The following is a 144,179-nucleotide window of genomic DNA, read 5'->3' as shown; positions in this document are numbered from 1 at the left end:
AGTACAAATGGCATATGTGGGCTTGGGAACAAACACATCTAACTCTTGGTCAGCATGCAACGCATCTTGTGAGAGCAAAAGTGTGTGGAATCCCGAGTGCATAGCATATTAGGTACTGGCACTCCGTGTGCCTTGGTCATCGGTCAGCATGTTTTACAAAAGAACAGATTAGTCCAGCAATTTGATTGTACATTCATACATATCCACTCCATCTATATGAACACATGACCTACTGTGAAGTCCTCAATTATGTAGGACTTGGTGATCTGGTATTTTCCCTGATCATAACTGCATAAGGGAAAAAATGCCCACTTGGTGTTTGTCTCAAAGATTCAAAACGTAGTTGGAAATATGTATTTCTTAAAATTATGGATCATCTAAGCTATTTATGTGACTTAGTGGGGTAGCAGATTTTAGTGTCTGAAGAATTACTAGCTATTCAAAATGTACCTTATATGAAATGTCCAACATTATTATATTGTTCCAGAACAAAGAGAGAAGCAAATTGGAATACAACTAGAATTGTACTTCCAACTTTCCTTCAGGCCTAAAGAATAAAGAACACTTTCTATTACTACTTGTGTCCTAATAGGCTGAATACAACAAATACACCATAACTTTCAAAAGGTGTCAGACAGTATAGTTTTCCTTTTCATTGCAACGTCTGTGCAGGACACACCCTGAGGTGTTTCAGGGAAACAAAAAGCTCACCTACCTAAATAGTACCTCCCAGGTGGTCTCGCTGTTCATATAAGCCCATTGGAATTCCAAGGCATAGCTTTTCCACCAATACTCAACTCAAAACCAGATGAACCAAATGGATGGAGATAGAGAAATGAATCCATTAATAGACATTTATTGAGGGCCTGCCATGTGGACAGAATAGTGTTTGGGTTATGGGAGTTTCAGCTAATGTCACACATTTCTTGAAAATCCTAGAGGCAGTGACTTAAAGAGTTGCCCATTTCATTAATAAGACATGACCATATATAAATTCTTCATTTAAAAATTGGGATCTTGAGGCTATCATTCTGAATATTTCCCTACAGATTACAAGAGAACAGTTTCTGGGGGTTGTGGGAATTTTTTATTTGTTTAGGAATGACATGGCTAGCAAAAGATTTTCCTATTTCATTCTCCATGTTTTTGCAGTCAAGAAATATTTATATAGGTTTTTTTGCAATAAGGACCTAATATAGAAAGCAAGTTGATAGAAAATTCAACAAAAGAAGTAAAGAATTATGCTTTAACATAAAATTTCTAACATGACATGCTATTTATCTGTTTAATATTTCTTGCTGTGCACAACATAAAATCAGTTTGTCATAACCTTAAGGAATTCTTTTCCGATTCTGAAAGCTCCAGAGTAAATTGCCATTCTTTGACTTTCCCAAGCATAAAAATGAAAACGGAATTTTTTTTCTTGGTGAAGATGAATTACCCTAGCTTGACAGAGGGTAATTAGCATACCCAATGCAAGTTAAGAGAATGGGATGACAAGCACAAAGAAGACTAAGAAAACATGGGCACATTTTGCATGTGTTTTAATACATAAATGATTAAAAACATTACTATATATGTTAATTGCCACCAACTTCAACACAACCCTATTGGAAGACAATATTAAGTTGTGGAAAACAGTACATCTTTAATTATTTGTCTATTCTATACACAAGTTTAATTGGAATCTAAAAACAGCAAGGGACAAAAGCTCAGTTCATTAGGGACCAACTAACTGTAAAGGGCAGATAAAAACCTTTTGTCTGATACAGATGCACCTCCCAAACACCATCAGAGAGCAGCAGGCGGCACACTAATCAGTAATAAGAGGTGTTCTCATTATTAAGCTTATAAGGCATAAACCAGGTCACCACAAACTTTGAAGGTACCGATCATCAATTATTTCGCTAATTGTTTGTTCTGTTTGCATGTCTCAGGGTAAAAGGAAAAAGTCACTGAAGTGAAAAAGAGACACCAATAATTGCTACCTCAGTGACAGTTGGTTTTTAGTATCTCATTATTTATGATTTGTTGTGTTGTGCATATGTGACTTTAAGTCTACTGTATTAATGTATACCCAAGAAGCCTACTGTGTAACACTTGCAAAAGAATTACATAAACCAATCAGCAAACTCAGGCATAGAATCTGCCCTGCCAAATCCTGCAAGACCATTAATAACTGTGTGTGTGTGTGTGTGTGTGTGTGTGTGTGTGTGTAGTCAAGAACTCTCACTTATGGTGTGCTTCTTTCCTGCTGTTGCGGAAGTGTTATGTAGCATGTTGCAGCACAAAATGCCAAACTTTCTATGTCCAATGTCATTTTATTTTCAAGAATCCTAAGACTTCCTAACAGTCCTAGAAAGCAGATTAAATCTCCTTAAAGAATAACAACAACTTTAGGGTCATTATTAAATCAAAGTTAACATGAGCAATAAAGCTCATAAATTTCTGGAATAGGATTTTCTTTTCTGAGTCCTAACCTTGAAGATGAGTGGTACCTTAGGATGAAGGCATCGTGTGCTTAGAGATAGGGTTAGGGAGTGGGGGGTCCTCAGTTCACAAAGCAGCTATTTCTGGCCATCTTTAAGCTGTAAGGCAATACTTCCATTTCGTCTTTTCTTCCATTCATTAATATTCCACTAACAGATTAGATAATATCTGAAACTAAAAGCTGTATTACTAATTACTAAATTGAAAACAGAGCAAATTCTCTAATATAGCATGTTTTTAAATGTTTGTACAGAGCTACACATACACATATTTTAAAGATTGAGGAAACTGATAGAAGTTGGTGTCTATGTATTTAATATGCCAAAGAAGATACTATTTTGTTTACATCAAACTTCCCAAAAGACAAGAAAAGACCTTTCTTTGTGGAGAATTTCCATTTCCTATCCCCACCCCCACCCACCTACACACAGACTAACACTGCAACCAAAGTGAAAGGGTTTGCTTTTGCAGAACTTATTTCTTTATGATATCAAATTGAAGTACTTAGACCTGCAGTAAAAAACACTGTCTCTGTACAGAATAAATAAATAATTACTGTTGAACTAAATGTTAGTCGATTCTAAGAAATGGACAAGCCCATGCCCTACTTAATAAAATCAGCTTCAGCAATAAATAAATCTGAGACAATTTTTGTTCCAAAGAAAATAAGGCCAATTCTCCTTCTAAATTGAAAAAAAAAAAGAAGTTATTAAAAGACACCTAATTTCCTTGCAACATTCACATGGAGGGAATGAGTTGTTTAAGTACTTTGTAGGAGAATAGATTCAGGTAACCACACCTGTACTGTGGAAAACTGCTCTTCAATTACACACAGTAATTAGAGTTGTTGTTTAACTGCTATGAAAAACCTGCAGTGTGCTAGAAGATGCATGCAACTCATGTAAAGATTCTGTTATTGAGGGTAGGTGAGGGAAGGTGATTTGAGATAAAAAGCAGAATAAAAGAGAAACCTCCTGGAGAATAGGTCTTTGTATGGCAGTTAACTAACAGTAAGAAACTATTCAAACAGTTATTGATTAGTTACAATGTACCTAGCACAGAAATAAGATTATTGAGATCTATATGTCACTAAAATCTCCTTACTAAAAATCACTAATGCATTGTGGTAAATGGTAATACATAGTTACTAATGGTGGATATAACATTTTAAGTTTGAGTTTTTGGACTCTGCCCAGGCTGATTTTAAAATTAGTTTTTACAACACTGAAGTAAAGGACTTAAGGCATGTTATGGTCATAAGATAGGTAGAAGGAGTATTAACCTAGAAGTTTTTAGATATTACTGAGTGGCAAACTCTTTTATCCTAAGAGTTAAGGCTTCAAATGATTCAACTGACAATGAATAATAATGACTCAGGCAGAAACACCTTCATTCCAATCCAGTTGTCCCCCACTTGCCTCTTTAGTGGGATGGATCAGCACAATTTTGAAACACTGAATTTTGTTACATAGAGCAATTCTCCTGGATAGTATATAGATGGTATTGAAACCATAATCATGACTGAAAGGAAATTAACTTCAGCAAACTATGATTAATGTCTTCAGGGTACAGTTTCCTGGAGTTGTATATTCCATAAAATCTATGAGAGGGGTGCCTATGCTAGAGTGCTCCCTGTCTTATTTCTCCTGCATTTCTGTCATCATCATCATCACTGCCCTCAACAGTAATTAAGTGGACTTATCAAGCAACTGCTAGACACTGCTCAGTAACACAGTACTGAGTACAATTAAATTTGGTTCAATATTGTTAGTTCAAAAAATAAGGTCATCAAATAATAACTACTAATACCAATTGATGAAATCTAGGGCTCCATGAACTCTAACATTTCTCTTTCACTTACACTACTCTTAGATAAATTACACTACTCTTAGATGAATTATAAACTAAATATTTGTTTCAGGGAAGATCCTTTTACATTTCTCTCCGTCCTTCATAGTATCAGTGACTGAGTGATCCCAAGCACCACAAGCTTCCATTTGCAAGTAGTGGTTGTAGTTAATTGTTGATACTTATGTGAAACCCACACTGCATGCTTTATCTTATTTTAAAGCTCATAATTGAGGTGTCTGTATTTTCTGCCTTCATTTTCTAGCCTTTCAGTAAGATAGGAAGCACAATTTAAAAACAGCACCTCCCTCAGGACTGATTGTGCCTTAGAACTTCCACTGAAGTTAATAGGTGCTTTGTGTACACTCAGATTGGACTCATAATGAGCAGAGCTGATGAGAATACAGCTTTCCAAGGATGACTAGTGCTGAGTCTTCAAGGTCATTCATCATTTTCATCTGAGAAGGGAGACCCTTTATTTGATCTCTTTTCTCAAATATGTACACAATTAAAGGAAGAATTATTCCTCCCAGTAGCAATCACTTTATTAACAAAGGGCACGTTGAGCCCATCTCCTCTCATTGCCAGATGGTCTGTGTGCCCAAGCAACTGAAGGCAGCCTCCATGAATCTCTTACTTTTTGCTTCAGAACTGCAGGCTCTATTACTTCTCTGCTGGCAAAACGTGAAAGAAAATCCTCTCTTCGTTTACACTGCATTATTTAATTTTCTCTGTAAACTCTGAGTCAATAAAAACAAAAGTGGCACTTTTTAGGTTGTCTGCCCAATAATTAGGTTCAAATTAGTATATTTTTAATGTTAAAAAGCTAAGATTATGAGCTCATAGTTAGAATTGTCTGCTATAGCCTGGACTGAGTAGCCATTATGATGAAGTAAAGAAGGAGCTTTCATCACAAATAGCATGCTTCTTATCAACTTTCATCAAACATACTCAAGTAGCACAGTGCTTATAGCAATTTGCAAGATGTATTCACTAGTAGAATTCTCTGTTTCTGACAATGTCATTAAACCTAACACTAATGAAATTCTCATTGTGTACTGAACATAATTAAACTGAAAGACATTCTTGATTGCACTGTGGACAAACTGCCCTCCCACCCCCCACCTAAAATCATACTATTCTTTTTCTAGGCAGCAATATATAAAAGGAAAGGAAAGTACCTTCAGAGGAAGAGAGTACTTAAGAAAATCAACAAAATGTACTGTCTGTGCTTGAAAGGCTAGGCTAAGCTATGCTGCCCTAACCACAACCCCCAAATCTCAGAGAGATCATACAGTAAAAGTTCACATTTACACTTTATATGTGGGTTGCACTGATTTCCTGTTTAGCTATTCTCCAAGCTTTACACTGTTGACTCAGTGATCTGAGCTACGCCCATCTTGTAGATACTCCATCTGAAACTCTTGCCTTCCAAGATCAGCACAGGAAAGAAAAGAGGGGTGGAAGAGGCACAGAGCTCTTGACCAGCAATGACACCTATACCTTCCACTCAGTAGCCTTTGGCTACAACTAGTCACATGATGCCAACTTAAGAAAGGGCGAATGAGAAATGTAGGGAGCATATGGTCATTTCATGACCACTAACTAACATTACCACATTTTCTAAATAATAAAGAGGAAGAGATTAGCTAAAATCAGGATGAATACTGGTAGTGAAGTCAACTTGTCCCTGAGGCATTCTGCAGTGCTGGGGTTTGCCATGACGGAAAACAAACACACAAAGCAAACAACCAACAAAACCCTACACACATGGTTCCCCTCCTCATGGGGCTTCCTGGCCTAAGGGCTTTCAAGAAGCCCATAGCTTCTCTAAGTCTCATTCTTCCTATATGTAGTAGAAGGATAATAATATCTTCTGGAAGCAATTTTTTGAGGAATAAAGATGTGGTGAGAATTAAATGAGATAAAATGTTAAACAGATGAAAGAATGCCTCAGTGCTTAATAAACGTTATTCCTCTCTCTCAAAGAACTATAAGAATAGTATTTACAGCTACTATGTTCCCTGAATGTGCAGAGCAGTAATCAAGAGAGGAGGCTTTGGAGTCCAACAGTCTCAGTTTAACGCTAGCTGAGCCACTTGGTGGCTCCGTGCCCTTCTGTGCACCCATCTCTACACTGTGCAGCAGGAGTGACGTGGCTTGTTCTATTCCAAGTTTTGTCACTGAGATAAATCGGATGTTTGAGAAAATTTAATAATGCCAAGAAGTGTAGTTTAGAGAATCATCAGCAAGTCAACTCTGTAGCCAGTCCCACTGTCTTTGCACCCAGTATTGTAAATTACGTTTCTTCCAAACCTGCCAGTCCAAGTCTGATCTAATGCCATTTAGTCCCAGCTTTCATATAGATAATGTTTGCTCTTCTGTAAGCCTGAAACCCAGATTCATAGTTAATGTCTACCTCTGTAATTTTCAGCTTCCAAAAGGTGATCTCTAATAGTATCCTTATGCCTTTAGCATGCCCAATGGCTCCCATGGGCCCCAGACCATGACAATGACTTTACAGAGGCAGAGAGGAATTATTTACAGATACTGCATAATTCTTTTGAAGGGAAGAGAAGTTCTAGAGCAAAAGTCTTGGCATTGGCACAGGTGAATTTAAAATGCAGATTACATATAAAAAGAGATGCAAAAAACTAAAAAAGGCAGAGAATTTAGCATAGGGCTTTGATTTTAACTTATACTGAAGGAAGCAAAAAGTAATGATACCTACAGGTGAAATAATGGTGTTTGTACTTTTGTCGTTTGTAATTTTTCCTACATCATTTTCTTTAAAGGAAAGGTAAAATGGAGCTGTGTTACATCTGTGTGCTATTTTTTGGGGGAAGATAATCAGTAATATACCTGATAGCTTATCTTGTATAGCCTCTGAAGTTTCCCCCTTCTAGCTATTTTATAAATTTTCATGTCTTAGCTCACTGATAGGACTGTAAATTTACCGATAAATGGAATAGTTTTTCATATTTCTCATCCTAGTATTAAAAAGAATGGACTTTGTCAATAGACAAATTTGAATTTGAGTTCTGACTCCTCACAATACATATAACCCTAGTAAATCATTTAACTGCTCTGAGCCTTTGTTTCCTTATCTGTTCATAGTAAAATAATAATAATAATTACATACTGGGTTCAAAAATATCCCTCAAAGATGCATTTCCTTCCCAAAACTTCAGAATGTGACCTTTTTTGGAAATAGGGCTGTTACAGATGTAGTTAATTCAGATTAAATACTGAAGTAGGGTGTACATTTAATCCAAAATAACTAGCATCTATATAAGAAGAGGGGAATGGACAAGAAGAAAAGACACAAAGGAAGATGGCCATGTGATAACAGGGGCAGAGACTGGAATTGTGAAGTTGCAAACCAAGGAATGACAAGGATCGCTGACAATCATAAGCACGGAATAGAGTCTCTCTCTGATCCCCCAAGAAGGAACCAAACTTACCTACATCTTGATTTCATACTTCTGGCCTGAACTGTAAGAATAAAATTCTGATGTTTAAAGCCACTTAGTCTGTGGTCCTTTTATACAACATCCCTAGGAAACCGCTGCAACTTATTTCATAGCACACCTATAAATGTGAGTTGAAATAATTTACCATGGTGCCTAGCACACAGTAATCACACAATACATGTTAGCTTTCAGGTATTTACTGATTAAGAGAATAAGATAGTTAGAACCCTCCCTTTCTAATCTTCAAGAGTAAAATGGGGCATGTAATTAGAAAAGAACAGTGAAAGTTCTTGAGTTAGAGTTCCTAGGTGTTCTATAGTGGCCAGTTTAAAGAATGAAGCCAAAATGAACTGAAAGAGAGAAAGGAATTCAAAAACGTCATTGACCCAGAATGTCTTAAAGCTGGAAAAACATAGGACATACAAAATCTTGAGGCAGAAGTATATCACAATGGATCAACATTTGGGGAAGCAAAAAGGTAAAACTAAATCTGAACAGTTAAATGAGAGAAGCAAACAGGCTGGCAGGTCAAAACAAGCTGACTACAAGCAAGAATATAGTGAACAATAGTGACCTCAGTGAACAAAGACTTTATTGGGTAGATTTTATTTTCCTGGGGTCATTTTTCAAAATATAGTGCTTATGTATTTTTTCTCTGAAATCATACTTTCAGTAACAGGACTTTTTAAAAAAACAGGAGCACAAAAATTAAAAAGATCCATAATATTCTGAGACAGAAGCTATTTACGATCTAGTAATTTAATTCCCTAAACACAGGAGCCATGCCTGTCTTGTTCATGAAGTTCCCCTGTGCTTGGCAGAAGGCTTGGCAGATGGGAGCCATGTAATATTCATTAAGTGACAAAATGAACTGGGTTAGGTATATTTTCTTCCTCAGTTTTCCCAAATTTGAAATTGGGATTATGCTATATCTGTTGATCCCAAGCACCAGCTTCACAGTTTCACCCTTTCCTTATTTTCAGATTAAATCAGTGTAGCCAGCCACTGCATGCACTGAAAGTTATTAAAACTAGTTTTATGGACATTCAAACACTAGTTCATCAAGTTTTATTGTATATTAACTGATATTGTATGTCAAATTATTTTCTTTAAAGCGAAATTCCTCTAATTACAATCAATCTTGCAACATTTTCTTACCTTCTCTTGGTGCTACCTATGATTTATTCTACATAATAATAAAGCACTTGACAAATTGTGGCATATTACACGGTTCTCTCTTCCAATTTAGGCTGAAATTTACACTTGAAGATAAATTGTTTCCCTCACCAAAAACAAGGAAAAAAGAAAGGAAAAAATTCTTATTTTCTCTTCTTTCCTCAAAAAGTTTGATAACACAAACTTAAAATGGTAAATTACTGATGGAAAGTCATAAATAAATTATTGGTATGTAAACTGAAGTCTAGGTTGTCTGTTCACATTCCTAATAAATGAATCCAGTTATTTATTTATTTAAAGGAGAAAAAAAGTCTGTGAAAATATATGAGGGCAAAAATTTTCATGAAATGTTGCAGGTGTTTCTCATGAGAATAAACACAAAAAAGTAAATCAGAAAATAAATCTGCTGGAGAAAGAAGTTTTATGTCCCAAACATTAAAGGAGAAAATATAAAAATAAATTAAAATGTTAGTTCCAACATATTTCAGTTTATTTTGTTTCCTAAATTTTATATACTCTGTAACTTAATAAAAGACTCAAAACAGAACTGTGAAATGTATTGGAAAAGGCTTCTTGATCTAACATGAGTAAAATCAAAGAATGATGCAGAAAATTACACCTTTCGAGATGAAGCAACTGCAGAAGACTAGATTATGTACATGAACTAAATGAAACCAAAAGCTTGAATTTGTCCCACTATTTTTTGTAAGAACATCATTTCATTTTACATAACCCAGACACGTGGGACTCGAGAACCCATTCATGTGATGGTACATTGTCCTTGCTTTGCTGCAAACTTCTTTTTCACTTTAGGATGCTTACCAATTCTATTAAAAGACTTGGTTATATGACATAATGCAAGACATCCTAAATCAGTACAGAACAAGAAGCAGTCTCTGACATTTAAAAAAAAATCTTTCAAATATTTTGGTGAGGCAAGTAGTCAGTAGTATGGCCTCAACTTGCCTAGTGAAATAACTTAGTAATAGGAAAATTAAGCTTAAAGTAGTTGCTGTTGCCGCTTAAATTTTATCTTTAATGAAAACAAATTACTTAAGTAACTCATGATTATTACATTCAAAAAGAAATAAAATATTAAAGTAAAGTAAAATTGATAAAACTGGATCATCTAGGGATAGGCATTGCTATACTTTCACATTCTTCCCTCTAGAATAAACACACATGTATGTGAATTCTTTCTTTCAAAAAATGAGATCACATATACATATTATACTGTAACTCAAACATATTTCACTCAATGACATATGTGAGGATGCCATATAACATATATATGTTCCAATAATACTATGTATATGTGTATGTGGGGGTGTGAGTATGTTCCAATGACATGTATATGTGTATATGTGTGTGTGTGTGTATGTATGCCATAGCATCCTTCTATGGGAAAATCAGAGATCTACATCATTTTAATGATAATATGGTATTCTTAAAAAAAGGCTATGGCACAATTTATTTAACCAGTCTTAGGTTGCTAGATATTCAGGACATTGCCATTATTTTGCTACTGTAAACAATGATGTGCTAAACATCATTGCACATATACTCTTCTGCATCCAATTTCTTGCTTAAATTAATGTCCTAGGACTATTATGACAAATAGACTATCTTAGGATTTCTTTTTACTTTTTTTAAATTACAGTATCATTGATATACAATATTATGAAGGTTTCACATGAGCAACATTGTGGTTAGTACATTCACCGATATTATCAAGTGCCGCCACACACCCCACTGCAGTCACTGTCCATCAGCATAGTAAGACGTTATAGAGTCACTACTTGTCTTCTCTGTGCTGTACTGACTTCCCCATGACACTCCTACATTATGTGTGGTAATCATAATATCCCTTAATCCCCTTCTCGCTCCCTCCCCACCAATCCTCCCCAATCCCATTTCCTTTGGTAACTGCTAGTCCCTTGGAGTCTGTGAGTCTGCTGCTGTTTTGTTCAATCAGTTTTGTTTGTTGTTATACTCCACAAATAAGGGAAATCATTTGGTACTTGTCTTTCTCCACCTGGCTTATTTCACTGAGCATAATACTGTCCAGCTCCATCCATGTTGTTGTGAATGGTAGGATTAGTTTTCTTCTTATGGCTGAAAAATATTCCATTGTGTATATGTACCACATCCACTTTATCTATTCATCTACTGATGAATGCTTGCTCCCATGTCTTGGCTAATGTAAATAGTGCTGAGATGAACACAGGGGTGCATATGTCTTTTTGAAACTGGGATCCTACATTCTTAGGGTAAATTCCTAGCAGTCAAATTCCTGGATCAAATGGTATTTCTCCTTTAAATTTTTTGAAGAACCTCTGTATTGCTTTCCACAATGGTTGAACTAACTTACATTCCCACCAGTAGTGTAGGAGGGTTCCTCTTGCTCCAAATCCCCACCAGCATTTGTTGTTCCTTCTCTTTTCAATGTCAGCCATCCTAACTGGTGTGAGGTGGTATCTCATTGTGGTTTTAATTTGCATTTCCCTGATGATTAGCAATGTGGAGAATCTTTTCATGTGCCTGTTGGCCATCTGAATTTCTTCTTTGGAGAAGTGTCTGCTCAGATCCTCTGCACATTTTTTAATTGGGTTATTTGATTTTTGGGTGTTGATGCATGTGAGTTCTTTATATATTTTGGATGTTAATCCCTTACCAGATACATCGTTTGCAAATATATTCTCCCATTCTGCAGGATGCCTTCTTGTTCTACTGATAGTGTCCTTTGTGGTACAGAAGCTCCTTAGTTTGATGTAGTCCCTATTTGTTCATTTTGGTTTTAGTTTCCCTTGTCCAAGGAGATGTGTGGAGGAAAAGGTTGCTCGTGTTTATATTTAAGAAATTTTTGCCTATGTTTTCTTCTAAGAGTTTTAGGGTTTCATGATTTATATTCAGGTCTTTGATCTATTTTGAATTTATTTTTGTGTATGGAGTTAGACAATAATCCAGTTTCATTCTCTTACATGTAGCTGTCCAGTTTTGCCAACACCAGTTGTTGAAGAGGCTGTCATTTCCCCACTGTATAATCATGGCTTCTTTATCATATATTAATTGGCCATACATGTGTGGATTTATATCTGGGCTCTATATTCTATTATACTGATCTATGGGTCTGTTCTTGTGCCAGAATCAAATTGTCTTGATAACTGTGGCTTTGCAGTAGAGCTCGAAATTGGAGAGTGTAATTCCCCTAGCTTTATTTTTACTTCTCAAGATTGCTTTGGCTATTCAGAGTCTTTGGTGGTTCCATATGAATTTTAGAACTATTTGTTCTAGTTCACTGAAGAATGCTGTCAGTATTTTGATAGGGATTGCACTGAAACTCTTGATTGCTTTAGGCAGATGGCCATTTTGACAATATTAATTCTTCCTATCCATGAGCATGGGATGTATTTTCATTTATTGGCTTCTTCTTTAATTTCTGTCTTGTGTGTCTTATTTTCAGGATATAGCTCTTTCAGCTCCTTGGTTAGGTTTATTCCTAGTTATTTTATTCTTTTTACTGCAATTGTAAATGGAAGTATTTTCATGATTCTCTTTCTGCTAGTTTATCATTAGTGTATACGAATGCTACTGATTTCTGTGTATTAATTTTGTATCCTGCAACTTTGCTGAATTCAGATATCAGTTCTAGTAGTTTGGGAGTGGATTCTTTAGGGTTTTTACATACAATATCATGTCATTTGCAAACAGTGACAGCGTAACTTCTTCCTTACCAATCAGAATGCCTTTTATTTCTTTGTGTTGTCTGATTGCCGTGGCTAGGACCTCCAGAACTATGTTGAATAAAACAGGGAGAGTGGGCATCCTTGCCTTGTTCCCGATCTTAGAAGCAAAGCTTTTAGCTTTTCACTGTTAAGTATAATGTTTGCTGTGGGTCTGTCACATATGGTCTTTATTATTTTAAGATACTTGCCCTCTATACCTATTTTGTTAAGAGTTTTTATCATGAGTGGCTGTTGAATTTTTTTCAAAATGCTTTTTCAGCATCTATTCAGATGATCATGTGATTTTTTTCCCTCTTTTTGTTGATGTGGTGGATGATGTTGATGGATTTCCAAATATTGTACCATCCTCGTATCACTGGAATAAACCCCACTTGATCATAATGTGTGATCTTTTTGATGTATGGTTGAATTTGGTTTGCTAATATTTTGTAGAATATTTTGCATCTATGTTCATCAGGGATATTAGTCTGTAATTTTCTTTTTTTGTGGTGTCTTTGCCTAGTTTTTGGTATTAGAGTAATGCAGGCCTCATAGAAAGAGTTTGGAAGTGTTCTCTCCTCTTCTACTTTTTGGAAAACTAAGGAGGATGGGTATAAGGTCTTCTCTAAATGTTGGATAAAATTCACAGAGAATACCATCTGGTCTAGGGGTTTTGTTCTTAGGTAGTTTTTTAATTATCAGTTCAATTTCATTGCTGTTTATTGGTCTGTTAAGATTTTCTGTTTCTTCCTGGTTCAGTCTTGGAAAGTTGTATTTTTCTAGAAAGTTGTCCATTTCTTCTAGATTATCCAATTTGTTAGCATATAATTTTTCATGGTATTCTCTAATAATTCCTTGTATTTGGTGTCCGTAGTGATTTTTCCTTTCTCATTTCTGATTCTGTTTATGTGTATAGACTCTCTTTTTTTCTTGATAAGTCTGGCTGGTATTAATCTAATTGGTTTATTTTCTCAAAGAACCAGCTCCTGGTTTCACTAATTCTTTCTATTTTTTTATTATTCTCAATTTTATTTATTTCTTCACTCACCTTTATTATGTCCCTCCTTCTACTGACTTTGGGCCTCATTTGTTCTTCCTTTTACAGTTTCATTAATTGTGATTTTAGACTGTTCATTTGTGATTGTTCTTCTTTCCTGAGATAAGCCTGTATTGCTATATACTTTTCCTCTTAGAACTGCCTATGCTGTGTCTCACAGAAGTTGGGGTGTTGAGCTGTTGTTTTCATTTGTCTCCATACATTGCTTGATCTCTGTTTCTATTTGGTCATTGAACCACTGATTATTTAGGAGTATGTTGTTAAGCCTCCATGTGTTTGTGGGCTTTCTTGTTTTCTTTGCACAATTTATTTCTAGTTTCATACCTTTGTGGTGTGAGAACTTGGTTGGAACAATTTCAGTCCTTCTGAATTTACTGACACTCTTTTTGTGTCATACTATGTGATATATTCTTGAAAATGTTCCATGTGCACTTGAGAAGCATGTATATCCTGTTGCTTTTGGGTGGAGTGTTCTGTAGATGTCTATTATGTCCATCTGTTATAATGTGTTGTTCAGTGCCCCTGTCTTCTTTCTTATTTTCTGTCTGTTTGATCTGTCCTTTGGAGTGAGTGGTGTGTTGAAGTCTCCAGAAAGCATTGCATTCTGTTTCCTCCTTTAATTCTGTTAGTATTTGTTTCACATATGTCAGTACTCCTGTGTTGGGTGCATAGATATTTATAATTATAAGATATTATAATATCCTCTTGTTGGACTGACCCCTTAATCACTATGTACACTATGTAATGTCCTTCTTTGTCTCTTGTTACTTTCTTTGCGTTGAAGTCTATTTTGTCTGATACAAGTACTCCACCACCTGCTTTTTTCTCCCTATTTTTTGCATGAAATATCTTTTTCCATCCCTTCACTTTTAGTCTGTGTATTCTTTGGGTTTGAAGTGAGTCTCTTGTAGGCAGCATATAGATGGGTCTTGCTTCTTTATCCATTGTGTAACTCTGTGTCTTTTGATTGGTGCATTCGGTCCATTTACATTTAGGGTGATTATCAATAGATATGTACTTATTGCCATTGCAGGCTTTGAATTCATGGTTACCAAAGTTTCAAGGGTAGCTTCTTTACTTTCTCCCAGTCTTTCTTAACTACTTAGTACACTATTACAAACACAATCTAAAGGTTCTTCCCAGATTGGGAAACTTTTCAGCAATTATTACCTCAAAGACACTTTCTATCCTTTTTCTCTCTTCTTCTTCTGGTACACCTATAATGCAAATATTGTTCCATTTGCATTAGTTGTAGAGTTGTCTTATTATTCCTTCATTCCTAGAGATCCTTTTTTCTCTCTCTACCCTCAGCTTCTTTGTATTCCTGTTCTCTAATTTCTATTCCATTTACCATCTCCTCTACCTCTTCTAATCTGCTTTTAAATCCCTCCATTTTATGTTTCATTTCAAATACTGTATTTTTCAAAGTTTCTGTCTCTTTCTTGATGTCATCCCTGAGATCTTGAATATTTTCCTGTAGCTCTGTGATATTGTTTATGATTTTTATTTTAAAATCTTTATCAAGAAGATTGGTGATTTCAGTTTCACTGAGCCCTCTTTCTGGTGTCTGAGGGAATTTGGTTTGCACAAGGTTCTTTTGCCACTTCATATTTATACTGAGTAATATGGAATAACAACTTTTTGTAGGCGGCGCCCTCTAGTGCCCAGAAGCTCTACTCTCTGGAGCTGCCCAGAACCTGGAGTGATGATGGAGGTCATAGGTGAGTGGCACCAGTGACTGCCAGGAGGAAAGTTATCTTTCCTGCTTCCTGGCTGCAGTGCCTGCCTCCAGTGCCAGGGCCAGTGGGCCAAGTATGCAGGGAGGAGCCTCTGAGTTATGCCCCTGTAGCTGCCATAGGTGAGGCTGCCCTCTGGTTGTCCTGGCGACATGGTGGGGGCAGCATATTTGTGAGCAGGTGTCGACTGGGAGGAAGGAGGAGCACACTGCATATCTCAGTGGGGGGTGGGCATTGGTGCTGCATTGCCAGCCAGGGGCATGGAGCTCCTGAAGTTCCCGAAAGTTCCTAACCTGCTGGACTGAGTGTGCTGCCATAATTTTTCCTCCTGTCCTTTCTCCTGAGCAGCAAGCTCTGTGTAATCCTTGCCCCTTTAGCAGCCCTCTCACTGTTGGGAAGTCTTTCAAACTGCCCACATTTCTTTTGTCCTGGAACGGCCACTTGAGGGCAAGCATTCCACCTCCCTTTGGTTTCCAACCCCTCTAATCTCCAGAATACTATGTAATGTGGGTTTGTGTTCCTGGAGTAGACCTCTAGGGGTTGGTATTTAGTAGTCCTGGGCCTCTGCTCCCTCCCCACTATTTCTCTTCCTCAAATTGTTGAGCTGGGGTGGAGAGAGGGTTTGGGACTCACCAGATCAAGGCTTTGCTACCTTACCCTTTTCTGTGAGGTCAACTCTTTTCCCCAGATGTACACAGTCTGTCACAGTCTTGTTTCTGGTTGCTCTTTCAGGATTAGTTGTATTAATTATATTTTCGTATTACATGTGGTTTTGGAAGGAGGCTTCTGCCTCACTTCCCATGTCGCCATCTTTTTCCCAAGCTATGTTAGAATTTTTTATGTGACTGCCAAACTGCACATGAGAAAAATGGTATCAATTACTACTCTTAAAAAATGTGTAAGAGAGTATTTCCATGTATTTATATCTGTTCAGATCCCTCCTTTTTAACTTTCATCAATTTGATGACCACAGAATAGTATCTCACTTTTAGTAGGTGACAAATTAAAGATACATATATATTTTTGAAAAGAACTAACCACTAAAAGAATAAAACAAGCCAATAAAGGAGACAGAATGGAATTATGAAAAATAATCTAAAAGAAGGCAGAAAAAGAGGAAAAAGAAGAAGCTACTTCATCAATATATAGAAACAGAAAGTCAAGCAAAATGAAGAAATAGAGGAATATGTTCCAAATGATAGAGCAAGATAAAAAGCTCAGAAAAAGACCTTAATGAAACATAGATAAGCTAATAACCTGGAAAAGAATTCAAGTAATGGTCATAAAGATGTTCAACAAACTCTGGAGAAGAATGGATGAACACACTGAGGACTCAACAAAGAGATAGAAAATATGAAAAAGTATCAAACAGACGTCACTAACCTGAAGAATAGAATAACTGTACTTAAAAATACACTAGAGGGTTCAATAGTACACTGGATCATGTAGAAAAATGGATCAGTGACCTGGAAGACAAAGCAGTAGAACTCACCTAAAGAGAGCAATGAAAAGAAAAAATAATTTTAAAAAGTGAACATAGCTTAAGGGATCTGTAAGACAACATCAAGCAGAAAAACATATGTATTAAAGGGGTTCCAGAGGAGAAGGGAAAAACAAAAGGGGCAAAAAACTTATTTGAAGAAATAATGACTGAAAACTTACCTAACTTGGGGAGTGAAACAAACATCCAGATCCAGGATTCAAAGAGAGCTCCAAATAAGATGAACCCAAAGAAATCACAGCAAGATACACTATAATTAAAATGTCAAAAGTTAAAGATAAAAAGGAAATCTTAAAATCAGCTTGTAACATGCATGGGAACCCTCATAAGAATATATCAGATTTTACAGCAAAAACTTGCAGCCCAAAAGGGAACGTCATGATATATTCAAAGTGGTGAAGGAAGACATCCAACCAAGAATACTCTACCCAGCTAGGTTATCATTCAACATAGGAGAGAGTTTTCCAGATAAGCAAAATCTTAAAGATTTTATTACCATTAAATCAGCCTTAAAAGAAATGTTAAAGGGACATCTTTGAGAAGAAAAGAAAAAGCACTAATTAGTAATAAGAAAATACATGAAAGAAAAAAAATCTCACTGGTAAAGATAAATATGTAGGAAAGGTAGTGGATTAATCACATAAAAAGTATGAAGGTTAAAAACTCTTAACAATGGGTATAGAAGGCAAGTACCTCAACATAATAAAAGCCATACATGACAAACCCACAGCCAACATTATACTTAACAGCGAGAAGCTGAAAGCTTTTCCTTTAAGATCGGGAACAAGACAAGGATGCCCATTCTCCCCACTTTTATTCAACATAGTACTGGAGTTCCTAGCCACGGCAATCAGACAACACAAAGAAATAAAAGGCATCCATATAGGCAAGGAAGAAGTTAAACTGTCCCTGTTTGCAGATGACATGATATTGTGCATAAAAAAACCTAAAGAATCCACTCCAAAACTACTAGATCTAATATCTGAATTCAGCAAAGTTGTAGGATACAAAATTAATACACAGAAATATGTTGCATTCCTATACACTAATGATGAACTAACAGAAAGAGAAATCAGGAAAACAATTCCATTCACAATTGCATCAAAAAGAATAAAATACCTAGGAATAAACCTAACCAAGGAAGTGAAAGACCTATATCCTGAAAACAATGAGAAACTCTTAAAAGAAATTAAAGAGAACACTAATAAATGGAAATTCATCCCATGCTCTTGGCTAGGAAGAATTAACATTGTCAAAATGGCCATCCTGCCTAAAGCAATCTACAGATTCAATGCAATCCCTATCAAAATATGTATAGCATTCTTCAATGAACTAGAGCAAATAGTTCTAAAATTCATATGGAATGACAAAAGACCCCAAATAGCCAAAGCAATCCTGAGAAGGAAGAATAAAGCAGGGGAAATTATGCTCCCTGACTTCAAGCTCTACTACAAAGCCACAGTAATCAAGACAATTTGGTACTGGCAGAAGAACAGACCCATAGACCAGTGGAAGAGACTAGAGAGTCCAGATATAAACTCAAGCATATATGGTTAATTAATATATGATAAAGGAGCCGGATATACAATGGGGAAATGACAGCCTCATCAACAGCTGGTGTTGGCAAAACTGGACAGCTGCATGTAAGAGAATGAAACTGGATTATTGTCTAACCCTGCACACAAAAGTAAACTCAAAATGGATCAAAGACCTGAATATAAGTCATGAAACCATAAAACTCTTAGAAAAAAATATAGGCAAAAATCTCTTGGCCATAAACATGAGCAACTTCTTCATGAACATATCTCCCCAGGCAAGGGAAACAAAAGCAAAAATGAACAAGTGGGACTATATCAAGTGAAAAGCTTCTGTACAGCAAAGGATGCCATCAGTAGAACAAAAAGACATACTACAGTATGGGAGAATATATTCATAAATGACAGATCCGATAAAGGGTTGACATCCAAAATATATAAAGAGTTCACACACCTCAACAAACAAAAAGCAAATAATCCAATAAAAAAATGGGCACAGGATCTGAACCAACACTTCTCCAAAGAAGAAATTCAGATGGCCAACAGACACATGAAAAGATGCTCCACATTGCTAATCATCAGGGAAATGCAAATTAAAACCACAGTGAGTTATCACCTCACACCAGTTAGAATTCTCAAACTCTTTCAAAAAACTGAACAGGAAGGAAAGCCTCCACACACACTGCATGATGCCAGCACCATACAGATACCAAAATCGCAAAAGGACATTACTACAAAAGAAATCTGCAGGACATTATCTCTGATGAATATAGATGGAAAAATTCTTAATAAAAAACTAGCAAGCACAATTCATGGGTATATTAAAAGAATCACTCATCAGGATCATGTGGGAATTATCCCTGAGATGCAAGGATATTTTCATATATACAAATCAATGTCATACATCACATCAATAGAATGAAAGAAAAGATTTATATGATCATCCCAATACACACACAAAAAGTATTTGACAAAATTCAACATCCATTCAAAATAAAAACTCTGAACAAATTAGGTACAGGAGGAACATAACTCAACATAAGAAAGGACATAATAACAAGCCCAACTAATATCATACTCAGTGATGAAAGGCTGAAACCTTTTCCTCTAAGATTAGAAACAAGACAAGGATGCCCATTCTCACTCATCACTCCTATTCAATATAGTACTACTAGAACAAACAGACAAGAATAAGAAATAAAAGACACCAAAATTGGAAAAGAGGTTAAATTATCTCTATTTGAAGATGACATGATTATTTTATATATGGAAAATACTGAAGACTCAAGCAAAAAACAATTAAACCTAATCAATGAATTCAGTAGTTACAGGATATAAAATTAATATACAAACGTCAGCAGCATTTCTACATTATAATAGTGAATTTTCTGAAAAAGGAAGAAATCAATACCATTTACAATAGCACCAAAAATAATAAAGTGCTTAGGAATAAATTTAACCAAGGAAGTTAATGATCTGTTCTCTGGAAACTGCAAGTCATTGATGAAAGAAATGGAAGACACAAATGAAAAGATATCCCATGTTCATGGATTGGAAGAATTAATATTGTTAAAATGTCAGTACCACCAAAGCCATCTATAGATTCAATGCAATCCCTATCAAGATTCCAATGGCATTTTTTATAGAAGTAGAAAAAAACCCAAAAATGTATATGGTAACACAAAGATCCCAAACAGCCAAAGAAATTCCAAGAAAAGAACAAAGTAGAAGGTTTCACATTCCCAATTTCAAAATGTTCTATAAAGCTACCCTACCCAGTAATCAAAACAGTGTGGTACTGGGATAAAAACAGACAAATAGACCACTGGAACAGAACAGAGAGCCCAATAATCCTCAATAAATGGTGCTGGAGTAACTGGACATTCACATGTAAAAGAATGAAACTGGACCTCTATTTTACACCACTCAGGAAAACTCAAATGGAATAAAGACTTAAGGGTAATAGCTGAAGCCATAAATCTTCTAGAAGAAAACAGAAATAAAGCTCCTTAACATGAACCTTGAAAATGATTTTTTAATATGACAATTATAGGAAGCGCAAAATAAAAAGAAAATAAACAAGTGGGACTACATCAGACTACAGAGCTTGTGTACCACAAAAGAAACCATCAACAAAATGAAAAGGCACCATTATGGAATGGGAAAAAAAATATTTACAAACCATGTATTTGATGAGGTTAATATCCCAAATGTATAAAGAACTGATACAACTCAATAGCAAAAATCCAAATAAATCATTTAAAAGATATGCAAAGGACCTGAATAGACAATTTCCCAAAGAAAGATATACAAAAGGCCAACAGGTACATGAAAAGATGCTCAATATAACTAGTCATTAGTAAAATACATATTAAAACCACAATGAAATATCACGTCGCACCTGTTAGAGTGTCCATCATCAAAAAGACAAGAGATAACAAATGCTGATGTGGATGCGGAAAATGAGAACCCTTGTGCACTGTTGATGGGAATGTAAATTGGGTGCAGCCACTATGGAAAACAGTATGGAGGTTGTTCCAAAAATTAAAAAATGGAACTACCATATGACCCAGCAATTCCACCTCTAAGAATATATCCAAAGGAAATGAAAACACTAACTCAAAAAGATGTCTGCATTCCTATGTTCATAGCAGCATTATTTACAATTGGCAAGACATGGAAACAACCTAAATGTCCATCAAGGGATGAAGGGATAAAGAAGTTGTTTGTGTGTGTGTGTGTGTGTGTGTGTATAACAGAATGTTATTCAATCATAAAAATGAGGAAATTTTACCATTTGCCACATGTATGAACATTGAAAGTATTATGGTAAGTGATGTAATTAAGGTAGAGTAAGACAAATACTGTATGATCTTTTATAGGTAGAATAACAACAAAAAAATACTCATAGAAAAAGAGATCAAATGTGGTTACAAGAGGCAAAAGATAGAGGGGGCTTAGGGGAAACAGGGGAAGATGGTCAAAGGTAAAAAATTTCCAGTTATAAGATAAACGAGTACTATGGATGTAACATACAACATGATAACCATAGTTGACACTGCTCTATGATACATAGGAAAGTTAAGAGAGTAAATCCTAAGAGTTCTCATCACAAGGAGAGCATTTTTTTGTTTTCTTCTTGCTTTTCTTTATATTATACCTACATGAGATGAGGGATGTAACCTATCAAGATAATCAATTCACAATATTGTAAATCAAACCATCTTGCTGCATGCTTCACATTTATACAATTATGAATGTCAATTATTTCTTAATAAAACTGGAAAATATTAAACATATACCTACATTACGATCTATCCACTCCACTACAATGTATTTACCTAAGGAATGAAAGCATATGTCCATATATAGATTTGTACACTAATTTTCAGAACAGCTTTAGATAGGTAGGTCACCCTCAAAAAAAAAAAAAGAAAACAATTCTCAAATATCTATCATCAAATGATAAACAAATGTGGCACATACAATATACTACTACTGAGAAAAAAAAAACTATTGATATATACAAATGGATGAACTTAAAATAATTATGCTAATTAACAGAAGTGAAACAATAAGCAAGTACATACTCTATAATTATCTTTATATAAAACCCTATAAAATGTTACTTAATATATAATGATGAAAGCAGATAGCTAATTGCCTGGGAAGATGGGAGGGGAGGAGAGATGGATCAATTACAAAAGGGCACAAGGAAACTCTTGCAGTTCACGGATAATGTTCATTATTTTGATGTTACAAAGGATTCATAGGTATGATAGGTATATTAAAACTCCTCAAATTGTATACTGAAATGTGTGCAGTTTGTTATACATCAAATGTCTTAATAAACTGCAAAAAAAGTATGTAAGTGTTCATTCCTATATATTTATGTCAATTCATATACATCCATAGTTTTTTTTCAATCATTAAGTATAAAACGGTACCTCACTTAAAAAAATTTTTTTTCAGACTTTTTTCAGACCAATTGCAAGTATTTTTCATACATTTTATCATCTTTTCTTATTTATTATCTATTGTATCAATTAACCATTCTATAGTCACTGACAAGCATTTAAACAGCACTTCCCTGAGGTAATAAAAAACAGTGTTACATGAGGATTCATAATTTTTTTCATTTTTAATGAACTTGTTACAGTCTCATATGCTACAACTTTTGTTAATTTTCTCAGACCCAATAACAGTGTTTATTGTGTTTTGTGTATGTGTGTATGCCATTTCCTCAAGAGGCCATACTTAAGATGATTACACAGTGGCCTCTCAGACTCTTAGAAGACTCATGCAGTGAAAAATAATTTTGTCTTACCCAACAATTGAGAATGTCCAAGGGGATTTAGTCTAAGATGCTCACATATTAAGGTTAATTTCAGTAAGCAAATAACTTGAAGATTCATACCAAATTTGTGTTCAATAAATTATGATTTTAAAGGAAAAATTCTCTCTCAAGTGTTTTGCCAGACCTGTTCAACAATTATTAATTGGAGCAATAGAATCTTGATACTGTTTTATGAGGAACAACACAAATAGAGAAATAAGCAGTAAAGTAAGAGAAGTTTAAGGAACTTAAATATATAGAGATGATAAATAGTTGAAAGTTAGCTACTGCATACTTTTCTTTTTTAAAAAATAGCATTAAGTATAAAACTTCTAAATGTCAGAAAAGATTAACAGAAGTGAAGGAAAAAAAGGCCTGAGAGGTTAGTGTAGCAAAAAATTTGCTTAGACATTTTCCCCACTATTGTTACAAGTTGGAGATAGTCTCTCAGGTGCAGATCACTTTTCTTTTCACATAGAGGCCACCAATTAACATGTCTAATGTTGCACCCTATGACCACATGCATTTTGTTAAAGAACTTGTTTCAAAGAACATTTAATACTTCTTAAATGAACATCATTCTCATAAAAGTTCACTTCAGGACCTTTTTGACAGTAATTTTTCTAGCAAGTACATCCATTATAACAACTATTAATGAGAAAAATAGCTACTTTTTCTTGATCATCTACTATATACTAGGCACTATGCTAGGTACTCAATCTTCTCTAATTTCTCACAGTAGCTAATATTGTCTACATTTTACAGATGAATAAAGTGAGGGTTTCCCTGCTCAGAGCATATCATTTCCATTGCATGAGGTTTAGAACACAGCTTATATTGCCAAGTTTCAGTGAGGAAACTGGTTCAGATATCTCCTAATCTCAGTGCATTATTGTGTTCTTTTCCTTTGGGGGTGGGGTGGTGACAGAAGGTTGCCTTTGTAAATAAGGAAATAAGTTGGTGCCATTAGGCCATCAAAACAAGTATATTTCATTAAAAGGAATATTTGACAGTTTCTTATCAACAGAAAATGTTACTATCCTTTTGACTTTTTGACTACACTTATAGCACTCTATGTCTTAAAAATTTGAAGAATGAACTTGAATTGTTTATTAATTAATACTTATAAAAAAGATCATAGTTTCTCTGCTCTCTGGCAGAGTCTGGTGTAAGGATGGATCTTTTTCATTGCTGATTCACTAACAGAAATTAATGTAAGCAACTAGGTAGAAAGGATGTCAAGAAACTAAACTGTATAAGAGTAGAAGAGCAATGAAGAACAAAACTGACTTTTCTAGTTTGTGTGTTAGTAACGAAGTCCCACTTACTCATAATGGAGAAGCAGAGGCCTAGCAGTCATTCTGAGTTCCTTACTCCTAAGTTTGCCCAATCTTGACAATAAACCTTTATTTATTCCCTCCTTAGATACTCTCTGGTTCATGTGTTTTCTTTTAAATGATACTTACCAATTGCAAACAAGATTACAACCCTCTGCTTATACCCTCTCACTCCAATACAAATCTAAGCCAGGGCAAAATATATAGCAATTCTGTTTTAATCACCAAGAGATGGTGTGGGCTATCATTTGTATAGAGCTGTTTGGATTTATGGACAAGAGGAGTCATGAAGAAGTTTTGGACTTGTATTCTTTAGGCAAGATTTTTGATGAAAGTAACTGAAAAATCTACCTTACAAAAAAACTGGAAGATGGCCCAAGAGATTTTCATCCCGCTAACTGCTTTTTCCGATTAACTAAATGCTTCAATAGATCAGGGTTCTTTTCTTCCTTTTTTTTTTTTTTCTGGGATACCCATCAGATTGATTGCAAAAGAAAACACCCTTCTGCATTCAATGGGATTTCTCTACAAGACAGTTCTAACTGCCCTGGTGATGACAGTGTGGTTAACAAGGGTGTGGCAACACTTCAGTTTGACCTTGAGACAGTAACATGTTATTTGTACCAAGATTAGAATAAGAAGAAATTCACCTGATTGCAAGAAGAGAAATTAAGAAACAATATAAAGAAAAAAAAATCTAACAGTAAATTTTTCCTATAGAAAAAGAATTTCAAGAGAAGTGGCAGAACTGTCTTTCCTTGAGCAGTAATCACTCACAGGGGTTTAAAGTCACGCCTCTAGCATAATTCCAAGGTCAAGGGCAGCCTCAGACCAATTGTTTTGCCCTTCTACAGAATATTTTCCAAGGTGAGATCCCTCCAAATCTTCAATAAAGGATCCACTTTGTTTGCTGTGCTATAGCTTTCTGGCCTCAGTCCTCTCCAGAAATGGAAAGTCAACCTTTTAAAGACAGGCCACCATATTCTGCACCTATTTAGGACTGTTTATCAGCTGCTTGGGGTTTAAAAATCTGACTACCAAAAGAAGAGCTACAAGAAGACTCCTAACAATCTCACTTTACGGCAGACATGACGGAAAAGCTGTGGAGAGGCTTTATGTACCTACCACATTGTTAGAGAGGCATGTGAAAAGAACTGTGGGAATGTGGAAGAAATAATGGGTAAGAAACAGGCAAAGAGAAAACCTAAAGCTGCCTATCACTTGAGCCACTGGCCACCAAAGCTGTGGGTGCTGATAGCATTACTGTTTCATGTCTCTGAAGAATATGTGGGAGCAGAAAGCACAACATCCCCAAGTTGTTACTTTGTCACAACTTTACAGAATACATAAGCACTTCAGTAAATACACAGATTTTTTTGCAAACTGTAAATCATCTGTGAGCCACCACTGTTCAACTAATTACAGCAAGAAGCTGTGCTCATTAGCTGTTCTCATCTGGCTCACTGCACGACCTAAATAGTCCGTAAATGAGCCGGCAATTATTGCTGTATTACCACTACCAGCTTCGCTCACATCAAAATATCTCCACCAAATGTTACGCCTGTTGGTATTATCAGGTTAGAAATTTCATAAACATATTGAAGCAGTTAATTGGGAGATTATTAAAAAAAACGTGAAAATAGAATCATCAGTGAAAGACTTTTCATCAAACCCCAGATAGGCGGCTCCACCTATAGACAAGAACCTCAGAATGCAAGCATCTGGGAGGATACCATTGCCTGCTACTAAACAACACTGGAAAACTAGCAAAGCAATGGAAATTTACTAGCATTAAATGGAATGAAAGTGAACCATACATATTTTTATGATGCCTAAAAATGGTCTCTTGACATGGTCAAAACATAACCAAAGCATATGCTCATGGACTTAGGACCTGAAAGAACATTAGCCAAACAGAAAAGCGAACTATAATGTCTGTAAAACTTCATTATTTTCAGTTCCACCATATGGCAAATATAGAAGGACTAGGATTTTTTTAATGTGGTTCAATTTATTTTTAAGCAAAATGTTTACATATATGATAGTGGTGAAAAGAAGCAATAAAATAACAACTTGGAATAAAAATTTTCTGATACCCTCAAACATTTTAGAAGAATCTATTTATAATATCAAATGATTAATCAATTGCATTCTTATTTATTCATTAAAAAGTTCTCTTTGAGCTTCATTGTAGTCATTGCAGATATCTGAAGGTAACACATCTTAAAAACATGCCATAATTCATATTTTATATTCATTCAAATTCACCTAATTTCAAATGACCCAATTTAATGAGATTCTGTTATTATTTTCATTACAAAAAGGGGATCCCTTAATACTGGGGGCATTTTATTTTATCTTGTTCTTAATGGTCATCACATCAGATTCATCATTGATTATGATCCTGAAAAATATAGAAGAAAATGTTAAAAGGTAATGGGTGTTCTGACTCTATTGGTTTCCTCCTATCTACCAACAAAGGGGAGATAAGTAAATACTTTTATAAATAAATACTTTATTTGATTCTTGATTCTTGTATTAGTTGCATACACACAAGATAGAAGTTGTCTCTAATAGATTAAATATTATTACCAACAGACATGGTTGGTGTCACAGAGCGGCCTGACACAAACTATACTGGAGACTTAGGACAGGACGCACAACAGAACCAGTCATTCCTGACCTGCTTCAAAGAGACGTTTTCATGATTATAACAATGACAATGACACGGAGAGGTAACTCTCCCTATTGACATACTAACTGACCTTACTTAATGGGCAAGAAAATGTGCATATTTGTTCAACTCTTTTCAGTTGATAAGATTTACAAGGAATTCTTCAGATCTGATCAGTGAATATCTGTCTTTCCATGAATTTCATGAAGTTTTCTAAATAGCCATAAAATTCTTCAAGCTATAGGTATTAAGCTATAAAATATAGGACTGTTTTTCCCCACTGGAACCTTCATCAATTTCAGAGTTTCTTTTGATCACAAGCGTAGTTTTTCCCTTTTTCTTTCTTCTTTAAGGTCCTTCTTAGAAAGACAGCTAACTTCCCTGCCTATCTCCTCTGATAGTCTTGCCTTGCCAATCAAAATGAAGTCCACAGACCAACAAAACCAACATCATCTGGGAGCTTGTTAGAAATGCAGTATCTTCGGCCCTAAACCTGACGTGCTGAATCAGCATTTTAACAAATTTGAGAAAGACTGGTCTAGGGAAAGGCCTTCTATGAGCCATGGAAGAAAGGGGTGTCAAAGCAGTTTCCAGCTTAGCAGAATCAAAGACTGAGCAAAATAAACACATAGTTTTCACTGTTTTACTATTAACATTAACAAAAAAGGTTTATCCACTTATCCAAAAAAGGTTAAGCCACTACTTCATATTTAGAAAGGGACATTGGATCCTGCGGAAAGCTGAATCCTTTAGCTGTTTGTAATGTGATAATCATTCCAAGAGGTACTTCGGAGTGCCTGTTTTGTGCCCTATGCTACATTCAGCACAATGGGAACTCATGAAAAGAACATTCACCACCCATCATCAAGGGCCTCAGTTTTCCATGGCTACAGTTACACTACAGTTGAAAGGCCTAATATTCCTAAAATCCTTTTAACTTTCAATCACTTTTACATCTAGGTATTACATTAACATCACATATTCAAATAGATATGTAACTCCGGGGATGGGGGGGAAATATTTTCCCAGCCCAGGGCAAAATACGTTTGAAACAAAAATCAGTCAAAAGAAGAAATAAAGTGGGAGAAACCTGTTTATTGCTTACAAGCAGTTGTCCACTTCTGCTCACCCACGTCTCTCATGACCAGACTGTAAAAGGAGACTCCACACAGTCTCTCCTGTCCAGATATGCCCTTGCTTCCCCTTGTAAACCTATTGATATGGAGACAGACTACTCTCCACCCGTTAGAAACACCTATTGATATGGAGATGCACTAAAGCTAGGAGAATTTGCAATTTTACCATTTTCCAATCTGGAAATATTGCAATTTTACCCATAAGATATAATTGTCATTTTGTAAAACATATTGGGAAACTGAAACTCAAAGTTGTCTAGTGACTGCCCAAAGTCGTCAGCTGGCTAATGGCAAAGTTGGTACAGGTGAGGCATCCTAAAACTATTTGCTTTGTATACCTAGAATACTCAGAGATTACTTACTCAACTGTTAGGGAACATCTCAAAAGCAATGTTGGTTTACATCCTGACACCAGGATCTACTGCATTAAACACCTCTGTACATGTCACTCAGCAGTGGAAATATACAAAGAGAGATTCTCAGATTTTCGTAAACAATATGGTATGATGAAAGAAGCACTTTATGGTAAGCCAGAAAAGTTCTGAAGTGACTCCTATAAGGAGGTGCTTTTCTGATCCTCTAAGAAATGAGAACAATTCCCAAAAGAAACAGATGGGAGCCAAAGCAGTCCTTCCATCTTCTAAACAGCAGAATCGGCCATAGAGGACATAATTAGGTGTTTGCTCATTATCCTCAAGGTGTGAACTGGCCTGGTTTTGACTTAAATAGGAAAGGAGAAATGAGAAACTGAAGTAACCCACTGTTCTGGGACACACGGCTCAGCAGCCTGGCACTATGGAGACATGCAGACTACCTATGAAGAGAAGACAGCTTACTATTGAGGAAGGATCTTTATCTTTGGTGGGAATTTGCCTACTGACAGAATACTGGAAACTGCTGCCCTTGAATTAAGCATTGTATATGTCTTATAATGCACTTGCCTTCCTTACAGAAGACAGAGAAGCAAGTTGTGTAAGGATTTAAATCCCACTAGACCAAGAAACAGTACTAATACAAATCTAAAGGACTGGAAGTTTGAGTTATTTTCTGTAGAATTCATTTGCTTTACTAGAAAAAGAGTGTAAGTGTGAAAAAGGGACCTGTGCCAGCCAAATTTAATTTTGGCTAAACATCAGTTTCTTTTTTATTAGGGTCAGAAATTCATTTCAACCTCTTTATGTCTTTAAGGATTTTCCCACTTAGTAGAAGTTGCTTTGGAAAAATAGGCTAACCTCTCCTCAGCTAATTTAAAAGGAAAAGTTCCCGCTTTTGGCCAGAGTAAGTTAGCATCCCCAGGGATCAGCTGTAATAGTGGGGTAGTGTCAATCACCCCCTCAGAAAACCAGAGAATCTTTCTGGATGAGAGGGCCAGGAGCAAAAGATTCAAGGACAGCTTAGATTTGGATAGTAGATGTAGTTTTCTATTCCTACTACCTTTATTTCTTCCCTAAAGGGAAAGAGGATCTTTTGGAGTTTGAGAAGGTTCACAAATAGCAATCTTTGTCTCTCATCCTGAATTCCAAACCACTTAACAGACAGATAAGGAGACAGATAACTATCAGCAGTATGACTTAACCTCAAAAGATGACAGGTGGTGTTAAACATCAGGCCTTCTATGTTGGAGTCCATTGCTGTCAAACTGAGAGTATAGAGGAGCATACCTCAAAGTAAACTTCAGAGCCTCCTCAGAAGAAAAGGGTAGGAAGACAGGGCAGAGCTGGGACTGTGAATTCCTTCAGCAAATTACCAAGATGAATTAGGTGTACTAGCACTGAGAGGAAGTGAAGTAAGAGAAGCCAAGAGTGTTGCACTAACAGATGTCCCTCCACATTGCAGGAAATGTGAGGAAAGAAGACCAAATGTTCCCCTGCCTAACATTGCTCAGCTTTTCATTCTCTAAACCCACTGGAGTAAGCATTAAGCCAGTGATAGACTAGATAGCTGTCCTCCAAAGGAGAAGATCTATAGCACACAGCCAGGACAAGATCAACTCCTCTATTTTCAAGAGACCTCCCCAACTGCAACCATTGCTCTATTTTGGACTTTCTTAGGTCAGCACAGTTTTGCCTCCAAAATGCTCTGAAATGGGTCAGAACCATGCAATAGGTTAAAACTTCTAACTCAGCATTTTATTTCCAATTCCAAATTTTTTCCAGCCACATTAACTAACATAGCTATCAGATTTCTACAATGAAATCAAAGATACTCCAATAATAAAATGACAGCAATAAGAGTCCTCAAATTTGAATATAAACTCTCTCCCATTATTAATTTCTCAGGAAATTAAAAAATTGAACACTCTTGTATACCCCACTTTTAAAGTATTCACAAATTAAATCCAATAAAATTGAAGCACAAATGAAAATTATCTTGCCATTGACAGTTAAATTACAAATATTTCAAGTTAAATTAAGGTCAGGCTTCTTATTTTGTTCAGTTTCAGCTAGACAGGTTCTCTTTCAGAAGCCTTGGTGGAGCTGGGGGTCTCTCAATAGGCACAGCAGTTTCTATCTTCTAATGATTGAGGTGTAGTTCCTCTGCAGCCTGTAGATCTGAATCTATTTCAAAATTTCCGATGAGCCTCACTCTTCAGGATTCCCAAGTGTTACTAGGACATACAAAACTGTAACAGCACTGCCCCCATCTTCAAATGAAATTTAGAATATGAAATAATCCCCACTCCCTAAGCAGGCACAAATTATGCTCAAAGGATATATTTCCAAAGGTCATGGCAGAGACCCAGTGGTGTCTGAGGGAAAGCAGATAAAGAAAATAGTGGTTTCCATTTAGCTTGGATACCAGTCATCTGTGACAAATTTCATTCTTCACAACCTTAAAGATTCAACATAATGGAAGATACCTCCCACAAAGAACTTACTTTTGGCATTATGTATTTATCGTATCTGGAAGACATGGTAGGGGTTGGTGGTGACACTTACTCATGTTTTCAGCTCTCAGAGAAAGTTATATGACATAATCCCACCTTCTTGAAGGTTAATAAACTTGCAATAATGGTAGCCTTAGAACTCAGATCTAATCTGAGACACATTTCTTTCTGAATCAACACATTCCTTTTTTTTTTTTATTTCCCTTTTTCCTTTGGACTTTGTGTTTCTGGTGCAGCAGTGTTGAATTGAAGGCAAGCTCCACCTTCTAACGTCCACAATGTCTTATATTCCATGTGAAGAAAATATCATGAGTAGGGAATAAGCTTTCCCCCAAACAGTGAAGTGTTGTTAAGACTGCATTAGCATAACAACATATTAAGTTATAAGATATGGTCAATAGTAACAATACAACAAAAAAGGTGCGTTTACTTTGTGGCATCTCCATTATTAAGAATCTTAAAAAGCATGTCTATTTTCATGATGATAGACAGATATACTTCAAGGATCTATGGACACCCTTCCTGGATGTATTGGGACTTTCAGGATAGAGCTAGGATACTGAGAAGGGAGTTAGAGGAGTATAAAAGAACAAGAAAAATATGGGAAGAGGATGAAAGCCTAGAGAGCAGAGAGCCTCCTGGACTCCTAGACTCAGTCTGAAAATGAACCATATGGGAAAGGTAAAGACATGTTGCCACCAACTTCTAGAATCTGGGTGCACATTTTAAGTCACTCTTGTGACTTTTGCCACCTCCTGCAGGTGATTGCTCCTAAGTCTCTATGTTAAGCTTTATTTCCACCAGGAGCTCCACAACCACACTCATAACTATCTATTGCTGTGACTGGTTCCTGAATTCCATTTAGTGGATGGAAACCAGCATGAGCTAGAGTAGACGAGGTCAGAATAGAAAATATAGTGTGTTGCATGTAGTAAGGATAAGTACTGTTCTGCAAGACTTGACTTTCACTTTGATATTTGTGTCCATATGTACTGTGTCACAATGCAAAATGTATTTTTCTGCTGTGGAACTGTGGTAAAAAATATCTGGAAAACACTAATGTACAGAGCATCTTCCTCTGAATGTCTGTCTCGCACACCAAATCAAGGAAAAAGCATGTTCTTACTCCCATTAAATCTCTTCCTACCTTATAATATAATAATATAACCATTCACCCATTTCTGAAGAAATGGTGAAATCATCCTCATATTCTTGCAGCATATGCTATTCTTGAAAAATGCTTTCTCCTCTGCAAAACCTTCTGTGATTATCAGAAGTTCCTTTCTAGGGGCTCTTCTATGTACATATTTTTTCTTTAATATACCTAAAGTTATTAAGTAAGTTATTATCTACTAACTTATTTATGTACACATTCCCATACTCTCCACCAGCTGTGTCATGAGCTCCTGGAACAGCAAGGAGTGTTGCTCTTTCATGTATGTTTTTCCAATGCCCAGCAGATATTAAGTTTTAATACATACTGAATGAATAAAAAAATGAATATTTTAAGGGCAGCACACAAATGCACAGTCAACTATTACTTAAAATGTTCCCAGAAAATGAAGTTTTTTCCCCAGCAAATCCCATTTAAAGAACTGAAAATCAGAATACTCAGATAAATTGATTATTCAAATTAAATGAGTTATTTTTAATCCTCCCAAGATTTACCAAGCTTAAAATAATTTTCATACTTGGCTCTATAATTATATTGAATATATGCTCTTTGATGGTTAACTATTAAATCAACGAATGTTGACATCAGTTGGTAACCTGTTGCATTCAAGGCACTGTTGTTGGATGTTATAATGCAAAGAGAGCAAAACAATATTCTCATTTGAAGGACCTATTGTCCTACAGCTTAGCAAAATGACTCTTGTTTTATGTTTTTAAGTTTCCAGTTAAAAGTATTTTTGCTTGTATAGATTCTAGATAATGGGTGCACATTTTTGCTTCAAGGAGTCAATGGAATCAGCAGGAAATACTAACTTTCCCAAAAGAGGAAATTTCTTTATCTATATAGCCCTGATTTGAACATTTCCCCAAGTCATTAGATTCCTGAAGAATCAATGCTTAGAGAGCTGAACAATGAAATTCAGTGCACTTGTTTATAACATTGTAACACTCAATATTCAGTGTCACATAACACATCCCTATAACTTTCAGCCACTTTCTTAACCTCACAGTTTCCAAAGTCTGCGATATCATGAATACAGCCTAGATGACCTCATGGGAAACCCACATCCTCCAATTCCTTACTTTATTTCTCTACTTTGTTCTGTATCTATGGTTAAATATCTGTGAAAAACAAAATGGTTATGCTCATTTTCATTTTTTTCTTTCAAAAGACTCACCTGAAAGAGCTTGAAAGGATGCTACCGAAAAAGTGATGAGACTGAGAGAGAAAGCAGCAGCCATCTAAGAAGCAGTGAATTCCTGCTGTCTCAATGTTTGGGGAAGTGTCAGTCTTTGTTGCTCTGCATAGCACTTCATTTAATGTTTTGATAAGAGAGTATTTAATAAATGAGACACATACCTCAAGAAGCTGTTAACTAACTTCTTTGGGCCTTTAGGGTGTGAGCAAGTCAACATGGTTCCTACACAGTATGACACTCTAGAGAAACAGGAAGAATCATGACGCTTCCAAGAGTGACTAACAAATTTAGAGTCATTTAGAACTCTAACAACTGAACTAAAATACTACCCTAGAATGTCATGGCAATTTATCTTTCCTTCTGAATTCGAATACTTCAAATCTGACTGATTCCACATCTACGAACATCTAGCATTCACACATAGGGAAAATCTTTTATCCACTCCTCCAGAGAAGAGAGGGTAGACTCAAACACCATTTTCAAGTCCAATTTTAGAGCTAATGTTAGTCATCAGCTTTACATAAGAACCAATTTTTCTGGTAATATCACAATCATGTAATTAGGTCTAACGTGCCTTTCTTAAACACACACACATACACACAACACACACATGGAGAAAGCCAATAACAAAGGGTTTCCCTTTCCTTTTTCCTGGCTGAGATAAAAGTGGGTTTGTCCTCAATGTAGCACAGAGAAGGCACATAGTGGATCTGTGGCATCTTACTGCTCTGATGGACAGTGACTGCATTGGGGTATGGGTGGGGACTTGATAATACAGGTAAATGTAGTAACCACATTGTTTTTTCATGTGAAACCTTTATAAGAGTATATATCGATCATACCTTAATAAAAAAAGAAAATTAAAAAAAAAGTGGGTTTGTCTAAACAAGGATAAACTCTTGAGAGACACATAACATAGGTTATATGGAGCCTTTGAAGTCATTCTGTTAGTATTCATATTCCAGTTCTTCAGCATGATTATAAGGTAGCATACATTTTATAGATACTTTATCCTAAAACCTTCTCCTCTGCCTACTAGTCAGAGATTTGCTTTGTCCATTATGGCATGGATGAAAAGTAAAATGTCCTATTTTGAGTATCTAATTTTTATAAAGTTCATAGCAGAGACAACTCTTTATATTTCTAATGGTCAGCATTTTTTAAGAACTTTGCTTGAAAACTGGTTATTTGAGAATCAAGCCCTTATATGAGAAGGGCTTGGAAGATTGTGTCAGAAACAATGGTTGGAAAGAAAATACATGAAGACCCAGACTCTGCTATGAGAAGAGAAAATAGTGGCCAGGCTGCTCAGGAGAGAGATGGAGTGAATGACCTATGACCTAGGAGGATATGAGAGAGTTTAGGAGGGCAGGGCTGTGGTGAGGGTCCCCACATGAGGTACCACATAAAAGGAAGCAAATTCAGTATTGGGAGGCTTCCTAGCCTCTGCCAGGTGAGCCCTTCATTGCCTCTGAAGGAACTGAGCTGAAGCAAGCCTGTTCTTAAACACCACTATTCGTTGGGTTAGGGCTTCTCACACCATGGTGGCACCAGACTAGTCAGAGTTTTTCCATAGCAGTTTGGGACTACAAAAGACCAAGGAAGAAGCTTCCAGTCCTCTAAAAAGCCAGGCCAAGCAGTGGTATAACATCACTACTGACACAGTCTGTTTGTTGGTCAAAGAGGCACAGCCTAGTTCAGATTCAAGGGAAGAGGAAATAGATTCTACCTTTTGATGAGAGGAGCATCAAAAACTTCTACTACACCTCCCTAAGGAGATGACAATTGACCTCAGAGATGAATATTAAAGGGATACTTAAAAATTTTCAAAGGCATATGTTCCTGAAAAATAAAATAGCATGTGTAAAAGTCTCTGGGTGGGAAGGTATCATTTACAATGAATGGGAAGAAGGCCAGTGTGGCTGGAGCACAGTAAATTAGAGAGAGTTATGAAATGAAATAGGTAAAAATGGAAAATTATTTCTAGTTTTAAAAAGTATTACTTGTACATAGTTTGAAAATCCAAATAGTAATTTGCCTCAACACACTGAACTGATTCCTTTAATTTATGTTTCATCTTCATTTCAAAATAATAAGTTTGTGTCAAAAATTCTTGAAATACCTATTTTTGACATTTTCTTTCACTTACTATGAAGAAGTTAGACTTAACTGTCTTAAACAATGATTTGGTTGTTAGTATTTAGTGTTTTCACTACAGAAATAATATTTAGAACTGATTTACATGGTACACTACTTTTTATTTTTTATTAAGGTATTATTGATATACACTCTTATGAAAGTTTCACATAAAAAACAATGTGGTTACTACACTTACCTATATTATCAAGTCCCCACCCATATCCCAATGCAGTCACTGTCCATCAGTGCAGCAAGATGCCACAGATTCACTATTTGCTTCTCTGTGCTACACTGTTTTCCCCGTGATCCCCCACACATGTGTACTAAACATAATACCCTTCAACCCCCTTCTCCCTTCCTTCCCACCTGCCCTCCCACACCCTCTCCTTTGGTAACCACTAGTTCTTTCTTGGAGTCTGTGAGTCAGCTGCTATTTTGTTCCTTCAGTTTTGCTTCATTGTTACACTCCACAAATGAGGGAAATCATTTGGCATTGTCTTTCTTCCCCTGGCTTATTTCACTGAGCATAATGTCCTCCAGCTCCAACCATGTTGTTGCAAATGGTAGGATTTGTTTCTTTCTTATGGCTGAATAGTATTCAACTGTGTATACGTACCACCTCTTCTTTATCCATTCATCTACTGATGGGCACTTATTTTGCTTCCATATCTTGGCTATTGTAAAAAGTGCTGTGATAAACATAGGGGTGCATATGTCTTTCTGAATCTGAGAAGTTGTCTTCTTTGGGTAAATTCCAGGGAGTGGGATTCCCGGATCAAATGGTATTTCTATTGTAAGTTTTTTGAAGAACCTCTATATTGCTTTCCACAGTGGTTGAATTAGCTTACATTCCCACCAGCAATGTAGGAGGGTTCCCCTTTCTCCACATCCTCACCAGCATTTGTTGTTCTTAGTCTTTTTGATGTTGGCCATCCTAACTGGTGTGAGGTGGTATCTCATTGTGGTTTTAATTTGTATTACCCTGATGATTAGTGATGTGGAGCATCTTTTCATCTGTCTGTTGGCCACCTGAATTTCTTCTTTGGAGAACTGTCTCTTCAGATCCTCTGCCCATTTTTTAATCGGGTTATTTGCTTTTTGGGTGTTGAGGAGTGTAAGTTGTTTATATATTTTGGAAGTTAATCCCTTGTTGGATATGTCATTTACAAATATATTCTCTCATAGGCATCCTTTTTGTTCTGTTGATGGTGTCCTTTGCCATACAGAAACTTTTTAGTTTGATGCAGTCCCATGAGTTCATTTTTGCTTTTGTTTCCCATGCTCAAGGAGATGCGTTCAGGAAGATGTTGCTCATGCTTATATTCAGGAGATTTTTGCCTATACTGTCTTCTAAGAGTTTTATGGTTTCATGACTTACATTAAGGTCTTTGAACCATTTTGAGTTTACTTCTGTATATGGGGTTAAACAATAATTAAGTTTCATTCTCTTGCATGTAGCTGTCCAGTTTTGTCAATACCAGCTGTTGAAAAGGTTGTCATTTCCCCATTGTGTGTCCATGGCTCCTTTATCTTATATTAATTGACCATATATGGTTGGGTTTATATTAGGGCACTCTAGTCTGTTCCATTGGTCTATGTGTCTGTTCTTGTTCCAGTACCAAATTGTCTTGATTACCATGGCTTTGTAGTAGAGCTTGAAGTTGGGAAGCATAAATCCCCCAGCTTTATTCTTCCTTCTCAGGATTGCTTTGGCTATTCGGGGTCTTTTGTGGTTCCATACGAATTTTAGAATGATTTTCTCTAGTTCGTTGAAGAATGCTGTTGGTATTTTGATATGAATTGCATTGAATCTGTAGATTGCTTTAGGCAGGATGGCCATTTTGACAATATTAATTCTTCCTATCCATGAGCACAGGATGTGTTTCCATTTATTGGTATCTTCTTTAATTTCTCTCATGAGTGTCTTGTACTTTTCAGGGTATAGGTCTTTCACTTCCTTGGTTAGGTTTATTCCCAGGTATTTTATTCTTTTTGATGCAATTATGAATGGAATTATTTTCCTGATTTCTCTTTCTGCTAGTTCATTGTTAGTGTATAGGAATGCAACAGATTTCTGTGTATTAATTTTGTATCTTGCAACTTTGCTGAATTCAGATATTAGATCTAGGAGTTTTGGAGTGGGTTTTTTAGGTTTTTTATGTAAAATATCATGTCATCTGAAAACAGGGACAGTTTAACTTCTTCCTTGCCAATCTGGATGCCTTTTATTTCTTTGTGTTGTCTGATTGTCATGGCTAGGACCTCCAGTACTATGTTGAATAGAAGTGGGGAGAGTGGGCATCCTTGAATTTTATCGAATGCTTTTTCCGCATCTATGGAGATGATCATGTGGTTTTCATCCTTTTTGTTGATGATTATGGATTTTTGATTGTTGTACCATCCTTGTATCCCTGGGATGAATCCCACTTGATTATGATGGATGTTCTTTTTTTACGTATTTTTGAATTCGGTTTGCTAATATTTTGTTGAGTATTTTTGCATCTATGTTCATAAGGGATATTGGTGTGTAATTTTCTTTTTTTGTGGTGTCTTTGCCTGGTTTTGGGATTAGAGTGATGCTGGCCTCATAGAATGAGTTTGGAAGTATTCCCTCTTCTTCTATTCTTTGGAAAACCTTAGGAAGGATGGGTATTAGGTCTTCACTAAATGTTTGATAAAATTCAGTGCTGAAGCTATCTGGTCTAGGAGTTTTATTCTTAGGTAGGTTTTTGATTACCATTTCAATTTCATTGCTGGTAATTAGTCTGTTCAGATTTTCTGTTTTTTCCTGGAGCAGCCCTGGAAGGTTGTATTTTTCTAGAAAGGTGTCCATTTCTTCTAGGTTATCCAGTTTGTTAGCATATAATTTTTCATAGTATTCTCTAATAATTCTTTGTATTTCTGTGGTGTTGACAGTTATTTTTCCTTTCTCACTTCTGATTCTGTTTATGTGTGTAGACTCTCTTTTATTCTTGATAAGTCTGACTAAGGGTTTATCTATTTTGTTTATTTTCTCGAAGAACCAGCTCTTACTTTCATTGATTCTTTCTATTGTTTTATTCTCGAGTTTATTTATTTCTGCTCTAATCTTTACTATGTCCCTCCTTCTACTGACTTTGGGCCTCATTTGTTGTTCTTTTTCTAGTTTCATTAATTGTGAGTTTTGACTGCTTATATGGGATTGTTCTTCTTTCCTGAGGTAGGCCTGTATTGCAATATTCTTTCCTCTCAGCATGGCCTTCGCTGCATCCCACAGATTTTGCAGTGTTGAATTATTGCTGTCATTTGTCTCCATATATTGCTTGATCTCTGTTTTTATTTGGTCATTGATCCACTGGTTATTTAGGAGCATATTTTGAAGCCTCCATGTGTTTGTGGGATTTTTCATTTTCTTTGTGTAATTTGTTTCTAGTTTCATACCTTTGTGGTCTGAGAAACTGGTTGGTACAATTTCAGTATTTTTGAATTTACCAAGGCTCTTTTGGTAGCCTAGTATATGATTTATTCTTGAAAGTGTTCCATGTGCACTTGAGAAGAATGTGTATTCTACTGCTTTTGGGTGTAGCATTCTGTAGATGTCTGTTAAGTCCATCTGTTCTAATGTGTTGTTCAGTGCCTCTGTCTCCTTACTTCTTTTCTGTCTGGTTAATCTGTCCTTCAGAATGAGTGGAGTGCTGAAGTCTCCTCGAATGAATGCACTGCATTCTATTTCCCCTTTTAATTCTGTTAGTATTTGTTTCACATATGTAGGTGCTCCTGGGGCACAGGTATTTATAACCGTTATGTCTTCTTGTTGGATTGACCCCTTTATAATTATATAATGTTCTTCTTTGTCTCTTGTTACTTTCTTTGTTTTGAAGTCTATTTTGTCTGATACAAGTACTGCAACTCCTGATTTTTTCTCCCTATTAGTTGCATGGAATATCTTTTTCCATCCCTTCACTTTTAGTCTGTGTATGTCTTTGGGTTAAAAGTGCATCTCTTGTAGGCAGCATATAGATGGGTCTTGTTTTTTTATCCATTCAGTGACTCTATGTCTTTTGATTGGTGCATACAGACCATTTACATTTAGGGTGATTATCAATAGGTATGTACTTATTGACATTGGAGGCTTTAGACTCGTGGTTACCAAAGGTTCAAGGTTAACTTCCTTACTACCTAAGAGTCTAACTTAACTCACTTAATATGCTATTACAAAACAATCTAAAGTTTTTTTTTCTCCTCCTATTTCTTCCTCCTCCATTCTTTATATATTAGGTATCATATTCTGTACTCTTTGGCTATCCCTTGATTGACTTTGGGGATAGTTAATTTAATTTTGCATGTGCTCAGTAATTAGCTGTTCCACTTTCTTTATGGTGGTTTTATTACCTCTGGTGACAGCTATTAAACCTTAGGAACACTTCCATCTATAGCAGTTCCTCCAAAATACACTGTAGAGATGATTTGTGGGAGGTAAATTCTCTCAGCTTTTGCTTATCTGAAAATTGTTTAATCCCTACTTCAAGTTTAAATGATAATCTTAACAGATAAAGTAATCTGGTTCAAGTTCCTTCTGCTTCATTGCATTAAATAGATCATGCCACTCCCTTCTGGCCTATAAGGTTTCTGTTGAGAAGTTTGATAGCCTGATGGGTTTTCCTTTGTATGTGATCTTTTTTCTCTTTCTGGCTCTTTTTAATAGTCTGTACTTATCCTTGATATTTGCCATTTTAATTATTATGTCTTGATGTTGGCTTTCTTGGGTCCCTTGTGCTGGGAGATCTGTGCACCTCCATGGCCTGAGAGACTATTTCCTTCCCCAGATTGGGGAAGTTTTCAGCAATTACCTCCTCAAAGACACTTTCTATCCCTTATTCTCTCTCTTCTTCTGGTACCCCTATAATGCAAATATTGTTCTGTTTGGATTGGTCACACAATTCTCTCAATATTCTTTCATTCTTAGAGATCCTTTATTCTCTCTGTGTCTCAGCTTCTTTGTATTCCTCTTCTCTAGTTTCTATTTCATTTATTGTCTCCTCCACTGTATCCAATCTGCTTTCAATACCCTCCATATGTTCTTCAATGATTGGATCTCCTACCAGAATTCATTCCTGAGTTCTTGAATATCTTTCCGTACCTCCATGAGCATGTTAATGATTTTTATTTTGAACTCCCTTTCAGGAAGATTCATGAGGTAGATGTCATCTTTCTTGGACTTGTATTAATAATTTTACTTTGAACCAGGTTCCTTTGACATTTCATATTTGTATATGGTGCCCTCTAGTGTCCAGAAGCTCTACTCTCTGGAGCTGATTAGCCCCTGAAGCAATGTTGGGAGTCCCAGGGGAGTGACATTGATGCCTGGGGTGGCAAAAGAGCTGTTTCCTGCTTCCTAGCCACTATGCCTGTCTCCACTGCCTGAACCAGTGGGCCATGCACACAGGTATAAGCCTCTATGCTTTTCATTTGTACTTGATGTAGACAGGTCTTCCCTCTGGCTGGCCTGATGCCAGGGTACGGTTAGCTGGTTTGCGAGCCAGGTGGGGCTGGGCGAGAGAAAGGTGCAGTAGGCTGCATATCTCGGAGGGGGTCCTTGGAGCTGTGTAGCCAGCCATGGAGCCAGAGCACCTGGAAATTGTGAAAGCTCCCAACCTGCTGGGCAGAGTGCACCCAGACAATTTTGTCTACCTGTCCTTTCTTCTGAGCAGTAAGCTCAGTGCTGTCCTTGCCCCTTTAGCAGCCCTCTTGCTAAGGGATTACTTGTTAGGAAGTCTCTCAGACTGCCCGCCTTTCTTTGTTACAGAGCAGCCAGATATGGATCCCTGCTTTCCACAAGTGGATGGAATCTCAGTCTCTCCAGGAATTCTGCCTGTCTTAGCTTACAATCCCCTAATCACGAGAGTATCATGAAAGCACCATGAAATGTAGGTTTGTACTCCCAGAGCAGATCTCCAGAGTTAGGTATTCAGTAGTCACAGGCCTTCACTCCCTCCCTGCTCTGTTTCTTTTCCTCCTGCCAGTGAGCTAGGGTGGGGGAAAGGCTTGGGTCCCACTGGGCCACACCTTTGGTATGTTACCCTGTTCTGTGAGGTCTGCTCTTTTCTCCAGGTGTATGCAGTCTGGTGCAGTCTTTCCTGTTGTTCTTTCAAGATTAGTTGTATTAATTATATTTTCATATTATATACAGATTTAGGAGGAAGCCTCTGTCTCACCTTTCACACCATCTTTAATCCTCTCCTCCATGGTATACTATTTTTATGTCTGCTCTTTGTATAACTTTTTGTATTAATTGCCTTATTGTTTCACTTGCTTACTTTTTCAATGTATTGATTATTTGTATCTAAACTAGAAATTTAGGTCAAAATTTTTTGACAGAATATCAAATCCCTCTTATTATATTACATAATATCTTTCTTCCTTTTTATTTATTTTTAAATTTTTCTTGAAGATACCCCTGCTGAAGCTCTCTGTTGTTCCACTCCATTAAGACTTGTGGTAACAGATATGCTTCACAGCCATCAGCATGAATTTCCCTTCACTATTTGAAACTTTTTTTACTACACTTCAACTGAATTATTTTTTTCTTCCTTTTATAGCTCTTTGCCATATTTTCATATCCCTAATTTGTTTTCTGACAGGGTACAGAGGAGGTGAAAAATTTTTTTAAGTTTTCCACGTAATTAACGATCTATCCAGGATCAGAATTTGAAAATAGATTTTTTCTCTCAAAATTTGGAAAGTATTACTTTTCTTTGAGCTTTCAATACTGTTGCAGAGAATGTCAGTGTCATTAGAGAAGTTCGATTTGTATATGACTTTTTTCTTTCTGGAAACTTCACATATTTTTTTATCCTGAAGTATTTGAAATATATGATTATGTGATGCAATCCTTTCCCAAACATTCTGTTGGACTCTGGGTGGACTCTTTTGATCAAGACTGTGGAGAAGTTTGGAGGAATATTTTTACATTATTCCTCTGATCGTTTTCTATAAATTCCTCTGTATTGTCTTTCTGGAATTTCTGCTAATCAGAAATTCAACTCTTTTTGTTCTGGGAGATTTTCTTACATTATTCTTGTTTTTTTTAAGTAATTACATCCTATCCATTTTTTCTGTATTTTCTTTCTGGAATTTTTATTAATTGGACTTGACATTCAAATGTCTTGCTTTTCTTTTTGTCTCCTATTTCCCATCTCTTAGTCTTTTTGTTTTACTAACTGAGTCCAGTGTATAGACTATTTCTATAATTTTATCTTCAGTCTTTTAATTAAATTATTTAACTTTTGCTATCTGCGATAGGCAGGATAATGCCCCCACCCCAGAGATGCCCATATTTTAATCCCTAAATCTGTGAATACATGGCAAGTAATTAAATTTGCAGATGGAATTAAGGTTGTTAATTAGCTGATTTTGGGGAGATTATCCTGGATTATCTGGGTGAGCCTAAGGTAATTACAAGGTACCTTTAGCTGTGAGAGAGGCAGAGGAGATAGAGTCTGAGTGATGCAATGTAGTGACTAACCTGCCTTTGGTTGAGTTACCAGCCATTGCTGGATTTGAAGATGGGAGGGAGCCACAAACTGAGGAATGCAATCAGTATCTTGAAGCTGGAAAAACCAAGAAAACAAATTCTCCCCTCGAGCCTTCATAAAGGAGTTCTCTCCTGCTAATACTTCATATTGACCCAGTTAGACCCATTTTAGACTTCAGAATTTTAGAACTGTAAGATAATAGATCTGTGTTGTTTTCAGCCCCTAAATTTGTGATAATTTGTTACAGTAGTAATAGAAAACTAATATACTATCATATTTTCAATCTCTAATACCTTTGCTTTATTCCTGAATATTATCTTCTTATGGCATCCTATTCTTATTCATGGAATAATTTATTTTATCCTCGAGGATACTAAATATGAAGGGTGATGTCTCTTCTGATACATGTATTATTTCTGTTTTCTCTGAAATAATTTTTCTCTGTTTCTTGCCTTTATGTTTCATATTAGAGGCCTTCCTCAAAAATCCTTGACTGTTAATTTACATTTAAGAGTGAGGCACTAAAAATGATGATTGGAAACTCTTTGCTGGAAAAGATTATTGACCAGAGGGCATTACCATCCAGGAAGCTGGTCCTTTAATGGGAGGACTCCTACACTGCGATATCTGTGGTGTTTTTGTCTTTGGCCAGTTAATCACAGAGGTTTGACCCATCTTCTGTTTGAAGTATATCATGCCAGTGGCCAACATTCTGGCAGTCAAGTGGAGAAAGGGGATTGTAAATCTTTTTGTTCAAGATGCAAATTGTTTGATGTTTGGAGAATCAATTAATAACACTTCTGTTGCCTTAAAACTCTACCTAGGCTTTACACCACTGGAGACAGAATTAGATCCTCCCATCATGAGACACTGATCAAAGTTATAACTCAACAATCAGGTGATTTTCTCTTCCTCCATGGGAAAATCTGAGACAGAGATAGGGCAAGATGCCAAGAATGTTACTCTTGGAAAGTCCTTCCACATGTAACCTGAAAAGTAGAAATATATATCCCCCACTACAGATTTTTACTTAATCTAATTCATGCCTTAACTATAGCTTGGATCCATAGTCTCTTTCGTTCAACCTTTTCACAAAAGGTGGCCTTCTGTGGGGATGACGGAATCCAAGGACCTATGGATCTTAAAGCAAGCTTCCCATTTTCAGCTTTACCCTGCCCCAGACTACTGAACATTTTATATGCCTATAATCCTGAATTTGGAAGGGCAAAACCATTAGGTGTTTTTTAAACCCTCACCCTACTCCTCCTTGTATGTAACTAGATTTCTACTTTCTGACTGCCCTAAGTTATTTAGAACCATTCTAGCTGTGTCCCATCTTCCAAAATTTTATTATCATCTCTGTCTGCTGTCATATTCTTTCCCTTCAAAGTGTCCTTGAGTTCTTATGATTTTAAAACATGTTCTTTGACATATTGGGCAATTTATTTTCAAGAATGAATGTATCTTTAATCTGTCATGTAATAACTGCAATTCCTTTTAGGCTCTTTCATACATTTCCAAACTTTATACAATGAATATTCTTTTTGTAATCCAAGAAACACAATAAATGTTATTTTTAAAGAACTCAGAAAATTGTAATCAAATTTTTATTTCCACTCATTCTAAATTATTTATTTTATTTATCTACAATCTTATTTTTTTATTGTAACTTAGTGAATTCTTTTTTTTTTTTTTGAGAGGGCATCTCTCATATTTATTGATCAAATGGTTGTTAACAACAATAAAATTCTGTATAGGGGACTCAATGCACAATCATTAATCAACCCCAAGCCTAATTCTCAACAGTCTCCAATCTTCTGAAGCATAATGAACAAGTTATTACATGGTGAACATATTCTTACACAGTGAATAAGTTCTTACATGGTGAACAGTGCAAGGGCAGTCATATCACAGAAACTTTTGGTTTTGATCACGCATCATGAACTATAAACAATCAAGTCAGATATGATTATTAGTTTGATTTTTATACTTGATTTATATGTGAATCCCACATTTCTCCCTTATTATTATTATTTTTTTAAATAAAATGCTGAAGTGGTAGGTAGATGCAAGATAAAGGTAGAAAACATAATTTAGTGCTGTAAGAGGGCAAATGTAGATGATCAGGTCTGTGCCTATAGACAAAGTATGAATCCAAGCTAGACAAGGGCAACAAAACATCCACGGATGCAGAAGATTTCTCTCAAAACAGGGGGTGTGAGGTTCTAAGCCTCACTTCTGTTGATCCCCAATTTCTCACCTGATGGCCCCCCTGCGACTGTGCCTGTCTTAGGTTGTTCCTCCCTTGAGGAATCTTACCTGTCTCTGGCTAACCAGTCATCTTCCGGGGCCATACAGGGAGATGTAAAGTTGGTAAGTGAGAGAGAAGCTATATTGTTTGAAAAGGTTAGCTTTTTACTTCTTTGCAGATTTATGCCCTGTGGCTTCTATGCCCAGCATTTGTCTTGAGGTATCTTTACCACTTCAAAGAATTATGATACTCGGTAATTTTCGACATGAGGCACAAATTCTACTAAAGGGTTGTAATTAGGAAGGAAGAAGAAAAGCTATAGAAGTAGCAGACAGAAGAAAACATGGGAAGATTGATTATTTCTTTGACATATCTTCTTGTAGAGTAACAAGAATGTATAGGTTTTAACAAACTACTAATTAAATTGTGTACACACATTAACAGAATAGGAATATAGATACATAACAAAAGCAGACCTACAATTACCAGCCATATCCAGTGAAACCAAGAAAACCATTTAGGTACCCTAGGCATTTGTGAAAACTTATCAATGGTATGATGGATATTGTCTAACTGAATTTGAATAGTTTGAGAAAAATCAGACAAATTAAAACAACACATTTCTGGGAACTGTTCACATCCCATATGTTCTTTTAACAATAGATAGTCTATAGTCGCATGATTTTGGAGCACTGCAACTTGCACTTCTCCTAATTCTTAGTTGAGTTCTGACAATATAGATCCAGTCAAATTTGTTGTTTTACTGTATGCACAGGCCAGCTTAGATATCTCCTTCTTCATTCCAATGGCAAGTCCAGGAACCGGTGGGATGAATGCAGCTACAACTGCAACAGCGCCAGGATCTTTGTTGAATTTTTTTGATGATCATCTTCTGGAATGACTCTTCCAGAGGATGTTGATGTTGGAAGTTCTTCTTCATATCGTATCTTAATTCATCTTCTGGGTAGCCAAATTAGGCTTTGATCCTCTGTATAAACACAAACAAACCCTTTGCCCATACTTTGATATGACCTTTATACCATTGTGAAGAACCTACTGGAGATCACCACACAGGAACTGCTTTTTTTTTTTTTAAGAGAAAGAAATATAATCAGAAAAATGTACTTCCATAGCTAATCATCTGACACCCTTTAAAAGATCAAAATTAAGGATATGTAAAGCATGCATTGATCATTGATTTGCAGTTAATTTTATCCTATCAGGGAGTAATCCCCCCCTTTTTTGTTATCATTAATCTACAATTACATGAAGAATATAATGTTTACTAGGCTCTCCCCTACACCAAGTCCCCCCCACAAACCCCATTACAGTCACTGTCCATCAGCATAGCAAAGTGTTGTAGAATCACTACTTGTCTTCCAGGGTTGCACAGCCCTCCCCATTCCCCCACCCCCACATTATACATGCTAATCATAATACCCCCTTTCTTCTTCCCCACCCTTATCCCTCCCTACCTTCCCATTCTCCCTAGTCTCTTTCCCTTTGGTAACTGTGAGTCCCTTCTTGGGTTCTGTGATTCTGCTGCTGTTTTGTTCCTTCAGTTTTTCCTTTGTTCTTATACTCCACAGATGAGTGAAATCATTTGGTATTTGTCTTTCTCTGCTTGGCTTATTTCACTGAGCATAATACCCTCTAGCTCCATCCATGTTGTTGCAAATGGTAGGATTTGTTTTCTTCTTATGGATGAATAATATTCCCTTGTGTATATGTACCACATCTTCTTTATCCATTCATCTACTGATGGAAACTTAGGTTGCTTCCAATTCTTGGCTATTGTAAATAGTGCTGCGATAAACATAGGGGTGCATCTGTCTTTTTCAAACTGGAGTGCTGCATTCTTAGGGTAAATTCCTAGAAGTGGAATTCCTGGGTCAAATGGTAAGTCTATTTTGAGCATTTTGAGGAACCTCCAATCTGCTTTCCACAATTGTTGAACTAATTTACATTCCCACCAGCAGTGTAGGAGGGTTCCCCTTTCTCCACAACCTCGCCAACATTTGTTGTTGTTTGTCTTTTGGATGGTAGCCATCCTTACTGGTGTGAGATGATATCTCATTGTGGTTTTAATTTGCATTTCTCTGATAACTAGCGATGTGGAGCATCTTTTCATGTGTCTGTTGGCCATCTGAATTTCTTTTTTGGAGAACTGTCTGTTCAGTTCCTCTTTCCATTTTTTAGTTGGATTATTTGTTTTTTGTTTGTTGAGGTGGGTGAGCTCTTTATATATTTTGGATGTCAAGCCTTTATCGGATCTGTCATTTACAAATATATTCTCCCATACTGTAGGGTACCCTTTTGTTCTATTGATGGTGTCTTTTGCTATACAGAAGTTTTCAGCTTGATATAGTCCCACTTGTTCATTTTTGCTTTTGTTTTCCTTGCCCAGGGAGATATGTTCAAGAAGAGGTCACTCATGTTTATGTCTAAGAGATTTTTGCCTATGTTTTTTTCTAAGAGTTTTATGGTTTCATGACTTACATTCAGGTCTTTGATCCATTTTGAGTTTACTTTTGTATACGGGGTTAGACAATGGTCCAGTTTCATTCTCTTACATGTAGCTGTCCAGTTTTGCCAGCACCATCTGTTGAAGAGACTGTCATTTCCCCATTGTATGTCCATGGCTCCTTTATCGAATATTAATTGACCATATATGTTTGGGTTAATGTCTGGAGTCTCTAATCTGTTCCACTGGTCTGTGGCTCTGTTCTTATGCCATTACCAAATTGTCTTGATTACTATACAATCTTATTTTTATAAAAATAATTTCAGGCATCTTTAATCTATATAGATGGCCCAATTATTCCATTTGCTAATTTAAGAAAAACCTGTGCTTTATTAAAAGGCAAATATTTTTTGCACAGGTGTTAATAAATTGTTTGCACTTCATACATTACATATATTATACAACTAGTTTACAAATTTAGAAAATGTAACAACTGAGCAAATTATATAGTGAGAAGAGTAGTTTATGTTGAGTACAAATGTATACACATCTTTATTAGTGCTTTATAGATGAGAAAATTGAAGGTCAACAAGCTTAAGTAACTAGCCAATATCTGTTATGTTAAAACCTACATACTTTCTATTATGCCATTCATTTCTGTAGAACAGTGTCCTATATTTTTTTCATAGGTGGTTATCTGGATATTCAACCAGAATTAACTACAGAAAAATGTTACAATTATTTCGTGTCTTAATTTTCTATCAGTAAAATGAGAAACTAAAACACCTGTGTCCTTTCTTTTTTTCTTGGCTCTCAGAATTGATATGAGAATGAAGGCAGTATTAATAAAACCTAAAAACCAAAAGGTACTCTAGAATAACAATTTAGTATAATTTACCACAAAGAATTGTTATCAGGCTAGGGTGCACCATGACTTGGGCCCAATCCAACACAGGGAAGCCAGCAGACTTACCTTGCTCATAAAAGAGCCCCATCCTGTATTTTACTGAGGTGCTGTTCTCTCAGACTCTGTTATTATTAATGCTTAATTTTAATGGATGAAGGGAGGATTCTGGTGTAGGTGGCTTGCTTCTTTTTGTTGTTGTTAAATGTAGCAACAAACAATCAAATCAAAGGAAGAAAAATACAAAGAAAATGGGTTGTGAATAAACAAAAAGGCCAGGACTCTAGTATTTAGTGCAATTTCTGGGGAACTATTAACTACACCATGATTGGCAGATTTAACAGTACCTTCTGCTCTCTTTTGCCAGCAACTGTGCAATTATTCCAGGTGTTGTAGTGGAATGACTCTATCAAATTTTATAGGATTAATCAGCATGTAAATGTTGGCAGGCTTCAGACTTGGATCCAGACTTCAGGTGCAGCACTTAGAACAGATGGAAAGAAACACTTCTTCACTGATTTTTACAAGAAATTCATAAACTGGCCATACCTTTGCCCTGAGATAGAGTTCACTTCATGACATTTACCCAGAGAAATCTCTCTTTAAAGTATAAAAACATCACCTGTGCATTAAGAGGCAAAAATGATCCCATAATAATGGACATGAATATCACAATTCTATATTTTCTGTTTAAAATCTCATGAAATATTTTCAACATTACTTCTGTTGGTTGTAAACCCATAATATGTCATAAGTAGTAAGTAAAAAAGACAAGTATGGGATCCAGTACCTCCATCTCTCAAATTTCTTTAGTCATTTCAGAGAAGCTCGAGGGATTTAGGACACTGTGTGAAGCTCACTGTCTGGTTATACAACTATATGGCCTAAAGTCTTCTACTCATGAACTTCCAATGACTTAATTGTCTACAGGAGTGGTTTTCAAATACTTGCTCTTGCTGAAAGCAACTGAAGCACTCCACCCAAACAGCAGCTCCCTACAGTAGGTGCACCAATCACTGAGGTGACAATAAGGCATTAAGAGGGCGATGAAGTTTTAAGAAACTCTCCTAGTTTTGCTTCCATCTTTGGTCCCAGCTGAGCAACTCTGGCCGAGTAGAGTTCAAACTTCTCAGTTTTCTATTCAGGGTTCTTTGATTCCAGTTTAACCTATCTATTGAATCTTATCTCAATCCCCTTTCTTAATATGGATTCCCATCAGATAGGCTTCTTAATGATTTATTCCCACCCCTAGTATTTTTGTTTGTATCCTTTCCAATCCCCTCCCAATTTTCAAGGTCTGGTGCAATCCCACTTTCTCCAAGATACTTTCCCAGCTTCTCCCAAACAACTGTCTTCTCTTTGCATAGTCCTTGTTCATATCCTTCATTTGATCACCAAGATGGGCAGATCCAGGACTCACTTAAGTGATGTTATATGTTCTTTAAATACCAGGTTTATGGTCAGCCCTTACCATTGGTTTAGTAGCTCCACCATACTTATATGAAATGCCTTTTGCACTGGACTTCACTATCTTGGAAGAAGCTGCTGCTTATACATGACATCTGGCCTGACTCTGCATTAATTTTATGGATGAGACTTTGTACTGAAATGACTAGCATTGTTTTACTGAGGCCATTGTTCTTTTTCAAATGAAGATATTTATTATATTTTACTGAAAGTTCATTAAAATTTCAACAAATTTGTTAAATAAAGGCTCTTATATACCCAATATTAGTCAATAGGATAAATAATTCATTTAGCAGGTCAATTCTAAAAACATTTATTTTGAGTATATACTATACACTATATGAAATATACTAGGGAATAGTTAGTTTCTACTTGGAAGGACAAACTAGTAGGTAAAGTTAAAAGTAAGCTTAGATATCTCTGAATTCCTTTATTCTGTGGGAACAGGGAGTCCAATATGTTTTTTGGAAAAGACTAATAAATGTAATCTGACCTGATAGTTTTGTTTTATTGTTATTGTGCTTCCAGTACAATAAGGGAAAATTTCTCTCATATAGTACAATGTGTCTTCCTACATAAGTCAAAGATTTTAACCATACTCTTCTGTGATGGGAACAATAAGCTCAAATACTAATGCTTATTCTGGGGAGAATGAGCCCAGAAAGTAGAAATAATACAAGAGATACTAAAATTTTATCAAAACCTGAGTCCTGGTTTCCCATTTTTAACTAAAACTCCAAATCTGATCTAGAAAAGAAACAATAGCAACACAGAGGGTAGTCTGGAGCCTTATAAATTGGAATCAGAAAGACAGAGCAATGCAGAAAGTGATGAATAGTGCATGAGCTAGGATTTGGCAATTCAGTGGGAAGACAGTGATGGATATGAGAGGAACTCTGGAACAGGACCCAGTAGGCCTTGGCAATTGCTTGGTCTATGGGGCTGTGAGGAGTGACAGAGTAAACTGCGCCTAGGTGACTGGAAGGCATTACTGTCAGAAACAAGGACAGAAAATGTAAATTTTGTATTTTTTACCTGCCTAGAAAGTAAATACATTGATATAAATTGGTTATTGGATTATTTTAAACTGTAACTTGAGATGATCTTAGGTCTGTTGAAATGTGTTTGAAATTCTGATCATTTCATTCTGGGACTAATAATAACATATGGACTTTAATTATTATTACTTAAATGCTTCTTGTGGATCTGGCTCATTTAGATTATGTCTGGAGGCAATGGATACCCCTTCATAGGAACAACCCACTGAACCAAAACTCAGCTTTTTGGCAGTCAATAATCAGGAAAGAAACCAAATAAAGGCCACTGGACCACCATAATAGATGCCAGGTGCAAAAAGCACAAAAGACACAAAATAGCCAACATAATACTTACTGAAGGAGAAAATAAAGTCAGAGGACTGATACTATCTGACTTCAAGACTTACTAGAAGCTACAGTAATTAAGACAGTATGTATTGGCAAAAGGATAGACAAATCAATGCAACAAAAGAGAGCCACAAAATAGATCTACATCAATACAGTCAACTGATATTTAATAAAGGAGCAAAAGCAATACAGTGGAGCAAAGACAGTCTTTTCAACAAATGGTGCTAGGACTGGATATGGAAAAAAATGAATCTAGACACAAATGTTACAACCTTCACAGAAATTACTCAAAATGGATCATAGACATAAATGTAAAACACAAAACTATAAAACACCTCAAAGATAACATACATGACCTTGGGTGTGGCAATAACATTTTAGATACAATGCTAAAGGCATGCTCCATAAAAGAAAGACTCAAAAAGCTGGACTTCATTAAAATTAAAAATTTCTGCTCTGCAAAAGATACCCTCAGGAGAATGAAAAGTCAAGACAGCAACTGGCAGAAAATATTTGCAAAAGTGTATCAGATAAAGGATTATTATCCAAAATATCAAAGAACTCTTAAAACTGAAAAATAAGAAAACAAAAAACCCAGTTGAAAAATGGGTCAAAGACCCCAACAGAAACCTCAAAGAAAATACTCAAGCAGCAATAAGCATATGAAAATGTGCTCCACCTGTATGTCATCAGGGATATGCAAATTAAAATGAGATACTCATATACTGTATTAGAATGGCTAAAGTCCAGAATAGTGACAATATCACATGCTGGCAATAATTTGGAGCAACAGGAACTCTCATTCATTGCTGGAGGGAATGCAAAGTGGTACAGCCACTTTGGAAAAGAGTTTTGCAATTTCTTACAAAACGAAACATGCACTTACCAGATGATCCAGCAATCATGCTCCTTGGTATTTACCCAAAATAACTGAAAATTCATTTATTTCCATATACAAACACACAGATGTTTGCAGCAGTTTTATTCATTACTGCAAAACTTGGAAGCAACCAAGATGTCCTTCATTGGGTAAATGAATAAACAGTGGTATATCCAGACAATGGAATATTATTTCATGCTAAAAAATGAGCTATCTAGCCAATAAAGAGATATTGAGGAAATTTAAATGCATATTACCAAGTGAGAAAAGCCAATATGAAAAGGCTGCCGATTGTATGTTTCCAACTACATGACATTCTGGAAAAGGCAAAACTATGGGGACAGTAAAAAGATCTGTGATTATCAGGCACTGAGGGCAGCGAAGGATGAATAGACAGACACAGAGGATTTTTAGGGCAGTGAAAATACGCTGTATGATACTACAGTGGTGGTTAATGTAATTACACATTTGTCCAAACCCCTAAAATACCAAGAGTGAACCCTAATATAAACTATGCACTTTGGGTGATTATGATGAGTCAATGTAGGTTCATCAATTGTAACAAGTGAACCACTGTAATGAGTCGATAATAGGGAAGGATATGCAGGTGTGGGCATAGCAGATATTTGGAAATTTCCATATCTTAAGTTTACATGTGTGTGGTGCTTCCAGTTTAGTAATGCTTTACAGCATTAGTTCATATCGACTGAATGTTATCTACTTGAATTTTTCCCCCTCCCTTTTCCAGACACACAGTTGGACTATATCTTCCCTAATCCCTTGAACTAAGTGTGGTCATCAGATTTGCCTTGCTTACAGAAATGTGAACATAAGTGGAGTATCTTAAATTCATTTTTGTTATGAACCTAAAGCTGCTCCTGAAAAAATAGTCTATTTTAAAAAAACCACTAGAAGCTTCGGCATTCTCCTCAGCATTGACTTCCTTTACCAGGTACCAGGAGAGTTCATATGAGAAATTATGGATGGATGTTTGTATCTCTCAGGGAGGATAAAGTAACATAGTTTAAAAAATCTCAGTGGTTTAAGACAACAAAATGTATTTCTCTCACACACCACATGTCCATTACAGGTTGAAAGGGAAGGTCTGCTTTTCAGAGTGACTGAAGACCCAGTTGAGGAACATTTCATTTAGACACAGGCTTCCTGAATTGTCACAATAGGGAAAGAGAGGGACTTGCATACAACTTTTTAAAACACCACCCTGAAGTGACACACAACACTTCTGTTCACATTTCTGTGATCAAGGCAAATCTGATGACCACATTTAGTTCAAGGGGTTAGGAAAGATATAATCCTACTGTGTCAGGAAAAAGGAAGAGGAGAAATTCAAGTAGGTAACATTCAATTGATATGAGCTGATGCTGTAAAGCATTGCTAAACTGGAAGCACCACACACATGTGAAGTTTGACATTATTGTACTACAAAGTAGCCATCATCTATGAACTCTTGTGCTAACTGACATTTAGTTGATCTGTACTTGGGTAGCAACTTCCCTATTATACATTTCATAGGAAGATAGCCACTTCCTAAGAAACCTTTGCTGAACACCCCAGCCTGAGCTAGATGCTCAGTAAACTATTGCAGTGCCCTGTATTTACTGCTTTGTGATTGGTACCCCACAGGGTTCTTTAGTTCGTCAGCCAATTCCCAGAGGCCCCTCAGTCAGACCACATTTTATTTTATTTTGGTATCATTAATCTACAATTACATGAAGGACATTATGTTTACTAGGCTCCCCCCTTCACCAAGTCCCACCCACATCCCCATTCACAGTCACTATCCATCAACATAGTAAGATGCTGTAAAATCACTACTTGTCACCAAGTTCACAGTCACTGTCCTTCAACATAGCAAGATGCTGTAGAATCAATACTTGTCTTCTCTGTGTTGCACAGCACTCCCTGTGCCCCCCCAACACTATACATGCTAATCATAATGTCCCCTTTCTTTTCTTCCCGCCCTTATCCCTCCCTTCCCACCCGTCCTCCCCAGTCCCTTTCCCTTTGGTAACCATTAGTCCATTCTTGGGTTCTGTGCTTCTGCTGCTATTTTGTTCCTTCAGTTTTCTTTTGTTCTTATACTCCACATATGAGTGAGATCATTTCGTACTTGTCTTTCTCTGCCTGGCTTATTTCACTGAGCATAATACCCTCTAGCTCCATCCACGTTGTTGCGAATGGCAGGATTTGTTTTTTTCTTAGGGCTGCGTGATATTCTATTGTGTATATGTACCACATCTTCTTTATCCAATCATCTACTGATGGACATTTAAGTTGCTTCCATATCTTGGCTATTGTAAATAGTGCAGCGATAAACATAGGGGTGCATCTGTCTTTTTCAAACTGGAGTGCTGCATTCTTAGGGTAAATTCCTAGAAGTGGAATTCCTGGGTCAAATGGTATTTCTATTTTGAGCATTTTGAGGAACCTCCATACTGCTTTCCATAATGGTTGAACTAATTTACATTCCCACCAGCAGTGTAGGAGGGTTCCCCTTTCTCCACAACCTCGCCAACATTTGTTGTTGTTTGTCTTTAGGATGGTAGCCATCCTTACTGGTGTGAGATGATATCTCATTGTGGTTTTAATTTGCATTTCTCTGATGACAAGCGATGTGGAGCATCTTTTCATGGGTCTGTCGGCCATCTGAATTTCTTCTTTAGAGAACTGTCTATTCAGCTCCTTGGCCCATTTTTTAAAATTGGATTATTTGCTTTGTGTTTGTTGAGGTGTGTGAGCTCTTTATATATTTTGGATGACAACCCTTTATCAGATCTGTCATTTTCGAATATATTCTCCCATACTGTAGGATACCTTTTTGTTCTATTGATGGTGTCCTTTGCTGTACAGAAGCTTTTCAGCTTGATATAGTCCCATTTGTTCATTTTTGCATTTGTTTCCCTTGCCTGGGGAGATATGTTCAAGAAGAGGTCACTCATGTTTATGTCTAAGAGATTTTTGCCTATGTTTTTTTCTAAGAGTTTTATGGTTTCATGACTTACATTCAGGTCTTTGATCCATTTCGAATTTACTTTTGTGTATGGGGTTAGACAGTGATCCAGTTTCATTCTCTTACATGTAGCTGTCCAGTTTTGCCAGCACCATCTGTTAAAGAGACTGTCATTTCCCCATTGTATGTTCATGGCTCCTTTATTGTATATTAGTTGACCATATATGTTTGGGTTAATGTTTGGAGTCTCTATTCTGTTCCATTGGTCTGTGGCTCTGTTCTTGTGCCAGTACCAAATTGTCTTGATTACTGTGGCTTTGTAGTAGAGCTTGAAGTTGGGGAGTGAGATCCCCCCCACTTTATTCTTCCTTCTCAGGATTGCTTTAGCTATTCGGGGTCTTGATGATTCCATATGAATTTTTGAACTATTTGTTCCAGTTCATTGAAGAAAGCTGTTGGTAATTTGATAGGGATTGCATCGAATCTGTATATTGCTTTGGGCAGGATGGCCATTTTGATGATATTAATTCTTCCTAGCCAAGAGCATGGGATGAGTTTCCATTTGTTAGTGACCTCTTTAATTTCTCTTAAGAGTGTCTTATAGTTTTCAGGGTATAGGTCTTTCACTTCCTTGGTTAGGTTTATTCCTAGGTATTTTATTCTTTTTGATGCTATTGTGAATGGAATTGTCTTCCTGATTTCTCTTTCTATTAGTTTATTGTTAGTGTATAGGAAAGCCACAGGTTTCTGTGTATTAATTTTGTATCCTCAAACTTTGCTGAATTCCAATATTAGCTCTAGTAGTTTTGGAGTGGAAGTCTTTAGGGTTTTTTATGTACAATATCATGTCATCTGCAAATAGTGACAGTTTAACTTCTTCTTTACCAATCTGGATTCCTTGTATTTCTTTGTTTTGTCTAATTACCGTGTCTAGGACCTCCAGTACTATGTTGAACAACAGTGCGGATAGTGGGCATCCCTGTCTTGTTCCCGATCACAGAGGAAAAGCTTTCAGCTTCTCGCTGTTCAGTATGATGTTGGCTTTGGGTTTATCATATATGGCCTTTATTATGTTGAGGTACTTGCCATCTATACCCATTTTGTTGAGAGTTTTTATCATGAATGGATGTTGAATTTTATCAAATGCTTTTTCAGCATCTATGGAGATGATCGTGTGCTTTTTGTCTTTCTTTTTGTTGATGTGGTGGATGATGCTGATGGATTTTCAAATGTTGTACCATCCTTGCATCCCTGGGATGAATCCCACTTGGTCATGGTGTATGATCCTTTTGATGTATATTTGAATTCGGTTTGCTAATATTTTGTTGAGTATTTTTGCATCTACGTTCATCAGAGATATAGGTCTGTAGTTTTCTTTTTTGGTGGGGTCTTTGTCTGGTTTTGGTATTAGGGTGATGTTGGCTTCATAGAATGAGTTTGGGAGTATTCCTTCCTCTTCTATTTTTCGGAAAACTTTAAGAAGAATGGGTATTATGTCTTCTTTATATGTCTGATAAAATTCAGCAGTGAATCCATCTGGACCAGGGCTTTTGTTCTTTGGTAGTTTTTTGATTACCGCTTCAATTTCGTTGCTTGCAATTGGTCTGTTTAGATTTTCTGCTTCTTTCTGGGTCAGTCTTGGAAGGTTGTATTTTTCTAGGAAGTTGTCCATTTCTCCTAGGTTTCCCAGCTTGTTAGCATACAGGTTTTCATAGTACTCTCTAATAATTCTTTGTATTTCTGTGGGGTTCATCGTGATTTTTCCTTTCTTGTTTATGATTCTGTTGATTTGAGTTGACTCTCTTTTCCTCTTAATAAGTCTGGCTAGAGGCTTATCTATTTTGTTTATTTTCTTGAAGAACCAGCTCTTGGTTTCATTGATTTTTGCTATTGTTTTATTCTTCTCAATTTTATTGCCTCTCTGATCTTTATTATGTCCTTCCGTCTGCTGACCTTAGGCCTCATTTGTTCTTCTTTTTCCAATTTTGATAATTGTGACATTAGACTATTCATTTGGGATTGTTCTTCCTTCTTTAAATATGCCTGGATTGCTATATACTTTCCTCTTAAGACTGCTTTTGCCGTGTCCCACAGTAGTTGGGCTTTGTGTTGTTGTTGTCGTTTGTTTCCATATATTGCTGGATCTCCATTTTGATTTGGTCATTGATACATTGATTATTTAGGAGCGTGTTGTTTAGCCTCCATGTGTTTGTGAGCCTTTTTGCTTTCTTTGTACAGTTTATTTCTAGTTTTATGCCTTTGTGGTCTGAAAAATTGGTTGGTAGGATTTCAATCTTTTGAAATTTACTGAGGCTCTTTTTGTGGCCTAGTATGTGGTCTATTCTGGAGAATGTTCCATGTGCACTTGAGAAGAATGTGTATCCTGTTGCTTTTGGATGTAGAGTTCTGTAGATGTCTATTAGGTCCATCTGTTCTAGTGTGTTGTTCAGTGCCTCTGTGTCCTTACTTATTTTCTGTCTGGTGGATCTGGCCTTTGGAGTGAGTGGTGTGTTGAAGTCTCCCAGAATGAATGCATTGCATTCTATTTCCTCCTTTAGTTCTGTTAGTATTTGTTTCACATATTTTGGTGCTCCTGTATTGGGTGCATATATATTTATAATGGTTATATCCTCTTGTTGGACTGGGCCCTTTATCATTATGTAATGTCCTTCTTTATCTTTTGTTACTTTCTTTATTTTTAAGTCTGTTTTGTCTGATACTAGTATTGCAACACCTGCTTTTTTCTCTCTGTTGTTTGCATGAAATATCTTTTTCCATTCCTTGACTTTAAGTCTGTGCATGTCTTTGGGTTTGAGGTTAGTCTCTTGTAAGCAGCATACGGATGGATCTTGCTTTTTTATCCATTCTATTACTCTGTGTCTTTTGATTGGTGCATTCAGTCCATTTACATTTAGGGTGATTATTGAAAGGTATGTACTTATTGCCATTGCAGGCTTTAAGTTTGTGTTTACCAAAGGTTCAGGGTTAGCTTCTTTACTATCTTACTGTCTAACTTAACTCACTTGTTGAGCTATTATAAACATGGTCTGATGATTCTTTATTTCTCTCCCTTCTTATTCCTCCTCCTCCCTTCTTCATATGTTGTATGTTTTGTTGTGTGCTCTTTTTAGGAGTGCTCCCATCTAGAGCAGTCCCTGTAAGATGCTCTGTAGAGGTGGCTTGTGGGAGGCAAATTCCCTCAACTTTTGCTTGTCTGGGAATTGTTTAATCCCTCCTTCATATTTAAATGATAATCGTGCTGGATACAGTAGTCTTGGTTCGAGGCCCTTCTGTTTCATTGCATTAAGTATATCATGCCATTCTCTTCTGGCCTGTAAGGTTTCTGATGAGAAGTCTGATGATAGCCTGATGGGTTTTCCTTTGTAGGTGACCTTTTTTTTCTCTCTGGCTGCCTTTAATACTTTGTCCTTGTCTTTGATCTTTGCCATTTTAATTATTATGTGTCTAGGTGTTGCTCTCCTTGGATCCCTTGTCATGGGAGTTCTGTGTACCTCTGTGGTCTGAGAGGCCATTTCTTCCCCTAGTTTGGGGAAGTTTTCAGCAATTATTTCTTCAAAGACACTTTCTATCCCTTTTTCTCTCTCTTCTTCTTCTGGTACCCCTATAATGCGGATATTGTTCCATTTCGTTAGTTACTCAACTCTCTTAGAATTTTTTCATTCCTGGAGATCCTTTTATCTCTCTCTGCATCAGCTTCTCTGCGTTCCTGTTCTCTGTTTTCTAGTCCATTAATGGTCTCTTGCATCTCATCCATTCTGTTTTGAAGTCCTTCCAGAGCTTGTTTTATTTCTGTATTCTCCTTCCTTAGTTCTTGCATATTTCTCTGCAAGTCCATCAGCATTATGTCCATCAGGTTATGACTTTTGTTTTGAATTCTTTTTCAGGAAGGCTGGTTAAATCTATCTCCCCAGTCAGACCACATTTTAGAGGGCTATTTGGTAGCCTCCTGGCCCAAGGACCACACCTCAGCCTTTGTGGTCACTGGGCTGCACACTGTACTCTAAGAGACTGAAATAACTTTATACTTAGGTTAACTTTTGAATAATCCCTGCCACTGGGACTGACTACAAATACATGATACCATACCTGCTTACTCATTTTAGGTCTTAAAATTTGAGTCTTAGCTGATATAATCTAAAGAGTTAAGCAGTTAAATGATTCTAGTTAAAAACAGTTGAACTATTTATACTCCCATTAGTTCTCTTATTATACTGTATGAGTTTTAGATATCTTAGTAAAGGTGACAACAGAATTTCAAAGCTTGTGTTCAACGTATTTTTGAAGGGCATTTTTTCAGGTTTGTGTTTTACGTGTACCTAAATACCAATTTAAAATTCCCTTAGAATAGTTACACTGTCATACATCCCCTATTGGCTACATTTTATAGCACTGATTCTATAGTTTAAGAAGAGAGATCATGGTTTTTAACATTAAACAAAACCTTCTTGCCTCATTTAAAAAGCACCTAATTGCTTTATGAGACTGATGTAAGCATTATGGCAGCAAATCCAGGATTTGATTTTGCTTGAAAAGACACGTCAAAATCCCAGAAAACACCAGGAAAATTTCCAATACCCTTCTAATTTCAATAGAAATCAAATTATTCATTTCTTCTTGGAGGTTTTTTTTTTTTTGGACTGCAAAGCCCTAGTTAATTCTTGGAGAGTAATTCCCAGTTAACTGGTTAACTAGCTATAGCCTACAGGTAAAGTCCCTCATAATGAGCACATTAAAAAAAAAAAAAGGTTGTACATAGCAGAGTCAAAAGAACACTGTTTTGTTAATCTTTCACCAGAAATAATATTCCTTAATGTGTACTTTTTCTGATCTTTCAAGTCTAATGGCCACTGTGAAATAGCTGACTGTGTCCCCGGGGAGAGGAAGGTGAGTAGTGATCAGGGCTATCAGTTTAACTAGGCATCCAGCAGTCATGAGCCACTCTGATCCCTCCTTACCTTTCCCTGCACTTCTTTACTCCTACCTTTCCCAAACCAGCCAAATTTCCCAAAAGGAAATAAAAAGATTTATTTAGAAAAGTAGAAAGTATTCCTCTTTCTCCTTTCCTTTCCAGGGCTAGGAAAGGTCTAAGGGTCCAATCTATTCTCCTTCCCTCACTAGATGGAAGTATGAGCCCTTTTAGGCCCCACAAATACCACTGAAAAAAGGCTTTTCATTAACACAACCATGACCTCACTGGAAAATGCTTTTTTCCATTATCCTGCATAAAATCATCACATCCATCAGAGGGACAGGCCTTAGATTTCTTGTAGATTTTTCTCCTATGTCAATCCAGCTTCATAAGTAGTTCTTTCCTTACAGACCAACAAAACTCTTGTACTTGAACTTTTCTAAACTGGGAAGAAAATACATCCATATCAAAAGCAACAAAGGGGCTCCTGTGGCAGACGAGGGGCAGATAGTGACCCTCTGAGCAAGCAGCCATGCAGCTGAGAGCTGGTAACCATTACTTCACTCAAGGCAAGCAGTGACTTGCGCACCCAGTGCTAGCTGACTACAAGACAAGACCAGGTTTCCTCCTGCTACCGTTGTTTGTTCTTCCAGTGCACCTCCCACCCATAATGCATCTTTCCTCTTTGTTCTATGCAGCCAGTCTACCTAGCCGGAGTAAAAATCCTTTTCTAAATAAATCAGTAAAAATCCACCCTGAGGTCTTTTCTGATCTGCTACTCAAAGGGAGGGATCATACCTTCTATTTCTTCTTATCCCCTAGTAGCACCTACACTACCATGTGCACAGGAGATGATTTAGAATTGCTTTTAAAATAAGCCAAAGGGCAGGGGGGCACAGAGAGAGGTGGGAGGGGGGATAAATTCAAACTTTTCTATTATAGACTTTTAAAAAGAATATATATTCAATATAAAAGTTTTTAAATATAAGCTTTGGACTCTTTCCCCCTAAAATCAAACTCCCAGCAACATTTAAACAGTACCTTACTTTCCAGCAATGCAGCCCATGTACATGTACAGTAGTTTCTGTGAACAATAGCTTATACCTGAACACATTGTGATCATTTTAAAAGAAATTAGAATGACAACTTTGCCAGAAGAGCCTAAACCAAATTTCAGACTGAATTACGTATTTCTTTACTCACTGCAACATCCTCTTAATATCCTGGACCTTCACAGATCTTCTAACATTTTAGGATACTTCTGGCAATATCAGCACATAAGATATTTCTTACCTGTACATCAGGAGATAATTCTGGAAATCTTCCAGAATTGCAAAGCTTTTTAAGCCAAAAATAGAATTCCTTCTGTGGAATTCCAGAATGTTAATAAATGTTGCATATAAAAAGGGCACCATGATCATGTGAGTTTGGGAAACTTGGGTTAAATAAATTAAGACAAGTTACTTTACTGCAGAACTTCTTGGAACTTTTAGTATGTTAAACTGCAGTGTGAATCACCAAAAGGAGGATTTAAGATGCAACCTTTCCCAACATCTCACAGCACTATTCATGGAGCACCCTGAGGGCCAGGAAAAATGGAGTGCCTCACTATCCAGGGTCCTGTCTAGGGGAGCCGAGGCAGTTGTAGTTCAAATTTTGTTGCACACCAAAACTGTTACTGCAAAAACTGTATTTGCCTGAAGTAATTTTCCAGTGTCCCTGGATAACATGACTGCTTTAATCTTGAAACCTTACTGAGAATTAATGATCAACTCTAATTAATTGAATAACATGATCCAGACACTGAAAAAAATTTCTGCTGAACAGAGTATTCAATTCTCTTTTACTCACCATCTCCCTCATCTGCCAGTTCTTTAATTCTCTTCAAACTAAAAATGGAGGGAACAATAACCCATGCAAATGTGCCTTGTGTAGTCCTCACAAAAATAAATATGGACAGAATTTATAGGCTGGTTCTTTTGAAATTCCTGGCAGAGGTTCATGGACCTGAAGGTCTCAGACTTTCTGTGAAAATTGGAATTTTTGCATCTTTAAAGTTCTCTACCTTCTTCAGATTTTTACTTTTGTCTTCCCAAGGCAAATTAGACATTTTTTATATAGACACAGCAAGTCATAAGATGAAACTTTTTTCCCCCCAACAAGACTAGAGTATTGAATGAGTTTCAATGTTTTTAAGAGTAAATAAAAAGAAAATAGTATGAAAGAAACCTCCTCCTTTTGTTCTGCTATTAGAGGAATGTGACATATACTTATTGGAAGTATTGGTAAGGATTTTCCATCACCAAATCAGTAAAAACATTTACAGCATAACTTTAGAGGAATATTTCAACTTTCAAGCCACAATATCCTGGGATGATGCATCAAAAGCCTGTTGGAAACAAAAGTTTGGATTCAGAGTGGCATGTGGATACCTGTTTTTCTCAGCAAAATAATTCAGCCATTGTAATTATTTTTAACAGAATTAGGCTTCACACTGTGGGATAATGAGCTGGAAAATGTATTTGTTTTAAATAAAAGCATTTCACACCACAAGAACACACAAACATCTACGAAACCCAAATGTGCCCGTCCAGTGTGCCTGGTAAAAGAGCCAATTTGATGTTATTTCCAACTGTGTAGAAATAGTTTGCTACAAATTCAGGCTGCAATGCAAACAGGTGTTTCTTGAAAGAAACCCCATGAATCTGGAATTGCCAAGGGCTAGGACAGCTGAGAAATATGAAGATGTTCTCTTTTAAATGGAACCCAAGTCTCAGGGGCCTATTTGGGTCCTGACTCCAAGTATTACCTTTAGGTTGGTGATCCATTATCACAGGACAAATTGGCCCCTCAAAAATCCCTTCAGGTTTCACAAGAGCTATGAAATCACCTGTTAGACTAAGAATATGTAGGATGGTGATTCCTAAACAAGGCCCAGGAGGGCAGATAAGGGACATCAGATGCAATAACCTTTACCTAAACTCCACCAAGTCCCCCCTTTGAATCAAATAAAGAGAAGGAGGGAAACTAAGGGAGAGAAGGGTGGAATGGAGAGAGAGAAAAACACAGAACAGGTGTAAAGAGAAGGGAAAGAGGGGTGTGTGTGATAACACTAGATCAGAGACTTGAATTATGCTGCTGGAACAAATGATAAAAAGAATGCAATTCAAAGAAAGAAAATAGAAATTTAGAAATTTAATAGGGAAACTTTCAGGTATACAAAAATAAGCATACAGCATTTAGATTGGTATTATTATGCACAAGTGAGTGTTTAATAAATCCTGCTCAGTGTTGAAATTCTCACTTGTATCTTAATACTCTTTCAGCACTCATCCATAGTTTTGCCTAGAATTTATTGTTAGAACTTACTGGGTTGTCAGTGAGACTGGATTGCCAATGTTTAATGATTTCAAACCTTCTTTCTTACAGATTTGGTTTTAAGATTTTGCCCCAAAAATTCCAGCATGTGGAAGAGTTTTTCCCACACCACCAAACAATTCTCTGACATCAGATGGGTGTCCTACAATTCAACTTAATTCTGTCTACCGGGAGAGAGCATCCGATTCCACAGGTTAAAGGTTTAATCCTGCAAGATTACCCCATTCTCCTTCAGATGCTAGTCACAAGTCCAGGTGGTCCCCTGTGCTTCTGATGAACCACCATAGATCAGGGGTTCCAGTGACTCCCCCCTTGAGTCTGATTAATTTTTTACAGCAGCTCATAGAACCCAGAGAAGGATTTTACTTACTATATTACCAGTTCATCATAAAACGATATAATTCAAAAACAGCCAGATGGAAGAGTTGCACAGGGCAAAGTATGGGGTAGGGCATGGAGCTTCCATTTACTCTCTAGGTGCATCACATCCTCAGCACCTCCACTTGTTCACCAACCTGGAAGTTCTCAAAACCCCATCTTTTTTGGGTTTTTATGGAGGCATCATTACATAGTCATGAGTGATTAATTATATCATTGGCCCCTGGTGATTGAATGGAATCTCAGGCGCTCCCCTCCCAAGGTGGTGGAATGGGGAACTAAAAGTGCCAACCCTCTAATCACATGGTTGGTTCCCCTGGCAACCAAGTCCTGTTCTTAGGTGACCTAGGGGCCTTCCAAAAGTAGCCTAATTAACATAACAAAATCGCTTTTAACACTCATCTTTTAGGAAATTTCAAGGAGCTCTGTGCCTGGAAAGGGGTTGAAGACCAAATGCATATTTATTATAATTTACAATATTACAGGTTTCCTTCTCCCAATCCTCTACAATACCCTTCTGCCACCCAAACTGGGTGCCTCAACAGGAATCTTCTCTGAAGTTCAAAAGGAATCCACCTAAACAAACTGAACTTCTCTAGAATACACTAATGTGTCCTGACCGGACCTCTGCAAGGGTTTCCAGGTAATAAAGAAGTCTAAGAATGCACTTGAAAATATCCCAGACTTCCAAAACCCATTTTACTGAAAAGGCAAAATTGCTAAGGCAGTTGTTAGCAAAGGCTGAGAAAGCTTGGCATTCCCATGACTACTAATTTATATATTTTAAAAGTGTTGAAACAAATGTAATTAAGTCAATTTTAAGTGCTATAGGCAGTGAGACCTTTCCCCTTTATTTTACATTGTGCCGAACTTATGACTTGGTTGTATAAAAATGACTTTTACTAAATTAGCTTAAAATTCTGATAGCTGAACTCACACATATGAAGCAAATATTTTCCTTCTAGAATTGATGTTGCTGTTCTCTTGGGTTTCCTGATCACCTTGGAGAAAGAAGTCATGTTTCTATAACACAGCACAAGAGTGTACAGAAATGTAAAACAAAATATTTGTATTTTATTGTGACTCAAAGAGTTCATAGCATAGGCCATTCTTCATTCTAACTTACCCTTGAGAAAAGTGCATTACCTTTTGTGGGCCACAGAAAACAAGCTGTCAACTACTGAGACCTAAATCCCAACTCCTTCCAAAGAGAGTGGGTCCCATTACATGCAAGATCTGTTGTTCTACTGGGCCCATAATGGGTGTGAGTTTGAACTTTTTTGGAGGTGGATTGACTAGATATGAATTGCTCTGTATAGCAGAATGGAAAGGAACTTAAGATTCCTGGAGGAAAATCAAGGAAGGAGAGAAGGAGTCAGGATTCTGAATACTGCAGGAAGTCTCAGTACATTAAGGAGGGACACTAGATAATAATACTGACAAGTAACTATCAGTGTTTTGCAATGGGTTGAGGATTTGAACTCTGAACTCCTTTCCTAAAAAGTCATGTGATTTCATTTTGAATAGGAAAGATGACTTTCATTATTTCATATATTCTGTTATTTAGATAAAAACATTGTTTTTTAATACTTCAGATATTTATTTTTAAAAGATGTTTTTGTCAAAACAAGGGATCATAGGCTTTCTCAAACACAGAATTTCCTTCCAAGGAATGAAAAGCTATGTACCTTATAAGAATCATCCATTTACCTCTTGGAGAATGAGGCATGCAGTGAACTATACTACCTCCATCAGCAGTTAGAATTTGTCCTTGGCAAATAAAAAGTCTGAAAAAAAGTGATTTTTGTTCACAGTATGTGGGTAAAATGGAACTTTCTGACCAGGATTCCCACCTGGCCCTAATAGCACCCATTGTGTATATAATAAGAGCAATGTTTACACATTTCTGGAATGTTTACCAGTGACAGAGCCACTGGTTGGTCATAAGAGTACCTGCGCAGGGGAGGGGTAGAGAGGAAACACCTATTCTCTCCTCTCCCTGTGTTCCTGAAACATAATTGATCAGGCATCCTCCAGTCACCAGGGACCAGCCCACAGAGTTCCTCCTGAAGGATGGGAGCAAGGAGCTGGGCCTTTAGGAGAGGGCTAGTGAGTTATGGCGTCCCCATGCTCCCGGAGAATTAAGCCTGAGCATGAGAGCAGGGAACCTAGTGGGTGGGGAGTGCACTTGACCCAGATGCGTGTACCTAGCTGCCTGTGACTGCAGTGAGAATAAACGTGGTAGGCCCATTTACCCCCAACTTTTTGCCTTTGCCTTTCTTCAATCTCTCCAATTTCATAGAAAACTTGCCATAGGTGGGGAACCCGCTCCTCCCGGAGCTACACAATATTAGAGTAGATTAAAGTAGGAAAACATTCCGATTTAGTATTCTGTCTTTACAGTGTAGTTCTGACTTATTTGCATTAACAAATGTATAACCTTGCTTATGTATTTCTATAAAACAGGTATCTTAGTGTGATGTAGACTCATCCTGTAAAGGCCCCAAAAGAAGAAAGTGATTCAGCCACTTAGTCTTTTATCCTACTGTGTAACTGTACCACATTTTCTCATTGCATTAAAGTAGAATAATGCCTACCTCTATGATATTCACAGGGATATTATGAGAATAGAAGATAAAGAGAACAATTGAGTTCTATTTATTTACTGAAGGAATAACTTGCTAATTGCTTTTTTAATAGGTTTTTATTTTTAATTACAGAGGTAATATTACAAAAGTCTCAGTAGAGAGGTATGAGTTTTACAAAAAATGAAAATCCCATTTTACATCCCCCTTACCCACCAAATTCTGCTCTCCTCTTCAAAAGTAATTATTTTCAATTAGAAATTGTTTTTTCCTACCATTTGTTGTTAATTTCTAATTTTATTGCATTGCTATCAGAGTATGTGGCCTGAACTATCTTTCAGAATATGCTGAAATTGGGGAGATAGGAGTTCTTTTAATGACTCAATTTTTTTGCAGATTTTTCATGAAAGTTTGAAAAAGATGTGAATTTTATTCTGCATGTGGAATAGTCAGAGCAGCCAGCCTGGTAGGTAAGAATCAAGGCAGTAGAAAGCCTGAGATTAAAATCCTAGACTTCATCCACAATGAAATAGATACCATCCTGAACTTTTCCAAATGGGAAGTGGCATGATCAAAGTCTGACAGGAAAGGTAACCTCAAATTCAAGTGGGGAGAGTTTGCTGATTGCAGAGCTAAGAAGGTATTGTTAAGGCAAAGGTATAACCAAAAATACCATTACTGGACAAGAGAATAGAAGGAAAGGAAAACTTTTAACCTATTGTAGGAGAGGATAGAAAGGACAACCAATAAATTCTATTGTAAGCTTTTGAGACACATTTAAATTAATTTCCTTGCATTAATTATGTTATTTTGTGGCTGGAGACCTTGACATGTTTGTCTCAATTTGCCTTTTCTTTTCCTGAGGAATTTCTAAAATATTCCTCCAGAATTTGTGGATTTTAAGAAGTCTGCAGCTCTCAGAGCCACCCATGGCTTTAAACTCCTTTCTCTGGCTAGTTCGGTTTATCATCCCACTCTTCCACTTTAATGGTCTCTGTACCGTAGTGATACAGACGTGGAACTTAGCCCCTATCTTTGGTTTCCTCGCCCCCTAAAACAAATTAAACATTTTATTCCCTCACATCAGGCTTTTCAGCATTATGTAGTAGGCCTTAGTAAAGTTTAAGAGAGGTGGGAATAACTAATACCACAAACAATGTGAAATTAATAATTAGATACCCCTGTTCTCTAAAAAGTCACTCAGCTTATTTCATCCACTTGGGCTCCAGGTTCTTGCTGTATTACCTTGCTTCTTTTTCTCTTCTCTTTCACTTCCTCTCTCTCTTGATCCATCCCAAGAAATTTATCAAAGTATTTGCCTAAGCAAAGATTGATCTCTCCCTTAGAGGAATTTTTGGTGCCAGCTGTTAAGATAATTGGTTTTTACTCTGCTGTACTTGATTGACTGATTGGTAAAAGAAATCACTTACAGACTTATGTTAAAGATCATTACACAATTCCTGATACTGAAGGGATAACATGAATCAAAGGCCAGATTGGAAGATGGGACATTATGTTATATAGGAAGGACACTGCATGATACTAAATAACAGGAATAAATTCAAAAGCAAATATGTGGGCTGGACACCATTCTATGTAACTAGGACATCAATTCTTTGCTCTAAAATCTGCCAATAAATAATTAAACATCATTTTGCCTTTCCTATATGAACTACAATTCAGGATAACTAAATAGCCATATTTGATGAGCAAAAGGTTCTTGCTTGCTTGTTTTAAACAGATATCCAGTTAATGTGAAAATATATGAAACAAACTTTTTAGATTACCATTCTGTAATTGCTAATGAAATAATTAAATCAGGCAACAATCACCAATACATGAAACCATTAAAGGAGAAAGGCTGATGGGGAACTTACACTATTAGGTTCAGGTTATCACTATCTGAGTCTGATAAATCTTAGTATCACTCAAAGTGGGACAAACAGACATTACATGCCCTCTGACTTGAAGTATATAGGCCAGCATATACCTTAGCAGGTATTTTCATGACTGTGTCTGGGGAGGCATGTCTTATTTCAAACTCTGTACTCATTATTATAAAATTATAAACATGCTGATTTAGGTTTATTTTACTTTATAGATGAGTTCAAAATTACTACTCTATTGCAAAAAATACTTATCGGTACCTTTTAAGTTATAGGCACTGTACTAGGTTTTTTGTGGATTTACAGCTGAAAGGATCCAAAACCCATCTTTAAGGAGGTTATAGTCACATGAATAAATAAATCCTCCGAATCAACATCAAAAGAGATAAATGCAGCAGTGGATGCTATACGAATTGCCAACTGTTCCCCTGGTATTGTTAAGGCAAAGGTTAACCTGGGGCTAACAGAGCCGGCCTCAGAAAGAGTTGACTGCCAGAGACAGAAGAGCATCTTGCCAAGGTGACAATGGAGAAAATGCCATTACAAGAATAACAAGTACCAAAAACAAGAGCAGTGAGAAGGTGCAACACATTTAGGAAATGACCTGTGGTCTGGTTTGGCTAAAATACGTCCGTGAAGTAGTGGGAAGGAGCGGGGGTTTCAGGAGATAAGACTTGAAGATTATGTAGGCGGGGGAAGATTACGAAGTACTTTGCATGTAACATTAAAGACTTTAAATTGTTTATGATAGACAGTGGGTTGCCACTACCCTTCTTTTTTTAAGCAGAAGAATGACAGATTATATTTGCTTGTGATGGAGATCATCCACAGGAAGTCTTATGGAAGATGAGTAGAAGAAGGACACTAATAGAGACAGAAGTGGTGTGGTAACTGCCACAGTGTCAATGATGAGAGGACAAGGCAACAAGAAGGGGTGAACAGAAAAGGGTGGATGGGAGATTAGGAGAGAGTGAGATGCTAATGTCCAAATTTTAAACACAGGTGATGGAGCATGCCCAGTGTGCATCTGCTTAAAAAAAATGTGTAGAGAAATCTCTCTCCCAGAGCTTTCTCATCTATTTGGTATGTTCCAATTAAGCAGTAAGGATCCCCAGAACATTACTGCAATGTCATTGACTAGAAATCTCATTTCACAACAAAAAAGAGAATTTAGTCTCTAGCAGGTTCTTCTCTGGGCCTCAGAACAAAACTCTATTTCGTGGTTTATTTATATAAAGAATAAGAAGTGGGTTATTTACACCCATCTAACATCAGGAAAGAAGAGGAGAAGGAAACCTGATGACAAGAAGAATGTGGTGTTGTATTAGGATGAGCCCTGCATTCTAATGACTTCGTTTAACAGTGCTCTTTTACAGCAGCACATTTGTACCAGCTGCTGAGTAGTTTTACTTACATCGGCTTTAGCCTGTGCATTTAGATGGCACATACCACCAAGCTTCCTATTTTTAGGATATTATTTGGGCCTGTAAATTATACAATATTCTGAAGTATATATCTTCAACATCAAGTGCAAAGAGGAGATGGATGGAAACTATTTCTTGTACCCACTGATTTATTTAGGTCTCCACCTGGCTCTTGAATTCCTATGCTGTATTTAAATCTGGATAATATAACCAAAGTATGCCTGATTTTAAGACATGTCCATAGTTTAGGGAACATGCCATCTAACAGAAAGACAATACATAGGCCTAAATTTCCTATAGAGAGCTTGGCAATGAACATGGACATATTTTCCCACCAATTCTAATTCTTTACCTATTCTTATCCAAAAATACATTTTTATTTTTATTGTTATTTTCTTTGCTGCTTCTTAGCACATTTCTTTGCGATCCTATAGAACTAAGGAGTAGAGATGATAAGTAAGTGAGGAGAAAGAGAGTTAGGCAGGAAAGTCTAAGCTGTGGAAGTGCCAAGGGAGATGGAGAAATAAAGAGAATAGACTATGTTTCCCCTTAAATATAAATAAGGGTGCATGGAGGCCAATGCCTACAAGTTCAAGTTCTATAAAGAAAAAACAGAGACTTATCAATGAGTCAATAAACTGGAAAATAATTGCAGAAAGTTGGCCAGAATAAACAAAATGGCTACTGCCTTAAAAGTTGATGCATAAAATGAAATGAATTTCAAAGTACTTAACTTCCAGTACAGCATGGAGGCCAAAGGCAATGGGACCACAGAGGCCTGGATTTCAAATTTCTACTCTTCCATTTACCAGCAGCATGATGTAAGCACGTCACTTAATCCGCCAGGCCCTGTGTGCTTCATCTATGACATTGAAATAAATATACCTACCCCAGGGCTATGGTGAGAATTAGATTATATAATACTTGGGAAACATTTCTGTGGGCCATTAGTTTACTACTAAATGGTAGCTATTATGCAATATGAGCTAATGGTTACATAGTTGTCCCGGTATACTCAACAAGACATTAGGCAAGTCATTTCTGCAGAAGCTGTTCTGTGATAGGCAGGGCAAACAGAAAACTAAATCGAACAGGCCATAAATGTTCATGATTGAATTAAAACATGAAAACAAAGGCAAAGATATGCTTAAGATAAAAAAGGGAAGTATGATATCTGGTTAGTAAATGCAAACTCAGTCCTGTTTTGTAGTGATGAAAAACCATTATTCCTCTAAGGCTATTTAAAAAAGGCATTTTGCCCAGTAGTTCAGGACGTTAGATGATAAAAGATGGTTTCTTGATCACAAACTACTGGACATTTCTGGAGAAATTAAACTACCCAAGCCATTTTCACTCGTCTGTGTTTTTCCCTTCCTCAATAAATGTGTTAGGTGAATGAATGAATGAGTGCATGAATGAGTAAGTCAATCAACCAATCAATGGATCAATTAATCAATCAATTCCTAGATTAGAAATCCAAAGTACCACCCACCTTAATGTATGAAATAAAGTACAGTGTTACTCTGTCAATAAAATCACTGAACAAAGTCACAGTGTTAGGCATGGCATTTTTCAGCAAGTGATGCAGAACTAAATGAGTTCTATTTACTTTAGCCTGTTATTTAAATAAGCTATAAACACATGCTACAGAAGTGTCCAAAAGGCAAGTCAGTTTCACTCTGTGTCAAATAGTTATCGTTCATTATCTAAAGCTATTCCAACAGCAGAGATAACTGCCCAGCCCTTGGTGACCTGGAAGTCCTCCAGGAATCAATTTGCATTAGCAGAGCTTTGCCTGCCTCACAGGGCTCACTTCTTCTCAAACAACCCCAAGCTGTGGCTGGAAGGCACTGCCCTGCATAGCAATCTACTTCCCCATTTCTTTTGGTATGAATCTAAATCCAGTGTTGAAATTCCTCTACTCCATCCCTACAAAACATGTAAAATGACTAAATGAAATACAGTAAAATGTCATTAGAAGGCTTTTTAAAATATCAAACTTGGTTACATTGAATGTTAAATGAATTAAATGTCAGAAGCGTTGTTAGGCTTGCCATTCTGCCCCCTCCCACCCATGTTTTAATGGGTCCACTATCTAATGTGCTAATAACCCAAATGATTTTAAGATAGCTCCCTGTTGTCCAGAATTAATTAAGACACTATCATGTCATGAGCAGGTGGTCTCTATGTTTCATATCATCAAAGGCATTCCTAAACTCAGACACCCTACTGCCTAACACTAATCCATAATGGCAGTCCTGGAACCAACTCTGCCACTTATTAGTTGAGTCAATGTAGTAAAGTTACTTGGGCTCTTTGTGCCTCAGTTTCTTCATGTATAAAATAGAGATAAATAGCACCTATCTCTGAGGGTTGTGCTGAGGATTAAATGAATTAATACATACAGAACCTTCAAATAGGGATTGGCCCATAGTAAGAATTCTAGAGGAAAACAGCTGTGAGGAATTTTGACTTTCATGTAATTGGAAACCCACATTTGGATGGACGGCTACTGCCACTCATGCTTAATGAATTCTTTGGCTCTAAAGTGCAGCTTACTTAGAAAGGTACATGAATAAAACCATGTCATCCATAGCTTAAAAAGAATGTGGTACGGCAGGGAGAAACATGTATGCCCATAAGAATCTGTATTTCTTATCTGCCAGGAAAGTTATATGCCACCAAGGAGTATTAACATTCTCTTCATTAACATAGATGGAGCTTGAACTTCCAGACCACAGACCATCTTGTCCCTTGGCATCAATGCTTACAGCCCAGAGCTGTGATATTCTTTATTACTGAAGGTGGGCTTTGCATGAGCCTTAGATGTTGGTTCCAAAAGCTTCCCATCTGCCTACATGAGAGTCACTTGTAATGCACTCTAAACATATAGGTCCTGAACACTTTGATTCAGAAAGTCTTGGGATGGGGTGGTATTGTGAGGCATAATCCAGGTTTAAGAATTACCCCCTGCCATAAAGGATAACATTTTTTTTTCATTAAAGAAGAAATAGCCACTTTCTCTGGGAACATTTAACTTATTTTCTTCATCCAATTACACTAATGAGTCTTGGACTTGTCCAGTCTGTTATATTATTCACCGTGTTCCAAAGAGACCACTCTTCCAAACTCTTCATCCTCAACCATGTTGCATTTACAATGCAAGAAGTTTAGCTATTTTACAGACTATAGTGGATCTCCCCAGTTTCCATTTCCTCCTCCTCCCTAATCTCACAGTCACAGATTTTGACAGAATTGACCCATCTCCAGCTCTGGCATTGTTGTAGAGAAGGTACTGATGGGTCAAGCCAATCTGTGTACTCTATCTTCTTGGCCACAAGGATGGATATGAACTTAATTTGGGTAAACGTGTGAGATATTTTGGAAGATCTCCTCCCCCACACAGTCTTTCCTCCTTCCCTCCCCCTCCTTCTCTCTTGCCAGCTCTGGAACTACCAGAAAAGAATTCTCTCTAACCTACCAAAAATGAATGATGAAGCATTTAACACCAGCCTGGATGCTGTTGAGAGGGGCTTTGAAACTGTGAGAGAAGCCAGCTTAAGAATGAAGCCAATACCATGGAAAATCAAGTGCAGAGATGAAAACAACTCACATCCCAAGTCACATCACTCAGCAACTGAATCAGGTCTTGCTGAAGTTTGCCTTACCGTTGCTTGTAGGTCTGTAAACCAAAAGATTTCCTCTATTGTTGAAGCTGGTTTGAGTTGCATTTTCTAGTCTTTGAAACCAAAAACACCTTTACTGATTGACAGCCCATAACAAACAATTCAAAGCTTCATAATGTTGGTCTTGCTCTCAACATCACAGTCAATCCCAAAGCCCTTGTGCTGAAGAGCACTAATCCATCCTATTCATGTAACTTGTACCCAGGTCTGCAACCCTGATCTTCTCAACTGCTCAGGGAAGTCTCAGAGCCAGTTAAGGTACCATGCCTTAACTATTTACTCCTTTTCAGATGACTTTGTTCATTCTTCTCCCTGACCCCTGAGTTCAGTCCTCAGACTGACTCTTCCTCTGTCCTCACTCCCTCAGTGATCTTATTTGGTCCCATTTATGTGCTGATGACTCTCAAACATATAATCAATCTAGGCTCCTTTCCTAAACTTAGATTCATACATCAAATTGCCCCACTATCACAGCTCTCTACTGAGTTGGGCACAAACCACTACAGGAGGGAATTGCAAGGTGGATATGGATATGAACTTTTAATCACTTGCTTAGGAAATCAAATGGTAATAGATTCAAATAGAGGAAATTACATATTTCCTAGGATTATGGCTCTATTATCCATGGATATTTTTGGAAGTTCTACATCCCATTGGAAAATGTACAACCTGATGTGACCTTGGCAATAAATGAACTTGTATTAAGTGGAAAAACCCCAAGTCTTAATCAGATCATAGCCAGATGATCTTGATGTCTCATCATGATCATTTGGATTCAATTTATTCACATCCCAACAACATGTGCTCAATATTCCATCAACATCTGCTCAATTGATATAACACTAGCTTATATCAACTTCACTTCAGAATCCTTTCTCAATCAGTGTTTTCCACACCTCATGATCCCTTTGATATCTCTATACCTGGACCTTTTTGCCTTACTACAAGCTTGACTTGCTGTCTGTTCCAATGTGCATAGGGATTTAAAAACATGCTGATGGCTCAATATTTTGTGTATGCCGTGCAAATTTATGTGTGACAAATCCATCAGGGACTGCAGGCAGGCAATGTGATAAAAATTCTCATTCCTTGAATCTACTAAAGTGGAAAAAATACCAGAATGTGGCAAATAAGAGAAGCCGCAATAGTTAATTATCATGACACACAGCTCATCTGTAATTAATCCTTTTCTTCAGCAGGATTCTGCAACTGTAGCATAAAAAAAAAAAAACAGGTCAGATGATGCTTTAATTAAGGCTGTACAGTGTTGCTGCTTCTACAGCAACAAGAACTGTTTTTTGTCTATAGGTGTGTGTGAAGCACTACAAATATTTTCTTAACATCTTTACAGAGTGCTGTTTAAGCATCTTTGCTAGCATTATGTCTGGAGACAGACTGATTACAATTCAAAGGAGCTTTTCTATTCTCCTCACACCCATCTTAGGAGCCACTAAAACAATCTAAATGTCATATCAGTGGGAGGATACACTCTCACCAAGAAGCTAGAAATGAAACATGAGATGCCACTGCAACTGGGAAAGGCACTGTCTTGAAATTTATAATGCTCTTAAGCAGCTATCCAGGTTCAGATCAAAGGCCTGTGGTGCATGCTCACTTGACAAGATCTGACTGGTAGTGAATCCACTACTGTCACCTTGAAATATTGATCGCCAGCTGGGATATTCAGTTGGTGGAATGTATATTGTGATAAGATATTACAAAAGGAAAAAGTTTAGTCACCCTGTTATGTCTGCAATTCTTACAAATTATTACATCAACTAAAGCTGGCAGTACACCCTAGCTAGATCTCATAAAAAAATTTTTTTTTAAAAGGCTTTTGTTTACAAAGATATTGCTATTGTCAAAGCAGAGAGTTGTACTGTGACAGCTAGCACTCACCATTATCTGTTTTCTTTTCTTTGGTGAGTGGTCAGTCACATTTCCCAGACCTACAGCAATTAGATAGGGGCATGTGACTGGTTCTCACCATAAAATATGAGAAGCAGATTCTTTGTTAGTTGGCTGATTTCAGAGGATCCAATGGAGTACTTCGTAGCTTTAGAAGATAAAAGAAGTTTGTGTGGAAGACCCCTACCCACTCTACCAACTTCTATTAGACTGTGACTTAAGTAAGTAATACATCTGCATTATGGTAAGCCACTAAGATTCAGGAATTTTCATCATAACACTTTGTATATGCCGGCTAAGACATGTACTATATTATTATGTATATTTGTATTATTCCCCTAGTTCCTCCTGTGATTAGTAATATGTTTTTGCAAGACACTTAGCTAAATACCAGGATATGGTGAAACTTTCATGGCATGGTTTGTGTGATGGTGAAACTTTCATGGCATGGTTTGTGTGAACGCATTTGTCTCTACACTGTGGCAAATGACCTTGGTCTTAAAAGCCCTAGGTTTCCCTTGACCAAGGTGTCTTGAACAATCTAATCAAGAAGTGACCAAGACCCATTTCTAAAGCAGTCTATTTCTAAATCCTAGGAAAAATACTTAACTCAGCACTAAAACTTCAATATATTAACAGGTAAAATATGTTATTCCATCTGGGATTATGGAATAGCCAGAAAAGGTCCTCCCTTGTATGAGGGGCTTGGGAGACAGCCACTGTTAGCCCACATTGTCTATAGACCATGAGCAGTCATTCTCCCATTATAAATTGCATAAATTATAAAATGCATATTGACTACTGCCTGATTTACTTGGTGGGATGATATATCTATAACCTGTAAAGCATTTAATAAGTAATGGGGAAGGTATCCTTTGTAAATTTTGTTCAATATAGCCTACAAGCAAAGGTATTTGCCTACTGCTTGCATTATTGGAGATACTGTTCTCTTTAGTGGAGATCTCTGGGATTCTAATGAGTGGCTCCCTCAGGCTGTATTTTTGAGGCTCTCAAACAAATATGGCAGCTTCTGTACACATAAATACCTTGCAAGCATCAGCTTTCTGGAGACATAGGGATGGGAGGGTGAGGCATTGGAAGGATGGAAAGGATAAGGAAAAGGCATTGAAGCCTTGATTTTTTTCCTCCATCTTATCTCCAAAGAAACTAAATTGAGCCAATGTAACCCTTGACCCAAAAAACTCAAAATTTATTTCCATTTTTGTACATGGGGAAAATCACCTCAACTGCTTTCCTTCAGAAGCAATTGTAGCTCCAGTACATAGAAATTTAAGCCAGTCTCCTTCAGTTCTTTGCCTCAGATTTTGTAATAACAGGGAGGAAGGTGAACTGGCTATTTGGAAATCAACAGAGAAGCAGAAAGCCAGAAGTAGTCCTCTTTTATACCCACTCTGCCTCTCTAGGCCCTGCACCTGACTGGCAGAAATCGGCACAGGCATGTGGCAACTGGTTTCACCACTGAAAGTGAAATTATGTTTCTTAGAAGACTTCCCACCTCCATTTGCAAATCAGAACCATTTTACCATTCATCCCCTGGCAGGTATGTTATCTGCTTAATATGCACAGAACAGCAAGGGCCCTGTGACTTTGCCTCTGGGTATCAGAGCCCTACCATAATGGGCTCTGAAGGAGTGATAGAAGTAGGATGTAAAAACTAGAAGGATAAGTCCTGTTATTAGTGTTACACTGTTTCAGGCCCTGGAAATCGACTTTGACTCTGTGAATGTATGTAAGTTTGCCCACATTTGTGCTGTGTTGTGCCATATGGGAAATGTGCCCATAATGCTCAGGGTGTCTGCCGTTGGTAAGCAGAAGCTACATTACAGCACTTTCTACAGTGTGTGGACTGGCCCATGGTACTCCAGCATTAGGAGAGTGTGATGTTGGCAGCTGCTGAAATGGAGATGCAGGAGCTGTTAGAAATATTTTCTCAGTTGTCATCATGACAGAGACCAGCAGAACAGAACTGACCCACTTGTAACATACATGCCTCTTCTCTCTTATTTTCCTCCTCCAACCACCATCACCTTTAGTGTCACCTTTACTGTAGGAAAGAAGGAAGGAAGGAAGGAAGGGAGGGAGAAGGGAAGGGAAGGAAGGAAAGGAAGAAGAGGGAGGGAGGAAGGAGAGAAAGAAAGAAAAAGAAATTAGAGAGCATTTAACTGGTTCTACCAATTACGCAGTCTTGATTTTTTTTCTCCTTTTTGTTATTATCAATGATAAAGCAAGTTCCTAAACTTGGAATTAGTTATGCAAATAATATGTGCTTTCTTTGTTTAAATACTCTTAGCAGCTGCTACTAGGACATCAGAATATAAGTAGCATCAGGTGTGTATTATTATACCCAGCTGAACAGCTGCAGCACTTACATTTAATTCTATATGTTATACTTAACCCTTACCTCCCTGTAAGAATAGTGGTCTTGTGTAAAATATTCCTGAGATTCCTTCCAGGAGCCATTGCCAATAGTAATAAAGAATGTATAGATAATTGAAAAACACAGAGAGCTCAAAAATCTCATTCTAGGCAATAGTTTCTCAAATTCTCATTCAACAAAGAGTGGACCAAGAAACAAGCTTATTTTTCTCTGTCTTATCCATTGTCTGGTAGGGAAGGCTGAGCTGTAAAATAGGTAAAGTGACAGAGGAAGAAGAAAAAACAAGAGATCCAAATGCAGTAGCCACATTTTAAATAATTACTCCCTTGATAATAAAATGACTGATGTCATCCACCAATCAATAAACATTTTCATTGTAGAATATAGTACAGAAAAAACATGGCAAAGACCCTGCACACTTAGAGCTAAATATCTGTCTGAAGAGATATTATTAACATGAAAGAAATTATTTCAGTACATGTAACTCTAATTGCAGTCAGAGTCCATGAAGGTGAAAGATGGTTGTGGGCCAGTGTAAGAAAGCTAAGTTAGGACTTTGAAGGGTAATTTTTATGTAGTGTGAAGAAAATAGTGACTTAGAGTTCCTGCAAGTCTTGCTCTAAGTCATGGGATGATTCAATGGCGCCGTAAGGCTAGAGCCTAGAATTTACAATCCCTTTGGTGGACATAAGGAACTATTTCCTCACATCAGAAATATGTGTTACTTGAGGCTACCTAGTTACTATGCTTTAGCTTTATTTGGAAAATAAGGTGAATTTTAGGGAGGACAGAAAAAAGAGTGTTTATATTATGGCTTCTAAACTAAGAAGGACAAAAGGAAAGGGCTAAGCTATTGTTTCTGCTCAATGTGCCAAATAGAAGGAGAAGGTTCATTTGTTGGACACCTGCTAAATGACAGGCCACAGGCTGGGCACTTTTCTTGAAATGCATAGTTTTTTCCCTCATAACAACCATCCAAGAGAGTTATATAGCTTGGATGTATCTGGGCCAGCCCTCAAAGCCTAAGCCCCTTTCAGAAACCTATGCTGTCTTGTCTGGACCACTTGGTCTGTGAACATTTGAGCAACCTGACAGAACTAAATAGCAAAGAAAATTGACTGAAGGTACAGTTTAGTCCAGCTTTCATTAAGCCCAGCTACAATACTTGGAAATGCCAATAATAAAAGTGAACAATTTGCCTAAAACCATATATTATTCCCATTAACTCCACTAAGCCATGGAAAATAAGATTCACCAAACATCATGCACACACACATGCATACACACTCCTATACTCCACACACACACCACCACCACCACACCACACCATTCACACACAATCCCTTGATTCTCTTTTACCTAAACAGTTCAGCTCCAGGAACATTGCCAAAGAAAAAGCTTATTATTGGGCAATTGAGGTAGTTCAGCCTGAGTCACTTTAAGGGATCTGATTCACTACTTAATTGGCCCTAGAGACTTCTTAATTCTATAGACATGGTGCCCACAAAGAAATTATCAGGTGCCTACAAAGAAATTGCCATGACTTTTTTTTACAAACACAACGTGATAAAAAAAGGCAAACATCACAAAGACTGTAGGAACCTGGACATTGGATCCAGGGTGTGGGGCCCTCACCTCACTCCCATTCTGACTGCTGTGTCCTCTCTTGGGCATAGTTCCCATGAGACATGTATTTCCTTGGGCTTCTGGCAAGGTGACAGAGGAGTCATCATGGGCCTTGAGAAAGGCCATCCTTGGAGTCAAGAACAGTTAAAGAAGTTTCAGGGGGAATTGATGGGAGAGCCATTGATTCGTAAATTCACGTGTGGATCAGATCTGAGAGGGAGCAAATGTCCAATCTCAGACCAACCTGGCAGACACTGAGAATGCAGAATTGTTATCCTGTCCCCCTTTCTTCTCCAACATCCCCTAAAATTAAAAAAATATATATATACATCTTGTTCCTTCAAACTTTTGACCCTTTCACTTCTCAAAAAGTTTCCTTCTATTATAAAAGCAGGTTCTCATAGACACACAGAAGAGACTGTTGACTTATGGTGGGTAAAATAGGTGAAGGGGATACAGAGGCACAAAATTTCAATTATAAATTAGTCATGGGGATGAAAGTACAGCACAGGGAACATAATCAATAATACTGTAATTTATTTTTTAGGTTGACAGGTGGTAACAACCCTTACTGGGGTGAGCATTTAATAATGTCGATTACTGTTGAATCACTATGTTAACACCTGGAATCAATATAATATTGTGTATCAACTATAATTTAATTTTTAAAAATTAATTAATTAGTAAAAGTGGTTACTAAATCTAAGTGTGAGCTTCAGGCACAATCTTTTTGCAGCCTAATTAATCTGCAATCAGGTTTTATCTCACTTATTCCGTGGGAGACTTTTTGCCCCTCTCCTGAGGGTACTGTACTCACTCTCTCTTCCACCTTCAGGGACTCACTTGCAGTGATATTTTTGCCACCTGGTAGAATTTGAGATTTTAAAAGGTCTCTGAGATTTAAAGAGGACACTTAGGCATAGGTAAAACAACTTGAACACATCTTGCTATGGATGGCTATGGGATCCTGCATCCCTGAGCTGGGAGCACCGACACTTGGCCTGGAACTCTGAACCTCTTATCAATGACTTGGATCTCTAAGTCTCTGATTACTATGGAAAGCGGAACTATTTCCATCTTCTTGTGGCCATCCATAAGGCTTAGGAGGAATTCTGAATAATTTCCTATTGAGAATTATAACACTCACGTGGGAGAAGGAAACCAATATTTAAAATATTCTGAGAACAAGATGAGAATTTTCCTTTTGGTGTTTCCAAATTTCTATTGACTCTAACTTTAACTATAAACCGAATCAAGATTGTTTTAGAATTTTCTATCCCCAAGGGATGAGTTTGTGCCCCCTTACTTATTCGGGGAGGCAGGGGATTGGCGGGAGGAATGGGGGTAGGGTGGTGGTGGTGGTGACTCTGAGTGAAAATCAAATGACCCAATGAATTACTATGTTAGTAATTTCTAAGGTCTCTGCCAGGTAATATCCATTTTCATAGAAATTTTCTAGAAGCAATGCCTTATCCAAAATAAATGGTGCTAAAGATTGTACTATAGTAGGCCAGTGGAGGAGAAATTTGGGGACTTTGTAGTGTACTTCAAATCCTGTCATATAGATAGCAACATATTACCTATTAATAAGGCAACTGTGGGCTTATGCACACAGGAAGCAGACGAGGGAAAATACTTCATTAATCTCTACGTTGAAAGCTTGTTAAAAAAAATCACTGCATATTTAAATGATTCATTTCACTGAATGCTAAGTAAGAGGAAATCAACTTACTTTTTTACGGTCTTTGCTTTACATCAAAGGCTATAAGTTTCAAGCCTTCCAGACTCATAACTGAGTCTATGCCTGGCATTTATTCATGTCTCAGGCAATGTGATTAAGTTTGGACAGTGGTTGTTTACAACTGGTCCTTTGTAACTAGCTAAAAAAGAGATGACAGACTTAGATCACTAAAACGGCCAATCAGCAGGCTCCAGGAACAAAGCAGCACGGTCTCTTTGTTGGTTTGAATGTCCACATTGAAACAGGATGATTTTGCCCAGGCAGCACCCCCAAGAGATAGCATCTCCACCGCCCCATCATACTCAAGTGCCTGTAGATGGCATTAGACTGGAATGTGCCACCACAGAACGGCATGACCACACAGAATTTACAGATTTAAATAGGCAAAATGTAGTGAGAAGCACATAAACTGATATAACGTGATGACAAGCACTGCCCTCCTAGACCTGACACTCTGGTTGGGGTAAGGAAAAAGGACTTACTCCATGAAACAACCAGAGAACAATGTGAGAAAACCTGAAAACAAGTGCTAGATTGTGTGGCAATAGACTCTACACTCTTCAGAAACTTAGGGACAGCTCTGATCAATAGATAAGATTTGAGGTAAATTCTGATCTTAAAATGGAGAGATCCTCTAGAAAAAGGCAGAAGGTTGGCTTGAGCTGTACCAAGTGAGGCCAACAGATGGAGACTCTTTCCACTCATCCCACTCATTCCACAAATAAGTGAGAAACCACTACTTGTTAGGCAGTCTGCAAGGTGCTGAGTACACTGTACAGAACAAAACATAGAAACCCAGGGGAAACAATGAGGGAAATGAGAGAAAGTTAGGTGTAGGAAGTAAAAACATGATATCTGGAAAACCCTCTTTCCTTCACTAGGAAAAGTCTGAATGCCCACTCTATAAAAAGAAGACTGCTACTGAAAAGAGCATTTGTTCTAATCATAAACAAGCAATAGAAAAACAACAAACCAAGGTGGAATGTTCTTCCTTAACACCTTATGTTTTTTATTCCACAGTTAGTAGAACTTTCTAACATTATTCACTGAGTAAATAACCACACAACACTTGAATTCAAATCTTTGATCTAAATTTCACACATTTCTGAGATAAAATTGTTTTCAAGGGGAGAAGAGCTTGAAATGGTATAAAATAGGAAGTATTTTCATCATAGTTATGTGGTATATTGGAAAGAGTTCAAGAATTGGAGTCAAAAGTCTAGCTTCAAGTTCTATCAGTTCCATTTATTGGCAATGATCTTGGGCAAATTACTGATTATTTCTGAACTTCAATTTCCTTACCTGAGAAAAGATCTAAATGACAGGGTTACTGTGAGACCCAAATAAGATATTGTGGATCTGTATGTTGTGAAATATAAACCATTTATGTTAGTAGCAACTATTTTTATCATTGTCTTTGCAATAAAGGAGATATATATTACGTTATATTCTGTTTTAAGATTTTTTGTTTTATGTTTTTTTTAACATCTTTTTCATTGCCCATGCCCAGCACAATGCATGGCACACAGCAGATAATAAATGTTTGTTGAATGAAAGAAAAAGAAAAAGATAATGCTTCTTGACTATCTTAATAGGGCTTGTGCTCTGAATTCTTTTTCTAGGAGTGGTGAAGGATATTACAGCTGCTTGAGTGAGGTTTACAATGTACAGCCTTGAAACAGTTTTTGTTTTCTTCCTCTCTGCAGCAAGCCAACTCGCCCTTATTTGGAGTCAAACCCATGCCCTTGGCATCTCAAATTACAGCTTGTTCTAACTAAGAAAATGAATCAGCCTAGACAACAGAGAAAAAGGTAACAGTGGTATTAAGCCCAGTGCTATAGGCTAAGATGCGTGCAAGCGTAACAGGCCTGTCTTCTAAATGATGAATGAATCTAAGATAACAGAGAAGCATGATTTGTGCCCCTTTTAAGGAAAATATAATGAGCTCACACTTTCAGCTTCCACCCATCTAAACAGTGAGCTAAGGAACCACAAAACTGTGCTTTCTTCTAGAATCCCTTGTAACCAGACTTTCAGACATATCGTACCCTTCACTTTCCTAAATTTTCACCTCTGTGTAATGCATACAGACATATGGGCAAATCAACAACCACCCTCAAGGAAGCTCTAACCACCCAGCGTGTACATTCTGCAACTTTCAACTTGCTACCCATCTTGCCTATCCCTGCACAAATCAGGTTTGAATGCCCGAGCTTGTCACCTGGTATACAAAAATGCAGTCTAACACTGTATTTATTAGCAAACCCTTTCCCTTATGTTTAATTTATTGTTACATTTTTTAAATGTACAAACAGTTATACCAGTTTTATACACAAAACCACAGGTACCGTTTTGTATCTGTCAAAATTCCAGCAGCCTGCGGAGAGAGAAGGTTGAATAGATGTCCTATGCTGCCATCTAGTGTTTTTGTTAAGACATGACCTTGTTCATTTTTCTGGAAACAAGGAAAACAAAGACAGCTCAAGGCGCCCAAATTCTGGAACAGCTACTGATACGCGTTATTAAACAGATGCATTTATGACACTTGGACGATATTCCCTGGAACCAAGCAACTTAACTTGTTTTCACACAACGGCAGCTTACATCCCTGCTCTTGACTGGCAAAGCTCTGGCCTTCTACCCTAGAGGCACCTGGTTTAAATCCAAACTGGGCAACAAAATGCCCCTCTGAGCCTCTTTCTACAGCTCCCATCTGGCCGAGGTTCTGTTGTCATGTCTTATCCTCAGGGAAGGACAGTTTGATCTGAATGCCTTGTCTATTACTTCAGCTTTGGGAGAAGTTACAAAGGAGTCAGAAGGCTTTTTGGTGGGGTTTTTTTTTTTTAAGTCATTATCTTTAAAATTGACTAAAACAGCAGCCATTTTCTTTTCAGTAGCCAAAAGTGATGCTTCTGAATTTTCTCTTGCTCCTCAGCTCACACTATTTGTATCACTAGTTAGATCCTGGATCTGCTTTTGAATCCCTCCTTTGATTTTTCCTGGCTCTCAAAAATATCTTTCTTCTTGATTAATCAATCAGCACATCTCTCTGTTATACACATGCTATGCTAAAAGCACTGTGTTAGGCATGGTTAGTGGGTGGATAAATAAAAACAAAATGACCTTTCTATCTGTGTCTCTGATCACTTCCTTCTCTGGCTCGTAAGAGGCTTTCTCACCCTTCTCTTTCTATGCTCTTTAACCCTTTCCTACCTAATGCTTCTTTTTTTTATCCTTCAACTCTGGACAAGTTAAAAAGTTAACTCTTCTAGTTAAAAAAATATAGGAACTCACTTGATCCCTCTGTACTTTTCTGCTGTCAGAAAATTTCTATTTTCTGTGTTTCCATCTTTTCATATTTTATCTCAAGGAAATGAAGAATTCACTGACCCAGTATCCTATTGTTTAAATATGGAATCAACTGCCTGACAAATTGGGGAGGACCCTTCTTACAAGGTGGAGTGAACACCTGTCAGGGCTTCAGATCCTAAGAGATTCCTGAAATGCAGAGGAAGTCACAACAGATGACCTCTAAGTTCTTTCCAACCTTGATTCCGTCCTTTTTAAACTTAGTTCTACCACGATCTGCACTTCTCCACTCACTCCCTACCTAAGCCCTGTCAGTAAACTCATTACATTCTAAAAAGGAAGTTAGCCTCTCCAGATGACCAAATGGCCAAATTCTGTTTTCCCTTCTTGAATTCACTGTTGCATTATGACACCCTGACTGCACCCCTTTTTGAAGCACTCTTTTCCACGTTGCTTAACTCTGTTTTTCAAAGACATCATTGTTTTCAAATTTTCAGACTTATCTTTCTTAATGGGGACTTTATCAAACTTGGGTTTTGTCTATGTATATATTTATGACTTTATAAATGTATGTACTTAGCCCAACTGTATCCTGAGAGTATGCTTCATTATGATAGCGAAGGTGATGATGATTTGGTCACAGAATTTTAGCTACCACGTCTACAAATACAGTTCTTAAATCCTCCATTTCCACCATGATTTTTCAACCTCTTTCCAGATTCGTATCACCATTTACCTTTGCATCAGAATAGTTCTTGGTAGTCCCATCAACACTGCAAGTACATTCTGGGCTCTGACTCTCACCCCCAAACAGACGTGCTTCTCAAGTATGTCCATTCTATCAGTGGTACCAATATGCCCACTCTTCAACTCAGCTCAGTATCTTGGGTTTATTTTGGATTCATCTTCTTCCTACCGCCATATTTAATCTTTACCCAAATCCTACAAGTTCCTTCTTCTTGATTTCTTTCAAATATTCAACCTCATCTCCACTTCTGCAACCATTACAAAATTGGTTTAAATCCCCATTGCCTTATATGGGGGTGTAGAATAATTTCAGGTCAGCTCTTCTGGCTTCTAATTCCATTCCTGTAATCAGCTCATCTCACAAAGAAGCTTGGGTAGTCTTTCAGCCACTTTGCTCTATGTAACTCACCTGTTAAAAAACCATAATAGCTTCTTAGGCCTCCCAGTATCTCATCAAATTTCTGTAGCCTTGCATATTCATATAATTCACCAATTACATCCTCTTTCTTTAAAAACATGCTGCTCCCTGAACAAATGTCCTGAGTCCCAGTCAAAGTCACTCCTTTGACACTGCCTGTACAGGAACATTTTGCACAAGGCAGTCTTTCCCCCTAGAATGACTCATGTACTTCTTTCAAAAACTTGGTCTTACTAACTTCTCAAAGCACACTTGCTCCTGCTCACACTGTAAGATGGATCACACTCTGATCAGTCCTCTGCTCTGAGATCCTCACTCACTGGTCTCACATTCAGAGAAACATAGATGCTCATAAAAAGCTTCACCACAGGCCATGGTCTGATGGCCTTATCACACAGTAGCTCGTCCCTGCTCTCTGGCATAAGTTCCAGGAGAGCTGCATGATGTCTGATTTGCGTGGTTTATTGGGGAGGCTGGATGCTCACATTATTTTCAGATTAAGGAGTTTCCTGGAACAGGCCCCCTCCACCATGGCCTAGATGAATAATGAAGATAAAGCAGGAGGGCAATCCAAGAACTTCTGACACTGTTTTGACACACACTCTTTGACATAATCACTTTGATGTAGGTATTTTGATATCAAATGGCACTTCCAGTGTATAAAATCACTGTTCTCTTTGTTGTGTCATTACTAATTAACATGAGAAACCAACATTCCTGACTCCTACTACACCTTTAACTCTGAGCAGATGTATATTCTAAAACACTGAAAGTCAGAAGTTAAAATATTTTGTCAAGCCATGCTTCCATGTTGAAAGGTTCCTGGCATCAAAATGGCTGTGCCAAAGCAACCAGGTCTCAACGTCATGACCCATTGGACTTTGAGGTGAGCTGGTGATCATGGTATGAGAGCTGACAAAAGAGCTCAAAGGAGAAGGCACTAATGTATTCATGAGTCTCAAGCTGGTAGGACACCCTAGAAGAATCATGGCCAGTAGGTATGTTCCCAATGAAGAAGTCATTAGGGATAGACTTGTAATGTAAGTCATGGATCCGTCCAGGAGGGAGTGTTTTCATTTGCATAAAATGGATGGGTAACTGGGCCCCAAAGCAAGTGCTTAAGTCACCTAATGCTCCTGAACCTACCCCATGTCAAACCTTCTGATGAGTTTTTATTACCTCTTTTCTGCAGAGCTAGAAGCAAAGTTGTAATGGAAGAGAACATGGCTTAGAGAGTTCTACCAGTATGATCTTCAGTTTTCCCAAGAGCATGGTTTATATTTCTTCAAAGGAAAGTCCCTTGCAGACAGCTAGTTTATTTTTTCACCCTGTGGTTTTCCATCATTTCTCAGTCTACTGTGGCATTCTGTGCCCTCATATCAGTGTTAACTATTCACACATGAGTGATTTTGGACCTAGCAATTTAAAAAAAAAAGTTGCTGTAGTTTGGAGAGATAGATCTCCTTTCTCTCTGACCGAAAATACAGTGTATGTGGGTGCAAAGGGCACCTTGTGTGTCAAACATGTCATTTTCTTGTTCAGTTACTGGTTTGCTTGTTTACTGTCTACATCCCTGCACTCACTCCCCACTTGAATGTCAGCTCCATGAGAGCCAGAACATTCCTTGTATTCACTGATGTTGACTCCGTGCTTCGCACAGTGATTGGCACATAGTAGATACTCAGTAAATATTTATTAAAGAGATAATTACTTTTTTCATTAGGAAAATTGGGTCTCTGTGGACTAAGAGTTCCAAAAAGGAGTTATTTGGTATGTTCCAAAACAGCTTTGTGATTAGCTATGTTTTTCTCTGGGCCTTTTACTGCTCAGAATCCCTGCCAGGGAAGAAATGTTAAAGCTCCCATCTTTTAAATATGTAGATCCCTGACATTTGGTGGCTTCATGAATTTTACATTGCATAATGACAAGTGTTTAATTTTATAAACTGCTCCTGTAATAGATCATTTTCAAGGAGAGGCATAATCTGGAAATGCAGTGTAAAGTGCTGTTGCTGAATTAGACAAATGTCTTCCCTGAGCCAGAGATCCTTTCCGTAGTAAATGTTTTCAAGCACTGATGGATTGGAAGCCATGGAAATAGTCTCAACACCCAGCTGGTTGGCTGAGTCAGAAATGAGATGGTCCGTGGGTCCTCCCCTCTTCCAGGCTGGTGTGTGACAACCCTCAGAATATCTCTCAAGTGAAGGAAACACAAACAACTGCCTTGTTTCCTGAGGCCCAAATAACCTCACTAGGCCTGATTTTTAGTTTTTTCTCCATTGCCACAAAAATGGAAGGGAGAGAGGTAGGAAAAAGAAATCATTATTCATGAGTTCTAACAAAGGGAGTTTAATGCTTTATAGTCTATTTAAACCATCTATGCAAAATCATCAGGCTTCTAGATCAGCTCATGTTGGTTTGAGGTTATAATTGGAAGACAGGCCACACTAATGTATCAAATCATGGATAATCCATGCTTCATGCCCCATATTTCTGTCACTGCTTGGCTCAGGAAAGTCACTCATCTCTGCTCTTTTGTTTCCTTGTCCAAAAAGTATCCAATAAGGTTCCCTTCTTGACAGAATTCTGACTAAGAAAATTGAGATTAGTCTTCAAAAGTGAGAGGCTGTAAAAGCTATACGGCCAAAAGAAATGAGATGGTTTCATAAATTATATACAGATTATTCATTACAAGTATTTCAAGAAAGATCATCCTTATTGTGAAAGCTCTGTGTAAATTCCGTAGACACATCAAAAAGAAAGTTTGGTGTGTCAAGGGTTAAGGATGCAAATTCATAGGAAATATGGGTCCAATATATTTAACATGGTTTATAAAAAAAAAAGTTGCACCAAAAGAGACTTACAGTCCATTTCTGTCAGTCCTCAGAGAGGTCCATCAAATCAACAAGCCAGCCCAATGTGGCAGAGAGAACAGTGAACAAGAACCAGGAGACCTGAGTCCAGATAATGTTTATGAACTCTTGCTCCTCAGGCATTGGATATGTTTTATATAGACTAAGAAATCTGCCCAAGGTCACACAGCTGTGATTCAAACCCCAGAAATCAGATTCTAGTGCCATACTCTCAACCATTATACCATACTGCCTTCGAGTAAGGTAAGTTCTGGCAAGTCCCACTCAGCTCCCCACCTAAATCTGAGCTGAACTAGGTAATCTCTAAAGTCTTTTCCAGATACAACATAACACTGTATCATGCAAGCCATTCTGCTTCTTTGGCAGAATGTATCAATGTATCCTTTTTGACAGAATATATATATATATATATATATATATATATATATATATATATATATATATTCTGGATACACACACACACAGCATAACATAACCTCCTATTTTATAGGCTTTCATTCAACAGATACTTAGGTACTTTCAGACAAAACACTGCTAGTTACACAAACCTTACAAAATGAATGGCGTGATCTTTTCCAGCTCCTAAAATTCATGTCCTATTCCATCTCCTTCCAAGTTTCTAGTTCTGTCCTCCTCCCAAGTTGAGAACCCTCTGTGTAGCTCAGTGTCTTGCCTAGCAGTGATAAGTGCTCCATAAATGAAACTGACCAGTAATACTTCGGACACTAGCTTTTTGATGCCTTGCTGTGTCAACAGCAAACTCATACTATCCAAGCTTTACTGACCTTCCTTACTTCTAAGCAATCTTTCTCTCATTTTGTTGATTCCCTGCCCCAATACCCACAGCAACTGTTCCAGACATTATTTACTTCCTTCTGGTACCCAACCCCATTTACATCCCCTGCCCACCCTTCACCTCTAGTAGATAATCTTCCTTTCAACTTTTCTGAGCTTAGTGTTCCTAGAACCTCTATTCTTCACTTGGCAGAACTTTTTTAAAATATTCACTATTCTTTTTATCTTTTCTGCCTATTTAAAGGGAAGTAGTATCTTCTTTTTAAGAACACTTCCTCTGCCTGCTCCATCTTCTGGAAACTTGTTCTATAATTTCTACTTTCTCTTATGTTTTCAGTCTTAAGATATTTGTTTCTTCCCATTCATCTAGGAACATACTCAAGTTCAGGGGCTGGAGAAGGTCTGGATGTAAACTAACATTGTTGAAGATCTCCTATATTCCAGACATTGCATTAGCCCTCACAGGAACCTCAAAAGATTGATTTTATTATTTGCATATTATATACTGGAGAACAATGCTTAAAAACAATAAGTGACTTGGGAGTGGCCATACAGAAAATAAATGGGTAGTGCCTGTGTTTAAACCAAGTTTGACTCCACCTGGGATATTCTTTCCTCTGTATCTCACTTATTTCTTAAAATAAATAAATAAATCCTTCTCAGCAAACCTGCTGCTTTAAGCTTTCTTTTTGTCTTTCACTGCCAAACTTCAGTTAAATATGGCATGTGTTTATTAAATTCTAATTATGTGCAGGTGACCAAGCTATATGCCTCCTCCCAGGGAAGACAAAGATGAATAATAGCATAATCCTTATCTGCCAGAAGCTTACAAACTAGTAAGAGTATCAGATATGTAAATAACAATAAAACAAGGCAGAAAGAGTGCTAAATAAAGTTATCTTAATCTTCTGAGAATATAGATAATGAGCAATTAACTCTAAGGAAGGTTCACAGCAGAGAATTTCATAAATATTAGTATTTGTGTCCTCTTCGAAGCATTCTAGCCACTTCCAATTGACCTGAAATTCTACTTTGGGAATGTGTCTTTTCCCCATCTCTTCCTTTCTGGTCTCTCATTCTAAACCTATACTACCACCATAGTCTCAGAATTGGTCTCCCCAACTCCAGACTTTTTCACTCCAATCCAGCCTACAGAAGATCTTTTCTGCTGGGCTGCCTTTAATTATGCCCAACTCAGATTCATCGTTCCTTGAAGAAATACCTTCTATGGCTCCCTGCTGCCCAATTAGTAGTAGGAATGAATTCATTAATTTGGTTCTCAACAATTACAGGCCACCTTATGGAGTTGTTATAAAGATTAAATGTGATAACATATGGGGAAAAGATGTGAAAACCATAAAACATTCTAACGATAAGCTGTTATTAGTATTATTAAATACCCTCAACTTGGGCCAGTTCTATTCCCTGAACTCACCTCTTAGCCTTAGCTCATATCACCCCTGTTCCTACAATGCCCTTTTCATTTCTAACTCCAAAATTCTATAGTATGTATCTCTTAAGGCTTATCCATAAAAACAACAGTCTTAAGAAAATATTTTCTTACTTCTCAGTAAAAACTTCCTCCAACTTCTCTGAACATCCAGTGAGCTTTACTTCTAACTATTCCAATGCATGTGTCACAGCAAGTCAAACTATCATATATAGTTGAATATATGTCATAGCTTTCCTGTTCAATTGTAAGGCAAAGTCCACATGACTCATCTTGCAAAGGTCATGTGACTGACACAGTGTCTCATGTAAAGTAGGTGCTGATAAATATCTGTTGAATGCAAGACCATAAAATGAGAGGTAGTGTTATTCTGTATTGAAATAATTTTAACAGAAGCAAAAGGAGGAATTTTTCTTATATCCCTCACCAGGGTTTAAAGCAGGGCATGAGGATGCAGAAGACACACATCTATACAAAATAGCACCATTGTGGTGACCATATATCGTGGGGGAAGAAAACCAAAACTGATTGAGACCCAATTCTATGTCTGCCCTTCCAGTGCTTATTTTCCAGGACCAATGAGGCACTGAAAAACTTAAATGGCAATCATTAGATGTGCCATCTTTCTTCCAGAAATTCAGATTTCAGAAATGGGCTATTTTAAAAATCAATATTAGTAGCTAAAAGTCTCAGCTAAAAGCAACATTTTTCTATTACTCTCAGTTCTCTCTCTCCCTCTATGCTGTTTATCTCAAGTAACAAGGGGAGTGGCTTAAGTAACATCTTGTTATAAACACTTAAGTCAAATGGTGTTGTTAGAAGGAGGTTAGGCCCAAGGAGATCTGGGACCATGGTCAAAACCATGGGCCTCCTCTGTCTGGTGTAGTTCAGAGCTTATTCTGGTTGGCCTTTCCAAACTATCTGTGACTAAAAAATCAGGCAGAAAGCCAGAAGATCTCTGAGCTCTGACTCATGTATACAGCGGACAGTGCTAAGGGCCTCCAGCCAGTCCCAGGTGTGCAGACTACAGACCTACAGTCACCTCTCACCAACCCTCAGTTGGCAAGATGATGTCTGGGGGGTTTGCCATTACTACTGCCACAACTGATGGTATATGGAGAGCAGAGACTCCTCTCCTCACTGTCACCTGGAATTCACACAAGGACTGAAAAGTGTGGCTGCTGAGGCTAGGCAGTGTAATCCTCAGTTCTAGCCAGACTTCCTAGACTGAGCTTAGCTTTTATTACCTTATCATCTTCTCTCAGAAAATTCAGAATGTTTCTCATATATCCCAATCTTTCTCTATTTCCTGTGTAAGTCGGAAAATCACTCCTATCTATAAAATGTTCTATCTTCTACCTCTGCAGAACCTGTTGAGAGAGTCGGGGATGGTATGCCATTCTCTTGTTCTGTCCATATTTTTAAAAGTAAAATTAGATCTCAAAGATGGACAAATCTTCACACCTGGGAATAGAGTCAATGTAAGGAAATAGAACTTTCATTCAGGCTCCTTTTTATTTACCTGAACTGCCTCCTATTTTCCATACTCCAAAAATAAAATTCCCCATCAGCTTCTTGCCATAACCCTGGTACAAGGCAGGAATTAGGACATGAGCAGTGGCAGAGCAACTTTCTGGGACCTTGTATGCAATGTGGCATCCTGCCTTCCCAGTAGAGCAAAAATTGTATACAGACTTACCCTGCTGCAAAAGGCTTAAATGTTTGCCAGGCATGGATCTATTTCACTGAATCTAAGGTCAGTGGTCCTAAAACTGATGGACCTGCCAAATACCTGAGATCCTGGACTTCTAAAATGTCCTGCCCTAGAGAGCTGGTCCCTGGGTCACACACACTTCTTGAGCCTCTGACACATTTGGGAATCCTGATGTCAACTGCTTTGTCAAAACCATGAAGAGTCCCTGGAAATAGTACTGTAACTATCCAGCTTTCTCTTTCATCAGCCAGCCCACCATTCACTCTCCCTACTCAGAGGCTGTTGTAACCTAATGTGGGCATCTAGTGTATGGTTCTGCCTCCTCCTGCCTGCCTGAGAATTTCCTTCCATCTGGAACCATGACAGCCATAACCATGGAGACCAGGAAGTTCTGGGTATCATGTGATCTCTATTTTGGAAGAATAATAGATGGAATTTACTCCAAATATGGTATTATATTCCTTAAGAATTTTGGTATCCAACATGGGGAGGGGGAAAAACTGGAATTCACCCACTTGGCTCAGAGCACCTTTTCCTCTCAGACACCCAAATAGAATATTCTGCCACAATGTCCAAAACCATAGGTCCCCAGGGATGATATAAGTGGATGTCACAGAGCCTAACAGCACAAACCGAGGGTGTTCTGTCTGGGCTCTATGTGAAATAATCCTGGTACCCCTTGGGGGTCCATGGAATGCTTTTCCTTGCTATTTATTTGCTTGATTTTATCTACCACTCCCTATTTTAAAAAGGATATGAGATATACTCAAAAATACATATAGCAAATCATGTTAAAATAATAAAGAGGTGGGGGAAAAAAAGAATAGAAAAATAAAACAAAGCCAGGAGAAAGATTAGTGCAGAAAAATGCAGGCTATAAAGTTTGCACAGCTCTTAAAAGTGGGCTACAAATTTGGATTGTGAGCTTGTGAGCAGTCAGGCTAAGAAAAACATGATATGATTGGTAATGTCTATGATATAAAAATAATACAGTTGCTATAATGAAGCCAAGCCTTTCCTAGTACTGAGACCAGGGAGGAATAGAACATAGTGTAATGTCATGGATTTTGTAGTAATACTCCTGTGTCAATCAGAGCAAGTTCCATGCGACCTTGTCCCCCAACTTCCCTCATTCTAGAGGATGACAGAACAGAAAAGCACAGCTCAATAATGCAAAGCAGCTGTCTAAAATCATTCTTGAATAAGAAAAATCAATTTGTAAATAAAATTCAGGAAAAAAAGTCTCTTGACTTGAGAGAGTAAAATAAAATGCTTAAACTACTCAGCTCTCTTATGGTTTGAATTGATCTCAACAGAAATATTTAAATATCTGGAGAAATGAGTAATCTGGAAATCCTTCCAGCCATTCTGTGTGACTACTGTATCTTTCAGCTAAGAGTTTGGTAAGAGTTGGACAACAGAAAACTTAAGATTATGATTTCAGCAAGCATTTTAAAAGCTAATTGTTGCTAATTAAGAACAGAGCCATAAACTTTGGCTATCAATTAAGCGGAGGTAAAGATCAGGTCACCTTATTAAAATGAAGACAGAAGAAAAAGAGGAGGGGAAGAGGAAGCAAAGAGGGAGGGGGAAGAGGAGTAGAAGTCTCTTTTTAGGACATATGGTAGACGAGATGGCCATGAGGAAGTGAGCTAAGCAAGAGCAGGGCTGGGCCTCATCAGAGGCTCAATAATTGTGAATTTATCTCTATATCCTTAAATAAGCTCCTTAGATCCAAAATCCTTGACTAATTCCAACTCCAACCAAGATGATAATACTTTTCATTTTCTATGGTTATGTTTTAAGAATGACTGTATTTTAGTTATACACAAGATGATATTTCAGGACATTTAAGGAAAGATATCTATAGCTCTTACATATACTCAGCACAGAACTATTCAGGGAAATTTCAAAGTATTTTAGGTTCCTTATATATGAAAGTATTGAAGGTGCTATGTAGATGTGAGTTATTATTACAATTTAATGACATTCCCCTCAAGCAAATGCTGCTAAAATCCACAAAGTGCATGATGAAGCACACACACTTATTATTTGGGGGCAATTAATTAACAAGTTCACAATTTACTCAGTCACAGGAAGATAGAGTAATACTATTAGACAGGTGGACCTAGAAATGCAATTCTGCTAACTGTCCTATCTGCTCCAGTGCAGGGGAAAAAATCACAGACCTGCCTCCTCATCCACAAGGATCCTTCTTCCCTCCAAAGCCGTAAGACACAAACATGCAAGCACGCGCACACACACACACACACACACACACACACACACACACACACACCCCACACCCCTAAGACTAGAATGCAGACTCTTTATGGGCTGACACTTCCCGCTATATCAGCTATGAATATAGTCTATGTTAAACCATGAATTCAACCTCTCCAGAAACTGGCTTTGTCTGTGAAACTACTGAAACATAATTGCACATGCTATATACTGGTCACTATCTCTACATATGGTACAAGAGGAGCACAGACCATAAATATAAAATAACAAAACAATTTTTTAAAATGTATCAACTCGTACCTGACTTCCTAATGCAAAAGCTATAGAGTTTAATTTAGAATTATTTTATCTTAGCCACAGCACGTAATTGAGAAAGATAAATAGGAATTACAGTAAACAGTGAAATACCCAGTCTTAAATGAACCATTTGCCTCAATCTACATAGTAGATAATCAACCTTCATAGAAAATGGAGAGCTGTTACTGTTTAAGAGCCCATGCAAAGTTATACAAAGGCCTGTATTCATATAGATATAAATGAAGATCTGTTATGTACAGCTCCATTTGAATTTATCTGTAAAATTGTAATGTCTTTCTCTAGTCTAGTTTTTCAAACATACTCATTTCTGGTAAATTTTTCTTCCTCTATTTTGAATGTGTCTATAATAGCTGGAACTGGTTTAGTGGTCACCACATTAATCCAAGAACAAGAAATGAAAAGAATTATTCATTTCCTATTCTACAATTTTAAATACAAATTAACAACAACAAAAAAAAGCCCCTCTAAATATTCCTTATCAATTTTGATGGTTCAGAAATATGCAGAGCACTTGAAAGCAATAAAAGAAATAACCTAAGAAAATTAAGCAAAATGAATTTGCAATTAGTTTGTGAAATTGCGATAAATGCATTTTGAAAGCAAAGAGTAAAATGTAACTTTGTTCTGTATAATTTGAAATTGCCTTTTGTGCTTAATATAGTTCACTTATAATTAGATGAAGATTTTGTTCTGGTTTGAAACATTCAAAGTTCCATCTTGAGATTGCTGTGTACTATGTACACAGAACTTTTCAGCAAGAAAGTCTGCGCTGCTGCCGCGTTTGCTGTGACAGCCTTTATCCTAGTTTTATAGAAATGAAAGAGTGAAAGAACACAGCTGGTTTGAACAATGGGGCATGTTCAACATTAGGCCAAACACTTAAGATATTGCAAAATATTGCAGGCTATATTTATAGCTATTAGCAGGTTTTTGAAATTCATGCTGATACTGCCTCACTCCTGCTTATTGGACCAAATTGCCATTTAATGATTAAATTATCTTTTGGTTAGAAAAAAAATTGCTTTCAAAGGCAATGACACTTGGACTACCCTCTTGGCAATATCAAAAACAGTGATGACTTGAAACCCCTTCTAAAGTGTTTCAAGATGTCTTAAAAATTCAAGATCATTCTAGTTACCAAGAAAATTTATAAGACTTTTATGTTGAACTGCCTTATTTTTTCCCCAAAGAAAAGGAATATCCTGCCTCTGATAACCTCTCTTCCAGTCATGAAATTGTACACTGACTCATATATGCCAGCACCTTCCAGAAAACTGCCCAAGGGAAATCAGGGAACAGGCCTTCAGGTAATGGCCTATACTCTAAACTTTCTTTTTCTGTGGCAGTTGTTTTTAATAGAATTCTCTTGTTTTTTAATAGAATTCAGTGACTTTGGGAAGTACTAGCAGGGGCACATATTCATTCACATTAATAACATTAGAGGCAGTAAAAAGAAGTGGGCAGTAGTTATAAGTTTAGTGATCATAAGCTGAGCCAAGCAACACTTTGCAAGACAATGGGATTTCGATAGGTTTTTCAAATGCCTGTAAGCTCCAAGGGCTAGCGACAATCCTACCCTACCCTTCCAGCCCAGAGTGAAATGTTCCCTAAATTCCCATAGCATCTATTTAACACATTATCATTTATCATCATTGCTGTTAGTGAGATCTTTGAATGTATAAGCTTTGCCTCCTGATCTAATGATGAGGATGATGATAATGACCATTTAATGAATATCTACTGTGTGCAAAGTAACATACCATGTATTTTACATAAATTCTCTAGGAAAGTGGTTAAAAGCAAGAGATTTGCTCTTTTTTTCAGTTATGTATTGATATATAAAAAACCACCCCAAAACTCAGTGACTTGTTATTTCTCACAATTCTGACGGTTGGGTAAGTGGTTCTTCTGCTGGTCTCGTGGGAATTGTGCAGGTAGTTGCGGTCATCTGACAGCTTGATTGGGCCTGATAGGTCCAAAATAGTTTCATTCACATGCACTGAAATTGGTGCTGGCTGTTGGCTAAGAAACCTTGGTTCCCCTCTACATGGCCCTTCATTCTCAAGTGGGGTAGACCGATTTCTTCACAGCACGGTAGTCTCAAGGTTCCAAGACCATGAGACCTTGGCTCCAGAACTCATACAATGTCACATCCAACTCAGATCTAAGAAGATACAGAAACAGGCTCCATATCTTGGGAAAGGCAGCAACTTCATTTGGAAAGGGGTGTGGACACAGAGATATGTGATTCATTGGTGGGGGGAGCATTATTATAATGATCTACCATATTACCAGACAAATCCTCCCTCTGCAACTTTACAACTGTGTGACTGTAAACAGTGTGTTTAACTTCTCTGAGTCTCAATGTCCTCATCTATAAATGAATTATCTTGAAGGTTTAATTTAAAAAGTACATAAAACATTTTGCTTAGCATCTACTATATAATAAGCAAATGATTGTTAAGTAGATAGAGGGGTGTGTGTCCGTATGTGTGTATGATTCTTAGTCCTAATGCATAGCACCACCAAATATATATTAATATCTCAATTTTACAGACATGATACCTAAGGCTAAGGGAGTCTATCTTGCTGTAATTAATTTTTGAAAACTCACACAACACATAGTGGAGTCAACAGTCAAAGGATTTCCTGATTCTGAAAGCCTCTGTTTTTTTGTACCATACTATGTGCTTCTTGTTAGCAGAAGAGCATCTTTCTCATGGTTCCATCTGATCAACCTTGGATGGTGGCTGCCATACTATCCAAGAAATATCTATCAATTGAATGATTGAGGGAATCTGACAAATTGTATTGACTTGTGAGTGAAATATTAATATACTATTTTAAATTGATCTCTCAATATTCTAACTTATTTTCCAATTTTCCCTAGAAGAGTAGGGCTTAGTAAAGCCATGCTTCTTATGCTAGAGGAGTAGTCAAGCTCTCTCAGAGCCAGAGAGGAAGGGCTCTTGCAACCCAGAGGCTTTCATGGAAAGCATTCTGTGGTCCTTAGACTTGCCTACATACAAGAATCTTGCCTAGGAGACTTTTAAAATGTCTTGCTCAGACCAGTTACGTAAGAATCTCTGAGGGTGAAGCCAAGACTGTTAGACCTGTAAACTTCTTTCAAGAGCCCCTGAGGTTGATCTGCAATGTCGGCTGGATCCCTGGAATCTTTGAAACAGATAGGAAGGAGGCCAGCTCTACAAAGAGACAGAGATTCAAATTTGTGGTATCATTCCACCCAAAACATGAGAGTTGGAAACAAATTGTGGTCCTGCTATACAAACCACAGTGAGCTGTTCTACCACATTTACTCCCAGGAGCCATAGCAGTGAGTCAGACAGGAATTGGGTACCACCCCTACACTCGGTGGTGGGTGGCAGTGCTAGGAATGAGCCTGCAGTGTGCTAAGAACTGTCATTGATCTTGAAAGAAAAGAGGACCATCAAGTTGTCTCTTCCTGTAGAAATAATGAGTCTTAGACAAAAGGTCAATTGCGCTGGGTCCTAAGCTCAGGTAGTGGGTAGGAAAGGCTTATCAAACATTAACACTGACTTCACTGAGTCTTCCCAAGCAAAGATGATGCTTTATAACAAGTAAATTGAAGGTTTACAAGAGCCATTCAAACAGAAAATATTTACTGAATCTCAGACTTGCTCTTTTATTTCTGTGAAGGCTTTGAGACCCAAGACCTCTGCCTTTTTATTTCTCATAGTACCTGATACATAGAAGGTTCACACTACCATTTTTTCTGATGCTTGAGAGAATATTGCTTTCACCCATGGCATTTTAATTTGTTCCCCCATGATTCTTAAATCACTCTGCCTAGAGCAATCATCTGAGTGCCTATCTGACTCCTGACCTCTCCCCCTGTTCCCACTCCCCAGCAAAGCGCCTGGAGGTCAGGGGCTGTGTCTTTTTCATCTCAAAATGCTACAGCAGAACTGGTAAGGTGGTGGGTACACAGGAAGCACTTAATAAGTGTTTTCTGAATGTTTGTTGTTTGCCTTTTGAAAGTGTTCATAAAAGCCACTATGTTAGAAAAACATCAGAATATAATTAGAGATCCAGGAGCAGAAGGTGAATAAAATATACATTTCTCAGATGTACCTACTAGGGTCTTGGATGGACTGTGGTGGGTGTTATCAACATGCAACAAGGCAAGCAGCTAGAAGGAGAATTTATTTCTCTGAGAATTCTACTGAACTTTAATCATCAGAATCACAAATTTTGCTTGTTGATTGCTTTTTTTCATTTGGGTAAATTTTGTTTCTCTTCCTGATCTACAAGTTCCTCATGAGCCAGAATATTCTGCTGATACATAATATTATCCTTGACATGTAGAACATATTAAACAATATTTGATTAGTTAAAGAAGGGAACATATGTGGAAAATAGTCTGGGAAATACTTTTTTTCTTATTTTGTATAAATAAATTAAAAGTTATCAGAATGTTGACACAGTCTGTGAAGGCTGAAAGGAGGAAGGCTGAAAACATGCAAATTTATTGTTCTTTGGCTCTACAGTTTATAGAAACAAATTAATAGTTTTTAAAACCTAACTTAGTCCACACTTATTCATTTCAAAACTAAGGCCTTTAAATATTATCAGTGTTTATTCATCGGTATTGATGCTGTTGTTCACATAAGAATATCACTACATTACTCACTCAATGATAGAGGGAATCACCTAGTTGAATTATTTTCCCTGTTTCATTTAAGTGGGGGGAATTGTGCACACCATTTCTTTTTATTTTATGCACAAAGCATAATAATATAGCAATCTTACAAACCATGAAAGAGAGGCATAGTCTCAAGGGTGAATTCTGTTTTAAGAGTTAAAAATAAGATTCCCTTGTGACAATCCATACTAAAAGAGAGCTCAACATCATTGTCTTAAAAGTACATCCTTCTTCCCCAAGAACTCAAAATAAAAGAAAGATTTACTTTAATACCAACATGCTTTTATAAATGCCATTCCCTTTACCTCAATTTTGCTTCTCAGCCATTCTCTGCCTTTAAGACCCTGATTAAATACCACCTTCTCTGCTAAATATTATGACTTTTATACTCCACTCAAAAATAATGCATTGTTTCTTCAATGGTTCTATATCATGTTTTGCTTACTTTTATTATAGAATGTCATGCATTAATTTATCCATTAATCCAACATCATAAAGCAGCTGACCATTCATCAGGAATCATACTCAGATCAGGAATACAGAGAGAAGCAAAATCAAGAGAGCAGCTCATCCAGTGGTGCTGTAATTATTTCTCTCTGTCTCTCCCATACCATAAGTTCCTTGAGGTATGGAGTGTTTATTTAATCAGTTGAGCAGACCAAGGGCAATAGGTGATAAGACCTCCAGAAGGACTGTGAAGCCCACAGCTATGCCAGTACGGACTCCAACTTCTCTTCATAGCTTCCTTTTTCTCCCTCGGTTCTAAATCAACATTTCCCCCTCCTCCTGCCACTCCTCTCTTGCACCCATGCCTGCTATACTTTCACCCACCATGCATAAAACTGAGCCTAGTATTTTCTCTACCCAAATGTCCACTATCTCCCTAGTTTCCCAAGACAGAAACCTAAGGGTTACCATCAACTTCCCTTTTCCCTGATTGCAAATGTACAAAACAACTAAAACTGGTGATTCTATGCCCTAAATTACTCTTGCAGTCACCTTCTCTCTCAGTCTTCACTGGCCTCACTTTAGTTTCCTCTTCATCTTCTGCCTGGATTATTTCCATAGCATATTAACTGGTTGCACTGATGGTGAGCTGTCCCCACACCAAGTCATTCATCTCTACTCGACGCCAGAGTTTTCTCTCTAAAATATGAATCAGACCATTTTTTTCCCACCACTTCTCTCATTAAAAGTTACTGATGGCTTTTCATCACCTTAATAAGGTGCTGAGAGATCCAAAGCTATCTCTTAGGGCATACACCTTATGTTATTGCAGTTTGCTTTACTGTGATTTGCAGACACTACTTTTTAAAAAATTGAAGGTTTGTGGTAACCCTGCATCAAGCAAGCCTATCAGCACCGTTTTCCTAACAGCATTTGCTCACTTTGCATCGCTGTGTCACATTTTGGTAATTCTAACAATATTCCATTATTATTATATTTGTTATGGTGATCTGTGATCAGTGATTTTTGAGATTACTATTTTCATTGTTTTGGGGCGCCATAAACCAAGCCCATATAACACGGTGAACTTCATGGAAAAATAACATATGTGTTCTCACTACTCCACCAACCAGCCATTCCCCAGTCTCTCTCCCTTTCCTTAGGCATTCCTATTTCCTGAGACACAACAATATTGAAATTGTGCAAATTAGCGCTACAATGGCCTTTAAGTGTTCAAGGGAAAGGGAAGAGTCCCACCTCTCTCACTTTAAATCAAAAGTTAGAAATGATTAAGCTTAATGGGGAAGGCATGTCGAATGCCAAAATATGCCAAAAGCTAGGCCTCTTGCACCAAACAGTTGGCTAAGTATTGAAGGCAAAGGAGAAGTTCTTGAAGGAAATTAAAACTGCTACTCCAGTGAACACATGAATGAATAATAAAAAAGCAAAAGAGCTTTATTGCTGATAGGGAAAAAGTTTCAGTGGTCTGGAGAGATCAAATCAGTCACAACATTCCCTTAAACCAAAGCCTAATTCACAGCAAAGCCCTAATTCTCTTCAATTCTGTGAATACTGAGAGAGGTGAGGAAGCTGCAGAAGAAAAGCTAGAAGCTAGCAGAGGTTGGTTCATGAGGTTTACGGAAAGAAGCCATCTCCATTACATAAAAGTACAAGGTGAAACAGCAAGTGCGGATGCAGAAGCTGCAGCAACTTTATCCTTAAGTCTCACTAAGAGAATCAACAAAGGTGGCTACACTAAACAAAAGATTTTCAATGCAGACAAAACGGCCTTCTGTTAGAGATGATGGTGTCTTTACTGTGAGATTCACTTCATTGCACTGTGGAACTGAACCCACATTATTGCCGAAATATGCCTGTATAAGAAGATTCTTAGTGATCTGGCCGTGCTCTCTAAAGTCACTGCTGTGCACTCCCTCTGCTCAAGAACACACATTAAGGGGTCCAAGGTTCCCTTCAGAAAACATGATTGTGAAATGTAGGAAGCTAAAATCTTCTCACATGTCATGTTCTGTGCAGCTTGGGGAACTTATGTAAAGGCTAACATGTTTGTCAACTCTGTCCAAGGAAAAGTGATTCTCTTCCTCTTGGACATGGATATTCCAATCACTGCAATAGAACAAGGAAAATGATGAATGTCATAAATTAAGTTGAGGCATCTTCTAAAACCTTTGTTTGTCCCAAGGCACTCAGCTCTCATGCAGGGTGTTTCTATGACTTTCAAGACTGAATCCTGGAATTTTAAAACTAAAAGAGATTCTAATCTAATCTAATCTCATTTCACAGATAAGAAAATTCAAGGCTAGAACACTGAGAGACGTGTATACGCTCACACAACTAATAAGTACCCATTCCCTTCCCTCCTCACAACAAAAAAGGAGGTAGATTTTATAATATTAAAAAATAGGTTTGTTTATGCATTTTCCTGAGGAGTAAACCCATTCATATGCCAGAGCCTCTGTTCCAATGTTGTTTCATCTCTAAAACTCACTTCTTATTTTTTGCATTTTCAATTAGACACAAGGTGAAATGTCTCTCTATGGAAATTTTGACTCCCTTTTACCTGTCACTGTGGGTGTATTAAAGTATATGAAGTTATAAAAAGATATGAAATGTGAATACAAACTAGTTTAATTATTTCCATCCTCCAAAGACTATGACTGCAGTTAGATGTCAGTGAAATCTCCAGTAGTTGAACTTCAGGCTTAGAAATATAGTGAGTAGAAAGAAAGGCTAGAGAAAATGGAGCTGATGAAGAATACCAAAAAAGAACATTTATCTCCACCAAAAGAGCATGTATCCATGATGGGAAAATCTGCAGCTTCACACAGCGTTAGTGAGTCAAAGATGATGACTATTTGGCAAAGTTAAACCAAGCCAAGTTCAGTCAATTTATAGATCACTGAGCTACTTTCTTAAGTTAAAAAGCACTTGAAATGTTTTTATTTGCTAACTTGTACTTGTTATCTGTTCCCTTCCATTAGCCAGGATCTAAATCTGAGATACACCAGCCACTGAGGTACAATTCTTTAAACAGGCTGGAGTCAACAGCCCTCTTTGACTTTCAGAATGATTAATATGCACCAATATAACAATTTGCACCTGAGTTTTAAACATCCATGTTTGCAGTAATTATTTTTACTACACTGATACATTATGATCCCTGGCTCTTCCATGTGATGCAACTGGAAGTGAAGATTTTCCAGAACTGATCAAGCCCATACTGTTGGCCGTACCTTCTGCATCTCTCAGACTGCTAGGGAAGTTGGGTTTGGTCTGGAAAGGAAAAAAAGTTCCTTGCCTATTTTCCCTAGCCAAACACTGTTTCCCCTGGCCAAACAATTCTCCTAACTAAATAATTCTACTCTCCACTGTCCCCATGTGCTAACCAAGGAAGAAACTTGACATGTAAATCTAGCTATGTCCGAAGTATACATTTGAGAAGGAGGGTACTCAGCTATTATCTGAGCTGCACACTTTGAAGGGAGCCTCATTTATCAGAACTTTTTACTGACTCAAAGAGGCAACTGGTGGGAGTAAAGGAGCGAGTTAATCTACAGATAGTAAAATGATTTGAGACCCATATGCATAGCGACAATTGTCTACCACCTACTCTATCATCACCAAGGCAAAATGACAGTATTTTTGTATCTCCCATCCATGCCCCTCTTCTTAAATTGTTTACTGCTCAACTACTTTTGAGTTATTTTTCCCTTCAATGCTTACTTCCTTCTTTTCTTCAGTTATTTTATGTGTATGAAAAAATGTTAAAGGGTTGGCAAAAAGTACTGTAACTTTCCTGGATCATGTACCTTTTTATGGATGATCTTGGCAAGCGGAACATCCAGACTGTCCTCTATTCTTCTGTGGCTAGGCTGGAGCTGCATGAATGCAGACAGGATATCAACTCTGTCACTATGGCCTCAAGCCATTATGGGGTGTCAGGAAATGGAAGACTGAAAGAGTCCTAACTTCACTAAAGTCTCAATTGTCTGAATGGCTTCAGCATTTCAGGTATGAAGGCTGTTTTTCTAAATTCACCTTTTATTGTGAATTTTAGACACCAAAGCAATGGTAGTCCATGCCAGGACCCTACCTTTTGATCCATTTTCTAAGAGAAACTCCTCAGGTTTACAATTAACCACAGTATAAAAGAGTACATATTTTTGTTAAATATGTAATCCAAATTTTTAATAAAAAAGAAAGATAAATATGCCTCTGATTCCTCATTTCTGAAATGGGGAAAAGAGTATTTGCCTCATAGGGTTGTTGTAAAAGTTAAATAAAATAATACATTTAAAGTGCTAGTGCTTGGCATTAGGCCTGGCATATAAAATGTACTCATTAAATATCATGTATTATAACTGGGTCAGGCATCTTGGTAGTATTTGTCTATATAGACTACAAACAATGGATTCCAAAGGTTTATGCCTAAAATTCAGAAAGGACATATTAACGAGTTTTCACTAGATATCAAAACAGCTAGGTGACTGACCTAATTTTTCATTTTCAATGAGTTGACGTGGCATTATGTAGACCCAGCCTAAGTGGGCCATTAATCCCAAAATAAGTGAAAGATGAGGCCACACACTTGACCTGCTTTCAGCCTGTTGAGAGTAACAGCAGAAAGTTTAGATTTGAGTCCACTTGGCATTTAGGCTCTCATAAACTTTAAAGACCAGCAACCCAATCACACTTTCACTTCTCAGCTTGTAAGTGAACTTGTGGAATTATCAGCTCTACTCTCAGTGATACAGAAGTTGCTTGGAATTTAAAGGGCTGCAAAGTCCCTCAGCCTCTATACTGTACAATGCTACAACTTGTCACACAGTTGCTTTCTAGGGAGAATTAATAAAATGTTAAAGGCTAGTTAACACAAATTGTACCCTCAATGATACCAGAAAATCTTATCTGACTTAAGCAAGGTACTTCCCCACCCACCTACCCTCCCTCCCTCCCTCCCTCCTTTCCTTCCTTCTTTCCTTCCTTTCTTCCATCCATCCATCCTTCCTCCCTCCCTCCACCCCTCCCTTCCCATCCTTCCCTTCTACCACCTCATACAGAAAGGAGATCAGGCTAGATCTAGGTGGCAAATAGGTTTCGTCTTACTTACCAACTCTGATCCACTGGAAGTGTCTTCCTACAGTGTTAAATTGGGAAGGATTGCAAGGTTGAACAGAGGTTCATCAGGAAAGAGTTTTATGATTGATCAGTGATCTGGAGGGAGGGGAAACTGGAGTCATTCTGAAATCTATCTGCTAGCCCTGGATTGAATAATTTTCTAAATCTCTTCCAACTACAAAACTCTAACAACCATTCTTATTTATAAAGAGCCATAGAATTGAGAACTTTGCTTCACACCATGCTTACAGTAGCACTTTAAATTTGATGTGTATTCAAATGCCACAAGAGAGAATTCAAGGTAGTATTAACAAAATTATCCCTGGAGTAACCTAAAGTAGATGGGTAGTCTACTGAAATCTAAACTTTTTTTCTAAGCTGTAGTGAGAAGAGATGCTGAAAAGTCTTCTTGATATTCTTATGGGGATAATTCATCTCTGAATTTAGCTCTACCCTCCCATCTTCAGAAATGATGAAGATGGGTAGGACTGGAACCTTTCTTGGGAAACTGGATGGTTAGCTTTATTATCAGATCTCATGTTTCAGAGTTGAGAAGGAAGAATTACCCAACTGGGACAACGATCCACATAATAGACAGGTATTTCAGACCCTTGGCAGGCCCGAAGCTGACTAGATTATCTCAGATGCAGTGTGTCTGGGCTTGTGGGTGCCTTGAGGGACACGTGTATGGGATTGAAAGAGCTGAGCCCTAAAAGCAATGATGCTGGAATGGTCCAAGATGACCCTAGGAACTCTTATTTAAGCTTAGCCACTCCCCATCCATCCTCTGTCCAAGAACCAGGGCAGCTGCTGAAAGGACTTGGCCAGTAGGGATCAATACTACTATGATCTGTGTGTGACTTGTTAATAACAAAATTGTATAGCATTTTTGTATGTACAGGAACCAAACTCCACATTTATCCTGACTGGATAATGAATTCAGACCTCCACTTCATTTAGGCTGTGTAAATGTACATAAGTGGACCCAAAAGAGAAATACAGATCTTACAGAAGAAAAAGAAAAGATATGGCCATTTTGTCCCTGGAGTTTTTGGAGTAGTTCCTATGAGTTACACTACAATGATAACTTAGAGATAACTCTATGCATATCTTATAGCACTGTTCCAACAGTTACTACAGAATCAGTCCCCACACGACTCTTAATATGCTTCAATTACATTTGGATGATGCCCTACCTCCACGTCCCTGTTCCTGTCAGTATAGGTGAAGGCTTCACTGAATCAGTTCTTTAAGTTTGGAATCTCAGTGTCAGCAATCAGTCTTCTCTCCCAAATCCAACCACCTCATTCATTTCCTCCCTACCATCCACACATTATTCTTAGATCTTCCAGTATCAGTCAAAGTTCTATTAAGCATATATTGAGATCTGGGTTTAGGTAGGGAAGTTCAAAGGAACATGTACAGCTCAGTGCTAACAACGGTTTACCAGTTGAGAACACGGAGCACATTAAATCTGAAAAGCAAACCTCAGGGCCAGAAAAGACAGGACTTCATGTGCCCCAGGAGGATTCACAGAGGTCATAAGTGAGAAGTAGAGGAACTCTGAAGCCAATGGTGGGGTTCAGGACACACTACCACCCAAATATGGCACCTTAGCATATTGAATGTTTCAAGCTGAAGGAATCTAAGAAACAGCAGGTGCCCAAAGGATTTTCTGACCTTCCTCTGAAGCAGGTTATAAAACCTCATGTGATAGATGCCCTTCTTATACTCACAGGAATGTTTCCCACAGTCTTAGCTCATAGCCTTTTTTGTCTTATCATTTTTTTCCATGACTCCCTACTTTTCATGAAACCTAGCAAAAAAACACTCAGGTTCAATTGCTTCTTTGGGTCTTTTCCTTATGAAGGTTCATGTGTCACATAAAACTTATTAAATAAATTTGTATGCTTTTCTCTTGTTAATACGTCTTTTGCTAACATGGGCCCCAGCCAAGAACTTAGACCCATGCTCTGTGTAGGGGAGAGAGCACTGACATCTGAGAGGTTTTTAAACCCAGTGAGAGTTTTGCTTTCATTCAGTTCTGGATTCAGAATCCCTGGGCCTATGTCTGGGTAGTGATATTGTCTGAGTAGACTTAAAAACTGTTTAGCTACATTCAGTTTTGATTCAACCCAACAAATATTTACAATGCCTCTATGCTTCATGCACACCCTTGAAGATGCTAGTAGAAAAAAGGAAAAGATTCCAACAAAGAAACTGGATGATTTTAAAACAAAAATACAGATTTCTACCTGCACTACTAACCAGAAGTTTACTATGATGACATCAACTTCTTTCCTCCCTTAGTGTCTGCTCTACAAAAATCATTCCTTATCTACCCAGTCCTTATGTTTAAAGCAAATCAATGTTTTGTCTTACTAGTTTCTCACTAGCTTCTGATGCCTGGACACACTCACCCTCAGCCACATCACCTTCTTCTCTCTTTCCCCCATCCCTCTTCCTTTCTCTCTCTCTCCTAAAATCTTGAATTCTCATAACCTTTACTGACAATAAGAACTGTCGCCAGCAAATCCAACTCCCTTCCTTCTTCCTTCCCTCCTCTTGCTGCCATCCCCACCTGCTGTACTCCATGTCCTCCCCTTGGCATTTTATCAACTTCTGTCAAAGACTGTACTTAGGATGAATCTGGTCGGAGCTCTTATTCAGAAAGGTTGACTTCATTGTAAGGCCTAGGATGTTGACTCTCCCAAGGATATTTGCATTTTTATAGGTGGCAAAATCTTAAGTAAAAAGGAATAAAACTGTAATGGTAAATTTTCAATCACTGGAAAACTAATGGAAGCAGCCATTGAAATATCAGAGGGGTCTTCCCAAAGCCCCCGAAAAACAACTGTTATCTTCAATTCCACAACACAAAGCACTTCTCAGTTTTCTAAGAGGTACCTGCTGGAATTTCTTGGCTCTGACTTGAATCCTACTCTATAATTCTCCTGGGGTGGTACTCTCTCATCAGAATGAGAACTGCTGGTGCCCAGAACTCTGAATAGCAATAATTCTCCTGTAACATTAAAAAAAAAACTTTAGTGCCTGGAAGGCTTGGGAGTGAAGGAGTTAATGCTCTTAAGTGCCCATCAAGGCAGTTAATGGGTCTTAACAGAAACCTGAGTAGGAGACCAACCACCTGCATTCAAACTGACCACTTTTCTGTAGAATCCTGGGTGGTCTGCCTAAGCAGGTTTCCCCATTCCCTGGGGGGCTAGAGGAGAAGAATCCAGTTCAATAACGAGCAAAAGAATGATTAATAGTGCTTCCTGCCCTCAGTTAGAGATGGGGTGGGCAGCAGGGTGCTGGAAGAAAAGCAAACAGCTGTATATTAGATTGCAGTGTGGACAGAAGCCACTTACATTTTACATTTGATATCATTCTGGTGGCTGAGGAATGGAATCAAAACCCATTCTTGACTTAGCACAGCAAAGAGGAAGCTGCTGTGCCATTTTTATTACATTTTTATTAGTCTGTTCATTTATCATTAAAGACCTTTTTAAAATCAGAAGCGCTGTCTTCCCTATAATCTGAAAAAGTATAGTAACTATTTAGCACATCTATATTTTTAAAGAAAAAGGAAATTGCATGTGTGGGCATCCTTACTGGATATAAATATTCCATGGAATATATATATATACATATGTGATTTTCTAAAATATAGATTATAAAATACTAATGAATTCATACTCTCAGGTGAATCTGCACAGCCTTGTTTCCCAACATAGGAGTTTGGAATAGTGTGAAATGCAGCAACAGTACAGACTCTGTGAGAGAGACTGATGGGGATAGGGAGAGATGGAGACTTAATGATTGAGACTCAGTCATTCTCTACTTCTTCCTCCAGTGCCATCCCATGAATCAAGGCTGTATGTGACATTACAGTTGGCAATTTAAGAAATCATAAAAGAAATTAGATGAGAAACAAAGTTTATATCCCACAAGTAAAATTTAAATTAGAAATCAAATTTAAGCACACAGAGAACTCTCAATATATACAGAGAACACATATGTTTGTGTGTGTTTGTGCTGGTTATTTGCATATTTGTACACACACATACACACAACAGACATGCATAAGGAACCAGTTTATTATTAAAAGAGCATATGCATGGGAGAGAGACTTCCTAGATTCAGACTTGGCTGTGCTGCTAACTGGCTAGTAAAGTAATTACACAATTCATGTCAAGTCTAAATCTCTATAAAATGAAGGTGTTAGATATCCTCATGGTCTTTTACAACTTTAAGATTTCTAAACACTTGTGTACAAAGGTCATTATTAAGCAATCAGAAGAAATTCTCTTTTGATCTGACCCCTAACTTAACCCCCCACCTCCCATATGCTCAGCTGTGGAGTAACATTCTGGACACTGGGGTTAGTGGAAGCCATACAGCTGTGTAGAGAAGATACTGGAATGCAGTGAGTAGAAAGGAGCCACCCACAGGAGGAGAGAAGTTCCAGGACTGCTATGAGAAAGTAAAGGCCATGTCTCTCAGAAGAGTCTGCTTGGGGCACATGGTGGGTAGGAAAGCAATCTTTCTCCCTCCCTGACTCAAAAATGGTGGCTGAAAGCACAGACTTCAAAGTCTGTTGGGTTCATGTTCAAGTCCCCGCAATACCAGTCACTAGCTATGTACTTTGTCCAGTTACTATACTGTTCTAATCCTCAGTTTTCCTCTCCTGGAAAATGAAGATTATAAAGCCCACTTCAACAAGTTCTTTTAAGTGAGGATTTGGATGACATTTGTAGCATGGTGCCCAGCACATAAGTATTCAAAAAGATTGTATGGGTACGGGGGACTCTCTTGTCCCCTTCTGGCATGAGCCAGGAGCTCTGTCTTCTTGCTTTATCTCAAAATAAAAGCCTCTGCTTTGCTCTCCTATAAAAAAAAAATTTGTATGTGTATGTTTTACACATACAGATCTTCCTTGACTTACAATGGGGTTACATCCTGATAAACTCATAAGTTGAAAATCTTTTAAGTCGGAAATGCATTCAACATACCTAACCAATCATCATAACTTAGCCTAGCCTACCTTAAAGATGCTCAGAACACTTCCATTAGCCTACAGCTGGGAAACATCATCTAACACAAAGCCTATTTTATAATAAAGTATTAAATAACTCATATAATTTATTGAATACTATTGAAAACAAAAACAGAATGGTTGTATGGAAATGGAATGGTTATAAGTGTATCAGTGGTTTACCCTCATGGCTGCCACTGCCACATATCACTAGCCCAGGAAAAGCTCAAAGTTCAAAATTTGAAGTACAGTTTCTTCTAATGTGTATTGCTTCCATCGCATCATAGGTCAAAAAATCCTAAGACAAACTATCATTAAGTCAGGGACCCTCTGTATATGTATATTGATATATATTTCACATATTAGATATTTATTATTAAATCCCTGGTAAGCTAGTTTTGTAGAGATTTATGGAAGAAAGGCCATTATTACTTGGCAGTGGGAAAAACAGAAACTATTCATGAAGGATAGGAAAGAATTTTCCTTTTCTATGGAAAAGGACATTTGGAGATCAGAAAAAATAAATAGGATAAGAAATGAATAGAGAACTAAGCACTATATTTTAGATACATATACATGGTCAACCACTGAGAATCGTTCCATGGTGCTTCCTTATTTATGTCATGTTGATTGCCTATATTATGGATGGCTGGATGCCCCTGGATGATCCCAATGACAAAGCCTCAAGATAAAGTACCCTATCTATGCATTCATGTATTTACTAAATACTTCTAAGAATTCCTCCAGAATGAAAGCACCAGGAGAATGGTTGGCAGGGGTGGGTTGTGGGGGGGGGCATGCTTATTTTGTCCAGTGCTGGATCTCAAAAGCCTAGAAATGGTACATGGTAGGTATTCAAAAAAATACCAAAACATAGACATTTTATATATTTGTTCTGTTAATTATCTCTCGACTATCTTCCCCTGCTACAATGTAAGCTCCACAAGACAGTGAACATTGCTTTGTCCATTGATGTGTGCCATGTGCCTTGAACAGTGTCTAACACACTATGTGTGCCATGTGCCTTGAACAGTGTCTGGCACACTGTGGGTGATTCATAAATGTTTTTAGAATTATGACTGTAGGGGGTAGGGAGAGTGGTTTAGAATAGCAAAATCTCAACAATCCAGGCTGCTCAAGAAGCTTTTTAACCTTTAGTTTCAAATGGAAGTTTCAAGGAAAATGGCTTCCACAGCCCCTTAAACGCACAGCACTCATCTAAATATGCAGACCTTTGTGGAGTTTCTGAGAAGATGAAGACAAGGGGAAAAAGTCAGTTCCATATCCAAGGTTGCAAAGGCTGTTCAACATTCATCCAAATTCACGCTCTCCTACACTGGTTTGTCAAATCCTTTATTTAAATATCTCATTATCTAAGACAATTTTGTACTTACTGTCATGAAGGCTTATGAAACCTGCAAACCTGTCTTGCTGGAACAGGTACAATTTAAGCCAGTGATTGTTCAAAAGAGAAAGGAAAGGTGAAGAATGGCACCATTGTGAAGATTTAGAGCAGGAAAGCAGACAGCCCTTGGATCTAACCTCTGCTCTCCAGGGTGTTTGTTTAGGCTCTTTAGACAATGCATGGAGCCTAAAGATAGAAGGGGAAATTCTAAGTCTTCATGTATAATTTTTGTTGTTATATCTAAACTGATAGTTGAGGGCTAGGAGCTGAAACAATATTTTATAGAAGTATCATGTTGAAGTTTTTGCAGGTTTCAAAATATTTAAATATGTAAATTTCAATGGAGAGACGTTCAGATTTTTTGATAGTCTAATGATTTTAAGCATCTCATTTCTAGTCACACACTGACAAAAGATGTTCAGATTGCAGTGTGAGATGGTTTCTATGGTTACAGTTGTTTCCTAGCATTTTAGTGACATCTTTTGTGAGCATTGGCTGCTTCACTTATTTGTCACTAATGTATGTGTAGAACTATAGTTAATAGCCTTGGGCGGACAAAATTTTTTTTTCTGAATGGCTGTATTGTTTTTTAGCAGCATTTTTCAATAAGGTGACAATGCATTAGAATACTAATGGTATGTATGGTATTTTAAGATGTCAAGTTTTCAATAAAATGATAATGAAAATTTTGCATTTCATTTAATAGTTAAATATTCATGAATTTTCACAGCATGATGAACTGAGTGAAAAATAAAGAAACTGTATAATGTATAATACTAAACATCATAAATTAAGTTTCTTTTCATAGAAGCTATTCAAGAGTGTTTAATATATGGTTCTTTATGGATTTAGACCAATCTGAGCTAAATTAAAGGCATCTAAAAAGGAAACTTGTTTAAACCAATTTAACATATTTTAACACAGCATGTTTACAATGTAACAATATAAAGGAAAATGACACATTACAAACAATATATACATTATATAAAATTATGATGACTAAGTGTGGGATGTAATCATTAGGCAAGAATATTTTGAAGAAAGTAATTATGAAGTAGGAGATGGAGGCATGCATGGGAGTAGAGTCAGGTGACATACCATGAATAATAGGATGAAAGTAAGCAGTAGAAATTGAGAATCTAAAAGTTCTGTCCAACAAGGATCTGTTTTGGGTATTAGACCAATTTTTGGAGAACTCAGAGGTGAACATCATGTCTTTCCTTTGGCCCTGTACTGATATGGTCCTAAAGCAAATGTTTGAAGTAGGGAAAAACTTTGCCCTATGTTAAAAGTTAAAAGACTTTTTCTTCAAATTCAAAGATCATTTGTTGTCCTACAGCAGCATCCACTCCAGCTACCTTCTACAAAGACTGCATCTGTGGTGGGTATTGAGATGCTGGGTATGGAGTTAAGGTACTAGAAAGGAAGTAACTAATGGAATTCTAATTACTGATCACTCGGATGTGGAACAATGAGGAAAAAGCCATTACCTGACTCCTTATCAGAGAAATATTATCAATCACAGAAAAACCCACATCTTCTGCTGACCTGCTGGCTGAGAGGTGTTCAGCCATTCTCTCATGACTGGCCAGGTATGTGCTAGTGACCCAGCCTATTAGGACTGGTAGATGGGACTGAGAGAAGCATAAGCCTGAGACACAGAAGACAGACTTGGTTTCTAATGAAGAGCAGATCAAGACGAGAACCAATATAAATATTGAATCCTAGCCTGATAGGTGTTATGGATAGATCAGAGAATGTGGGCTTAAGATGTAAAACTTTAATTCCTGTAGGTTAAAAGCATCATCAGAATATTGCTCTGCCCAGATTAGTGGTTAACTTGGTGTTATCCCTCTTTCATAGGTACTATTTTCATTCATTTCTTTAATGCCTAACAGGTATGTGTAATAACATTTAACAGATACATATATGCCAATAGGAATCAAAGATAGTTCTAAAAAGTATTTTATACATGAGAATGTTACTGTGAATTCTATTGTTTAACCAATTCAGCATTATCCTTCATTATGCTAAATGGGTGATCATTTTATGTATTAGAAATTGAATTATCAATGAAAATAAAATAAGTGACAAAAGTAAAACAAAGAAATTTCATATAAGGTTTCCGTAATTCCAAACCCAGTTCATTTTACCATACTGAATTTTATTTATTAAATATCAACCAGGTAGTGTTATTCAGTGTCCTGGCTCTACCATTACTAGTTATACAACCTAGTGGAGGCAACCTCATTTCAATGTCTCAGTTTCTTCATCTGTAAATGGGGATAATTGGAGTATCTTCCTTGTAAAATGTTGTGTAGACAAAATGAGATCAATACCTATATAACACATAGCATTAAGCTTGTCAAATAGTAAACACCTGATAAATATTGGATCTCTTCATCATTCTTACAAGTAATGTTAATTCATTTAGAAAAATGCAAGACCAGTAGAGAGACGATGGGCAAGAGACATTGACTTTCTTAGCACAAATGCCATGAAAGTGAATGTAGGTACAGTGTTTTGATGGAGTATCTTAAACTGGACAATGTTCTGGGCGAGGAGTCAACAGAGCAAATTAGCTGACCTTCTACTAACTGGCTTCCCTCCCCATGAAAGTAGATTGGCATTACTGATCTCGTCCTGGTCTAAATTGTGATAACTGTATGACTTTCCAAAACCAGATGCTTAAAAAGGAATTCATAACACAAAAGGACAAATATTGTATGATTCTACTTACATGAGGTACCGAAAATAGTCAAATTCATAGAGATAGAAAGTAGAACAGTGGTTACTGGAGGCTGAGGGGAAAGTAAAATGGGAAGTTATTGTTTAAAGGGTACAGATTTTCATCTTGGGATGATAAATTTGTTCTGGAAATGGACATAGTAGTAACAGTTGCACAACAATGTGAATGTACTTAATGGCACAGAACTGCCACTTAAAAATGGTTAAAATGGTAAATTTTATGTGATGAATATTTTACCAAAATATGAAAGATAGCTATAAATGGCCAATAAACATTTGAGGGAAAGCCAAAAGAAAAAAAAAAAGGAATATATAGAATTAGCCCATCTACTGAGGCAAAATGTGACCCTTGTTCATAATTTTGGGCACTTAGTCAAGTAACATATTATTTAGTCTCAGTTTGCATGATGCCTAAGACCCCAAGACTTTGATTTTAAACATTTTTCATCAAAAAGTCCCTCATTAATTTTAGATGAACTCTTCTGACTTCAGACTTCAGAATAAAACAATTATATCCCATCACTATGAAAAGTGTCCACAGCAGTGCCTCAGGAATTCTAATGAGATCATTATCATCAGTAGCAAGGCGATCTGAGAATACATTAGTGTTGTGCACCAGAATAAGTGAGGAGAACATTATCAAGATAAGTTGTGGCTAATGCTTCCTACTTTATGCATTTCTGGGCAGATGACCAGCCACATTAAATATCACCCAAATGGACTGGGAATGCTACTGAGCAGGAAAAAGGTGGCATTTTCCTCCTGCATAAGTACAGCCAACACAAACATCACCCAGCATGAATGCTGCTCTGGCATTTTTCCCTTCATTCTGAGATATTTCTTGTCTCAGAAGATAAGGAAACCAATATCCTGCTGCAGAGATTTCAAACAAGCAAATGCTCTTCATTATTAGCTAGGATTAGATTAACAACAAATGTGATCTTTGGTTTCGAGGCCTTATCCTTTCTCCCAAAAGTTACCCTGATTCAAATAGTCCCATTTCTCTGTTTTATCAAGAAGTAGCAACGATCTGCTACCATCACTGTGATTATGGCATTTCAATCAACTTGTTTCACTGCAGATTGAGAAAACACTTTGTTGAAACCCTAAGGAAAACCTGCCATGTTTCCATTCAGACATATGGCAGAGGAAAAAAGCATAATAACCAGTAATCAGAGTCTGCCTTCTTTGGGTGGAATCCACTGTGGACAAAAACAATTTATGCTGCATTGGATAAAAATAGTTGATCGATGTTATTCTCCAAGAGACAGTAAAAATAATTCCTTCTCATCTGATATCCCAAAACTAGGGGGTAAAGAGTTCAGATAATGTTGGGATCGATAAAGTCACAAAAGCAGAGCCATGCAGGAAATACATCTCAAAATTACTATCTTGCTCTTTTTATTATAGAACAAGTCAAAGAATAGTCAGGGCCATTATGAAGGGTAGTATTACAACAAGTTTTAGTTCAGAGAATCATCAAAATTAATGACAACAAAGATATAATATGTATCTACCTAGAGTAGTGATTGCAGTGATCAACAATCTGAAGTGTTTTTCCCTTTCAAAAAATAGACCTCTGATTATTCCCCAAGGCTTAAATAATTCAGAATAGTGAATCATCAAAATTTATCTTTTAATATATTTTGAGTTGACATTTGAATATGGATATATATTTCATAGAAAATTAACATAGGCAAATTAACAAGGCCTCATTTAAGTCCAAACTCCGGTGAAATGGAGAAATATCCTTTTTCTTCATTATGTATCAAACCCTTTACTCTTTCCCATAATCTTCCATGCTCAGAATATTCTCCTTTTAGACCATGCCTTTTAGATCACACAAAAGTGCCCCTCTTTACAAATTACCTTTCTGCATAGCGCATGTATTGCACTATCAGTTTCTCTGCCTGTACAGTGATTAGTGGATGTTCCTATGTCAACAAAATAAAAAGTGGGTAATATTTGTTTTCATTGGCAACACGGTGATTCCTAATCTTTGCTGCACATTAGAATGACTCAGAAAGCTTTTAAAATCTAATGCTCAGATCATAGTCCATACCCATGAAATCAGAATGGCTGGGGCCAAGAGTCAAACACAGTATTTTTTAAAGATTCTCACATAATTCCAATGTGCAGCAAAGTTTGGGAAACATTATAGTAGATACTGGAAGTCAAAATTTTATGCCACTAAACCATTTTTTCACACAAGTACACAAGATTGGCAATATTTTTATTTCTTGGCATTAATCTTTAATAACCCTAGCAAAATAAATTCAAAGTGAAGCTGTAAGGATAAATAATTTTAAAAATCTCTTTTTTTTAAATCATTATCAAACCAATACCATACTAAGGCCTCGCTAAACATTTTCTCATTAAATATATTATTTTTATGGTTTTATTTCTACTAGCATTTTCCTAACAGGGTTGGCTTAGACTCTATTCATGGGGAATGGTAACATTCCTACAAGGGATGGGTTTTTCCAGGAAGGTTGCACTTTTTGAATGTGATTTGGTTTTCCAATAGTTTTAAATTCTGTGATATAAGAGAGGAAGACTCAAGCCACACCTATGGTAATCTGCTTTTTTTGTCCCACAGACTCCCAAATCCTCACACCTAGAAACATTGTGTTAAATCTTTATTTTGTATCTTCCATTTGGAGATAATGCAAATAGCTTTCCATTCAAAACTCTGGTTCTCTATATTTAATGGTTTATATCAGCCGCTTTAAAATCTATTTTCATCACTCATTAATTTTTCTGAATTAAGTGATTTCTATCCTCTGATTGGAAAATTGAAGAAATTACAAGTTAATCCATGTTTATTTTGACCGTCTTCCTGAGAATACTGCTTAACTAGCCCATTTCCTTTTCATAAATGCCACTGTGCCTTCTAATGTGTGTATATGCTGACATTTGGCTCTTTTCAAGGTTTTCAGGCTAAGACAAATCTTAGAAAGAGTCAAGTTTATTAAAAGTATTTTTGCTTTTAGAGTCTAGACAGATTTATTACCTAAATATTTCCTTCTCCAATTTTTCTTATCCAATAATCGATATATTCATAAATAAGAATACAAACAGATAAGGCGGAGCCAACATGGCGGCATGAGTAGTACAGTGGGAATCTCCTCCCAAAAACATATATATTTTTGAAAATACAACAAATACAACTAATCCTAAAAGAGAGACCAGAAGACACAGGACAACAGCCAGACTACATAAACACGTGCGAGAGCCCAGCGCCTGGTAAAAGGGGTAAGATACAAGCCCCGGACCGGTGGGACCCGAGCACACCTCCCCCCAGATCCCGGCGGGAGGGAGAGGGAGCCCAGGACTGCTAAACACCCAGCCCCAGCCACCCGCACCAGAGCGCAGACACAGTGCATGCATGGAGGGATGGAAACTAGGGAAATAGGGCAGCAAGACCTCTGAGCGGGTGCCGAAGCTGATGCCCCTGTGACAAAGAAAAGCAAGTGCTTTTGGAAAGCCTTAAAGGGACAGGGATTTAACAAAGATGGAAACAACACACGTCACAGCCCAGTGGCTGGAAATTACAGGGAAAACCGGGCGCACTAACCCCCTGGGCAACTTCTCTGAGACCCCTCACGGAGGTAAACAGCCAAACAGCTCACCCCCCATTACCCCTCCGAGCACTGCAAAAGCAGAGAAACAGCCTAAGGCAAACCACGCCCACAGAAAGGGAGATCCAGCCATATCCACCAGGCAAGACACAAAGACCCAGCCTACACGCAATTACCCAACACAAGCCACTAGGGGTCGCAGTTGTACCAGTAAAGAAAGGCCAGTAGCAAGTGAAAAGTTTGGCCCTCCCAGCTGACGGTCAAAAGCACCTGTCAACATGAAAAGGCAAAAAAATATGATCCAGACAAGACTAACCCAGACAGCTTCGGCATCTGCTACATCTTCCCCTGAGAAGGAATCTGGGGAGATAGACTTAGCCAGTCTTCCTGAAAAAGAATTCAAAACAAAAGTCATAACCATGCTGATGGACTTGCAGAGAAATATGCAAGAACTAAGGAAGGAGAATTCAGAAATAAAACAAGCTCTGGAAGGACTTCAAAACAGAATGGACGAGATGCAAGAGACCATTAATGGACTAGAAAACAGAGAACAGGAACACAGAGAAGCTGATGCAGAGAGAGATAAAAGGATCTCCAGGAATGAAAGAATTTTAAGAGAGCTGAGTGACCAAATGAAAAGGAACAATATAAGAATCATAGGTATTCCAGAAGAAGTAGAGAGAGAAAAGGGGATAGAAAATGTCTTTGAAGAAATAATTGCTGAAAATTTCCCCAAACTAGGGGAAGAAATGGCCTCTCAGACCACAGAGGTACACAGAACTCCCATGACAAGGGATCCAAGGAGGGCAACACCAAGACACATAATAATTAAAATGGCAAAGATCAAAGACAAGGACAAAGTATTACAGGCAGCCAGAGAGAAAAAAAAGGTTACCTACAAAGGAAAACCCATCAGGCTATCATCAGACTTCTCAACAGAAACCTTACAGGCCAGAAGAGAATGGCATGATATACTTAATGCAATGAAACAGAAGGGCCTCGAACCAACACTACTGTATCCAGCACGAATATCATTTAAATATGAAGGAGGGATTAAACAATTCCCAGACAAGCAAAAGTTGAGGGAATTTGCCTCCCACAAACCACCTCTTCAGGGCATCCTACAGGGACTGCTCTAGATGGTAGCACTCCTAAAAAGAGCACAGAACAAAACACACAACATATGAAGAAGGGAGGAGGAGGAATAAGAAGGGAGAGAAAGAATCATCAGTCCACGTTTATAATAGCTCAACAAGCGAATTAAGTTAGACAGTAAGATAGTAAAGAAGCTAACCCTAAACCTTTGGTAACCACAAACTTAAAGCCTGCAATGGCAATAAATTCATACCTTTCAATAATCACCCTAAATGTAAATGGACTGAATGCACCAATCAAAACACACAGAGTAATAGAATGGATAAAAAGCAAGATCCATCCGTATGCTGCTTACAAGAGACTCACCTCAAACCCAAACACATGCACAGACTTAAAGTCAAGGGATGGAAAAAGATATTTCATGCAAACAACAGAGAGAAGAAAGCAGGTGTTGCAATTCTGGTATCAGACAAAACAGACTTCAAAATAAAGAAAGTAACAAAAGACAAAGAAGGACATTACATAATGATAAAGGGCTCAGTCCAACAAGAGGATATAATCATTATAAATATATATGCACACAATACAGGAGCACCAACATACCTGAAACAAATACTAACAGAAGTAAAGGAGGAAATAGAATGCAATGCATTCATTCTAGGAGACTTCAACACACCACTCACTCCAAAGGACAGACACACCAGACAGAAAATAAGTAAGGACACAGAGGCACTGAACAACACACTAGAACAGATGGACCTAATAGACATCTACAGAACTCTACATCCAAAAGCAACAGGATACACATTCTTCTCAAGTGCACATGGAACATTCTCCAGAATAGACCACATAGTAGGCCACAAAAACAGCCACAGAAAATTCCAAAAGATTGAAATCCTACCAACCAACTTTTCAGACCACAAAGGCATTAAACTAGAAATAAACTGTACGAAGAAAGCAGAAAAGGCTCACAAACACATGGAGGCTTAACAACACACTCCGAAATAATCAATGACCAAATCAAAATGGAGACCCAGCAATATATGGAAACAAATGACAACAACAACACTAAGTCCCAACTTCTGTGGGACACAGCAAAAGCAGTCTTAAGAGGAAAGTATATAGCAATCCAAGCATTTTTAAAAAGAAGTACGATCCCAAATGAATAGTCTAATGTCACAACTATCGAAATTGGAAAAAGAAGAACAAATGAGGCCTAAGGTCAGCAGAAGGAGGGACATAATAAAGATCAGAGAAGAAATAAATAAAATTGAGAAGAATAAAACAATAGCAAAAATCAATGAAACCAAGAGCTGGTTCTTCGAGAAAATAAACAAAATAGATAAGCCCATAGCCAGACTTATTAAGAGGAAAAGAGAGTCAACACAAATCAACAGTATCAGAAATGAGAAAGGAAAAATCACAATGGACCCCACAGAAATACAAAGAATTATTAGAGAGTACTATGAAAACCTACATGCTAACAAGCTGGGAAACCTAGGAGAAATGGACAACTTCCTAGAAAAACACAACCTTCCAAGACTGACCCAGAAAGAAACAGAAAATCTAAACAGGCCAATTACCAGCAACGAAATTGAGGTGGTAATCAAAAAACTACCAAAGAACAAAACCCACGGGCCAGAAGGATTTACCTCGGAATTTTATCAGACATACAGGGAAGACATAATACCCATTCTCTTTAAAGTTTTCTAAAAAATAGAGGAGGAGGGGATACTCCCAAAATCATTCTATGAAGCTAACATCACCCTAATACCATAACCAGGCAAGACCCCACCAAAAAAGAAAACTACAGACCAATATCCCTGATGAACGTAGATGCAAAAATACTCAACAAAATATTAGTAAACTGAATTCAAAAATACATCAAAAGGATCATACACCATGACCAAGTGGGATTCATCCCAGGGATGCAAGGATGGCACAACATTCGAAAGTCCATCAATATCATCCACCACATCACCAAAAAGAAAGACAAAAACCACATGATCACCTCCATAGATGCTGAAAAAGCATTTGACAAAGTTCAACATCCATTCATGATAAAAACTCTCAGCAAAATGGGTATAGAGGGCAAGTACCTCAACATAATAAAGGCCATCTATGAAAAACCCACAGCCAACATTATATTGAACAGCGAGAAGCTGAAAGCTTTTCCTCTGAGATCGGGAACAAGACAGGGATGCCCACTCTCCCCACTGTTAGGTAACATAGTACTGGAGGTCCTAGCCATGGCAATCAGACAAAACAGAAAAATACAAAGAATCCAGATTGGTAAAGAAGAAGTTAAACTGTCACTATTTGCAGATGACATGATACTGTACATAAAAAACCCTAAAGACTCCACCCCAAAACTACTAGAACTGATATCGGAATACAGCAAAATTGCAGGATACAAAATCAACACACAGAAATTTGTGGCTTTCCTATACACTAACAATGAACCAACAGAAAGAGAAATCAGGAAAACAACTCCATTCACAATTGCATCAAAAAAAATAAAATACCTAGGAATAAACCTAACCAAAGAAGTGAAAGACTTATACTCTGAAAACTACAAGTCGCTCTTAAGAGAAATTAACGGGGACACTAACAGATGGAAACTCATCCCATGCTCGTGGCTAGGAAGAATTAATATCATCAAAATGGCCATCCTGCCCAAAGCAATATACAGATTTGATGCAATCCCTATGAAACTACCAGCAACATCCAATGAACTGGAACAAATAATTCAAAAATTCATATGGAAACACCAAAGACCCTGAATAGCCAAAGCAATGCTGAGAAAGAAGAATAAAGTAGGGGGGGAATCTCACTCCCCAACTTCAAGCTCTACTATAAAGCCATAGTAATCAAGACAATTTGGTACTGGCACAAGAACAGAGCCACAGACCAATGGAACAGACTAGACAATCCAGACATTAACCCAGACATATATGGTCAATTAATATTTGATAAAGGAGCCATGGACATACAATGGCGAAATGACAGTCTCTTCAACAGATGGTGCTGGCAAAACTGGACAGCTACATGTAGGAGAATGAAACCGGACCATTGTCTAACCCCATATACAAAAGTAAACTCAAAATGGATCAAAGACCTGAATGTAAGCCATGAAACCATTAAACTCTTGGAGGAAAACATAGGCACAAACCTCTTAGACATAAACATGAGTGACCTCTTCTTGAACATATCTCCCCGGGCAAGGAAAACAACAGCAAAAATGAACAAGTGGGACTATATTAAGCTGAAAAGCTTCTGTACAGCAAAAGACACCATCAATAGAACAAAAAGGAACCCTACAGTATGGGAGAATATCTTTGAAAATGACACATCCGATAAAGGCTTGACGCCCAGAATATATAAAGAGCTCACACACCTCAACAAACAAAAAACAAATAACCCAATTAAAAAATGGGCAGAGGAACTGAACAGACGGTTCCCAAAAAAGAAATACAGATGGCCAACAGACACATGAAAAGATGCTCCACATCGCTAATTATCAGAGAAATGCAAATTAAAACTACAATGAGGTATCACCTCACACCAGTAAGGATGGCTGCCATCCAAAAGACAAACAACAACAAATGTTGGCGAGGCTGTGGAGAAAGGGGAACCCTCCTACACTGCTGGTGGGAATGTAAGTTAGTTCAACCATTGTGGAAAGCAGTATGGAGGTACATCAAAATGCTCAAAACAGACATACCATTTGACCTAGGAATTGCACTCCTAGGAATTTACCCTAAGAATGCAGCAATCAAGTATGAGAAAGACCAGTGCACCCCTATGTTTATCGCAGCACTATTTACAATAGCCAAGAATTGGAAGCAACCTAAATGTCCATCGATAGATGAATGGGTAAAGAAGATGTGGTACATATACACAATGGAATACTACTCAGCCATAAGAAAAGGGAAAATCCTACCATTTGCAGCAACATGGATGGAGCTGGAGGATATTATGCTCAGTGAAACAAGCCAAGCAGAGAAAGAGAAATACCAAATGATTTCACTCATCTGTGGAGTATAAGAACAAAGGAAAAACTGAAGGAACAAAACAGCAGCAGAATCACAGAACTCAAGAATGGACTAACAGGTACCAAAGGGAAAGGAACTGGGGAGGATGGGTGGGTAGGAAGGGATAAGGGGGGGAGGAAAAGGGGGGTATTAAGATTAGCATGCATGGGGGGTGGGAGAAAGGGGAGGTCTATACAACACAGAGAAGACAAGTAGTGATTCTACAACATTTTGCTATGCTGATGGACAGTGACTGTAAAGGGGTATATAGGGGTGACCTGGTATAGGGGAGAGCCTAGTAAACAAAATATTCATCATGTAAGTGTAGATTAATGATAAAAAAAAAAAAAAGCAGTTCCTATGTGGTGACCTCCAATGAGTTCTACACAATGATATAAAGGGCATATAAAAGTGTAGGCAAAGGGTCTGTTTGTGTTTATACAGAGGATCAAAGCCTAATTTGGCTACCCCAAAAATGAACTAAGATATGATATGAAAGAGAACTTCCAACATCAGCACTCTCTGGAAGACTCATGCCAGAAGATGATCATCAAAAAACCCCAACAAAGATCCACGCACTGCTACAGCTGTAGATGCACTCATCCCACCAGTTCCTGGACTTGCCATGGGAATGAAGAACGAGATATCTAAGCTGGCCTGTGCATACAGTAAAACAACAAATTTGACTGGATCTATACTGTTGGAACTCAACCAAGAATTAGGAGAAGTGCAAATTGTAGCACTCCAAAATCTTACAACTACAAACTATTTACTGTTAAAAGAACATATGGCATGTGAACAGTCCCCAGGAATGGTTTGTTTTAATTTATCTGAATTATCTCAGACTGTTCAAGTTCAGTTGGACAATATCCACCATATCATAGATAAGTTTTCACAAATGCCTAAGGTGCCTAACTGGTTTTCTTGGTTTCACTGGAGATGGCTGGTAATTACAGGTATGCTTTGGTTACATAACTGTACTCCTACTATGTTAATGTGTGTGCACAATTTACTTAGTAGTTTAAAAACTATCCATGCTGAAGTTACTCTACAAGAAGATATGTCAAAGAAATAATCAATCTCCCCAGGTTTTCTTCTGCCTGCTACTTCTATAGCTTTTCTTCTTCCTACCTAATTACAACCCTTAAATAGAATTCGTGCCATATATTGAATTTACCGAGTATCATAATTCTTCCAAGGGGTAAAGACACCTCAAGACAAATACTGGGCATAGAAGCCACAGGGCATAAATATGCAAAGAAGTAAAAAGCTAACCTTTTCAAACAATAAGGCTTCTCTCTCACTGATCAACTTTACATTTCCCTGTATGGCCCCGGAAGATGACTGGTTAGCCAGAGACAGGTAAGTTTCCTCAAGGGAGGAACAACCTAAGACAGGCACAGTCGCAGGGGGGCCATCAGGTGAGAAAATGGGGATCAACAGAGGTGAGGCTTAGAATCCCCCCCCCCCGTTCTGAGAGAAATCTTCTGCATACGTGGATGTTTTATTGCCCTTGTCTAGCTTGGATTAACACATAGTCTACAGGCACACACCTGATCATCTACATCTGCTCTCTTACAACACTAAACTATGTTTTCTACCTTTATCTTGTATCTACCTACCACTTCAGCATTTTATTAAAAATAATAATAGTAAAGAGAGAAATGTGGTATCCACATATAAATCAAGTATAAAAATCAAATGAGTATTCATATTTGAACTGACTGTTTATAGTTCATAATGCATGAGCAAAACCAAAAGCTTCTGTGGTGACTGCCCCTGTAATGTTCACCATGTAACTTATTCACTATGTAAGAATTTGTACTCCATGTAAGAACTTGTTCGTTAAGCTTCAAAAGATTGGAGACTGACGAAAATTAGGCTTGGGGTGGATTAATGATTGTGCATTGAGCATTGACCGCCCTATAGAGAATTTTATTGTTGTCAACAACCATTTGATCAATAAATATGAGAGATGCCCTCACACACACACACACACACACAAAAAAATATATATATATATATATACACGCACTTCCAATTGTAAAATAAATAAGTAACCGGGATGTAATGTATAGCATAAGGAATATAGTCAAAATATTGTAACAACTTGGTATGGTGATAGCTGGTACCTAGAATTATCATGTATATAAATGTTGAATCACTGTGTTGTACACCTGAAGCTAATGTAATACTGTGTGTCAACTACCCTTCAATAAAAAAAAAAAAAAAAGTCACAGTAAAAAACTCTAGGAAGCAAAAAAAAAAATATTAAGTGATAGTCATTGTGATCTCTGAGTACAAACAATTCTTAGAGTCTCCTTAAGAGATTTTTGAAGTCTCCTTGAAACTCAGAATATTATACAATTGACTCTTGAAGAGCACAGGGTTTAGAGGGACTGACTCTGTGTAAAGTAAAAAATATCCGTATAACTTTTGACTCCCCAAAAACTTTACTAATAACCTACTGTTGACTGAAAGCCTAACTGATAACATAAACCACAGATTAACATACATTTTGTGTGTTACATGTATTATATACTGTATTCTTATAATAAAGTAAGCTAGAGAAAAAGAAATTAAGAAAATCATAAGGAATAGAAAATACATTTACAGTACTGTACTGTATTTATAAAAAAAAATCTGTGTAAAAGTGGACCCACACAGTTGTTTAAGAACCCATGTTGTTCAAGAGGCAACTGGAGTTACTAAGTCCTTATACAATGCCTTATTCATGAGCCAAACTACCCTGAGTCTAACTCGTCAACAAATATTTACTAATAGTCTATCAAGTGTCTAGCACTGTACAAGGCTTTTAAAAAGGATGAAGAAGAAATGGAGCCCTGGGGTTGCCCCTGGAATTTGCAACCTGGCTGAGGAAGGAAGATGCTTTTGGTTAGAAAACACAGCTATTTTTTGAGTTACTATAAAAAGAAAAGCATGCAACTGATTAAGTTTTGACATGTCATCATATGTCTAGATGCAATAACATTTTAAAACACATTCTGATTTTAGAGATACTAAATAAAAAGAAATAGAAGCACATCTTAGTATCAATACAACAGGGCATATATCTAAAACAACCAGGAGAAAACACACAGCAATGTTAAATACAGTACAGGTTGTATATACAATGATGGGCAGAGGCTGCTACAATAGATACCACTACAAACACTTGGATGGTTTGCAGAATGACTAAAGCTAAATGGAAACAGAAAGTCAAAAGTACTAGTAAAATCCCTGGAGTTTCATATCATGTCAAAGTTGCAAATTCCTACATATTCACTTCTATGAGAAAGGTATGTTCACTTTTATGAGAAAGTGAATCCCATCTGATCCACTATCATCTTACTTATCCTACATCCAAAATATCTTCCACATTCGCTACTACACTACCTCCTCTCACTATTTTCTCTATAAAAATTTCTCTAGGAACAATCTGAATTAATCTTTCCTATCCACAGCTCTAAGAACAATGATCCCAACATTGTAGGGATACCAACCATGGCTAAGCAATGGTAACTAAACTACTTAGCTTTGCATTCAAGGACCTAGAAGATCTGCCCCTAATACATGTTATCTCCTATTTTTCCATGCAACAGCAGTTCTCTTAACACATGTCTATTTAATTGATTTATCAGATCAATGCTCTCCATTCCCTCTGTAAACAGGCTTCTATAAACATCGATTATTAAGCATTCTAGGCTGGCAAGTTATATAGTATATCTGTGTACTTCTCCCACCAATTAGCTGTATGTCTGTCCAAACCTATTTATGCCAGTCTTACCTGTTCTTGCAATTATATAATTTAATTAAATATAAAAATTGATAAAATATGAGTACAAAAAGACAACTGTTTCTATGAAAACTTAAGCTATATGTTTGATTTTTTAAAAAGCCAACAAGCCATAAAAAAAGATGTCAAATTAGGAGTGGGCAAGACAGCTATAACAAATTGAGAAAACAAGTAATAAAAATCCAGAAGGTTACCACACTCAGGTATCTCCCAGTTTTGCTCCACTTTAAATAAACCAAACTGGTTTATATCAAATTAGGCATAAAAGGTATATGGTCAGTGATTCTAACTGGCCAACTCATTCTCCAAGAAAATGATTTGGTTCCTCAAGAGATGATTGGTAATAAGATATATGCCTGTACATTTTATGTTAAACTAAAAGGCCTGCATGTGTTGTGTTTTAATGATTCCCTGCTTTTACCAAGTTTTCAATTTACAAACTAAGTATAGGTCCCAACTCAATAAATAAACTCTCCTCCTACCCTAGGTTTCGACAAAACTTTAACACCTAGGCCAATACTATTTTTCATTTATGAAATGAGCTTTTCCCGCATCACACAATGTTCCAATCTATCTAATCTTCAGAATCTGTACAAATGCCCTTAATTCTGTGAACTATTCCTTTACAGATTTCCTGCCAGAGACTGGAGTCAGAGACACATGAGGGTTCTAAATAGCACTACCACCTACTGTGGGAATCAAATATATTAAGCTTTAATTCTCAATTTCTTCACTTGCAAAATGGGATAACACCTACACAAAGGGTTGTTAAAGGATTTAACATATAAAACACTCAACATACTGCCTGTAAAGTAGGTAGGTTCAATAAATGAGATACCAATCTCCACCCAAGTGTCCTTTTGGACATTTTACCTCCTAGCTCTTCTTTCATAATGTCTCTTATTTTCTATCCTATCTCTTCCCCTCTATTGAACTATATATCTATCCCTTAATGCTAGGCTGTGCAGCCAATACTTTTTTTGCTATTGCTTGCCTTGCTCTTAAATAAACAAACAATTAAATGAAAAGGCTGAATGACTGATGAAACTTGGTAGTCATCAGATAAACAGAGGCCTGGCAAAACAGTAAGGAAAAGAAAAACAATTTAGAGTATCTTATATGTCCTCCATTTGACTTTCTATAAAACTTTACTCAACAGAATAGATAAAATGCTTAATTATAGCAGCCTAAAGATGGGTGCTTCTATATCTCCTTTTTGAATGGCTTCATCTTTTGTTTTTGTTGATTCTTCCTTTCTCCTAAAAATGTTGACGGGCTAGATTACACCTGACAGCAATCTTGGCAGCCCTTGGAGAATTTCAATATTTGCAATGCAACTTTCTTTGGGAGAAGAGAATGCTTTTGCCTGTTTTTCCCCCAAAAGGATTGAAATTCTGCATTCTTTTTAGTTGACAATTGACTGGAACATTTTACAAATAAGTGCCAGGCCTCGATGAGGTGCAAAATACTGACTGTATTAGCTAGTTATTTAGAGAGATGTGAAGATGCCCTTGCCAACATACATTCAATTTAGGCTTTGGATAATTTGTGTGATCTCCCAGGCAGCACTTGTTTGAGAATGTTGGAATTTAATTTAAAAGTTTTCACATTTGCTTTTTTGTTCTTATTTTTAAAAGCAGCAATAACTCTTTAGTTCTTTAGAGCAGACTCTAGAGTTAATCTTTATATGTATGTATATTTATACATATGTATGTAAGATATGAAAAAAAAAACCTTTAATATGCTTTTCTATTATTTTGCTCTCTTCCAATTTTTGTCATTGAGCTTAAAGTTTCTCAGTCTCAGAATATGAAAAATGGAAAGTCTGTTTTTGTAGACATGCTCTTTTTAGGTCCATGCCCTTCCTGGGTTAACTATGTTTATCCATATGTAATTTTATAATCACAGACTACAACGTTTTTAAGGGGTACTAAAAGGTCTTTTACCTACCTACTATGTGATAGAACACACTTAAGTCACAAAAGACCAAGACTGTCTCCTCAACCAAGGTATAAGACTCTATGTCCCTTGATAAAGTCCATTCTGAACTGTCACAAATTAATATTTAACAACAACTTATAACTGTATATGTAGGAAACATTCATTGCTTCTGCTCTCCTAACGGGAGGTTCAGCTAGGTTTGGGCATGTTTAATAAACTAGTGGGTTAGGCTTACCTAGGGCTTTGTCATACATTGCACAAGTTATGTCCTTCACAGCTCTAGGGGAACCACTCACAGGGACTATTTCATTATGACAAGCAGGGAGCCTTGACCTAGGGTGGAACATGGGTTTGGGTGGGGATAATCTGCAGCAGCAGGGACAGGAGTTTAAGAAAAGGCAGCAGGAGCTTCAGCAGGGGCAGCTACAGTATTCACAAGAACAGCATAAAAAGCAAACTGTGACCCAAGCTGATTCACAAGCAAATGAGACTTCTCCTGGGGACTCCCTGAAATGCTTGGAAGAGAGGATGTTTTTAAAGCACTGTAGTTGCTTTGTGAGAAGGAAATGGGGCTCAAAAATGTAAGAGACTTTCCCAAGGTTACCCATTAGACAAGCCAGCATCAGAAATCACCAGGAGTTTCACAGTCACGTATGACCATGAACTGTCTATGAACCATGACTCTATGACATGCTTTACACTCAACAGAAGATTGGTAAAGACATTTACCTATGAGAATGCACTATAACATTATTAACACTATCTTTTTAAGACTGCTTTGAGAATTACTTAACAGCCATGTGCTTTTAGATATCAATAAACAAAAAAATACGAACATGCATCCTGCCCTGATACAACTATTTCATTAAAAGATCCTTTTGTTATGACAATGACTGAACACTGTCAGATGCAGTCCACCACCCATTCACCTTACACCACAGTTGTAGGTCTTCTCAGAGAGCAGAGATGAAAAACAAGTTCTGCAATTATTTCCATATTCTCTAGTACAAACTGCCAAAACAACTAATAGCTGTACATAGGTCCCAATTTGAAAGTTTTAAAATCTAATAATGTGATATATGTCTTCTACTATTTACTAAAATTGCATGGGGCTTGAAACCAACAGACATGGGTGAGAATCCCAGGCTGATTCTTACTGTGTGACTTTGGACTAGTCATTGAACCTCTCTGAGGCCAATTCCTCATCTGTAAAATGATGATTATAACACCCACCTAGCAGACCTATACTAGGGCATAAGATGTCACCTGCTATAACATTTCACAGATGACACTGGTAACTATTATTATTTTTATTATCTCGATGACTAAAGTTCCCTAATGTTTAGTAATCTTTGATACAGAAATTCACTTTTTTACTCAAAAACTACAAATTAAGTACTACAACAGAAAGGTGTATTACTTACCAGTAATAAAGAACATAAATTCTTCATAAACAGGATAAGATCCTAAGAAGATAAGATCTTCTAAACCTGTTCACATGCTGACATATGTGTAAAATCTGCCAGTATATCACCAGATATGAAACCAACTAAGCCTTCTCCCTAATATTTATAAGTTAGTTTTATTGGGCCCTTTAGTTTTTTTTACCAGTTGAATACTAATACAGAATGACAATTTCTGTGATAGTAAAAGGGTTAAAAGCTGACTGTTAATAGTCAAAGTCCATAACAAGCCTAAACAAGGACTGGCCAACACTAACCAGGATAGACTGCTTCTACATTTAAAGCCCACAGACATCTCTGCATTCTTCTCAGTCTCCTTAAAAACATGGCTTTAAGGATCTTACATCCTTCTCAGAACTCTTCAATGACTTCCCACTTTATAGAACAATATTCCTAAGACTCTTTCTTTCAGAATATTAATGCCACTGGTGGCATTTTTTTAAACTCAGAAAGGCAAATTTGCAGGCTGTATATGCCACCTCTCCCTATTGTCTTCATACCACATTGTACAGGCATGCCTCATTTTATTGTGCTTCACTTCACTGTGTTTTGCAGATACTGTGTCTTTTACAAATTGAAGTTTGTGGCAACCCAGCAGCAAGCAAGTCTATCGGTCCATTTCCCAACAGTATTTGTTCACTTTGTGTCTCTGTGTCACATTTTGGTAATTCTAGCAATATTTCAAACTTACCCATTATTATTATGTTTGTTATGGGGATCTTTGATATTACTATTGTAATTGTTTTGGGGTTGCCATGAACTGAAACCATATGAGAGGGCAAACTTCATCAAGAAATGTGTGTTCTGACTGTTCCACTGACCATCCATTCCCCCATCTCTCCCTCTCCTCAGGGGTTCCTATTCCCTGAAATACAATATTGGAATTCATAACCCTACAATGGCATTTAAGTGTTCAAGGGAAAGGAACAGTCTCACCTCTCTCACTCTAAATCAAAAGCTAGAAATGATTAAGCTTAGTGAAGAAGGCATGTCAAAAGCCAAAATAGGCAAAAAACTAGGCCTCTTGTACCAAACTGCTGACTACATAGTGAATACAAAGGAGAAGTTCCCAAAGGAAATTAAAGCTGCTACTCCAGTGAACACATGAATGATAAGAAAGCAAAACAGTTTTACTGCTGATAGGGAAAAAGTTTCAGTGGTCTGGAGAGATCAAATCAGCCACAACATTCCCTTAAACCAAAGCCTAATTCACAGCAAAGCCCTAATTCTCTTCAATTCTGTGAATACTGAGAGAGGTGAGGAAGCTGCAGAAGAAAAGCTAGAAGCTAGCAGAGGTTGGTTCATGAGGTTTACGGAAAGAAGCCATCTCCATTACATAAAAGTACAAGGTGAAACAGCAAGTGTGGATGCAGAAGATGTAGCAACTTTATCCTTAAGTCTAAGAGAATCAATGAAGGTAGATACACTAAACAAAAGATTCTCAATGTAGATGGAATGGCCTTCTATTGGAAGAAGATGCCATCTAGGACTTTCATAGCTAGAGAGTAGAAGTCAATTGCCTGGCTTCAAAGCTTAAAAAAACAGGCTCAGTCTTGTTAGGGGTCAACTGATGACTTTAAGTTGAAGCCAATGCTCATTTACTATTCCAAAAATCCTACAGCCTTTAAGAATTACATTCCATTTACTTTGACTGTGCTCTATAAATGGAACAACAAAGCCTGGATGACAGCACCTTTGTTTACAACATGATTTACAACATATTTTAAGCCCACTGTTGAGACCCACTGCTCAGAAAACAAGATTCCTTTCAAAATATTACTGCTCACTGACAATGCATCTGGTCACCCAAGAGCTCTGATGGAGACATACAAGATGGATGTTTTCATTGCCTGCTAACACAACATCCATCCTGCAGCCCATAGATCAAGGAGTAATCTCAACTCTCAAGTCTGATTTTTTAAGAAATACATTTCATAAGGCTACAGTTGCCATAGATAGTGATTCCTCTGATGGATCTGGACAAAGTCTACTGAAAACATTCTGGAAAGGATTTACCATTCTAGATGTCATTAAGATCATCTGTAATTCATGGGAAAAGGCCCAAAATCTGTATGAACAGAAGTTTGGAAGACATTGATTCTAACCCTCATGGATAACTTTAAGGGGCTGAAGACTTCAGTGGAGGAAGTAACTGCAGTTGTGGTGGAAATAGCAAGAGAACTAAGAGTAGAAGTGGAGCCTGAAGATGACACTGAATTGCTTTAATCTTATGATAAAATTTGAATGGATGAGGAGTTGCTTCTTATGGATAAGCACAGTGGTTTCTTGAGATGGACTCTACTCGGCAAAGATGCTGTGAATACTGTTGAAATGACAAGAAAGGATTGAGAATATTATATAAACTTAGTTGATAAAGCAGCAGCAGGGTTGAGAGGACTGACTCCAACTTTGAAAGAAATTCTACTGGAGGTAAATGCTGTCAAACAGCATTGCATGCTACAAAGAAACCATTCATGAAAGCAAGAAATCAATGCAGACAACTTCCTTGTTGAATTAAGAAATTGCCACAGCAACCCCAACCTTCAGCAACCACTACCCTGATCAGTCAGTGGTCATCGACCAGACCCTGCACTAGCAAAATGATTATGACTTGCTCAAGGCTCAGATTATTTGTAATTAAGTATATGTATTGTTTTTAAAATACAATTGCACACTTAATAGACTATAACATAGTGTAAATACAACTTTTATATGCACTGGAAAAATAAAACTTCACTTGACTCACTTTACTGTAGTATTTACTTTATTGGGGTGGTCTGGAACTGAACACACAATCTCTCTGAGGTATGCTTTTATTCATTATGACCAGCCTGGCCTCTAATGGTATCATAGTTTAGGATCCCTGCTAACCTAACATTTCCAAACTTATTTAATAACAAGGTCCTCCTCTCCCATTTCCTGACCCTATCCCAGTGTATATGACTTGTCTTCCAACTAGGTTGTTAGCTCTCTATCATCTTCAACTGTGCTATCTTCAGAATAGATTCTGAAGATAAAGAGGAAAGGAAGTATTGTATTTTAAAACCTACTATTAAGATGTACTGCTCAGAAAATAAGATTCCTTTCAAAATATTACTGCTCATTGGCAATACACCTGGTCACCCAGAGCTCTGGGAGGGAGGAAAGAAGGAAGGGAGGAAGGAAGGAAGGAAAGGTGGGAAGGAAAAGAGATGTACTTGATTAAGTCAATGGCAGCTTCCCATGTATTCCTGTTTAATCTGTTGTCTGAGGTCAGTTTGTCTATTAGCAGATCAGTGGATACTGGTGATATGAAAGTTATACAAGTTTCTGTCTACACCATGTATCTCTCCGCACTGGAGTCACTAAAGGGGTAAATAAGAAGAGCATTAACAGCTCTGTCCTTAGAAAGTGACCCTGATTTGGGTAGGAAACCTTTTCCCCTAGCCCTTTTCCATGAGTTTAATTAGTTGTAAAATGATAAGCAGAGCACCCAAAGGTAAGCCATGGAAAGTGGGTAAGCCCAGTGGCTGGGACGCTGCGTAGAGGGCGCTACAAGATACAGGATCTGGGAGTGAGTGATGAGAGCCCCTTGAAAAATCACCAGAGGTAGTATGATAGCTGCTTATGACTAATTATTTTGAGCTTCCAATTTTGCCATCAAAATTTTCATTGCTGTACTTGGGACCAAAACATATCAGCAATTTCTTCAGGTTTCTAGCAAGTACGGTTTGGGGACACACTAAAATGTCAATCCTACTGTTGACTACTGCTGAGCAGTTAATGGTAGCATGGGGTCCCTAAAACATAATTAGGGATCATCTTCCCTTCAGCTTCATAACTAAATTAGCTAAAGCAACCAAGAGGCAAGTCTGGGAGATACAAACACAATACACTGGTGTAATGGTACAAAGAGAAGAATGCTGTTATACAGTGAGATCCACTATTCTTGGAAAAGTTGCAGTAGTCAGGAAATGAAAAGTGATGATGGTGATAATGATGATGATGGTAGCAGTGCCAGTGATGATGATTATAAGGAAATTATGATTTGGTAGGGTGAAAGGAGCACACAATCAGAGTGAGAATGCCTGGGAGCTAGCTCAGCTCTGCTATGTACCCGCTCTGTGACTTTGAACAAATCACCTAATTACTCTAAGACATTGCTTTCTTGTCTCTACAATGGGAAAATAAATACTTTCCTGTGTGCTTCTTAAGGTTGTTACATAGGTAAAGCAAGAAATAGATGGAATCACTCCATAGTCAGCAATGAGCTTAAGTAATTAATGTTGCAGTTGCTCGATTGCCTTTGCCAACCAAGTTATCATGGTGAGTTGCTAGCCAGGTTTGCTAGCTTTCAAATGGGATCGTATGAGGTGAAAAAACCCACATTCAGAGGCTGTTGGACTTTGGGAACTTTGTGTGAAAAATGCAACCAAATATGTGATGTTTTTAAAAGTATAAGGTTTACAGTACTAATTCAATGTAACTCTTCTTATACAAATCTTTTAAATAATACAATTTTATGGCATTTATATTTTCAAAGTGTTTCCTAAAGTAGCTGATTCATAATAGAAAAGAAGTATTCTGCTAGATACTTAAGGATAAAGTGGGAAAATGCTCTATTTTAGACAGAATTGTTGGCCTGGCACTTAGAAACACTTAAATTCTAGTCTATTTATTATTTTAGGGCTCTGAGCAAGGACCTCGGTTTCCATTTGCCAATTGAGGATGTGGAATTAGATGATTTCCAATGTCCATCTCAACTCTAATATTTGATCATTCCTATTAAATTGCCTATGTTTTCCCCATGTTCCCAGATGGAGATGATACGAATGGCATTGTCTTTTGAGCCAGCCCTACAATGGTTCACCTAATATTGATGGGATGTGACAAACAAAGAAGGAATGAAGAAATGTGCTTTGAAAAACAAACATGATACACATTTCTGTCTCAAACAGAAAAATTTCTGTTTACACCTTGCATGCAATTTACAGAATACAAATGTCAAAGCAAAAGCTTATAAGGTTAGCACACAAGTAGTTGGGTTAAACTGAAGACTAGACACGAACATGGGCACCACTAGTGAATGGGCTGTCATTCACAGGATGGATCTGAGCCTTCCAGCTCACAAATGGCTGAAGGCAATATTAAAATGTGGATAGTATTGGAAGTCAGCACCTATCACTGAGGACCAATTAAATATCCATAATGATGTAAGCTTTCTTCAATGCAATTTCCTGACCTCAGTGAATTCCTAGTTTCCAAAGGTTAGCATGTTAGAATTTACTGTAAATAGTTCACATGCTTTAGGGTTATTAAATAATTGCAACCCATTATGCCACAATCATTACCTTGACACCGAAATGCCCCTATATGAGATCCCATAGTGTTTGCCTACCCCTAATATCTTGTGGCATTTTGCAGCACCCTTCCTTTTGTTAATCTTTTCCACTCTTTTTAGTCAGTTTTATAAATAAAAAAATCCCAAAGCTGAAAGAACTCCTGATTAGTTGACATACTTTCTAGACCACACTTTTTTTTAAGTATCATTAATATACAATCTTATGATGGTTTCACATAAACAACACTGTGGTTTCAACATTCACCCATATTATCAAGTTCTCACTCCCTCTATTGCCGTCCCTGTCTATCAGTGTGGTAAGATGCTATAGAGTCATTACTTGTCTAGGCCACACCTTTAAAAAAGAAAATCCCTTACTCTTCCCCCATAGCTTCCTCTAAGTTCTAACCAGTTTTGTATCAAGAAATGCTTTATATATAATATGATTCTGTCTTGCCATGAAAAAAGAACTTTACTTCTTAGTTCTCAATATTCTATTATCAATTCAGATCCAAAAGGTACTTCTGAATAAGAGATTTGGCAGTTCTTGGTTTCCATGTCTTCACCCTATCTTCCTGCACTATTTATATCATGTAGTACATGAGTGTCCCTTTTATGAATCTAAGCTTTTGCATATACTGCTCTCACCAACTAGAATGCTCACCCATCCACCCACCCATTCACTCATTTTTCTGACTCATCCTTACTCACTCAGCAATATTTAATTCAAATATTCCCTTCTCCTAGAAGCTTTCTTTGACCAAGACCATCCTTCTTTCTCTCTCTCTCTCTCTCTCTCTCTCTCTCTCTCTCTCTCTCTCTCTCTCTCTCTCTCTCTCACACACACACACACACACACACACACACACACACACACACACACTTAGATGCTCTTGAACTCAGCTTCCTTAGCAGCCTTTACCTAATTCCTACTTACTACCACAGAACACTATGACTGTCGGCTTATATCCCTCTCCAAATGTAGATAATAACCCCCTTGAGGGCAGGGACTATCTTATTCATTTGCATCTCTGTCCCTAGCATAATACCTGAACTATAGAAAGTAGCCAAGAAATATTTAGTAAATGAATAAATCCATCTCAAGAACTGGTCCCTCCTACTAGTTCTCTAAAGCAATCTGTTTGTTTCCATATTAAAATTATGAGAATTTAACAAGCTCTTCATGACAATTTGGAAGCCTCACTAGGACCTCTCAGACGGCATTTCTCTTGTGTTTTGGAATGTGTCTGCTTTGCATGACAGCCCAGATGTCAGCCTTTCCACATTTCCCCAGAATTACCTTGAGTCGAATATGTCCCTCCTGTGTAGTTCCAAACCTTCTATCTGAGCAGGCAGCTCTGTTGTTAGCTAACTGTCGGCTTTACACTGCTGTATTCATAAAGGATTGTCAGCACGTTGCAGTATTATTATGCGAGATGATTTGCTCATGTAAAGACACATTAAACCTAGCAGTTGCTTTGTCTCTTGTCAAGGGAATTGTGCACTGTTACAGTTGAGATGAAAGTTTGCAACGTCAAACTGCTACTGCTGTTTTTGCTATCCACTTTGGAAGAATCAACAATTTGTGCTCGTTTCCTTGTTTTTCTTCTCTGGTAACAGCTTAGCCACTATTCAAACAGGAATCTTAACAGTGCCAGGAAAATACTAACCCTTGGGGTGATGGTCATTTCATGCAAGTTTCTCTACTGAAGGCTTGAGTCCTGTGCTTTATCTTCAGTCCAGTAACAGGAACACTGCCACTCCCTAAGAGGCTTCCCAAATGGCATTCCAAACTAGCATTCAGGATTCCCTATTGTCTCATTTTACCAGGCTTTCACCAGGCTTCATAGTGAATACCCTCTCCAAAAGCAACTTCTTACTTGAATTAGCCACCTATTTTTTGCCAAAAGTTTCAGAAATCTGCTTTGCTGACCAGGTTAAATCATTACCTAACATGCAGCAGGATCCCCTCTATAACCACACACACCCAGCGGGTAGTCTAATCCAAAGTACTGCTCCTCCTAGTGTGCCCCATTCTGCAGACATTAACTGTACCCTATCTGCCATATCCTGAAACATGACAGGATTTGATACACAGGGAATTTCCCATAAAAAAGGAAGATAGGATTACTAAAAGATAAATAAAACCCAACTTCCTGCCTCTGTTTCTCCAAGATTTTCTTCTCTTCACTCCTTGTTTGTTTCTAAAAAGCCTACCAAGAAAACAAAACAGCCAAGCTGGCAAAAAGAAGAAGAAAAAGCTTAAAGAATCAGAGGCTCCCGGGGAAAATTGGGAGTCTTTGCAAGTAAGAGGTGTTAATGTTAGCTTAGTCATTGGTCAGGCCTACTTTTTTTTTTTTCTGTATTTTACAGAAACATTTATTTAACACTTGCTGTGTGCCTGGCCCTGTGCTAAGTGTTTCATTAAATCTCACAATGACCCTAGGTCTCATTTCACTGATGAAGAAACTGAGGGCAGGGAAGTTTAGGAAGCTGCCCAAGTTCTGAATTATTCAGCCATAAGAAAAAAACAGATCCTACCATTTGCAACAACATGGATGGAGCTAGAGGGTATTATTCTCAGTGAAATAAGCCAGGTGGAGAAAGACAAGTACCAAATGATCTCACTCATATGTGGAGTATAAGAACAAAAGAAAATTGAAGGAACAAAACAGCAGCAGAAGCACAGAACCCAAGAATGGACTAATAGTTACCAAAGGGAAAGGGACTGGGGAGGACAGATGGGAAGGGAGGGATAAGGGCGGGAAGAAAAGAAAGGGGGCATTACAATTAGCATGTATAGTGGGGGAGTGGGCATGGGGAGGGCTATGCAACACAGAGAAGACAAGTAGCGATTTTACAGCATCTTACTATGTTTATGGACAGTGACTGTGAAGGGGTATGTGGGGGGGACTTGGTGAAGGGGGAAGCCTAGTAATCATAATGTTCTTCATGTAATTGTAGATTAATGATACCAGGCCTACTTTTTTTAAGGCTCATTTTTGTACCCTCTATTTTACTAAGAACAGCACATTTTCAACACTACATTTTTCCTTAGCAGGTAACTTTCAACAACATATTATGGCTCTGTTATAGACTGGCCAAATTGCATTAATCACTTTCGAGATGTAAGATGTAGCAGATAATACATTTTTAAGTTTTTTGTGCTGCAGAGCTTTTGACAGAGAGGTAGCCTGTGAAAAGTCATCAACTTTCCATCTGAGCCTGACACTGACAATCTACTTCCCTGGAACTGTCCCTGTGCTCTCTGCTGGATAACTCCTCAGTGCTTTCCAGTTTTACTTATTTTTAGTCTCAGATTCCATAAAGATTCAGCCAGTGTAATAATCTGATTGTCTTACTAACCATCTATGTGTCTGTCTACAGTTTTAATGTTTTGAATAAACAGGATCATATATCATTTTTATTTTCTTTTTGGTCAAACCCATGTAAAGCTAGAATTTTACAGATAAGAAACTCTTGCCTCTACAAGAATATGTCTGGCAGCAGATGGCTTTCAAAGAGAAAAAATATGAAGTATGAGCCTGATTTTTCTTAATGAATCAAATGAATGTTACTTTGTCACTCCTACAGAGTAGGTCTCAAGTAGAAAAGTTGTAAGCAGTATGTGTTCATTTCTAGAAATTAGTGTATTTAAGTAATTATATGCATTTCTATCTAATGCTCAAGCACAGTCACTTCAAATATCTGTACTCTGTTAATCCTATAGTTTTAATGAGATTCTAGGTACAAGTTTATATTTCCTGAGGAACTTTTTTAATTTAAAAAATTTTTATTTAACAAGAATATTTTGAACATCTATTCTTTTAATGTTATTTTGCTTAGTTTTTCCCTTGAGCCTTCTCTATTTTAAAAATGTTATTTTTTAAAAGGTTATCTCTTCTTTCTTGCCCCAACTACAACCATTTTTATGAGAAAAAGTCAACTTTGTCTCTTGTCAGTTACCTTGTCCAAATCCTATGACCTTGACTAATTACTGAGTTGAATAATTTGAAGATGGCTGGTAGTAGAGTATCTGGTTATGTTCAGCCTGGAAAATAATTCCAAAGGCTTTAGAAATAGTATCAAAACACAGAGTTTGGATATATATGATAGAGAAAATGAATAGTATGTGACAATGAAAAATAAAAAACATACCTGAGCATTTTGTGCAATTTCTCTAAAACAGATTACAGGCATATGAGCCCATAATTCAATAGCTGATGACAGAAATTACATTTCAATATGTATACATTTTATTACTACAAGAGAGAAATTGTTAAATGCAAATCAAAACAACACTAAGATATAATCATTTTGCCTATCATCTTGGAGGAAAAAAGATGATACTATACAATGTTGGTTAGAGTATGGAGAAACTAATGCTCTTATTTCCTGCAACTGGCAGTGCTTAATTGGCAAAATTTTTTAGAGGGCAATTTGAAAACACATGTTTTAGTTCAAGTATTGCATATTTGACTCAGCAATTTTATCTTTATGATGTACTACACACATACACTAACACAAGTCTATAAAAATATTTGCTGAGTGAGTGTTGAGCTCTAGCACTAGAATTAGACAGACCTGGGTTGAAATCACAGCTTCATTACTTTCTAATATATGAGCTTAGGCAAGTTACATAGCATGTCTAGATTTCTCTGTCCTCACCTGTAGGATTATTTTGAGAATTAAATGAAATGATGCTTATAAAGTATATAATAAAGTTCTTGGTACCTGGTAAGTACTTGAGGTATAACGATAACATTATTACAAATATTATGCAAAATCAATATAATAGCAAAGATGTAAAAACAACCCAGCTATTAACTGGGGTATTGGTTAAATGAACTTAGGTTCATTCCGTGTAATACAGCATAGTCATTAAGAAGAATGAGACTAATCTACATGGAAGTAGAGCCAAGATATACTTTGAAAAAAATCTAATTTTAGTATTAATATAATGCATTATTCCATGTGTGTTAAAAGATACACTATTTTTACTACTATATGTGGGGACAGAGAAAGAAAAATATGAACCAAAATATTAATAGTGATTACCTGTGGGAAGTGAAGTAATTGGGCACTTTAATTTTTTTCTCTATCATGAATTTCTGAAATATTTTATGTTTTTACAATGAGCATGTATTACTTTTGTTCTTAATACAAAAATTATTTTTGAAAGAGTAAGAATGAATTCAGTATGTGATATAATCCTTCATATTGAATCCTCAAATCAAATAAGTTGTGTTTTCTTGCTAACTCTAAGCAAAAAGTGCTGTCTCAAAATGAAATGCTCAGACATAAAGGGAGCTTTATTTTCCTCCCACTGCCTTAGTTTAGGCTTGTTTGCTTGTTCCAATGTACTGAATTCACAGAACATGGAAAGAAAAACCCAGGGAAGAAGATATATATAAAATACATAGGAATACTTTTAAATAATTCAATAGGAGTAGAGAGATCTAATTTATTAAGTAGCTACCTGTTTTCTGCTTTCAGTTATATACATGAATGACTGTAGATCATTTTCATCCTTAGATTTCCAGAAGCTAGTTTATAGGAAGTGTTCAATAAACATTTACTGAATGAATGAGGGCAGAGTCTCTGGGGCTCACTTAAACACAGTTAACTTCTGAGTAGCTGGACCCAGATACACTCCATTGTGAAAACCATACAGCAAAGATGGGGTAGGCAGGGTGAAAAGAAATAAAGCCAGAGGATTTTCTAGAAAAGCTTGAGAGAGACCATAAAATCAGAGAACTTTCAAGCTAAAAGTCAACCATGAAACTACCCAATCTAACTTCCTATTTCTACGAGGAAACTTAGCCCCAGAGAAAGTGGGTCACCCCAAGTCGTCAGATTACTAGTTAGTGGAGGAGTCAGGACTTCCAATTCAGCTTCTCTCCCTACCCAGGTTATTAGGCCCACAAGAACGTTATTACTTAGAGAAATTGGCACAGATTCTTCCTTCCTTATGTAGAAGTCAGCAGTGGAGGTGAGAGGGAAAGATTTGCTCTAATAAAGCTATATACTTTTATATATTTATTTTACTTAAATTGTTGTTTTCTCCCAGTGAATATTTACAATGTAAATGGTAAGCAATTGGAGTGTCTCAACTCTACTTTTACTGTTTCCCTTTAAAGATGTTTCTGCCTTCCTACCTTTTGTCTGACCATGTGATCAAAAATGAGGATAAACCAAGGTTTTCTGAGGTCTTTGTGTTAACTTTGCATCAGATACAAATGAAAAAGTAAGGCAGAATACTTTCTCAAAATACAAACTACGTGAGAATACCATTATGAATTTGGAAGCATAGTCCCCTTCTCTGAATATCTTCAACCCAAATAAATTCCTTCTTAGTCATTATTTTATAAGTCCTCCCTCTGCCTTAACCAGTCAGCACTTACCACAGCAGAGATAAATGTCAAAGCTAAAGAAAGGTAAATGGTTGGAAATGAACTATCCAAGCAGAGGCGATATACAGACAATACCAACAAAGGAGAAAGTGAACTCTGAGCAGTGGTAGGAATTTTACTTAGCTCATACTTAACACGGTGGCAACTGTGAGCCTTGCATAATACATGAGATTTTTAGGAAATCATATTAAAGAGCTGGTATCTTATGAGACCTGATACTTACCCCTAGATTCTAATCCATCAAAATTTAAGCAAGCAGAAGGGTGACTGATTCAACAGTATATCTTTTACTTAATCCAGCCCCAGTTAAGTTTTTCCTCCATTACCATGTTACACAAGGGCAACCCCACACTGGCAGTTGGTTGTTAATTACATTTGATGTGCAGTAACATAAGAGAGCTAATTAACTTGCATCAAAAAAAGCTTTATTTACTGTGACAAATTAAACAAACTCATAAAGTGTTCAGCCACAATGGTTCTCAATTATCATGCAGTCCAAGTAATGTGGTGCAAACATATTTCCAGGGCCTCTCTCAGGTATCACTTCAGTCTCACAGCCCTTCTGCACATGCACAATTATAAATGAATCTTTTTAATGAATAGAATGGAAAGTCAACTGCTCTTTACTTTGTTTTGTGTATGTGTGTACATGTGTGTGTTGAGTGTGTATGTGTTCTCTAAGATAGAGCTGGAAACTGGTCATATTCAATTCCTTTATCCTTGCTTACTTCATAGTTAAACAGAGTTTATCTGGACTTTAATCAGAGAACTGTCATAGAACAAAAAAGTAAAAATGCCTACTGTTCCAAAACACATGCTCTGTGTTAAGCATGACTGTTTAAAACTGGTTATCTCAGACTTCTCTTCCAGCAGTGATGATTCTTTAATAGAAACAGTCACCATGATGACTCAAATACAGAAGGTATAAAGCAGCACCTTTCTCTTCGGGTAGAGTAAAAGGATGAGACTAGCTCCCTCAGCCAACAGCAAGCAGCAGAAGAACCAGGTGTCTTTGGAGCAACTTTTCTTGCTTTGAAAAAATCAGTTATAATTTCCACCATTCTTTGCAAAACAGAGTCTCAAATTCATTACCTGTGGTATTTGGGGAAATACATTCTCTTTCTATTTAGTTAATTGGTAATGATTTGAGGTTGGTAGCACAGTAAAACAGAAGAAACACTGAAGTTGAAACCAGATGAAGAATAATAATAGCAACTAGCTCATGCAGCTATTAAGTGGCAGAAGCAGAATTGATTGTCTTACTCCAAAGCTTGCTCTCAACTACTGTCAACAAAGTAACTTTAAGCAAATTATTGAACCTGCATTTCCATATCTGAAAAATGCAGTTAACACACGAGACTGTTTATAAATGGGACCCACAATAAATGAAACTATAAATTGTTGGTGTCACTATGAGTTTTTGCTGATTGATCTCACCAAAAATGTTCATATGATTCTCCTAATTGTCATCTTTCACAGTAGAGTTCTATACCCACAGGCCAGTAAACGATTAGGGAAAAGAACTTTCCTAGAGGACAGAAAGTTTCCTTATCTACATGACAATTTAGAATGCCAATATCTCTTGAAAAGGTTGTTATTCTGAGCACTCTGACTAAAGAGAAGTGCTGAGAAAGGAATAGTTCTAGGAAAATTGCCTGCTCTTAAATAACCCTACCAGTACTTATGAATGTGAGCCATCCTGGAGTCCCTTGTAGAAACCTCCAAGAGAAATAAAAGCAAAAGACTGCCTTGGAATGATTGTCTTTAAAAACTGAGAACTAGAGCAGCCTCTCAGATTTAGCCCAAGGGTCATGTTTGGTCATTTCCTGGTCAATCCATAACAAAGTCATGCTTTCCCTGAGATGGATGGGAAAACACCTTAAAGTCAGGACATCCTGGTCCCCACCTTTTGATTCTTGACATTTATGAAAAAGCTGCAGTTTGTAGCTGAGGTCCACATTCACTCTGTTCCTAAAGGACTTTTATCCTCCTTCTACCTAATCAGTGTTTTTG

Source organism: Manis pentadactyla, chromosome 11 (genome assembly GCF_030020395.1).
Source record: "Manis pentadactyla isolate mManPen7 chromosome 11, mManPen7.hap1, whole genome shotgun sequence".
NCBI classification, from domain to species: domain Eukaryota; kingdom Metazoa; phylum Chordata; class Mammalia; order Pholidota; family Manidae; genus Manis; species Manis pentadactyla.
This window is presented reverse-complemented; position numbering follows the sequence as displayed.